This window comes from Sorex fumeus, unplaced genomic scaffold (genome assembly GCF_029834395.1).
Source record: "Sorex fumeus unplaced genomic scaffold, SorFum_2.1 ptg000024l, whole genome shotgun sequence".
In the NCBI taxonomy this organism is placed as follows: domain Eukaryota; kingdom Metazoa; phylum Chordata; class Mammalia; order Eulipotyphla; family Soricidae; genus Sorex; species Sorex fumeus.
In genome coordinates this window covers 57,500,193-57,636,492 of record NW_026606081.1, presented here as the reverse complement: position 1 = coordinate 57,636,492, position 136,300 = coordinate 57,500,193, and the positions used below count along the sequence as shown (strand labels likewise).

The 136,300-nt window shown below is 53.3% G+C and overlaps 11 protein-coding genes across 14 annotated transcripts; 2 read left to right on the top strand and 9 right to left on the bottom strand.

Moving 5' to 3' along the window:
* Positions 1 to 12,660: 12,660 nt before the first annotated feature.
* On the top strand, positions 12,661 to 18,625 carry ZSCAN2 (zinc finger and SCAN domain containing 2). Its single transcript, XM_056114103.1, has 3 exons — positions 12,661 to 12,691; positions 14,357 to 14,861; positions 17,100 to 18,625. The coding sequence occupies exons 2-3, from the start codon at positions 14,459 to 14,461 to the stop codon at positions 18,512 to 18,514; spliced, it is 1,818 nt and encodes a 605-aa protein (XP_055970078.1). The 5' UTR covers positions 12,661 to 12,691; positions 14,357 to 14,458; the 3' UTR covers positions 18,515 to 18,625.
* A 6,425-nt stretch (positions 18,626 to 25,050) lies between these two features.
* On the bottom strand, positions 25,051 to 34,529 carry WDR73 (WD repeat domain 73). Its single transcript, XM_056114106.1, has 8 exons — positions 34,458 to 34,529; positions 34,056 to 34,123; positions 33,695 to 33,783; positions 30,984 to 31,072; positions 30,396 to 30,460; positions 27,592 to 27,756; positions 27,116 to 27,475; positions 25,051 to 25,459 (listed from the first exon to the last, which is right to left on the bottom strand). Exons 1-8 carry the CDS (start codon positions 34,496 to 34,498, stop codon positions 25,224 to 25,226), a joined length of 1,113 nt encoding a protein of 370 aa, XP_055970081.1. The 5' UTR covers positions 34,499 to 34,529; the 3' UTR covers positions 25,051 to 25,223.
* Positions 34,530 to 35,402: 873 nt separating this feature from the next.
* On the bottom strand, positions 35,403 to 37,715 carry NMB (neuromedin B). Of its 2 annotated transcripts, none has more exons than XM_056114292.1 (3): positions 37,552 to 37,715; positions 36,957 to 37,129; positions 35,403 to 35,704 (listed from the first exon to the last, which is right to left on the bottom strand). In XM_056114292.1, exons 1-3 carry the CDS (start codon positions 37,703 to 37,705, stop codon positions 35,660 to 35,662), a joined length of 372 nt encoding a protein of 123 aa, XP_055970267.1. In that variant the 5' UTR covers positions 37,706 to 37,715; the 3' UTR covers positions 35,403 to 35,659. The 2 variants fall into 2 exon arrangements, with proteins under 2 accessions (XP_055970267.1, XP_055970266.1); XM_056114291.1 differs by having other exon boundaries at positions 35,404 to 35,699.
* Positions 37,716 to 44,861: 7,146 nt separating this feature from the next.
* On the bottom strand, positions 44,862 to 66,972 carry SEC11A (SEC11 homolog A, signal peptidase complex subunit). The gene is made up of 6 exons (XM_056114076.1): positions 66,798 to 66,972; positions 61,405 to 61,514; positions 55,062 to 55,211; positions 51,878 to 51,997; positions 46,110 to 46,167; positions 44,862 to 45,384 (listed from the first exon to the last, which is right to left on the bottom strand). The coding sequence occupies exons 1-6, from the start codon at positions 66,846 to 66,848 to the stop codon at positions 45,334 to 45,336; spliced, it is 540 nt and encodes a 179-aa protein (XP_055970051.1). The 5' UTR covers positions 66,849 to 66,972; the 3' UTR covers positions 44,862 to 45,333.
* A 4,643-nt stretch (positions 66,973 to 71,615) lies between these two features.
* Positions 71,616 to 82,632, bottom strand: PRC1 (protein regulator of cytokinesis 1). Of its 2 annotated transcripts, XM_056114240.1 has the most exons (14): positions 82,573 to 82,632; positions 79,354 to 79,486; positions 78,949 to 79,071; positions 77,746 to 77,979; positions 77,501 to 77,671; positions 76,455 to 76,604; positions 76,127 to 76,274; positions 75,478 to 75,614; positions 74,620 to 74,715; positions 73,972 to 74,118; positions 73,794 to 73,895; positions 73,051 to 73,158; positions 72,714 to 72,884; positions 71,616 to 71,919 (listed from the first exon to the last, which is right to left on the bottom strand). In XM_056114240.1, exons 1-14 carry the CDS (start codon positions 82,581 to 82,583, stop codon positions 71,839 to 71,841), a joined length of 1,812 nt encoding a protein of 603 aa, XP_055970215.1. In that variant the 5' UTR covers positions 82,584 to 82,632; the 3' UTR covers positions 71,616 to 71,838. The 2 variants fall into 2 exon arrangements, with proteins under 2 accessions (XP_055970215.1, XP_055970213.1); XM_056114238.1 differs by lacking the exon at positions 71,616 to 71,919 and having other exon boundaries at positions 72,209 to 72,884.
* Positions 82,633 to 86,821: 4,189 nt separating this feature from the next.
* VPS33B (VPS33B late endosome and lysosome associated) lies at positions 86,822 to 96,012 on the bottom strand. The gene is made up of 23 exons (XM_056114024.1): positions 95,883 to 96,012; positions 95,110 to 95,190; positions 94,754 to 94,815; positions 93,886 to 93,935; positions 93,699 to 93,766; positions 93,037 to 93,082; positions 92,874 to 92,968; positions 92,564 to 92,668; positions 92,330 to 92,426; positions 92,147 to 92,224; positions 91,955 to 92,028; positions 91,755 to 91,841; positions 91,567 to 91,657; positions 91,352 to 91,426; positions 91,135 to 91,199; positions 90,906 to 90,960; positions 89,531 to 89,577; positions 89,207 to 89,339; positions 88,797 to 88,870; positions 88,205 to 88,306; positions 88,001 to 88,076; positions 87,809 to 87,925; positions 86,822 to 87,677 (listed from the first exon to the last, which is right to left on the bottom strand). The coding sequence occupies exons 1-23, from the start codon at positions 95,976 to 95,978 to the stop codon at positions 87,598 to 87,600; spliced, it is 1,854 nt and encodes a 617-aa protein (XP_055969999.1). The 5' UTR covers positions 95,979 to 96,012; the 3' UTR covers positions 86,822 to 87,597.
* A 2,344-nt stretch (positions 96,013 to 98,356) lies between these two features.
* NGRN (neugrin, neurite outgrowth associated) lies at positions 98,357 to 101,122 on the bottom strand. 2 transcript variants are annotated; one of them, XM_056114104.1, is made up of 3 exons: positions 100,951 to 101,122; positions 100,661 to 100,771; positions 98,357 to 99,216 (listed from the first exon to the last, which is right to left on the bottom strand). In XM_056114104.1, the coding sequence occupies exons 1-3, from the start codon at positions 101,112 to 101,114 to the stop codon at positions 98,754 to 98,756; spliced, it is 738 nt and encodes a 245-aa protein (XP_055970079.1). In that variant the 5' UTR covers positions 101,115 to 101,122; the 3' UTR covers positions 98,357 to 98,753. The 2 variants fall into 2 exon arrangements, with proteins under 2 accessions (XP_055970079.1, XP_055970080.1); XM_056114105.1 differs by having other exon boundaries at positions 100,724 to 100,771.
* Positions 101,123 to 101,835: 713 nt separating this feature from the next.
* On the bottom strand, positions 101,836 to 113,381 carry TTLL13 (tubulin tyrosine ligase like 13). Its single transcript, XM_056113920.1, has 14 exons — positions 113,349 to 113,381; positions 108,942 to 108,982; positions 108,076 to 108,194; positions 107,500 to 107,630; positions 107,198 to 107,354; positions 106,933 to 107,076; positions 106,683 to 106,768; positions 106,229 to 106,460; positions 105,787 to 105,971; positions 104,222 to 104,410; positions 103,682 to 103,841; positions 103,312 to 103,488; positions 102,497 to 102,800; positions 101,836 to 101,987 (listed from the first exon to the last, which is right to left on the bottom strand). The coding sequence occupies exons 3-14, from the start codon at positions 108,175 to 108,177 to the stop codon at positions 101,836 to 101,838; spliced, it is 2,019 nt and encodes a 672-aa protein (XP_055969895.1). The 5' UTR covers positions 108,178 to 108,194; positions 108,942 to 108,982; positions 113,349 to 113,381.
* On the bottom strand, positions 112,467 to 115,045 carry GDPGP1 (GDP-D-glucose phosphorylase 1). Its single transcript, XM_056114089.1, has one exon. The coding sequence runs from the start codon at positions 115,037 to 115,039 to the stop codon at positions 113,897 to 113,899; it is 1,143 nt and encodes a 380-aa protein (XP_055970064.1). The 5' UTR covers positions 115,040 to 115,045; the 3' UTR covers positions 112,467 to 113,896.
* Positions 115,046 to 116,511: 1,466 nt separating this feature from the next.
* Positions 116,512 to 118,964, top strand: CIB1 (calcium and integrin binding 1). Its single transcript, XM_056114178.1, has 7 exons — positions 116,512 to 116,644; positions 116,745 to 116,779; positions 117,275 to 117,383; positions 117,982 to 118,132; positions 118,238 to 118,356; positions 118,440 to 118,528; positions 118,736 to 118,964. Exons 1-7 carry the CDS (start codon positions 116,594 to 116,596, stop codon positions 118,755 to 118,757), a joined length of 576 nt encoding a protein of 191 aa, XP_055970153.1. The 5' UTR covers positions 116,512 to 116,593; the 3' UTR covers positions 118,758 to 118,964.
* Positions 118,965 to 119,391: 427 nt separating this feature from the next.
* Positions 119,392 to 131,668, bottom strand: SEMA4B (semaphorin 4B). Its single transcript, XM_056113919.1, has 14 exons — positions 131,563 to 131,668; positions 124,890 to 125,053; positions 124,749 to 124,811; positions 124,000 to 124,098; positions 123,666 to 123,777; positions 123,428 to 123,541; positions 123,197 to 123,348; positions 122,619 to 122,800; positions 122,388 to 122,538; positions 121,677 to 121,887; positions 121,456 to 121,571; positions 121,170 to 121,336; positions 120,887 to 120,972; positions 119,392 to 120,800 (listed from the first exon to the last, which is right to left on the bottom strand). Exons 1-14 carry the CDS (start codon positions 131,666 to 131,668, stop codon positions 120,061 to 120,063), a joined length of 2,463 nt encoding a protein of 820 aa, XP_055969894.1. The 3' UTR covers positions 119,392 to 120,060.
* Positions 131,669 to 136,300: the final 4,632 nt, after the last annotated feature.

Here is a 136,300-nt window from a genome sequence, read left to right as displayed (position 1 = left end):
ATATTGAAGCTAAAAGCATCTTTAAGGATGAAACACCACTGACCAAACTAGTGGAACATAAACAAATGGAACTACATTAAACCAAGATGCTACTGCACCTCAAAAGAAACAGTGACCAAAATACAGAGAGAGTCCACGGAATGGGAAAGAATATTTGGGAAAGAATATTTACCCAGTACCCATCTGATAAGGGGTTAACATCCAGGATATAAGAGACACTAGTAGAATTGTACAAGAAAGGGGCTGGAGTGATAGCACAGCGGGTAGGGCATTTGCTTTGCACGCGGCCAACCCGGGTTCGATTCCCAGCATCCCATATGGTCACCTGAGCACCGCCAGGCGTGATTCTTGAGTGCAGAGTCAGGAGTAATCCCTGTGTATCGCCAGGTGTCGCCAGGTGTGACCCAAAAAGCAAAAAAAAAAAAAAAAAAAAAAAAGAATTGTACAAGAAAAAAACCTCCAACCTCATCAAAAAATGGAGAGAAGAAATGAACAGAAGCTTCCTCAATAAAGAAATACAAATGGCCAAAAGGCATGCGAAAAAATGCTCTACATCGTTAATCATCTGGGAGATGCAAATCAAAACAACAATGAGATATCATTTCACACCACAGTGACTGGCACACATCAAAAAGAACAAGAACAACCAGTGTTGATGCGGATGTGGGGAGAAAGGGACTCTCTTTCATTGTTAATGGGAATGCTGACTGGTCCAGCCTTTTTTGGAAAACAATATGGGCATTCCTTCAAAAACTAGAAATTGAGCTTCCATATGACCTCGAAATATCACTTCTGGAAATATATCCTGAGGGTGCAAAAAAGCACAGTAGAAATGACATCTGTACTTGTATGTTCATTGCAGCACTGTTCACAACATCCAGAATCTGGAACAACCCGAGTGTCCAAGAACAGACGACTGGTTAAAGAAAGTATATCTACACAATGGAATACTATGCATCTGTTAGGAAAGATGAAGTCATGAAATTTGCTTATAAGTGGATGGTTATGGAGAGTATCAAGCTAAGTGAAATGAATCAGAAAGAGAGGGCCAGACGTAGAAAGACTGCACTCATTTATGGAATATAAAATAACATAAATATGAGACTTGACCCCCAAGGACAGTAGATACAGGGGCCAGGAATATTGCTCCATAGTGGGAAGCCTGCTTCATGAGCTGGGGGAGAAGGCAGCTGGAATATAGAAGGGATCACTAAGTCAATGATGGTTGGAGGTATCAATCGGGATGGGAGATGTGTGCTAAGTAGACAAAGGACCAAATATGATGGCCTCTTAGTATCTGTATTGCAAACCATAATGCCCAAAAGTAGAGAGAGAGTATGGAGGAAATTGTCTGTCATAGACACGGGGGAGGGTTGGAATGGGGGGGACGTTGGTGGTGGAAAATGTGCACTGGTGGAGGGATGGGCGTTTGTATGACTGAAACTCAAACATGAAAGCTTTGTAACTGTATTTCACGGTGATTCAATAAAAAAAAATTCCCAAGATACCTGACTGCCAAAGGGCACCCAAACACTGCGTGTGCAATTAGGGATCTTAATGCTAACTTCCTAGTGCCCCCAGCCCCACTATCTTCATGGAGTAGCCAGTACCCTTCTCCAGTGCATGGGCTCATGGTCCCTGGCTAGCCCACGTCCACCCTAGTTGGGTCCATTCAGAGGATTTTGTCTGCTGCCTGCTATGTTCTAGCCAGTTCAAACTGGTTAGAAAATTTCCAGTTAGAAGATAAATACAGCTGGGGCTGGAATGATAGTCCAGCAGGGAGGGCATTTGCCTTGCATGCGGCCAACCCGGTTCTGATCCTCAGCATCCCATATGGTCCCCTGAACACTGCCAGGAGTGATTCCTGAGTGCAGAGCCAGGAGTAATCCCTGAGCATAGGTATGACCCAAAAGCAAAGAAGAAGAAGGAGAAGGAGGAGGAAAAGGAGAAGGAGAAGGAAAAGGAGAAGGAGAAGGGGAAGAGGAAGAGGAAGAGGAGGAAGAGGAAGAGGTAGAAAGAAGAAAGAGGAAGAGGAGGAGGAGGAGACGAAGAAGAAGAAGGAGGAGGAGGAGGAGGAGGAGGAGGAGGAGGAGAAGAAGAAGAAGAAGAAGAAGAAGAAGAAGAAGAAGAAGAACAACAACAACAACAACAACAACAACAACAACAGCAACAGCAACAGAAGCACGGGAGATGGCATAAAATGGAGTACATGTTTTGCATGTGGAGGTCCAGGTTTGAACCAGGGCCCTGCATGATACTTTGAACATCACCAGGAGCAACCTCCAGCACTGAATGAGGAAGTGACTCCTAAGCACTGCTGGATATAGACCAAGAAATGAAAAAAGAAAATAAATAGGAGGGCTGAAATGTACGGGATGACTATAGCCAGTTAGAGCTACTATAGGACACCTAGAAAAGGCACTATGGTAGACAGTAAGAGTTCTCATTACAAGGACAGTCAGAGGCACAGAATACCAATATTGCATGACCAGGGGGCCACAGGACTAACACTTTTTGTTTGTAATGCAAAGGTCTCTTTTCTTCCTCTTCAGGTAGCTAACACACAACTCCATTTTCAAGGTCTCAGTACAGGAAAGATGAAGACTTATTATTCCCTGCCTTCAAAACCCGGTATGCTTTCCTTATAGTTGGATTGTATATAGATTTATGGACCTTTCTCTGAACGTTTTTTTTTCTTTTTCAGGGAGAGTGGTGTGGGGAGGGCCCATACCTCAGGGCTAATTCCTGGGTCTGCGCTCAAGAATCAATCCTGGTGGAGCTTGGGGGACCATATGGGGTGTTGCATCAACCCAGGTGGGCCTCATGCAAGGAAAGTGCCCTACCCGCTGTACTTCTGCTATGGCTCCATCTCTGAGCATTTTAATTTCTATGTGTATGTGTGTTACGAATACTAACAGACATGCCAGGGTATAAATGGGCTGCCTACAAGTCAAATGCAGTCCATACTTTTTTTTGATTAACATATTATTTATTCGTTTTTAATTTTGAGGTCACATCTGGCGACTCTCAGGGCTTACTCCTTGTTCTGTACTCAGGGATGCTGGGGGTTGAACCCAGGTGAGTTGCACTCAAAGCAAACATCCTACCCGCTGTACTAGCGCTCCAGTCCCTCACATATTTTTTTGAACTAATTAGTTTCCAACATTATTTTGGTTAGTTTCCACACAATTAAATTGGGATAACGTGAATTTTAGAAAACGTGGAAAATAAGGCATCTAAGGGGAGACCCCTACCTGGCTTAGTGAGTGCTGCCCCCTGCTGGTGGGAGAATTCGTGCATTGGGTTGCTTGAATGACTTGGCAAGTATTCACTTTTTTCACCTATGTTCATATTTCTCAGCAGATTCCCTTTGGTTTTTGTTCGCTTGTTTTTGTCTTTTTCAAGAAATAATCTTTAAAAATTATGAGCAAGAATATTAATCAATTAAGAATTTTAAAATAGACATACCTCACGAACAGCCTTCCTTACAAATCCTGGTCAACCTTATTCTTTCCATTGTTCTTTCCCTTCCCTCTTCTGCTGTTCTATTGTCTCTGGCCGGAGGAGGCACGCGTTTGTTCACGGGGCTTGCACGTTTGGTTGTGGTGTTGGGGGGTCGCCCTCTCTGTTCTGTGGTACTTGCTAACATTTTGCTTCTAGTGCTTGCTGGGTTTGGAACACTCGACTTTTGGTGCTCACCAGGGATCCCACAGTTGTCTGCGGTGCTTGCACACACCTGGCGTGATGATTGGGAGATCATATACTCTTTTTTTTCCTTGTATGGAGAGTCACCCGGCGATGCTCGGGGGTTACTCCTGGCTCTGCACTCAGGAATCACTCCTGGCGGTGTCTGGGGGACCATATTCCCAAATGGTCTCATATGGAAATAGAATTCAATTCCCATCTGGGAAGTGAACCTGGGTTGGCCACATGCAAGGCAAACACCCTACCCGCTGTACTATTGCTCTGGCCCTTGTGGTAGTGGGGCCCTAGTGGTTGAGCTGCAGGGACCTCACTCAGTGCATGTGGGGATAGAGCACTGCGAACTCAGAGTCCTATGCTGCCAAGGCAGGCACTCTAGCCAGTGAGTCATATCCAGGGCCTCTACTTTATTCTTTTTATTACTTTATTGTATTTTTTACTTGGCGGTTATTCCTGGTAATGATTGGGAGCCACTCCCAGCACAGTGCTCAGGGGGTCATGCACTGTTGGGTATTGAATCCAGGGTTCCCACAAGTAAAGCATGCACGCCAGCCTCTGAAGCCATCTCCCTGGTCTGATTCATCTTTTTGGTTGTTGTTGCTTTTGGGTCACCCTTTGCCATGCTCGGGACTCAATCCTGGCTCTATGCTCAAGGACCATTTCTGGCAGGCTCAGGGGACACCATATAGTGCTGGGGATCAAACCCAGGTCAGCCACATGCAAGGCAAGCACCTCAACTTCTGTACTATCTAGCCTTCAGTTTATCGTACAGGATTCCATTTCTGTAAATTCTCTGATTCTCTAAAATTTATCCGTAACCCCAAGTCAACACTCACTGTGCTTCCAGGGTCATATGTGGGCCTGGGCAGAGTGGCAGAAACTTTGAGTTGACAAAAGAGCATATTCCCTGTTGAGGTTAAACAAGGTGATTTCTTTTTATTTCAACCCTGAAGCTGCAAACAAATATCTGCTTTGTTACATATTTAATGGCACTTTTTGTGGTCTGACAGGGCTTTGATTGGTGATTTTCCTTTTCACGGCTCCCATGCACAGTTAGAGAAGCGCTAATTTCGTGTTCCTAGCATCAAGAAGACTGTGATGTGCCTTGCAGAGTGTGTGTGAGATGAGAAATGAGTCACCATGTCCTTGGCTTTGAACTGTGTTAATGAATCAACAACACTATACTCCAGAAGAAAGAAGACGAAATTGGCCCATCTGTAGGTGAGGCTGCTCCTGTCTAAAGTAACAGGAAGTTGGCCAATCTGATCATGAAACCACTCTAGAAAGGGCTAAAGTAAGGTTTACCGTGCACAATAAGACCATGCAAACCATAGAAAAGTGGCTCCATTTGTGGATTTGTGGGGGGGGACAGGCAATAAAATAGCACAGCTGACAACAGTGTTGTGAGGTTTGAAAGACAAATATATTTATTGTCATCTTGCACTGGGAAAATGTTCCATCCTTTCAGCCAGGATTGGCTGTCCCAAACATTTTAAAAGGCAACACAGCGTGAAAAATGTTAATTTTGCAGGTGAGGCAGATTCTGCAGATTCAAGAGACTGCAGAACAATTATTTTCACGGGTTATATATTCGATATGCCAGACACAGTAACAACAAAGTCTCCAATGGAGACGTTACTGGGCCCGCTCGAGCAAATCGACGATCAACGGGAGGGCCTTTTATATAGTAGAATAGGTTTGCAGTGCTGATGAGATGGCCTTCACTTCTGGACCATGTCTCCGGCCCCTGTTCTTGTAAACATAAATTAAAAACACTTATGAATGGGGGCCAGACAGATAGTACACTTTCCTGGCATGCAGCCAACCCAGGGTTTGATCCCCAGCACCCCACAGGGTCCCCTGAGCCAATCCTGAGACAGTGCTGGGGTGAACAGGCTAGGAAAGGAGATGCTGGTGAGTCCTGTGGGCTGGGCATAGAATGAGACCTAAGGAACTAGAAAAAGGACCCTGGATTAGTGTGGGTGCCCAGCAAGTAGCAATCTCCCAAGCACCCAAAATACGTGTGAGTGACCTTGATCAGAATTTGCAGTGGCGTCAGCACGACACCTTGTGGTAGCAAGAAGTAATTGCAGAAGCATCCATAGCACAGAGCCTGGGCTTTTCTCCAGCTGGGGTTTCCGTCCAAATAAAAATAAACCAAAAAATGTATATATAATGGTGTGTCACTGTGATTTATTTAACTTCTAAGAAAATTTTAAGAAGTTAAAATTCAAGCGTGGCAGTGCTCAGGGCTTACTTCTAACTCCTAACACAGGAATCATTCCTAGTAGGCTCAGGAGACCATATGGGATGCCGGGGATCTAACCCAGATCAACCACATGCAAAGCAAGTGCCCCACCCACTGTACTATCAAAGCAATAATTTTTTAAAAATCAAGTTGTTCCTGTATTAGTATATAAAGCAAATCACACACATAATAGTAAAAGCTCCTTATGATTAAGTCTCTGACACCAACCCATTCCCTGGAGTAGACTCTACCTCTCAGGCCTGTGGTTCATTTAATCTCATTGTCAGTGGCCTCAGTATTTTTAAAGGAGTGGCTCAGGAGTAAGCTGTGATTTGACAAGCTGGTTAGCCAACTTGTCCTTAAGTCTCTTCTGGATTCCAAGCATACTGCAAGTTTTTACTGAATGAGAGTATATTTCCGCTTCACAGTAGCCAGCTAAGTATTCCATTTAGTTGAATTAGATCTATCTCATAGGAATAATTTCCTCCTGTGAACTGAACCCAGAGGTTATATGTGTATATATGAATATGTGTGTGCTCACATAAACAGGTATGTCTGAAAACATTTTCTTTTTTTTCCCTCTCTTTATAATTAGTCTCATAATAGCTTGGAGAGACATTGACAATTATGGCATTAAATTCTCTCTAAAATACCCTCACCCCGTCTCAAGCCAGCCCTGGTGCCATTGGTTTGTCTCTTGGCAGACACCACCACACACAAAGGCTGCCTCCCAAGTCTTTCTGTTCTGCCCTGGGCATCTTGTCCCTTTCCAGAAATATCCCTGAATAGAGCAGTTCAGCAGAGGGCATGGGAACTGGTTGGCAGTTGTAAATCCATCCTCCTCCTTGGCACAAAGAATCTGGAGCAGACCAGGGCAGCCCAGGGCCACTGAAAAAGAAAAGCCAGTGTCCCTGAGGGCCAGTGCAAGAGCCAAAGGCCGAAAGACCAAATAGCATTTACAGTCACACTAAACACAAGTCATTGTATATACATACACACATACTTACATATACACACACATTTTTTCTTTTCTGTCTTTTTGGGTCATACCTGGTGATGCTCAGGGGTTACTCCTGGATCTGCACTCAGGAACCACTCCTGGCAGAGCTCAGGACCATATGGGATGCTGGAGATTGAACCAGCTCAGCCGCGTGCAAGGCAAATGCCCTACCCACTCTCCAATTGCTCCAGCCTCTACACAAATATTTTTAAAAACATGGACAAAAGTTACTGGTGGTTGGGAATGAAAGATTTTCACACTAAAATAAAAAACCTGCATTTTCTTTACACAGACATAGAATGTGGCAGTACAAGAGTAAGAGAGAGAGAGAGAGAGAGAGAGAGAGTCAATAGTGCCCGAGACTAAATTTAACTCTTCACTCTTAAATGTTTATGGGGCCTGGGGAAAAAGTACAGTGGGTAGGGTGTTTGCTTTGCATGTGGCTGACCTGAGTTCGATTTGATCCCTGGCATCCCATGTGGTTCCCTGAGCACCGCCAGGAGTAATTCCTCAGTGCAGCCATGAATAATCTGAGCATTGCCAGGTATGGGCCAAAAACCAAGGGGGGGCAGGGAACAAGAACAACAATGTTTCTAGGCTGGAGCAATGGTACAACAGGTAGAGGAGCTTGTCTAGCACAACTGACTTGGGTTCAATGCCTGGAACTATATATGGTCCCCAGCCCTGCCAGGAATGGTCCCTGAGCACTGTCACGTGTGGCCCCCAAACCAAAAATAAAACAATTACAACATTCAAAAAAAGATTTCTCTGTGCCCAGCTCCCTAGTTTCTCTTTTAGTCCAGAAGTTTCTGTGCTGAGTCTCTTTTCCTTACAGTGCCTGAAGACATGGTCCATTCAAATGCATTTTCCCATTCACATTTAGAGGCCATGATTCTGCGGCATAACTGCTAACAGTGAGGCCCACATGCTTTGTGCGTTAAGAAAAAGACATTCCTTCTTACTCTGCCATGGGAGGAGAAGTCTAAAGTGACTGTAGGGGTCTTGGGTGGAGGGTTACTTCCTGCAGTCTCAAGGCTGTCACAGCATCAAGGCTCATGCAGTTACTGGGCTAAACTTCTATGAACTGTTGCTGTGCTTCTTTGAGCTTCAACCTCTGCTTCTAGGTTCCCAACTGATCTCAGGCTTGGTCCTTTGTCTCCAAGACTCTGAATTCTCTGGAATTCCTTCAGCGAGTCTCTCCTAAGTTAGGCAGAGAAATTCTCAGGGACTGGACGCATTTCTACCAAAAGCCGCTGGGTTTCGAGATTTGTTTCTGAGTCTCTGGGATCGTGGCCATTAAGCAGTTCAGTCAGGAACCAGAGAGACCATGCCTCCCCTTATATAGCTGAGCCGGAGGTGGTTTGTGGGTGTGTCTCCCACATACCTAACTTTTGGCAGTTTACTTTCTTGGTAAACTTTGCCCCAAGTTTTTGGGGTCTGGCCAAAGGCACAGCAGCAATTTTGGGGTATCTGGAGTCTGAAGGTGCCATCAGGCTGCTGATGCACTCGCCTCACAGGTACAGACTGACCTGCTGGTGGCACCATACCCCCACTCAAATTGGTTTTAAATGGGACTCTCTCTCTCTCTCTCTCTCCCCCCCCCCCCCCCCCCGCCCTTCTCCTCACCCCACCTTGATAGCTGACAACGGTCAGGGCCAGCTTCCTGGAGAAGCAAATTCAGGACAGACATGGCTGGCTCCAGGCTTCTCCTAGAACAAAGGGTGCCAGTTTCTCGTGGCCGAGTGTTGCCTTGCTGTAGGAGATGAGGCAACAGAACAATTAAATTACAGCAAAGTTAGCTGTGTCCCCTGCCTCCAAGCAAATCTTTTCCCTTTGTGTAAATTTCTATTCCTAATAAGGGTGGAAAATGCACAAGAAATCTTTGTTCAGACATGATAATCCTCAGCGTTTTTAGTCATGTCCCAGATCTTTTTCTCTAGAAATGCTGACCCCAGGATTTAGTATCCAGGTGTCCAGTGCAGACTTCTCAGACTAGCCTGAAGGTGGCGCTGTTTGCACCTGGTTAAGAGGCTAGTAAAGAAACTCCACTTTGGATTAAGAGGACAGCTGATGAAAAAACAGTGAAACTCAAATAATCATGGGGGTGGTAATGAGAAGTTTCTAAAAATAACAATACTCAAGCTGTGGGGCAAGAGAGACAGTAAGAGAGATAGTACAGGAGTTGTCCTGCATGTGACTGACTTGGGTTCAATCCCCAGTTTATCATGTAGTCCCCCTGAGCACTGGCTGAAATGACCCCTGAGCACAGAGTCAAGAGTAAGTCCTGAGTAAGTCCTGGTGTACGTGCTCTTACTTCCAAAAAAAGTTGAATTTTTATAATCAAGGAAAACAAAAAGCGAAGAGGAAAACAGAAAAATGGTAACTACTATGACAAAGGAAACACTCTTACAGTAATTTCCATTTTTTCCTTTTCTTTGAAGTAAAAGCAGATTTTATTTGGAGGTTCTGAGGAAGGGGAGGAGGGAGAGAAAGGGAGGAAGAGTAACACGAGAGAACATGGGTTTCTCTAAATGTAGAGAGCACCCCTACACACGTCCCAGTATTAGATATGAAAGCACTAAAGTCCACATCTCAAGAGGGGCGATGCGGTCACCTCATATGTTTGGCCACATGGGCACAAGCAGCACACGAGTGCGGGCAGCATATGTGCCACTGTCACTGTCCTCCCGTTGTTCATCGATTTGCTCAAGCGGGCCCAGGAATGTCTCCATTGTGACAACTGTTACTGTGTTTGACATACTGAATACATCATGGGGAGCTTGCCAGGCTTTGCTGTGCGGGTGAGATACTCTCAGTAGCTTGCTGGGCTCTCCAAGAAGGGCTGAGGAATCGAACTCAGGTCTGCCATGTTGGCCGTTTGAAAGGCAAATGCCCTACCTGCTGCGCTATCGCTCCAGCCCATATGCGCCACAATCATTAAAAAAATAAAGGGAGATCTGGGGCTGGAGAGATAGCACAGCGGGTAGGGCGTTTGCCTTGCACGCAGCCGACCCGGGTTCGATTCCCAGCATCCCATATGGTCCCCGGAGCACCGCCAGGAGTAACTCCTGAGTGCAGAGCCAGGAGTAACCCCTGTACATCGCCAGGTGTGACCCAAAAAGCAAAAAATTTAAAAAAAATAAAAAATAAAATAAAGGGAGATCTGAAGAATGAGTTCTTAGACAAATAGTAAGATCACCAATAAACATAAAACATTTAATATAGCCATGATATTTAAACTAAATCCATATGAAAAATGACCTTTAAATGAAAAACAATGAATGCGGTAATTTGACTGTGCCGAGGAGCCCCCCACACACACACCCCTATTATACAGCACACTAGGTTTCTGATCCAGGCCTTTGGGAAAGTAGCGCTCTCCATTCTCAAGTTTCCCCCTGGGGCTTCCAGGCAATTTCCTACCTGTTGTAATTCCAACCAGAGCTTGGCACCATTTTTTAAAAAGGAGTGATAGCACAGCAGTAGGACATTTGCCTTGCACGTAGCCTACAAGGCCGACCCGAGTTCGATTTCTCCGCCCCTCTCAGAGAGCCTGGCAAGCGACCGAGAGTATCTTGCCCTCGCAGCAAAGCCTGGCAAGCTACCCGTGATGTATTCGATATGCCAAACACAGTAACAGTGTCACAATGGAGACGTTACTGGGCCTGCTCCAGCAAATCGATGAACAATGGGAGGACAGTGACAGTGACAGTGACCAAACAGGGAAGGGGCGGGCACTCACCTTAGAAACTGATGTTCCACTTTCACCTTCTAGGGCTGGATAGGGACTGTGCCAGGGACTAAATAGAAGTGTGTTGTGGAAATGAGTGCCAGGGCAGGCAGGCTTCATGGGAGCCCACTTCACAGGAGTGGGCTATCCTCCAAGGCAGAACAATGCAGTGCGAAAACAAAGGTTAGAGCCACTGCTTGGAGGGCTGGCTGGGATGTACGTAGGCCTAGGCCAGTTTGGTGGCGCTGCCCCGCCCTCCAACTCTCCTCCTCAGCAATTGCTTAGAAGATGGCACTGCTCCTGATGTAGGCAGATGACGGGGAAAGGCCCTCATCAATGAAACATAGGTTAGCAAAACTTCTGGGAGGAAAATTCTAAGGCTGATCCACCCTGTGGATATGGAAAACAGAGACCTGATAAGACCTTCAGCAGCAGACCCTGAGGAGATTGGACCCTTCCCCATGAGGGAAATTCCTCAAATAGCCTTGGACCTCTCCCTTAATCTGATTACCTTTAAGTGCTTCAGCCCAGAGAAGACTTCAGAACATTCCAGACCAAGACATCCCAAGAAGATACTCTATAAAAACCACCTTGAACAGGGGCCGGAGCAATAGCACAGCGGGTAGGGCGTTTGCCTTGCACACGGCCGACCCGGGTTCGATATAATCCCATATGGTCCCCCAAGCACTGCCAGGAGTAATTCCTGAGTGCAGAGCTAGGAGTTACCCTGAGCATTGCTGGGTGTGACCTCAAAAAGCAAAAAAAAAAAAAAAAAAGCCACCTTGAACAAAGAAAGGCATGGTAGGCTTCCCAAGCCCATGTGCTGCTTGCACCCACGTGGCGGAGCACGTGTGCAGCCCGCATCTCCCCTCTTGAGATGTGTACTTTTGGATCTAATGCTGGCATGTGTGTAGGGGCTCTCTCCGCGCTCGGAGAAGCCCAGGTTCTCTCTTGAGCCTCTCTCTCTCTCTCTCTCTCTCTCTCTCTCTCTCTCTCTCTCTCTCTCTCTCTCTCTCTCTCTCCCTCCCCTCCACACACACACACCTTCAAAAACTCTCCAAATAAAACCTGTTTTACTTCACTGCTTGTCTACTCCTGAAATTCTTTTCTGCCAGCGAGACAAGAACCCCCCAAACCCTGGGTAAGGCCTGGGACTGATTTGCAAAGAGCAAATCCTCGCTCCAGCCTGAGTCCGTGGGTCCCCCACAAACCAAGTGATGGGGATCAACGCCCCTGCGGAAAAGACCAAGTGGACATCAGGTGTGGCCGAACCGCCGCCTTGTGGGGTTGGCAGGGCTCAGGCCCCTGCCAAGTAGAGGCTCATCGCAGACTTTACCAGTCCTAGTTTTCCCTGCGGGTCCTGGGTGGCAGAGGCGAAGTGGGAGGAGGTGACTTGTCTCTCCTCTCGACTCACGTGAGCCACCGGTGGCGTCCACCAACATCAGTCCTACACTTCAGCGCTGGAAAGGCCTCACAACTTTTACTTGCTTATTTTGGCGGGGCTGGGGTGGGGGAGGTGGGGCACACTCAGCCACGCAGAGGATCCCAGGGGGCCCCCATGAGCACAGCACACGGTGCAGCCCTCTGAGACACCGCCAACCCCAACTTTCTCACTTTGGAGGCGGAGCTACAGAGATCGGGAAACGCGATGATCAGACTCGGTATCCAGAGGCGACAGCGCTGGCCAGATCCGGGAACTTTGAGCGCCTTGCGGATTTCAGCAATCCCGAACTTGGCGTCCCAGCCCAAGACTGGCGGTCCTGGCGGCCTACATCTCCCAGAATGCCCCAGCCCAGCCTCCCTCCGCGGCGGGGCGCCGAGTGGACTAATAGAAGACCAGAGTTCCCAGGGCCGTTGGGGACAACCAATGAGCGCGGCCGGGGGCGGCCCTCTCGGTCCATTGTTCTCGGACCCCTCGGGCTGGGCGAATGCGAGCGGGAGGCTGGGGCCGAGGAGGTGCTTTCCGCTCCCGGAGCGGCGGCGGCCGCGGCGGGACCTGGTCTCCGGCCTGGTCTCCGGAAAGGTGAGCCCGGAGCGGCAGGCCTGCAGCTGTGCGGACGCGGGGAGTAGCCGTCGGCGGGAGAATAACGGGCCTGGAGGCCGTGCGGGCAGCCCAGCTGGGGAGGGCCGCGGAGGCGCTGGTCAGCCGCCTGCTGGCCCAGCCGCAGGGGCCGCGAACTGCCCCCGCGGCCGCTGCACGTGCAGCCGGGGCGCGGGGCTTGGACCGAAGACACGTTTTCAAAGCCCCCAGTTGTGCGTTCTACAGATCAGGAAAGCGAGCCTCGGAGGGGTGTGCCAGGCCCCTGGTCGGACAGTTAAAATTGCCCGGGGACAACTTTCCTGGGCTTTGTCTGAGGGTTTACTTTTCCTCAACCCCGTGTTCCTTTTTTCCCTTTTTGCAAATACACTGTAAGAGCATTGGGTTTTTCATAGCTAGTTTTTGTTTGCGCTCTTGAAATTTTTATTTAAAATTTAAACATTCCCCCATAACCCCAAACGCTCTTTTGAGCCCCTTCCCAAGCATTACTCACAAAGATAGGCGTTATTGCTATTTTTTGTTGTGTGGGCCATGACTGACAGTGCTCAGGGCTTACTCCTAGCTCTGTGCTCAAAGGATCACTCCTGGCGGGGTTCAGATTAAATGTTGTGTCTTGGATCAAACCAGGTTTGCTCTACACAAGGCAAGTGCTTTATTTGCTGTACTCTTAGGCCCCAAGATAGCTATAATCATGTCAGCAGAATTTTCTGGGTTTTTTCCTCTTTTGCTTAGGAATTAGTCCTGTCTCTGCACTCAGGAATCACTCCTGGCAGTGCTCAGGGGACCATATGGGATGCTGGAGATTGAACCTGGTTGGCCTTTGCAAGGCAAACACCCTAACAGCTGTACTATCACTCTGGTCCCTGTCAGCAGAATTGTCAACACATTTGATCATATGGATGAAAACTAACCATTCCTCTGCCGCTGGGGTTTTAGGGTGTCTATTAGAAGTAATGCCAAGGCTATGTGTCTCTGCAGATAGACTCTTTGTGAGGGGTATTTTTTAAAGATGAATCCCTGCGACCGAAGGCTGTATCAGACTGTGAACATTTGAAAGCTTCATACTTTGTTGGGCAGCAGTGCAGTAAAGATCCCATTTTTCCTGTGAGATTCAGACTTCTTTAAGATCTGACTTAGTGCTAATCCTTGGCTATCCTGGGAAATGAGAGATGTGTTAGCAGGTGGTCACTGGGGTTGGGTAACTGTGTTGCAGGGAAGGTGCAGGAAGATACACCCCAGATACACTTACTCCAGCCCTCTTATAAGGGCTTTGGGTCTCTGATGCTCATGCTTTGGGATTGTTTTTTGGGTCACACTCAGCAATGCTAAGGGCAGTGTCAGGAAACCATATGGGATGCCAAGGATTGAACCCAGGTTGGCTACATGCAAGGCAAACACCCAACCCACTATCGTTCCAGCCCCCTTTTAATTTCAGAGAGTCAAATGCTGAATTCCTGGTGTTTGTTCTTCACTGCCACAGAGCAGTTCTCATGATGAAGCCATTTTTCCTTTAAGAGAGACACAAAACTTGTGCCAAATTTCAGATGTCTGAATCTCTTGGTTTAACCTGAGCTGCTGAGAGGAGAATTCATTTAAGATGATCTGCTTAGCACTCTGATTTTCTTTGGTCCTCAGCAGGACTGCTGATTGCCCCTGGAGAAGGTGTCTTCTCAGTGTGCCTGGCTTATGATGGCTGTACTTGGCGATTAGAAGCCTAAGCTTGACTGACTAGAGAACTGGATGATGGCTGCAGAGGTACCAAGCGTGACCACCACTCTGAACCTGCTGGTCCAGGCGCCTCAGGAGAATGAACAGGAGGAAAGGGTCACTACCACAATGCTGGAGGATGATTCCTGGGTGCAGGAAGCCATCCTGCAGGAAGATGGACCTGAGTCTGAGCCTTTTTCCCACAGTGTCCGGAAGGGTGGCTCTGAGGAGGAGGTAGTTGGAGGCCCCCCTGGTGCACTTGGCCGTCTAAGAGAGCTTTGCCGGCGCTGGCTGAGGTCAAAGGTGCATACCAAGGAGCAGATGCTGACTGTGTTGCCGCGGGAGATTCAAGCTTGGCTGCAGGAGCATCGGCCTGAAAGCAGTGAGGAGGCCGCAGCTCTGGTGAAAGACTTGACCCAGAGCCTCCGGGACAGTGGTGAGACATAGACCACCATTGGGAGAGGATGGGGTGGGTCGTGTTTATGGAGAAGTGGAATCCAGGACTTGCTCTTAAATTTTCAGTCCAGACTTCCCATTAGTGGGCCAGAGCAACAGTACAGTGGGTCGGGTGTTTGCCTTGACATGGGCGACCCAAGTTAATACCCAGCATCCCATATGGCCCCCCAAACACTGCCAGGAGTAATTCCTGAGCACAGAGCCAAGAGTAACCCATGAGCATCACCCAGTGTGATCTAAAAACACAAAAACAAAACCAAAAACCAGACTTCCCGGCTGTCAGAGTGAAGTGGGAGCCAAACTTAGGGTTGGGAGTCAAGAACTGATGTCTGAGAAGAGCTCAAAGCTTTTCGTTATTAGAGGGAACTTTCCTCTTGGGGCTCATCAAGGGAGGACATTGTGTGATATAAACAGTGTAGCAATAACTTTCTGGCAGTATTCATGTTCCCAACAGCCATTAATTTCTAACGATCCTTTTGAGAGTGTTGGCCATTGTCAGCCAGTGCAAGTGAATAGTGCACAGCTCTTTACTGTTTTGCTCTGACCTGGACCATATCTGACAGTTCTGTCTACAGGCTGATTAGACTTTCTTCCAGTAGTTCTCTCTAATGAACATTTGACAGGCCTCTTGAGGTGGGTCTTTTGTATTAGCAATGGGAGGCTCCCACTGCAGGCATTTGATGGCACTTTTTTGTTTTTTGGGTCACACCTGGCGATGCACAGGGGTGACTCTTGGTCATGCACTCAGAAATTACTCCTGGCCGTGGTCAGGTGACCATATGGGATGCTGGGAATCGAACCTGGGTTGGCCGCGTGCAAGGCAAACAGCCTACCCACTGTGCTATCACTCCGGCCCCTTAATGGCACTTTTAACTTCCTACTTACTTGTTTCCAGTCATTTCCATCTAGAGACTTTTAGAATATTACAGGAATTTGATCATCTTGCCTACATCTTATTTATGTACTAATAGGGATATAAAATACAGATATGTATTTTATTTTTTATTTTTTTGGGCAACACCCAGCAATGCTTTGCCTTGCGGGTGAGATATTCTTGGTAGCTTGCCAGGCTCTCCGAGAGGGGCGGAGGAATCGAACTTGGGTTGGCCATGTTGGCTGCATGCAAGGCAAATGCCCTAACCGCTGTGCTATCGCTTGGCAAGCTACCCATAACGTATCCGATATGCCAAACACAGTAACAAGTCTCACGATTTACTGGGCCCTCTCGAGTAAATCGACAAACAACGGGAGGACAGTGATAGTGACAGTGACCTAGCAATGCTTAGGGATTACTCCTGGTTCTGCACTCAGGAAGTAATCCTGATGGTGCTCAGGGGACCATATGGGATGCCAGGGATTGAACCCAAGTTGGTTGTGTGCAAGGAAAATACATACATACTATTTTTTTTTTTTTTGCTTTTCGGTCACACCCGGCGATGCACAGGGGTTACTCCTGGCTCATGCACTCAGAAATTACTCCTGGCGGTGCTCGGGGGACCATATGGGATGCTGGGAATTGAACTTGGGTCAGCCGCATGCAAGACAAACACCCTACCCGCTATGCTATTGCTCCAGCCCCAAATACATACATACTTTAATGCAAGAAATTATAAAAGAAGACTGAGCTCTGTAGAAATTTCTGTGCTACTACCCACCCCAAAATGTGTTAATTTGTTCACCAGATTTGGGCACCTACTAAGTATCAAACATCATGGTATTAAGGGGACATTATGTTGCTTCTCTTGATTATGATTTTCGGATTCCTACCTGACTTAGTTCCCCATCACAGAAGTAAAACAAACCTTTAAGACATACAAATTCCAAGTGATTAATACAGACATTTGAGGCTTGACAACTACATAACCAGTTAGAAGGAAATTAAACCTGATTTTAAAAAGTCCTCCAGGTTCTCTAACTTCTCTATTTTAACTAGAAATTTAATTTAAAAAATTTTGGTATCCAGTGTGATAGTATAGCAGGTTGGAGCTTACACTTTGCATGCAGGTGGCCTAGGTTCAGTCCCCAGTACCAGTGGTCCCCCAAGCAGGAGCAATCCTCAAGCAGAGCCAGGAGTAACCCAAGCACTGTTGGTCTGCCTCCAGCCCAACTGCTCTCCCCCCCACCGGGCCCCCCCACACCAAATACATCTTTTTCTCTCATAAATATCCTCATCATTAGGATATTTCGGTAAATTGTGCCTTTTTCTTCATTATTCCAGATTTTGAGATCCGAAGTGAAAATGGGGAGAATGCTCATCAAGATATGCTTGAAGACATCTCTGAAGGGGAAGTTACTCAGCAGTCTGACTGGGAAAGTGACATGGAGAGATACTGTGGACTCCGAAGTCCCCAGGGAAACACCCCAAGTGTGGGCCATAGGGAAGTGCGCTCCCAGGGTAAGGAAGCTGGGCAGCTCATTGGTCTGCAGGGCACCTACCTGGGTGAGAAGCCCTACGAGTGCCCCCAGTGTGGGAAAACCTTCAGTCGGAAATCCCACCTCATAACGCATGAGCGGACCCACACGGGAGAGAAATACTACAAATGTGATGAATGTGGGAAAAGCTTTAGCGATGGTTCAAACTTCAGTCGACACCAAACTACTCACACAGGGGAAAAGCCTTATAAATGCAGGGATTGTGGGAAAAGTTTTAGCCGGAGCGCAAACCTAATAACCCACCAGAGAATCCACACAGGGGAAAAACCCTTTCGGTGTGCTGAATGTGGCAAGAGCTTCAGCAGGAGCCCCAACCTCATTGCTCATCAACGGACTCACACAGGAGAAAAACCTTATTCCTGCCCTGAGTGTGGAAAGAGCTTCGGCAATCGGTCCAGCCTCAATACACACCAGGGCATCCACACAGGAGAGAAGCCCTACGAATGCAGAGAGTGTGGTGAGAGCTTTAGTTACAACTCCAACCTGATCAGACATCAGAGAATCCACACAGGAGAGAGACCTTACAAGTGTCCGGACTGTGGGCAGCGGTTCAGCCAGAGTTCGGCCCTCATCACCCACCGGAGGACTCACACGGGAGAGAAGCCTTACCAGTGCAGTGAGTGCGGGAAGAGCTTCAGCCGCAGCTCCAACCTGGCCACGCACCGGAGAACGCACATGGTGGAGAAGCCCTACAAGTGTGGGGAGTGTGGGAAGAGTTTTAGCCAGAGCTCCAGCCTCATTGCACACCAGGGCATGCACACTGGGGAGAAGCCCTATGAGTGCCTGACGTGCGGGGAAAGCTTCAGCTGGAGCTCCAATCTCATCAAGCACCAGCGGATTCACACAGGTGAGAAACCCTACCAGTGCGGCGAGTGTGGAAAGTGCTTCAGCCAGCGGTCACAACTGGTCGTACACCAAAGGACCCACACTGGCGAGAAGCCCTACAAATGCCTCATGTGTGGTAAAAGCTTCAGCCGTGGTTCTATTCTGGTCATGCACCAGCGGGCCCACTTGGGTGACAAGCCCTACCGGTGTCCTGAATGTGGAAAAGGCTTTAGCTGGAATTCAGTTCTCATCATCCACCAAAGAATCCACACAGGGGAGAAGCCCTACAAATGCCCCGAGTGTGGCAAAGGATTCAGCAACAGCTCTAACTTTATCACTCACCAGAGAACTCACATGAAAGAGAAACTTTTCTGAAGTGGCAAAGAGGGCAGTGAGGGGCCGGCCCAGGAGATGGAACTGCAGTGCTATCCCTGAGTAGAGGTATCGTTTCCTTTTGTCCTTCCTTCCTTCATGCTTTTGGGGTCACCGCCGGCCATGCTCAGGGGTTACCCCTGGCTCTGCACTCAGGAATTACTCCTGGCAGTGCTCGGGGACCACATGGTAGGCTGAGTGCCAGGAAAGCACCCTCCCCACTAGACTATCGCTCCGGCCCGAGGGGTATCTTTTGAAAAGAGTCATTCTTCCTGATTTTGTTTTGGTGATTGTAACCAGCATTTTACCCTGCTCATCCTCGTTGCTCACTGTCCTCTCGGTGGTGGGAATCAAAACACTGAGAACAAAGTGTAGGGAGAGAAGGTGGAAAAGTTAGGTCTTTTTCAATGGCACTTCCTGACTTGATTTGTTTCCTTTTCTGATCCTCTGTGCCTCAGCTTCCTCTTTGGTAGACCAAGGGAAGTATTTCTCTGTGTGAAACAGAAGATAGGGTGGCTCAAAGCGAGCCCTCAGAGAAACACTGAGAACCCATTAGAGTGGCCTATTGCGAGTCAATGGGGCTAAGGTGTCTTCATTGAGAGCTTCTAGAATTCCAGGCCCTGCCCATGGCAGCACTGCCTCTGGCTTTATGCCCTGGGCTTTAATTTCAATTTAAGGGGGAAAGTTTTACAGAACGGAGTCATCTTCTGAAAGTAAAGCTCTTCCCCGCATTCTGGAAGGTGCCAGGAATGGTGAAACACAGGAGTCTGTCCTCGTACCAGTCTCCCAGAAGCCTGCTGGGACTGGCACTGAGCATGGCCTTCCACAAGAGGCTGGAATAAAAATTGTTTTGTTTTTATTTACGCTTACTGTCAGCTACCAGGGAAGCACACTTGTTCTCTTGTAGCTTTCTGTTCTCGGCTAGTTTCTGTCTGATCAGAGGTCAACCAGCCTGTACTGTGCAGGACGGGCTTGTGTTCTGACCCCCAGGGATGTGTGATCATCACTTTGTACACTTACTGGTTATTCTTATGTTTTCTTTTCTTTTTTGGGGGGGTTATAGGGGAGCTTTTTGGGTCACACTCGGCAATGCTCAGAGGTTATTCCCGGCTCTGCACTCAGGAATCACTCCTGGCAGTGCACAGGGGACCCTACGGGCGACAGGGATTGAGCCTGGATCTGCTGCATGCAGGCAAACACTCTACCCGCTGTACTATCACTCTGGTCCATTCTTAAGTTTTCTAGTCTATATATATGCATGTCCAGAATTCTGTTGGATAGCTTTCATATACCAAGATTGTAAGGAAGAGTTCATTCTGAGGACACATAATTCTTTCCCTGGAGAAATTTCTGCCCTTCAGCCATCACCTTTGATCTTGGGATACTATCAGGGATTCACTCCTAGATCCTTGAGTCATGAAAGAGGAAAGACAGCAGGGAAAGACTTTTTTATGAGGCAGAGAAAAAAGGAAACGATTTGGGGAATGGGAAACGCTTGGGGCCTGATTTGGGAATGGCCTTTGTTCTTGAAGGGTGGATACTCAATATTGCCTAATAAAGTAAAGTCCTATTCTTTTCTGGAGTCTTTTAACATGTGTTAGAAACCTGAACTGGGAGGTCAGGGAGATAGTACAGGGGGTAGGACACATGCTTTGCTTATACCTGACCTGAGTCTGATCCTTGACACAAGGTCTCCCAAGAATCACTGGAGGCTCTAGAGCACAGCTGAGTTGGCGCTCATGGACCCTGGTAACACCCTGCCTCCTCAGGCCCGAACATTTAGCCATTGGCCAGTTGGTTCCCTAAGCACCACTTGGAAGCCTTTCCTCGCCCGCTCCAACCCTAACCCCAACCCCAAATAACCTGACTGTTATAAGAGCCTTCACTTTTAACAAACTGATCACTTATCCAACATTCCACTTCCTCATGGTCCACAATCACTTCCTGCCCCAGGCTGGAAGTCATTTTTCCCATGAACTTTCTTTCCCTATGGGTTGCACTGATAGTTTACAATAGTCCCAACAGCAGGAAGTGGCAATTTATAAAATACCTTCTGTGCATAGGCACTACCAAACCCTTCACATGCATCTCTCAATCTGGACCCAACCTTACCTCATTGCCAGCCGAGAAGGGAAGACTGAAAGCTCATCCATCACCTTACTGCTGAACACCTGGAATCCAGCAGCCAGTTAACTCCACTGTGTTCTAATGTGGAGAACAACGAAATATTAGAATAAGTGATAAAACGACTACAAATCTGTCTTCTTCCTGGCAAGCCTCCATATAGCCCACAATTTTAATTGGTCCTTCCTTACACATGACTAGTAGTGGCTATTCTTAGCCCTCTGCTCCTGCTAGGGGACTGTGTGACATAACCCGGGGCCAGTGTGCTGGGCTGGCACGAACCGTCTCGTGGATGACCCTGGAACTTTTCAAATGGAGGCTGTTTGAACTTCCTTTATTCCTTTTTGGGGGGGTCCGGGGGAGGGCACACCTAACGGTGTTCAGGGCTAATTTAGACCTGGCTCTGTGCTCAGGGAACCGTGTGGGTCACAGGGATGGAATCGTGTTGGACACGTGCAAGGCAAGCGCTCTCCACACCTGACTCTCTCTCTGGCACCCTTACACTGCCGAGTCAAGCTTCTGGAAAAACGAAGCATCGCCTCTTCCTGGCTGGCAAGCGCCCGGAAGGAGGAGGACGGAGAACTGCACGAGGGATGGTGAGGTCTGAGGCCAGAGCCCAGAGCCCAGAGGGCCACGGTCTCTTCGGGAGAGGAGCGGCAGCTCTCGGGGTCGTTCCTGGTGGCGCTCAGGCGCACCTGGTGTGGGGTCCCCGGCCGACCCCACTGCCCAACAGGCACCGGCCGGGCGGATCTGGGCTGGGGGACCCGGACAGCTCTCCGCGGTCGGGCGAGGTCCGGGGCGGCCAGGGACCGTGAACCGCCGCGCGGGGCTCCAGCAGCCCCGGAAGCTGTTCCTGGAGGGTGACCGCGGCCCGGCCCCGCCAAGGGAAGGGTCCCTCCGCCCATCCCCCCGCTAAGCCCAGGGGACCCCATTCCCCGGGTGGGGTCCCGGCACCCCGCCCGCGACACCGAGCCGGGGTGTCCGGGGCCAGCGCTTGGCCGGGTTGCACCGAGGGCTGCGCCGCGCCTCAGCGGGCCCGGGTCCCCGGCGGGTTCGGCGGCCTGAGCGGGCCCGGGTCCCCGGCGGGTTCGGCGGCCTCAGAGGGTTCGGCGGCCTCAGCTGCCCGGCGTCCTCGTCCGGCGCGCGGTCGGAGAAGCCGCTTCCTGAGGCGACACCGAGCGAGTCTCGGTTCCGCGCCGAGCGGCCCGGCGTGTTCACAGGTTAGGCGGGAGGGACCTGTGAGGGAGGGTCCGTGTTCTCGGGCCCCGGGCGCGGGAGCGGGGACGTCGAGTCACGGCCGCGCCCCTCCCGTGCCCCAGTGAGCCGATCCCCGCGGCGGCCCGAGCCCCACGCGTCGGAACGTCCCTCCCCGTCCACGCTTTGGCCAAACGAAATCGGCGCCTGCGCCACCCCCCGTCTGATTGGCTGCTGCTGCTGTCGGTCTGCGGCGCAGGCGGGTCGCAGTCCTTAAAGGGCCCGCGTTCCCGCTTCCGGTTTTTGAGGCACGCCGGGTGCTCAGACGTCTGCTGGGGCTTGGCGGGCCACTGTCTCCTGCGGGTTTTGCGTGGCTCCGGGCGGGCGCCGACCGGCCGGACTCCCAGACCCTCGCTGGTGGAGGCGGCTCGCGGTCCGGCTTGGCCGCTCTGACCGGAAGGCAAAGCCCAGCGCGTGTCGGCCTCGAGCTGGGGTCCGCGAGACGATCCCGGGTTCGACCCGGGCTCTGCCCCTTTGCCCGCGGGTCCTGGCCTTGCGGTCCGGCAGCCCTGCCCATGACCCGGCCCCTGGAGCCACTCTTGTCTCTTAAAGCTTGTAAGGAAAAGTCAGAGAAATGCCCACGGCCCTCGGTGCTCTCCAAGGTGCTGTCACCCCCGCGCGGGCTTGTCCTGCACATTCTCACGGTGAAGCTAGTTCTGAAGACCAGCGCTTGGGAGGCGGCACGTGGTCACCATGATCCATCAGCCCGTCCTCATTCTTCAGTGCCAAGTATCTCCTCAGCCTTGGATGCCGGGCAGTTTCAAGCGTCCCTGCGCTTTTTTTTTCTTTTTGGGTGACACCCGGCAACGCACAGGGCTTACTCCTGGCTCATGCACTCAGGAATGACTCCTGGCGGTGCTCAGGGGACCATATGGGATGCTGGGAGTCGAACCTGGGTCGGCTGCGTGCAAGGCAAACGCCCTACCCGCTGTGCTATCGCTTCAGCCCCCGTCCCTGCTTTCTAACCAGGTCACTAACCCTCAAACTTCTGGGGCTGTATCCATCACCTGCTGTCAGAGGATAGTACTAGGGTAAGGGGAGGAGGCAGGAGTCCTCTTGTCCACTCTGTGGTGATTTTCACGAGTTCATGCTAATGTGTGTCTGCGTTTAAAATGTTTTTGTTGTTTTTTGTTTGTTTAGGGACCACACCCAGCCATGCTCAGAGCTTATTCTTGGTTCTGCACTCAGGAATTTCTCCCTGCTGGTCTTGAGGGACCGTACAGGATCAACCCAGGCCTGCCACGTGCAAAGCAAATGCTTTACCTGCTGTACACTCACTTTGGTCCTTAGAATGTTCGTGTTCTACTTAGTCACACCAGCCTGTAAGGGAAGAGGTGGAGATTCAGAACACAACTGCAAGGTTCTGAGCTGAACAATAGCTGTGGCTAGGGCCCAGCAAATTCTGAATTCTAGAGTCCCTAGAACAGTAACTCCAAACTGTGAAGCCAGACCTTCCCTTCCAGGCCCTACCTCCAGCATTCTGGGCTTTTCCACTATCAAGTGTCAGGATTCCAAGAAGCCCTCATCCCACTATTTTCACAGGCTGAGATGGGAGAAGGAGATGGAAAGAGCAGACCCTGGAGTAGTTTCTAACTGTCCTTGTCTGAGATGAACAAAAACATCCCGAGTGGAAAGCAGGCTGTGGCCCTGGGCTTTGCAGAAAAAAACGGGAGGATGGGGGGCAGGTAAGCACTAGGGGAACCTAGTCCTGAGCCATTTAAAATGAGGATATGGGGCTGTAGAAAGAGTACAGCAAGGAGGGTGCTTGTCTTGCAGGCAGCCAAACCAGGTTCAATCCCTGGCACCCCACAACGTGATCCCCTGCGTACCACCAGGAGTAATTCCTGAGTGCAGAGCCAGTAGTAATCTCTGAGCATTGCTGGGTGTGGCCCCAAACAAAACAAAACAAAACAAAACATGTAATTTCCCCTTAGTGAAGTAATGGAAAAAAACTGAACTGGAGAATGCAGTTATTTCATAAGTATTTTACAGTCCTTACAGCAATTTGACATGTAGACACTTAAACTCTGTATTAGCATTCCTACACAGAATCTTTGGAAGAGCCACTGAACTCGCTTTAGATGTCAGTGGAAATGCTCCCCATAAACCAGACAGGTCCTGTGCTTTGATCTGAACCAAAAACCCCTACTGCCTCATTACAAAGTGTGTGCACTTATCTCTGTCACGTCAGCGTGAGGTAGCTAAGGCGCCTCAAGTTAATTCATCTTAAACTCATAATCATGACTTCAGGACATCTGAACCGGCTTTTGGAAGCCATTTAGCTGGGAATCCTTTAAGATAAAAGAGTGAGTTCTGGGGAAATGGCACGACAGAACACATGCTTGGCATGTGCAAGGCCTTGGTCCAATCCCTAGGACCCATGGCCCCCTGAGCATCCCTGCACGTGGCTCCTCGTTGTTTCTCAATCGAGTGATCAGCTGTGGTCGCGGAGACGAGCAAGGCGTGTGGAATGATGAAGCACGGAGGGCCAAGAGCTCTCAGGCAAATGGCGCTGATCAAGCTCTGCGACCTCCTTTTGCTGTAATGCGGCACACGAGGGCATACAGCACTGGATTCATGTGGACAAAGGGCTACTGACCTAACAAGGCACACACTTGCTCTGTCGATGATTAACTGCCCAACCCTGTACTTCAGTCATCTCCATTCCCAGCTAGACAGGATGTCCCCTCTAGTCTTACCTAAACACAGTATAGCATAATCGATCAATGTCAAGGAGCAGCTGCGTTGTGACATGCTGACCCCAGCCCAGTTCAATCAGAGTTCCAAGCTGTCTGCAGCCATGACGGCCTTGCTTGCAAGGCAGCGTCTTAGGAACTCCCTCATGACTCCAACAGCCCCTGTAAGAAAAAAATTTTTAAAATAATGTTTCTGTTGGGGCTAGAACAATAGTATAGCAGTTAGGGCATTTGTCTTGCACGCAGCTGACCTGGGTTCCATTCCCAGTATTCCATCTGAATCCCCCCCAAGCACTGCCAAGAATAACTCCTGGGTGCAGTCAGGAGTAAGCCCCAAGCGTTGCTGGGTGTGACCCAAAAAGCCAAAATATAACTCACATAATGAATGTAATGGAATTTATATTCAAGTGCTTTGTTCCTGTACTATTTCACTGGCCCAATGCTGTCCTAAAGCTCCCGTTTCTTGTTTTTTCCGTAACTCTGACAGGTTGTTGTCATACCCTCCCTTCACAGCGATGGAAGGTGGGTTACCTGGTCCCTCAGCTGGAAGCCAGGTCACTCAGTGGATCCTAAGTCAATGACTTTGCCACACTGTGGAGCCTCTTCTTCCCAGAGGCCTGGGCAGAATTATGTGGGTGTCAGGGGCAGCTCCGGGGGTCCACCCAATCCCACACATGCAGAGAGGCATCACTTGCTGCTGATAACAAAGTTCTTGGTTTGTGGGGGTGCCAGGTGTGGGTGGTCACAAGAGGAGCAGTGTCCACAGTATGATCTTCTGGAAAGAGGTGGCCCCTGTGAGTGAAGAGAGGTTCCACTGGGCTCCCCGTTTCATGCCAAGACGTGACATCATAGATCTGGACTGTCCCATCAAAACCTAAGGACAGAAGAAGAGGGTTGACATGGAATGTGGGAGTTCTCGGCACACACTCAGTGACATCACTGCAGCCCCACAGGAGAGGCCTCCAGCACTCAAAGGGGCAGGGGCCTGGGGCTGGAGAGAGAGCACAGCGGGTAGGGCGTCTGCCTTGCACGTGGCCGGCCCGGGTTCAATTTCCAGCATCCCATATGGTCCCCTGAGCACCGTCAGGAGTAACTCCTGAGTGCAGAGCCAGGAGTAACCCCTTGCGTCGCCAGGTGTGACCCCCCCAAAAAAAATAAATAAAAAGGAAAAAAAAAGAGGCAGGGGCCTATTGCAGGGAACCAACAGGTGCACAACTGTCGGGGCCAGACTGAACAGCTTCTTATCCTCACGCGGTGTCAAGCAGCTGCAATCACTATCCCCAGGAAACGGAGGCTTCCAGGCATTTTCAAACCTCTCCCACTTGGTCCACATTTCAATCCCTCCAGTTCTGAGGCCCTGCCAGTGCGTGGGCCTGTCTCTGGCATGATGGGGAAATACACCTTAGAGAGGTTCCCTGCTGGACCCCACAACCTCGACGTGCCCACACCCACCGTCCTGTTTTCTCCCTGTCACCAAAGGACCATCCTCTACTGAGTTTGGCTCTGCTCATCTGCCTTTTTTTTTCTTTTTTTGGAGGGGTGGGGATGGTGCGGGGGAGTGCACACCTAGCAGTCTTCAGGGGCTCTGGGGCTGCTCTGGGCTCAGTGCTTGGGTTGGGGGCACGCCTGATGGTGTTCAGGAGACAGGAGACCATATGGTGCCAAGAATCAAACCACAACTTTTTGGGGGGTTGCAGAGGCACACCCAACAGAGCTCAGGGTTTACTCCTGACTCTGTGCTCAGGGCTCACTCCTAGCAGCAGGGGAGGGAGATGAACCCAGGTCAGCTGTGTGCAAAGCAAGCACCTTACCCCCTATACTATCACTCCAACCCCAAACCAAGGCCTTATGCATGCAAACTCCAGGCTGTGGAGCTACCTCTCTGCTCCTTCTCTGCTGCTCTTACTAGGTTTTATTGGGGGGGGAGGAAGGAGGGGTCACACCTAGCAACACCTAGGGGCTACTCCCAACTTTGGGCTCAAGGGCTGCTCCCAGAGGTACTAGGGACTATGCAGTCCGGGGGATCAAAGCCTGGGACTATGCAGTCCAGGGCCTCCTCTCAGGGCCTCTCCAGCTCTCTCTAATCCAGGTCTGATCGGGGAGTCCTTGTTTTCTGACCAGTCTGTCAAACTCTTCTCTTCCCTGGGTTTTTACATGTCCTCATCCAACCAAACACTGACAGGCCAGGTCAGACCAGAGTATGCTGGGGAGCAGTCATATATGGTTTGGAAAGCCGGAGGCTGAGAAGCACCCAGAAAAAAAAAAAAGAGAGAAGCACCCAGGATTCCCCATCCTCTTCTGGTTCAGCCTGGGGCTGCCTGCAGGTCCCTCAACTAGCCTCAGGACTGAACAGCATGTGTGTGGGGCAGCTCAATGGTTGGGGCAGGGACAGGCCTGCACCGGAGAACAGGGACCACCTGCTCAGTGGCTCCATGTCCACCTGAGGTAGCTGGACATGGTCTTCAGGGACTCCAGAGGGTCCTCAGACCCCGAGATCAGGAGACAAAACAACAATTCTTCCCAGCAGTACCTGAAATGGCCAAACAGTTGTCTAGGCCTGGGGCCCAGGTCACTCGCAGGAGCTCTGGATCAGGGCTGGGCGTGGGCACCGAGCACTGGACGGAGCTCACCGGGTGGCTAAGGTCTCGGGCATCCAGAAGACAGAGCTGCCCACCAGAGCCCAGGCTGGCCAGGCTGGCTCCTGGGTCCTGGCCCTTATCTCTAACTTCTGCACACCAGCTCCAGTCCCCTAGATTGGGCCTGAGGTTCTCCGATGGTGCCCACTTCTGGCGGGTGTCCACCAGCCCCAGCCGGCCCGAGGTGCAGCAGAAGGCAAAGGTGTCAGCATCCAAGGCCTGCAGGCTGCTGAGTGGTGCACCGTCACTGACACCTGAAGACACAGAGGGAGGGAAAGAGCTGGAGTCAGAGGACCGCCACAAGTCCCGTCCTCTGAGAAGGTGCGTGAACCCCGGCTCCCGACTCCCCTGACTGCAACCCCAGCCCTACCTGAGGTATATGTGGTCTTCCAGGACTCCAAGTCCACAACCCGAAGGCCACTGAGCCGTGCCCCATGGAGGATTCTAGGTGATGGCACCGAGAAGACGGCCATCCTAGCCCAGAGGCCCTTCTCTTCCTCATGCCCGGGCACAGTGCTGCCAACTCTGATGACATCTGAACAAGCGGAGGGATGTTAGTGAAGGCTGAAAAAGCAGGATGAGGCCACGCTGCCTGAGGAAACTGACTGCAGGAGAAGACAGGGAGGACTCACACCATCTTTTTCTTTCTTTTTTTTTGCTTTTTGGGTCACACCCAATGATGCTCAGGGGTTACTCCTGGTTCTGCACTCAGGAATTACTCCTGGCAGTGCTCTGGGGACCATACGGGATGCTGGGAATCAAAACCGGGTTGGCCAAGTGCAAGGCAAATGCCCTGCCCGCTGTGCTATCACTCCAGTCCCATCTTTTCTATCTTATGAATGTTCTTGCAATGGATCTCAGCAGTCAAGCTTGCACTCCCAAGGAAGGTCTGGCTTCCTATAGTTTTAAGAAGCTCAAATAAAGGAGGAGCAAAGGACATGACACAAACTATGTCATTTTCACTCTATGTGAAAAAATAACAGGTACGGAGTTCATGAATATTTCTTCCTACATGCAATCCGTGGTCTCCAGCATCTTGTACGACCTCAGCAGGTAGAGGCCGACTCTCAACTTCTTTCATCTACAATCATGAACTACACAAGTTAAAGGCCACTTGGTTGATTCTAGCAGGGAAACATGCTTGCCCGAGTTCAGTCTGACCTCAAATTTGGGTCCCTCTCAAATGTTGGGTGAGTGGACAGGGCTGGTCTCTGTGGTCCACTCTGGCAGCTGCTCTTGAGAGTAGCCAGAGTTCGGAACAAGCCATTTGTTATGCCAACCACTGAAAGGACAGAGTGTTTTTTCTTTCACACTTTGCTGTGCGCAAGGAGTGGCTGGGTAATGGGCACGATGCTGGGCGCTGACTTTCCTGAACGAGTTCACATAGGGACAAGCACCATGGGAGAAGTACTGGGCTGCAGGGCCTTGGGTCCAGCCTCTGAAACTCATTGCTGCCACCGCAGCAGCTACAGGGTTTCTCAGCAGACACAGCTGTGGGGCCTTGGAACCAGGTGCCATTGCCTCTGGGGATGCCACAAGGCTGCAAAGTCTGCCAGGCTGCCTCTTTCTCCCTAGACTCTGGGGAGCAGGAAAGATTCCCCAGAGTCTGCCGCTCTGAGCTGAGGAGGGTCTTCAGAAGTCATTTGTCTCCATGTGCAAGGAAGAAGGCGGTGAAAGGGAGTCTCCAAAAGTCCATTTCAAAGTTGCTGCAGAGGGACTGGAGTGATAGCACAGCGGGTAGGGTGTTTGCCTTGCACGCGGCCAACCTGGGCTCAATTCCCAGCATCCCATATAGTCCCCCGAGCACTGCCATGAGTCATTCCTGAGTGCAAAGTCAGGAGTAACCCCTAAGCATTGCCAGGTATGATCCAAAACTAAAAAACAAACCAAAAAAAAAAAGTTGCTGCAGAAAAATCAACCTTCAAGGTCTCCCCAGGTACAGCTACTTCTAACCACAACTGGACAAAGGGGCAGCTTCTCTGCCTCCCTCCAGAGCTGGAGGGAAAGGTCCGTACCAGGGAACCCCCAACCAAACTTGACAAACCAGCCCCAAACTCCAGAGCAACTGTGAAACCTCTATGAACCTGGCCATGGAAGGCCGTCTCCAAATGAAATCAGCCCGGAATTCCCCTGAATTCAGAAGGTCAGGGTGAGGGTGGCAAGTCAGGATGGCTGGAACTTGCCATTGTGTAGGGGCTGGCAGAAAGAGCGCCCAGAAGAGGGTGGTGCTGAGCCTGAGCACAGGGCAGCCGCCCCAGAGGGAACAGTGAACAGCTCCCAAATGGCACAAGAGAGAACCTGGGCAGGCTACTTTGAGATTCATCCCCACCGACACAGCAGGGCAAGAGAGCAGGATCCTGAGGCATCCTTTCTGCCCACATGTCTCAGGGAAGAACCGTCTGGAATCTCCTGAAGACACTCACCTGACTCTGAGCAGGACACCTGCTGCTCACAGGGCCTGCTGGGCACTAATGTGAAGATCCCCCTGTCTGACCGACCTATAAGCAGAAATGAGGCACCACCCCTCGCCCATCTAAGGCATAAGTATGGTGGCTAGTAGGGAGGGGGGGCCCCGGTGAACACCGGCTGCATCCCCAGCACAGTAGGTGAATCTGGAGTCTGGATGCTGTGCTGACCTTCAAATCTCTTCAAGTGCCTGTTTGACAAGGTCCTTCCCCAAGACGCCTCCCTCTCAGAGGATCCGTGTCACCTTCCTGCTCCCTGTTTTCCTCCCTGGACTAACACACAGTAATCTGCAGGGCCAGAGAGACAACACAGCAGGGAGAGTGCCTGCTGTGTATGCACACAATCCAGGGATCACCAGGCAACCTGAGCATTGCCAGAAGTGAGCCCTGAACACTGCTGGGTGTGGCTACCAAACCAAACCAAACTAAGAGGTGACTGGCTGCAGCTAGAGCCGCTTCATCAAGGTGTGCTCAACCAAGAGGCACCAGCTCTGTCCCTGCCCACCTCTGTCCCCAACAGGGGTGTAAAGCCCAATTCCTAAACCCATACTCCCTCTGGCTAAGTACCTTTGCCAGAGCTGAAGGGCACACTGTGTTCCAATTCCTACCCAGCTCATCGCCAACCTGAGCAGCTCAGGTGAGGACCTGGAGGGCTGCACTGCACTGATAGGCTTTCTTACAAACCCGGCCCCCAAACAAATTCACTCACCACTGTCCTCGGCAGCCTGCCACACCTGCAGAGAGCCATTGGGAAGGCCACTGGTCACCAGTAACCTATTCAGGATGGAGAGATCTCAGTGCAAACAAAGGGAACTCTCTACATCTCCTCTCCCCTCCAGTATGTTCAGCCTGGGAGATTCCTACACTTCCCATTTCAGGAAAGGCCCCCCGGAAGGAATCATCGAAACCAAGAAACCAGGCAGCCCCTGGTTGAAGTCCAGGAGGCCATGGGCTGAACAGATGAGGTCCAGGAGGCCATAGGCTGAACAGATGAGGTCCAGGAGGCCATAGGCTGAACTCTGGTCCCCTAGACGGTGGAGGATTTGGGTGTGGGCACACAGTATGACCCTCAGATATTTGGCCTGCAAAGGGACCCCTCAGCCCCAGGCACCCCATGCTCTCCGTGCAACTTTCACTCCCTGCAGCAGCCCCAGCATAACTGGAAGAATCAGGAAAGGCCACAGAGCAACCAAGCCGAGTCTTGTGTGTACCCATGCACACTCGCGTGCCTGGGTGCTGGTGGAAAAGAGGCAGGCAAGGCCTAAAAGGGACAGCTGGCCCCCAGAGCTGACCATACCTGGTGTCCGGCACACGCTTCAGATCAAAGACAGGACTGTCTGCGAAACCTCCGTGAAGCACCCTGAAATCTCGCTCTGGGCAGAGGCCCTACAAGACAAAGGGTGACCAGTCAGAGGCAGCATTTTGGGTGAGTATTAGGGATGGCACAGGAGGTCGGCCTCACTGGCAACACACCCCAATCGACAGTAACATGCTTCCCTGAACAGGCTTCATGGGCTAACTCATACAGCTTCCTCCTCCTATAGCCCAAATCCTTCTCCAAACTCTTCCACCAAGTTCCAGTGTTCCATGGCTGGCCTGTCAGAGTCGCAGAGTTCCCAGCACAATCCAAAGCAAGCAGGAGCCCTCACCCATGAGTGAATCCACAGAAAACCAGGTATGCAGGACTGGTGACTGAAAACTCTGGGTTCAACGGAACCAGAATTGGGTGACCTCCCCCCATCTCCACCTGTTTCTGGCAACTTGGCAGTCATGCCCACAAGCCACCTCTGGCTGGCGCCACATAATCTCATCAGTGGCCACGATCCAGAGACTCATTATAAAGCTCCTGGAAGAGAGCATAAAATGACTCGCCATAGCTATGTCACCAAACCCCGCACCAGGTTGTTTCATTTGAGGCACCCCAGAGTGGGGCAGGTGAGTTCCCCTCCCCACCCCAAGGACCCAGCCCCAGAAGCAGAAAATGTCCAGAACTGTGCAGTTGCAAATGCAGCCGCACAACATCTCATACCACTAATATTCCAAGAATAGTACGACACATTTAATGGGGTTTAAAGTAAAAGACAACCAATTAGAGGGAAATATATATATATATGCATATATATATATTTCCCTCTAATTGGTTGTCTTTTACTTTATGTATGCATACACATATATGCATACATATATATATGCATACATACATACATATATATATGCACATAAGACTCAATCTTTAACATCATGTTAGTAATGTTAGGAATCTCTTATAGAAGGGCTTAATGGCCCCTGGGTGAAATATATCAATCTTCAAGTACTTTCCTCTAAGAAAAATTTTTGAGATCATTTTCAGCAGTTTCTCATAACAAACAATACAAAATAAATTATTTCAGTTCACTTTGGGGCAGCAATTGGGGTTCAGGCTGGAAACTCCCAAAATATGTTGGTGGTGGGACTGGTATTCAAATAATGAATGTAATCAAATATTGTGAACTACTTTACTAAAATAATTTTTTTTAAAAGGAGGGAAAATAAAAACCAAAACAAAGCAAGCAGGACCATTATCAGACATGCAGCCCGTCGCCTCCCCTCCTACCTCTTGCCCCCTAAACCAGGTGGTCACCAACAAAATACAACACACCCAGGGCTGGGCTTAGTCCTTTCTCTATTCCAGCAAGTTGGGCTCTTACACCCTTTGCTTTCATTCTCCCTCTGCTAAAGTGACAGAACCAAGGCCAAGGGAGCTTAAGCGATGTCTTCAGAGTGACAATCTGAAGCCAGTCTATGAAAGCGACCTTGCTTTTAGCCACTCCATTTGAGCACCAGAAGCAGGAAAAGGAGTGGCCAGGGGAGAAAAGAGAACAAGACAGGGGTCAGAGATAGTCTAGGAAGACACTTGCCTGGCAAGTGATCAAGGTGGGTTCAATTTCTGGCACCCCACAGGGTCCCCAGCACTGCCAGGAGTGACCCAGGAGCAAAAAGCCAGGAGTAAGCCCTGAGCACTGCCAGGTGCCTCAAAAACAAGGACAACAACAACAACAAAAAAAAAAAAAAAGGAAAAGAGGACAAGTCAGAGAGAGAGGATGAACAGGCCTCCTAGACAAGTTCCTCGCTGTGGATCAGTCGAAGGTGGTAGGTGAGGCCCCTTAAGGCAACGTGATCCAATAAGTCTGAGTCATTCAACCCCTAGCAACATTCGGCAGCAGCTGCCAATCCTGCTCCTTCCTTCCCACATGGCCTCCTCTCTCCCCTAATGAAACACTGACCTTCAATAATTCCCCCTGAGGACCTTGTGGGCTGAGTCATCCCTTGAGTGTGTTCCCTGAGGTCTGAATTTCAGTCCTTAGTCATCCTTTCCTCTTATAGCTTATAACTCCACACTTACGGCAGAGCGATAGTACAGCAGGGTGGGTGCTTGCCTTGCACGTGGCTGACCAGTGTTCAACCCCATATTGTTCCCTGAGCACCAGGACGGATCCCTGAGTACGGAGCCAGGAGTAAGCCCTGAGCATAGGCACTGTGGCGCCAAAACCAAACAAATAAACACTCCACACTCAGTGTGGGTGAGGGTACACCATCCTGACACCTCTGGATATCTGGTATTCATAAAATTTGATCTGTTCCTTGAGGCAGCCTCTATAAGTCACAGGGCACTTTTTTTTTTCTTTTTGGGTCATACCCAGCAATGTTCAGGGGTTACTCCAAGCTCTGCACTCAGGAATCACTCCTGTGGCCCTCGGGGGGACCATATGGGATGCTGGGAATCAAACCCGGGTTGGCTGCGTGCAAGGCAAGCGCCCTACTTGCCGTGCTATTGCTCCAGCCCCGCACAGGGCACTTTTACAAGCACTTCTCTCCCACCGCGTGTTTGCCTCTCCCTATGAGGCCAGGCCTAGGCTTGTCTCTCTTCTTCACGTTCAGGACGGAGTCTGTCAGAACGCAGCAGCATCCCATGTTTGACACGCGAGTGAAAAGAGACACAGAGACTCAGCACTTAAGATTTCAAGTTACCTGGTTTTCTTTGGCAGAAAGTCTGAGTGGTAACAGCAGGTGAAGAATCTCGTTTTTTTTCTGCTGTTCGTAGCCAGCCACAAAGACGCCTAGGGAAAAAAAAAAAAAAGCAGACGCATCAGCTGCAAGAAAGTGCTAGAAAGGTTCAGAACATGACTGGGCTGAGAATGCCGAACCCTGCAGAGCAAAGCGCAAATTTCTCCTGGTGCCAGGACTGCACCCTACTGGAATATTTAGCAGTAACGGTATGCGACTGCCATCGGCGACCCGGAGACTATCAGATTCCCTTGGCAGGGACAAGGCAGGGGTGGGGGGTCCCTCTGGGCTGCACCCGTTAAGTCTCAGCCCGAGAATGCATCACCTTTGTCGCCGTTCCACTCGAGGACGCGGGTGGCTCCAGCGAGGTCGAAGGCGTGGAAGTCCTGGTACCTGCGGGGGCGCGAGGTCACACGGGGCCACGCGCTTCAGAGCCGCGTGGTTCTGGGCTGGGGACCCGGAAATCGAATTTCTCTACTCCACCCTCCTGCTCCTCCGCCAGTGGGGTGGACCGGCAGGGTGCTGGGCGCCCACTGGTGCTCCCTGTGTGATGGGGGGGGGGGGCAGGAGCGGGGCAACTCGCTTCCCCGGCGCTCGCCTCTCGCTGTCAAACGAAACTCGCGGGCACCCGCCCTCCCGGCACAGGCGGAGCGGCCTGGGGTGGTCGCGGGCGTTCACGGGTGGAGCCGGCCCGGCCGCGGCCCAAGCCCCAGGCCCACGCACTTACAAGCGCAAGGATTCCACCAGCCAGTCCTCCGCGGGCTCCATGGCAACGGCCACTTCCGGCGGCTGGCTTCCGCCTCCGGCCTCCCGCCCAGGCGCGGACTCTCGCGAGGCGAGTGCGCGGGCCTGGGGGCGTGGCCGAGCGCCTGCTCCTGCGCCTGCGCTCTGCCCGCGCGCCGCGCCCTCTCGGGCCCGGCCCCGGCTTCTCCCGGAAGTGTGACGTCAGACCAGGGATTCCCAGGATAGCAGCTCCCGGCGGGGCCGGGGGACCCCACTCCCGCCCACCTGACGAGTCGGCAGATCGCAGAGCCAGATCAAATGCAGCACGCCGTGAAATCCGATTTTCAGAGAAAGGGGCGTTTATTTTTTATGTATGTCCTGCCACTTTTAGGACATAGTATAGAAAGTTTATCCAGAATTCTCATTTAACTGGATATTCTGAATCTGGTGGTGGTGGGGAGGGGCGTGACATCCACGCCCGCTGTACTCAGAGATCACTCCTGGAGGGATCCGGGGACCCTCTCTGGTGCCAGGGATCAAAATGGGTTGGCTGCCTGCAAGGCAAGCACCTTGCCCACTGTCCAGCCATGATATTCTGTATTTTATATTTACTCATTTTGGGAACCCTACACAGGCCAGGAAGGGTAAGCAATCCGGATGCCAACTCCACCGCCTCGCCTTTCTGCACAGACCTGGAAGCTTGGGGAGATAAGGAATCCAGGTAAGACGCTCCTCTGGGAGCGTCTCCACAGGTAGGTGGCATAAGCGTGTCTGGTCCGCAACCTGGTACAGTGCAGGAGTGGAGAAGGGGCTTGCTGAATGAATCAGAGTCCAGATCAGTGCTAGGCTGGTGTCGTAGAAAGTTCTGGGCCTCTGCAGCCAGCCTACCTCCACTAAACAACCCACCCTCCTCCTCTCCCCCTTTCCCTCCCATCCCTCAAACACGGCTGAAAGGAGAGGACCAGGCATTCTATGTAAAGGAAGGGGGTTTTATTCACAACTTCAACAGAGGAGCAAGAAATACATAGGAACATGATTTGTGTCTGCGTTGGCCGTATTCCCCGTGACCCACACAGAAATCTCAGTAATGATGTAACAAATTTGAGCCCAGGATTTACATCCAGGAGGGGCTACTACTTAGGGTCCCATTCAGCACCTTTCCTGGGTGGGCACAATCTAAGCCACAGCGTCGTCATATCTTCCTCCCTAGTGGCAACACTTCTGCAGCGTTGGCCCCAGCAGCCTCCTGTACTGAAGCGGAATAAAGAGAAATTGACCAGTGCACAGGGGTCTCCTGGTGGCCCTAAGTGGCAGGCATGATGGAGTCAGACTCTCAGCTGAAGCTGCCACCTCCCTCCACCCCAGCACTTGCTCCCCACAGGCGTCCTGAAGGCGGCAAGGGAAGCCCCACCCCACGTTGTGGTCCGGATCTTGAAGGAGTTGTGAAGGTCCAGCTGAAGTGTGGTACCCAGCCAATGTCAATATCTCCCCTCCCTCCCATCCCGAGCCCCCATCCCATGCCTCTGTGGCCTGAGAGGATCTAAGTGGTCTGCCAGGTTCAGCCTTAGAGACCAGCAGCCCCAGAGGTGATAGCCCCTTCCTGTCATCTGGGGTCCTGACAGATGTGCAGCAGGCAGTTAGAGTCAGGAGGGGAGCGGGGGACCTTCTCTTGGGGGCACCTCCCTTCTCTCACAGTGTGCACAGAGGGATGTGGAAGTGAGTCAGCAACAAGTGCTGTGGGGCGTGGAAGTGGCAACAGCCCCATCACTCTACTTTCCCATGCCTCCGTTGCAGAGATGGTATGGGTGGAGGTTAAATGACATTCACGGTGTAGGGGTGGCCATGGCCAGTGGTCCTCAGGGGTGCTCAGGGGACCATGCTGTGCCAGGAATCAAATCAAGGGTTCCCACAGGCAGAGCTGGTCATTTTCCCCGCCTGGTTGAGTGCCGTTTGTGAGGTGGCATAGCTGCCGAGCTAATCTGGATGCTCAGATCCCAGGCCAGCCGCACACAGCAAGGAAAGCCGTGTGGCATGGGGCAGTGCTGAAGCAGGGGCTCGGGGGCTGCCCTTCAGCAGGCTAAAAGATTCTGGAGATGAAGCCTGGCACTGCTGGGCTTGGGCTCCTTCCCTGTCCCGTGAATTGAGACGCAGGGGGAAGAGGAGGTGCTGGAGTGGAGAGAGCCCCGCTCAATTTCTGAGTGCACACAGGATGCCCCAGAGGTGTCCAGCCTGAAAGCTGGTGGCAGCAGACCACAGGTCAGGGTCAGCACAGCCCGCTGCCCTGGCCGTTCTCTTGGCTCCCTGGGCTGGGCTTCAGGCTGGGGCCTACGGGAGGGCCTCTGTTTCTCCCCGTTTTCCTTTTGGCACTGCTGGAATTAAACCCATGCGCAAGGATACGCAAGGCTAGCATCCTGTTACCGAGCCACATCCCCAGCCTCTGAGTGTGGCTCCCTGGCTTTCTGGGACCCACACTCATCCTTGGGTCTTGGGGTACCCGACTCACCTGGGGGCTTGGCGCTGGGTTGCCGTGGCCCAGGCCCAAGGCTCTCTTGAGAAAGAGGATCCTGAGCAGGTCAGGACTCAGTTGCAGCTGCCTGTCCCTTGGGGAGATCTGGGGGGTTGATTCCAGTGGGGATGGGTTGGGGGGCTCCAGACTCTTCTTGCCCATGAAGTGACCTGCAAAGGAGGTGTCGCCGGAGGACCCTATTCCATCTCCCTCCAATGGGTGCTGCCCAGCCGGGTGGGTGGTGCCGAGTCTCCCAGATTGGTGGGCTCTCCTGGCAGGCAGGGGCGGTGGGGAGGGCTGCAGGCAGGCGGGTATGAGGGTTGGGGTGGTCAGGGCTGGGATAACCGTCCCAGGAGAGCCAGGAAAGGAGGACCTGGGAGGCGGCAAGCGGGGAAGATGGCAAAGGGCATGGGTCTTGCTTCCAGGGAGAACCAGCCCCGCTCAGCTGTGGGCTCAGAGACCTAACGTCAGGAACTCAAGTACCCCATGCAGTCAACCAGTGAGCCCGGGGGTCCACTGCGGGGTCTGTGGACACAAAGCGGCTGGAGAAGGAAGCGGACTAGGGGCAGGCAGCAGGCGCAGCTGCACTTACCGGTGGCCCAGAGGTTGCCCCGCGGGTGCACACGGATCTTGCTGGCTGCTCGGCCACTGGGCTCCGGGGGATCCCAGCTGAGCGGGGCGGCGCTGGCCACCAGCAGCGTGAGCAGCAGGAAGAGCAGGCGAGGACGCCCCGCCCGGCGGCTCATGGCTGGGCGGCAGATCCAGGATCAGCCCGAAGTGCCGCCGCTCCCGGAGGCGCCTCCTTTAAAGGGGGACCGGGGGGCGGAGCCTGCGCCGCGGAACCGCCCCCCAGCGCTCGCCGACCCACACCCTGCACGTGGGCCCGCACCCTCACTGTCTTGCGGGGTCCCTCCCGCTTCCACGGTCTGTGAGTCACCTTCCCTCTCCGCGTCCCCCTGTGCGGTAAAGTGGGGCTCCAGACGCCTCACAGCCCCAGCCTCAGCCTTTGGGACCCTGCCCCGGTATTTCTCCAGGTAACCTGGAAACCACAGCGAGTGCGCAGGCGGGGTGCAGGTGGTGCCACACGGAACCCCCAACCTCACCAGCTGCCCAAGGGCGCCCTCCCCCCCAAGACCTCCCTTCTGCACTGAAACGGAATAGCCGCAACCCCAGGTAAAGAGGCTTCCCTCTCCGCCCTCGAGGAGCCACCGCCCAAGCAGCGGCAAAAAGCTGGGGACGGGGCTGAACCCGCGAGAGTGACAGAGGCGCCCGTCCCTGCACTGCGGCCCACTTGGACCCACGCCCCAGTCCCGTTCTGGGGGCGCTCCTCTGCACCAGCCCTAAGGGGGCAAACAGAGAAGCAGGCAAAGCCATGCCCTGTGCCCAGGGTAGCGGCACCCTCCCTTCCTGGTCCTGCCCCACCTCCCTGCCCGCACTCACACCTCCTGCTCTGCTGTCTGCTGAGCCACCAGGGACAGATATAGCTCCTAGCACCTTCCCGCTGCAGTCATTCCCCCGGCGACCGGGCCCCACTGCGGAGTGCCCTGGCAAGCAGGGACAGAGGAACTGGAACCGGGTTCTGCCTTATTCCACCCCCGGCAGGTCTCTCTCACTTCAGTTCCAAACAGGAAGGGGCAGGTGAGCCTCATGCCTAGATGGCACTAGACTTGTGGGGTATTCACACCACTCTCTTGGGCCCTCAAAGTCTCAGGGGCAACGCTGCTTTCCTGAAAGCACGCCCACTCATGCCTGAGTAGCAAGTTCAGGGGTGAGGCCAAGCAATGGTACCCACCCAAGTCCCACCTCTGCTGCACTGGGTGGGTTGGAGCTGGGGCTCAATTCGGAAAGCTTATTTGCTTTTTTTTCTTTTTTTTGCTTTTTGGGTCACACAGGGGTTACACCTGGCTCATGCACTCAGGAATCACTCCTGGCGGTGCTCAGGGGACCATATGGGATGCTGGGAATCGAACCCGGGTCGGCCGCATGCCAGGCAAACGCCCTACCCGCTGTGCTATCGCTCCAGCCCCTAATTTCCTTTTAAAATTTGTTTTGGGGCCATACCCAGCAACATTCAGGACTTGCTCCTAGCTCTGCACTCAGGAATCACTCCTGGCATGCCTCAGGGGACCATAAGGGACGCTGGGGAGCGAACCCGGGTCAGCTAAGTGCAATGCAGGTGCCCTGCCCATCGTGCTCTTGGCCCTGGAAAGTGATTTATTTCAGCCAATGCTGCCAGCTTTGTTTCCAGCGCCAGTCACACGTTCCTGAGGCGGCGGCAGCCCCAGGGCCAACTCTGAGGCAGCATACCAGGATAGGGAGGCCCTGGGCGCCGTATGGGGTGGCTTCCCAGTGAGGCCTCCCAGCCAACGCCAGGCTCTGGGTTACTATACCAAGGATCTTCACCACCAACCATGTGTTCCCCCAAGCCACTCGATGCCATGGAAAGTCGCAAGCCTTCCCAAGAGAGGCTGGCAGCGACATGAGACGGTGGAGCTTAAGAGCTTAGTCTGACCCCTCCTGGGATTTTACAGCAAAGGCACTTACAAAAACGGTGGCGAGTCGGGGCTGGAGTAATAACACAGCGGGTAGGGCATTTACATTGCACATGGCCGACCCAGGTTCAATTCCCAGCATCCCATATGGTTCCCTGAGCACCGCCAGGAGTAATTCCTGAGTGCATGAGCCAGGACTAACCCCTGTGCATTGCCGGGTGTGAATCAAAAAGCAAAAAAAAACAAAAACAAAAACAAAACACGGAGGAGAGTCACACACAGAACAAGCTGCTGAAGAGGGACAAGGTGAAAGATCTATGAAAGTCTGTTTTAACCAACACAATAAATGTTTCAACTGTACCATGCCTATACTTTTATTGGGGGTTGAGAGGACAGGCCACACCTCGCGGTGCTCAGGAATGACCCCTAGTGGTGCTGGGGACAGACTCAAGGCCATGCACTATGCTTTGGAATCAATGATTGTTTAAAATAAAGGACACAGGGGCCAGCGAGATGGCTTAGTGGGCTGAGTGCATGCTGTACATATGGGAGGACTGAGTTTAATCCACAGTACAACATAGTTCTCCAAGCACTGTGCCGAGAGTCCCCCAGCACTGTTGGGTAAAGTTCCAAGTATGAAAAAATACAAAAATTAGGAACACATATTGTTTTTCCTATAACTTCATTAAACCGGAACCCTAAACAAATAGCACCTTTCATAAAATAGTCTCTTTCATTTCTTTTGTTTTTTAAAGAGCACTTACATGCATACAACAAAATCACCAACCCAATTTTGTCATAGGGAAGACTAGTACCAGTGCCCATGTTATAGTTTGACTCGGGTACAAAGTCAGCCAGCTGCAGAGAAATGAAACAAATGGAGAAAACTAGTGTGTGGACTTGGAAAACTCAAGTGGTTTGGGTATGTCTTTGGGTATGTCGGCAAATCACATGTCTCATATGCATGGGGGGTCCGTCCCAGCACCAAAAGGAAAAACGTTTCGAACCAAAGACATAGCAGAAAGCAGAAACATAAAGGAGACATCAGTGAGGGCCGGAGTGATCGTACAGTCGGGAGAGCGCTTGCCTTGCTTGTGCCAACCCAGATTTGATCCCCAACATTCTATGTGGTCCCCCAAGTGCTGCCAGGGGTGAGCCAGGAAAAAGCCCTAGGCACAGCCACAAAACGGTCCTAAAATGAGAGCGCTTGAAAGTGTGAAAGCATGGGGGGAGGACGGAAGGGGAAGGAGGGAGGAGAGAAAGGAGAAGAGGTGGGGAAGGAGGGAAAGAAGAGGGTGGGAGGAAACTGGGGAGGGAGGAGGGGAGAGAGCTAGAAGGCATGAGCCCTGAAATGATGACAAAGCTGCTCAGAATCTGTGTAAAATCATGTACATGCACACACACACACTGCCCCTCCCCCCTCCTTGCCCTGCCACCCAGGCCCCTGACCAACCTGCAAAAGGCACATACTGCGGGCAGCTTTGGGGTCCTGTGAGTTTAAGGGTTGGAGGGGACTGGACAGCCTGGGGAGCAGGGTACTTGATGCAAAAGCCCAACACAGGGGTTTGCTAGACAACAGCATTAATCTTTAACAAGAAAATATTTCAGACTGAGATGGCCAGGGTATAAAATGTTTATTTACTGGTTTGGCGGCTACGCCCAGCTGTGCTCAGGGCTTACTCCTGGCCCTGGGGTATGGAGTGTGTGGGGGACTGAGCCAAGAATATTTTTTCTAGCTTTCTCTTGAATTTATGCTATGAAAGCAATAGGTACTCTTCTATATAGTTTTTTGCTTCTTTGTTTTGTTTTGGGCCACACCCAGCAATGCTCAGGAGTTACTCCTGTACTCAGGAATTGCTCCTGGTGGTACTTGGGTGACCATATAGGATGCTGGGGATCGAACCCAGGCTTGTTTTTATTAGCTAGCCCAAGAGTCTGGATATAATTGATCTAAGTGAGGGATAAATGGAAGACGAGAACAAGAGGTGAAATGGTATTGCTTTGGGTCACACCTGTGGTGCTCAGGAGCCCAGGGATCAAACCCAGGGACCCCACGCAAAGCATGTTCTATAGCCCTGGGTCATCTCCTGAGCACTGGTCTTGTCTTAATGCCCTCAAGGAGCTGGGTGGGGAGTGAGACAGTAAGGAGACAAAGCATTTTGATGGGAAAAGTCACAAAGGAGTGGCTTAAACAGTCAAAGGTAGCAGGAAGCATTATGCACCAGAGGGCTTAGTTGAGAATAAATACACTCCACTTTCAAGCTTCCAGTGATCATTGTAGTTCTGATCCTCTGAGGAAAAGGTCATTTACATGGTGCTCTGTTAAGGTATTCCTGTCCAATCTTTAAGGATTCTTGGCCAAAGACAGACCTCCACTTACTCCTCCTTACCTGGCAGAGAAGAATGACGCCCAGTACAGGTGCTGAATGAAAAGTTCTCACCAGTTGAAGAGTAAACTAGTGCTCTAGTCAGAGTGACCAAGACAAGGGCTGGAGAGATAGCACAGAGTTAAGGAGCCTGCCTTAAATGCAGCAGACACCTGGATTCAATCTCCAGCACTACATACGGTGCCCTAAGACCCACCAGGAGTGATCCCTGACGGAGGGCCCCACCCACTATATTCTGAGGGGTTATCTATACATGATAATGTTTATGCAAATGACCAAGAAGTGAACTTTAAGGCTCACAGAGTCTTTAATTTAAGCCAAGGCTCTGAGCACCTCTAACAAGCAAACACCCCTTTCTCTTCCCATCAAGAAAGAGAATACAGGAAAAGACAGACAGATACACACACACACACACACACACGAAAACATGATTAATACAAAAAAAAATTCTCCACAGGGAACATGCTGTTATGCTGTTTCAATGGAACCATGGAGAATTAAAGTTCTCCGATTCAAATGTGGCCAGGCCAAGATAATGCACTTCACTCAATAACAGGAAATAACGAATCACTTAATGATTCATAAGTTCTAATTCAGAGCAATAGCTCAACAATAATGCTCCCATAAGTTAGTGCCTCTGGATCCTGCGAATGATTCTTCTCAACATTCAGTTGACGCTGTGAGATGCTACTGGGAAAAACAGCCAGTGTCTGTCTACCAAGCAGGGCCCCAGAGCCACCAGTAAATGCTCACACACACAAGCTGCAGAAGCTGCAGTGCTGAGACAGAGGAAGAATAGTCACTCTGTGAAGAGGGTGAGACTCAAGCATAAGAACCAAAATGAGGAGGTAACACACAAAAACAGCAGTACCACACAGGATGCTTATGTCAGCTGCACTGAAAGTTGAAGTTGGGGCCAGACAGACAGTACAGCAGGGAGGGAGCTTGTCTTGCATGTGGCATGCAATCTCTGGCACCCCATATGGTCCCCTAAGCCTGCCAGGAGTGATCCCTGAGCACAGGGCCAGAAGTAAGTCCTGACCACCACTGGGTGTGGCCCCAAAACAAACAAACAAAAAAAAAACAAAAATCAAAAAACCAATAAGTTTTGAGTTTCACCTACAGGTTATATATATGCAGGGTAAACATAGTATTTCGATCCCAAAAGAAGCATTCCTGGGGCTGGAGTGATAGCACAGCGGATAGGGTGTTTGCCTCGCACATGGCCGACCCTGGTTCGATTCCCAGCATCCCATATAGGTCCCCTGAGCACTGCCAGGAGTAACTCCCGAGTGCATCGCTGGGTGTGACCCAAAATCGGGGAAAAAAAAAAAGAAACATTTCCTTTTCTTTTTTTTTCCTTTTTTGGTTTCTGGGTAGCAACTGGCGGTACTCAGGCAATGTATGAGATCGAGCTGGGGGTTCCAGCATACGTTCCTGTCCTCTCAGGTATGTCCTGGACCCTGAAAAGCATTTTTTGCAGTAAACAGAGTATTGACATTGATTTACAGGTGGAAATTCTTTTAAGTGGGCACAGAGTGGCAATCTGCGAGAAAACTGGAACACACAGCCACCAAAGTGACAGGAGACTGCCAGGTGTGCCCCAACAACAAAAACAAAAAACTAGGAATATAATACCTCTCTCCCACTTCACAAACCTTCCCTTCTCTAAATCTGCATTAGAGAAAAGCAAAGCCTTTTTATTTTTGGCTAGTACACTGATTCAAAGATTTAAAAAATGTGATTAAACCTCAGAATAACTTAAGTTATTGCTTTCAACTAAAGTGTCCAGCAGAAGAGGGAAAATAAAATATTCACCCAACTGGGTGAGAAATTATGTTCATGAGGGAAAAAAATTCTTTTTTCCTTCTAGTAAGTGTTCAGCGAGAAGTGTGGCTAGCTAATAAAAACAAGTCCAAGGAAGTGTCCACACAGGGAAACTGGGATCACGGAGAAACCTGGTTCCAAGCTTAGCCAGCAAAGCATTACTTCTATCCCAGAGAAGTGCCAGAGAGCTTGAAGAAGATAGTCATGCATCAACCCCATCTGCCTCAGGTAGCGAGGGCAAGTGTGCCCATCTCATACGCAGGAGCACCCTGCTAGCTCCCAGGCTCCTGAGGAAACTGAAGTACTATCATGCCCACAGGCTCTGGCCAGCACTGATGCCAGCTTCATACCCTATAAGGTCATTAGCGCCCATCCTCAGGGCCTCAGGCTGAAGCCTGGATAATGGGTTCTGCACTACTTCCGGTGGGGAGGCACTATTCTGGTCAGCATATCAACGGTCCTGATTCTCACCTGTTACCAGCACAGAACAGACCTGTCTCTGCCTCAGCTGGAGAAGTGACAGAAACCCTGCATGAGGCCGACACAGACAAGTCTTGTTTGTCTCGCTTATTATGAGACACATAATACTTCAGTGTATTTTGTGCTTAAAACCCATCATTGTACCCTTCATTCCCTGTTTTTCCTAAGTGCTTGAACATTAAAGGAGAAAAACAATTGGATTTGGCACTCACCACTTCACAAACCTTGCCTTCTCTAAATCTGCATTAGAGAAAAGCAAAGCCAGGCACTCAGAACTGGCTCAGGCCAAGACATGATCAGAGAAAGCAAGAAGCCAAGCAGGTCCCCCAGCGCCTTCCTCCTCCATCTCAGGCTAGCAAAGAATGCCACAGGGAAGACAGGCTGAGAATATCTCAGGTGTTGGAAAGGTTATAAATCTTTACTGCAAAGTGAGATCTTTCTGAACTTCACAGCAACATGAGCTGGTTTTATCCACATCGAAGTCATGCCTGACTGAAGAATCAATTTTATGACTAAGATTTCCTCAGAATGTCCACGGCTCCTTATGCTTCACAAAAACAAAAATACAAATAAAAAAGCAATTAGTGTTAGGCAACTTTCTTAGCTAAAGGATTGTTCTCATCAAAGCCTATTTATCCCCTGAGGGATGCAAAGAACCAGAACAAGAAGGCTAACATCAGAAGTTTTCCCGCCAAACACCAGTCAGGGCTGAGGGGTTCGATATGCAAAGTCTTTTATTTAAAACTGTGAAAAGTTAAAACTTGGACCACCTTAGCATATGCCATTCCCATCAGCAGGAGGAACGACGGTTTCCAATGCATGCAGAGCTGCATTTGCATTTACAGAACTCTGTAGGCACTTTAGAAATGAAGCCTGGCTTCAAAATACAAACACTGGGGGCTTTGGCTCAACCTTTTAATATAAAAAATTCATTGATGTACAAAAATGTGAAAGTGTGACAATGACAACATATGAAATCCTGTGATTGAAAGTCCCCTTGAGGGCACACCGAAGTGCATACACTTGTCCACACGTTTTTTGGTGTGGCAACACAAACTAATGCAAACCAGTGCTACTGAGACGCGCCAACGTGTGTGTTCTTCATTCCACCAATCACAGACCAGTATCTACTCCAAACATTCAGTAACAAAAAGTACGGCATCTTCCAGGAGCAGCAAGGGAGAGTCCTTACTCACGATGGACCAGCACAAATAAACCCAGCAAAAAGAGTACAGCATACTAGAAAATAAACACAGAACCACAATCAGCGCTTTGAAAAGTTCACAAATCAGGGCCAGAGCTATAGTACAGTGGGGAGGGCGTTTCCCTTGCATGCGGCCAACCCAGGTTTGATCCCTAGCACCACATATGGTCTCCCAAGTGCTGCTAAGAGCGATCCCTGAGCGCAGAGTCAAAAGTAAGCCCTGAGCACCTCCAGGTGCCGCCCCCAACCAAAAACAAATTTAAAAAGGTTCACAAGAGTTAATTAATAAACGGGTCTTTGTAACCTGATAAATTTCTATTCAATTTGGGGCCAGAGAAATAGTACTGTGGGTAGGGCGTCCACAGCATCCCTCAGGGATTCCCAAGCACCACCAGGAGTAATTCCTGAGCATTGCTGGGTATGGCCCAAAACCAAACCAAAAAATAAATAAATAAATAAATTACTGTTTAACTCAAGCAGTGCCCAGGAAGCCTAGAGGCACCTTCCCTAAAGATTCCTAGCCGACTATAGATCAAACGGTCCTTGCAGTTCAACGCAAGGGCCCAGGGATATGCAGCTGCTCAGGCCCCGTAGTGCTGGGGATTACCTGGGTGCTCCAGGAAGTGCTCTGGGAACCAAGTAGTGCTGGCTGGGGTTCAAGCTCGGAGTCAGCCACATAAGGCACACACCTTAACCCCAGTACTATTTCTCTGGCCCTAGAGATCACACTGTTAGACAAACACGGAGTGCAAGATCTTACCTTAAATTTAGGATAGTCATTCATGAGGATAGTCACAATTCCAATATAAGGAACAAATCTAAACAAACAAACAAACAGACGATCAATACAGAAATTCCTAAAGTAGTACTTACTGGGACATTCTCAACATTGTCCATAGAATACGAACGTATAAGCTCCATTTGTACATACTGTCCTATTAGATCCTTTCAAAAGCCCATGTGGTAGAGAAGTTAGGAATATCACCATTTTATAGATGAGGAAACATGTCTACAGCGAAGGTACAGAGACAATTCTGTGTGGTAGAACCAGGATCAGGTTTGACATCTTAGAGACTTTATTTGGTGACTCTAGCGCAAATGTGGACTGAGCAGTAGGTACTGGGCTTGTTGTCAACCCTTTAGGGACCTAAACACAGAACCACAATCTAGTCAATCTAGTCAGGGAGACTAAGCGAACAGCCCAAATATTATATGAGCACTTCCTGTTCAGTGTTCCAAAAGTGAGCGTGAGGGTGCGAGTACACTACTTCAGATTTCATCACTTTCATTTTTAACCACCTGCAATTTGGCTCACTTAGTCCCAGAACTTTTTCTAGAACAGTTTTGATCGCCACATGCAGCTAGCCAATACATCCCACAGCATCTCGCTGAACGGTTATGTGCTCGAGAAACTCCTCGGCTTCTAGGCACTACCATGGCTCTTTTTTCATGTATCTTTATTTTCCCAGCACTAGTTCGTTTTTTCCTTTTGACCCTTAAGTCTGTCACCTTAAACCAGAAAGAAACGTGTAATTTTCGATGCCAGTCTGGGCCCACAGAAACTTCTTGACAGTGAGCACAAAGTTTCTAGCACAGAGAGGTTTGCAACTAACAGACTGAATCCGAGCTGGCTCGTGGGTATAACAAGGGGAGCTAGTCCAAGGGCTCGGGCGCAGGCTGTGCTGGACAAGGCATGCTGGGCTGACGTAGAGGCACCTGTGCATCCTCAGATACTTCTATTCAGGGCATTCACAATCTTGGCATCACCGGAGGTGCCCAAACAAAAATTAGCTCCCACATAACACCTTCGGTACTGGAACCTGAGACAAACTCAAAAAAACATTTTTGTCTTTGCCACACTTTACTTTTTAGAAACTCTTGGGGCCAGACAGATAATACTACTGGCAGGTGCTTGCCTTGTACGCAGATGATCCGGGTTCAATTCCTGATGCCCCATATGGTCGCCCAGAGCCACCAGGAATGATCCCTAAATGCAGAGCCAGAAGTAAGCCCCGAATACCACTGGGTGTAGCCCCCAAAACATAGACAAAAAACCTCTTCTTGCTTCCTGTCTCCTGTCCTCATTAATGTATCCCATTCCCTTCTGGCAGCATTACCCCATTACCCAGATCCTTTTTTTTTTTTTTGCTTTTTGTGTTATACCCGGCAATGCTCGGGTTACTCCTGACCCTGTACTCAGGAATTACTCCTGGCAGTGCTCAGGAGACCATACGGAATGCATGGAATCAGACCTGGGTGGGCTGTGTGCAAAGCGAATGCCCTGCCCGCTATACTACTGATCCAGCCCCCTACCCAGATCTTTTCTCTCTTCATCCCCACATTTGTAAAAGCAGGCATTCCTTTTTCTTTCTTTATTTTCTGGGCCACACACATGATCTACTAGATGTGGTACCAGGAATCAAACCCGGTCGGCCACATGTAAGGCAGGTACCCTACCCACTATACCATGTCTCAGGTCCCTGCTGAATAAAGTATTCTGAGGCAAGTACTTTTTTTTGGCATGCTGAGAGGGGCCTTCCAAGCTGTGCTCAGGAATTCCAGGATCCCTCCTGGTAATTCTCAGCCAAATAAGCAGAGGTTCAGGGATGGAATCAGTATTGGCAAATGTCTGGTCCCTAAAAAGAACATGCTTGAAGCCTAGTATATGATGCAGCACTCAAATCCTCCTCTCATTTATACTGTCTCTCCAAACTCTTAGGACTCTTCTATCCCTCATCTTCTGCCAGCCTTTCATCCTTTTCTTCTATTGCTCTCTGGTCTTTCTTGACTGATGGAGTCATGTGTTTCAGCTTCCTGACTTGACAAAGAATCACCCTTATTAAAGGCTTATTTGCTTCACTGTTTGTTTTATACCCTACACTGTTTTTTTTTTTTTTTGGACACCCAACATGAATGTTGAAGACAGTAAGCTAGGTGAAAGGCAGACAATGAAATACCACATAGTATATGATTCTGTTTGAATAAAATGTCAAAACCCCATACAAACAGTGGCTGCAGGGACAGGGGCTAGGGAATGATGACAATGTGTATGGTGCTTTCTCAATGGAGTATGGGAATATTCTGGAATTAAAACAGTGGCAATGGTTGCACAGCACTATGAATAGTAAAGCCCACGGACTTGTAAATGACCCATTAAAAATGATAATTTTTTTATTTTTGCTTTTTAGGTCACACCCAGCAATGCACAGGGGTTACTCCTGGTTCATGCACTCAGGAATTACTCCTGGCCATGCTTGGGGGACCATATGGGATGCTGGGAATCAAACCTGGGTCGGGCCGTGTGCAAGGCAAATGTCCTACCCACTGTGCTATCACTCCAGCCCCTAAAATGGTAAATGTTAAGGCTGCAGAAATAGTACAGAGTAAGGTGAGCAGCTGACCTAGCTTCTATTCCTGGCACCACACTAATCTCCCCCCAAACCCTGCCAGGGGTGATCCTTGAGCGCAGAGCCAGAAGAAAGCCTGAGCACAGCTGGGTGTGGCCCAGACCTTTTCTCACTAAATACATTAGTAAGTTTTAGATCCCAAGATAATATGAATCATACTTGTTTTTCTTCAAGTCTTAGATTTTCAGTATAAAACATTTTAGCATGGGGCTGCCAAAACACAAAACAAAATCATTTGTACAATGTATAAAAATATTATTTGATAATCACAACTGGTTTTGGAGAAAAACCTGTTTTCAAGATTTGGGAACAATTTGCCTCTGAAATATTGGTTTAGTGTTTGATAAACACAATTTCTACAGAAGGAAAAGATATATCCCCATTATGAGTCAGGTAATCAATGGAAAGTGAGTTTGTACAGTCAAGCATCTGTGTTCTTGCGGTTCGTGTCTCAAAATTTTATATTTCATGGAAAGCTATTTTATTGGTAGGCTATTACTCTTGAATAATATGACTTTAATGTTGGGATTTGAGAAATAACATATGTAATTTTAGATTAAAATTTCTCTTTCAAAAAATAAGCTATTTGAGTGAAAGCATGAGTCCTTTAACCCTTCATTGGATTTTTTGGTTTGTTTTTGAACCACTCCAGAAGTGCTCAGGGCTTACTCCTGCCACTTACTCCTTACTCAAGGATCACTTCTGGCGGCACCCAGAGGACCATACGAGGTGCCGGGGATTGAACCCAGATCAGCTGAATGCAAGGCAAACACCCTCCCTACTGTACTATTGCTCCGGCCTAGATTCTTTTTGTTTTAAAGACGCTATATAATGAAATATTGTGAACTACTTTATAAAAATTAAATTAAAAAATAAAAATAAAAAAAAAAGAGGCTATACCCAGCAGTTCTTCGGTCTATAGGGGCCACTCCAGGCTACTCCTAGAGTGCTAGGGGCACACATAATTCCAGGAATCAAATTCCAGGAATCAAACCATGGGCAGCCTGTACTCTACTCCTTGAGCTTTCTCCAGGGCCCCAAGACGATGCTTCTTTTCTTTTCTTACCCAAACCAGGGGGTCAGAATGAGCCCCTAGAGCTGTGAAAGAACACAAATGTTGAGATTCAGGGACCAGAGAGGTGGTTCAAGAGGCTGGGTGCATTTCTTTCACTCAGAAATTCCACCTTAGAGAATTTACTATGAAGAAATGACTGGGCAGAGACACTGAGGTGTAAGCAGCAAATATGCTCACTGGAACATTTGTCACAATTAAAAAACAAGACAGAGGGGCTGGAGTGATACCACACCAGGTAGGGCATTTGCCTTGTGGCCAACCTGGTTCGATTCTCAGCATCCCCTATGGTCCCCCGAGTACCGCCAGGAGTAATTCCTGGTGCATGAGCCAGGAGCAACCCCTGAGCATCGCTGGGTGTGACCCAATAAAACAAAAATAAATAAGTAAAATAAAACAGAAAACATACAGGCAACCTAACTTGGACAGTCACTTGAGCAAAGGTCTCACCATGCAGTGAGTTAGCACAAATCTTCCATGATGATACAGAGAAGAGTTTATCCATTTGTAAAGATACCAATGACTTTGGAGAATGAAGAAAAAAGCAGGGGCTAGAGCAATACCACAGCAGATAGAGCGTTTGCCTTGCATGCGGCCAACCTGGGTTTGATCCCCGGCATCCTATTATGGTCCCTCGAGCACTGCCAGGAGTAATTCCTGAGTGCAGAGCCAGGAGTAACCCCTAAGCATCACCGGGTGTGACCCAAAGAGCAAAAAGAAAAGAAAAAAACAGTGTGGCCAATCTCTTCTCCATACATAAAATGTGCTTATGGGTGTGTATATGTACATAAGTGTCAATACTGGACATATATGGGAACTGAGATTCCTCAGGGGCATCGATGAACTAACTAAGAACAGAAAAGTATGTTAGTTCCACTGTAGGGAAATTCTTTTGAACTGGAGGCATATACAAAAATTCTGCAAGACAAAAACCACACTGGATGCTGTTCTGATTTCATCTTTCTGGTCCTAAAACATCTACTGCTCATGCTCTAACTGGAGTATTTTCCTCTTATTAACTTATACTGACTTCTCTATGGGAAGAGTCCTTTAGCATGGGGCGACCTGTTGTTGAGAAGAACCATCATGCATCCAGAGTACAGCAGAGAGTGGATGTCCAGGCAGAGTGAATGTCCCGAAAGCATCTGAGTGTCCTGTGGCATGTAAACAGTGACAGCCAGCAGTAACCGCATCAGAAGAGACAGTCAGTGATTCTGGTGATAGTTAAAGAGAGCTTCCAAATCACCAAGTTTATTATGTATCATTGTTATCAGCAGAGAGAACTCAGATAAGCAACCTGTGTTTCCTCATCTATAGAATGGAAATATTAGGGTTGTTCTAAGGTTAAAATGAGGTAATATTTGTAAAGCACTTAGAATGAGTCTCTGGCGAACAGTAAGCCCTAATAAATGTGAGTTATTGTTAATACTATTAATAACAAGAAAGTAATTATAGTCCCATACTTTCTCATACCGATCACTCACAATTCCTGTCCTCCACTCATCTGCTCTCCTGATAAAATCTGAAATAAACAGGCTTTATATGACTTTAAGTTCCATTTGACCTCAATAAATTCAAGTCTAGAAATACAATAGTATGGAATAAAATTAACATGGTAAAATTAATTAAGATGAACACTTTAAGTTGCAGATTCAGTAAATTACTTAAGAAATGTTAATAAGTTTCATGAATCAGGATTAATACTGTTCTGGAACCCAGAAACTAGCATAGTATTAAAGTACATCCTTGAATGAATAAGTGAATTTTAAAAATTGCTACTCCAAAAAAAAAAAAAATTGCTACTCCACTTCGTCATTTTAACACCAATACTCTATTCTCCCACTGTACCCCAATCCTGCCCCTCCGTGACAGGACATTTGAATTGAGGTGCATTTTAAGAAGAGACTATTCCCCAAGGAAACAAAGACAATTCAGTAGAAACAGCACTGAACAATTCAATCATGGTCAGACAATACAACTCTGGAGTCACACTTCAGGTGAGACTGAGACCTGAGACAGTCACTAAGTGTGACTTCCTTCCAGACTTACCCCCTGGCTCTCCCCACAACATCTTTCTTCTCTAGCCAATGTTGTCCTTGTTTATAGAGGCCTCGGTCATCAACCGCATTGTTATCTCCTTTGGTCAAAAACTTGATATGTCCATTTTGCCTTAAGAGAATAAGGAAAACTCAAGTCATCCAATACCTTCAAGGCAGCTGAAAGCACAAAATTTATTCTTGTTACTGAAAAATCCCTGTTGTGGTCCATCACCATTCCAATTACCAAAGACATTCTTTTTTTTTTTCTTTTTGGATCACACCTGGCAATGCACAGGGGTTACTCCTGGCTCTTCACTCAGAAACTACTCCTGGCAGTGCTCAGGGGACCATATGGGATGCTGGGACTCAAACCCAGGTCGGCCATGTGCAAGGTAAACTCCCTACCCGCTGTGCTATCGCTCCAGCCCCCAAAGAAATTCTTTCATTAAAATTTGTTCAGAGTTATGCTGTTTATAATAGGAAAATACTCAAAACATGCTAAAAATTCTACACTCAGTAATGGAAGTACTACCCAAGCCTTTAAGATAATATGGTTGAGTTTCTAATTAGAAGATCATATAAAGTTTATTAAATGAAGATTATAAAGCAGCATGTACAGTATAATGTTTTAGAAGATATACAAACTACTAATTTTCTAGACATTAGCTTTCTAGTAATTTTAATTGAAAGCAAAGTATATTTTACACTTGATAAAGATATAACATTAATTCAAGTGAATCTGGGTTAACCACTACACTAGAAAGAACAAATCAGCTTCAGACTTCTAATATGTGCTTCAATCAGAAACTGTCTCACCTCACGCTACATCTGCAGATAAACTAAATTGGGAGGTGCTGGAAACACGAAAAACAGTTAATTAAGAATGAAATTCCAATTAGAAAAAAATGCAAATAAATACAGAGAAAAAGAACTGGGAGGCAACAAGTCAGGAGATAAAAGAATGGCTATAAACTCCTGGAGGGTAAAAGCAGACAGGTGTGGAGAGGGGAGAGCTGGGGACTGGGAGAGTGAAGGAACAGCAGGGGTGAGTCAGTCCCACCAAGAATGCAAGATTACAAGATTACATGGGAGCAAAACCAAAATACCAGCCAGTGGAGAACTGGGAAGCAGAAAACTCCCAGGAAAGGCAGGGGCATGAGAAGATTCATAGGAAAAAGGAATAACAAGCAAAATTCAGTAAGAAAGCAAAAAGGCTGTTTGTTTTTTTTTGGGGGGGGAGGCGGCAGGGATGGTTCAGCTAAAAGCATGCAAACAATTCAGAATTCTTTGGAATTATTTGAAATGTAAGGAAGCTGTAACTGAAACACACCATTTCTCAAAGATCCTTTCCTGAAACAAAATGAACTGTTTCAAAACAAAATCCTATAGAACTCTCTGAATCATAAAATGTTACACAAAAATGAAGAACATCTGCTCAACCAAGAACAAACCTGGGTTTAATTTGATTGTCTCAAATAAATTCAGGGAAAAGCTGGCTCTACTCTCTGTTGCTAGCAAGGAGTACAAATCTAATTTGAAAACTTGAAAATCATTACCTATACTGAATAAATGTGCATAATTCCAAAGTAAATTTCTAAAAGAATTAAGAAGTCTAGGCTGGTGCAACAGTATAGTGGGTAGGGTGCTTGCCCTGCATAAGGCTGACCCAGGTTCAATCCATATTATCCCATATGGTACCCCATGCACTGCCATGAGTTAATCCTGAGCACAGAACCAGGAGTAATTCCTAAGTATCACTAGGTGTGGCCCAAAAAGGAGGGGGGGGGGAGAGAATTAAAAAGTCATGGACTGAAGAAATAGCTCAGGGGCCAAAGTGATAGTATAGTGGGTAGGGCTCCATCCCCTGCACTCCATCCCCCAAGTCGTTCAAGCACTGTCGGAGTGATCCCTCGGTGCAGTGCTGGGAATAAGCTCTGAGCACCATCAGGTATGGCCCCAGAACCAAAACCAAAAGAAAAACGGAAAGAAACTGCTCAACAGGCTTAAGCGCATGCACGTAGGAGGCCTGTTTAGGTAGCAGATTAACGTTCAGAAGTTTCCAATTTTCTCTTTGGGGAACAGAGAGACTGGCATAGCTACTCATCATAATCATTTGGTTTAAGAGTACTAAGATAGTCCTTAAATATGGCTACCCAAATGGATTTTTGAATAGTGAATGTATATTACTTTAAATAAAGAAGCGGAAAAATCAGAAGCAAGATCTCTGAGTGACCCATTCTAAGAGCTGTGCAAGGATGAGTAAGTTGCAAATCACAATATTATGACAAGAACAGAACAAGTGAGCAGCCTGATCAGATTGCTTGAACAGGAATGGGTTATACCAATTACACCAATTACTGTGTATGTTAGCAAACACTGTATATGTTAAATGAAAAATATTCGTGGAGTTCATGCCTAATTCAATCAGCTAATCAGTGGCTGAATAAATAGCAGTACTCCTACATAAAAAAGAAGAAAAAGAAAAAAGAAAAACATTCCCACCCAGAAGCAAAGTAGTCTGTAACTAGCATTCAAAAGCTCTTTGTGGCTGGGGCAATAGTATAGAGGAGAGGGTGCTTGCCTTGGACACGGCTGACCCTGGTTCGACCCCAAGCACTCCACAGGGCCCCACAAACCCACTAGGGGTGATTCCTGAGTATAGAGCCAGGAGTAAGCCCTGAACACCACGGGACACAGCCCTAACCAAAAATTAAATAAATAAAAGCTCTCTGTGAAATGAACGTGGTGGTGCATTAAGCAGCTGGCTCATGAGAGGAGACTGCTCAGGCCCTGATGAATGGATGATAACTCCGCACTATCTCTCCCTCCTAAACCCCCCACTATCTCTCTAGTTCTGTAATTCTACTTTTTTTTTTTGGCTTTTTGGGTTATACTTGGCAATACTCAGGGGTTACTCCTGACTCCACACTCAGGAATTATTCCCAGCAATGCTCAGGGGACCTTATGGGATGCCGGGGATCGAACCCAGGTCAACCACCTGCGAGGCAAATGCCCTCCCCACTGTATTACCGCTCCAGCCCCATGTAATTCTACTTTTAATAGATTCTAGTACATTTTACTCTTTAAAAAAAAAGTGGAAGCTCTTATTCTTTCTAAATCTTCAGACTAACAAATTTCAATGCTTCTAATATTAAGACAGAAAGATATTTCAAAGAGATAAAACTTGCACATACTTTTCATGAATCTTCAAGACTCGGTGAACTATAGGAATCTCTCTTCCTTCTATCCTAAAAACAACAATTTCTCCCACTCGTATGGGATCTTCCACTCGATTTGTAAGAAAAAGAAGATCTCCTCTATGAAATGCAGGTTCCATGCTGCCACTATGAGGGAGAGAAGAAAATAACAGCAGAGAAAAAGCCCGAGATTAAATTTCCTTTCAACTTTGAGATTTAACAATCAAAAGTACCACCTCTGGAATATACAAAATGCCATGATAAATCTATCAACACAAATGACTGTACATATTGTTGCCAAAACAAGCTTTGTCAGACTCCCAGTTATACTAAAAAGGTCACTTCAGTTATTAGCCTTCACTAACTAGTTCCATTTCAAGCATTCAAAGGAGCATAAATCTTGAAAAGGGCAATGTTACTAATTCCTTAACCTTTTAAAATTTCAAGTGACAGAATATAAAAGCATGAACTTTAAAATCACTGCCCTTATTCTCATTTCATCTGAAAATGCAAAACATATTCAAATTCAAATGAGAACGGGATCATCTTCTTCTGCCATTTATAAAGATACAGACCGAGATGACCTTTACAGTTTCAGGCATTCAGAGGAAAAACGGCTCACCAATAGTCAGCTCTGGAGATAATGCTGGTGCTATCTATTTTTTTAAAAGAAAAACATTTCAAAAAAAAAAGGAGCAGAGATTTCTGCTTAACACTTTTGGAAATGAGGAAATAATTCAATTCCATGGTGAATAGGGAGGACAGTTTTCTCATCTTTCCCCATTTTAACCTTTACCAAGTTCTTTAAAGGTCCTATTCACTTGTATTAATAAATGAACCTTTATTTCTACAAAGAAGTGGCTATTCAAACCATTTTCAGAAACTCCAGCTCCAATTGTCAATAGCAGCTTTAGTAAATAGACAAAAGAACAAAACCCAATATAGGAATGACAAAGCTCAAACAATTCAACTTGAAGATGTTGATTCTGTTACACAAAAAAATATAATAGTTGCCAAACTTTGCTCCATACTAGAACTACTGGGGTCCTTAAAAAATATCCCCATGCTCAGATCACTTAAATCAGAGAGGCTGAGGAAGCAGGCTGTCAGTGAGGACCCCAGAGGATTCCACAGTAGAGCACAATTTGGGAACTTCTAGGAATATACATTTTCAGTACTTTTAATTTTTTTTTTGGATGAGGTGGGGATGCACCCAGCAGTGCTTGGAGGCCACTCCTGGTGGTGCAGGACATAATTCAGTTCAGTTCAGTTCTGGAGATCTAACCAAGATCCCAACATGCAAATCATGTATTCTTGTCCTCAAGCCATCTCTCTGGTCCTAGTACAAAACTTTTTGGTTTGGGGATCACTTTTGGCAGGCTTGGGGGATCATATGCAGTGCTGGGGATTGAACCTGCGCCAGCCATCAGCAAGGCAAGTGCCATGTGTGATACCCTGGGTTCTATCATGTGTGATACCCTGGGTCAAATTCACACACACAAAAAAAGAACATCAAAAGAAATAGTGACCAATATACAGAGAGAGCCCACAGAATGGGAAAAATTATTTACCCACTACCCATCAAATAAGGATACAAAAGACACTGGTAGAACTTTACAAGAAAAAGACCTCCAACTCCATCAAAAACTGGGGAGAAGAAATGAACCAAAACTTCCTCAAAAAAGAAATACATATGGCCAAAAGGCACATGAAAAAAATGCTCTATATTACTAATCATCAGGAAGATACAAATCAAAACAACAATAAAATATCATTTTTACCCCACAGAGACAGGCACATATCAAAAAAGAACAAGAACAACCAGTGCTGGTGCAGATGCGGGGAGAAAGGGACTCTCATTCATTGTTGGTGGGAATGCCAACTAGTCCAGCCTTTTTGGAAAACAATATGGGCATTCCTCAAAAAAAACTAGAAATTGAGCTTCCATTTGACCCAGCAATACCACTTCTGGGAATATATCCCGGGGGTGCCAAAAAACAGAGTACAATGATATCTGCACTTGTATGTTCATTGAATACTGCTCACACAGCCAATCTGGAAACAACCTGAGTGCCTGAGAACAAACTGGTTAAAGAAACTATGGTATATCTACAGAATGGAATACTATGAAGCTGTTAGAAAAAAATTAAGTCATGAAATCCGCTTATAAGTGGATGAACATGGAGAGTATCATGCTAAGTGAAATAAGTCAGTAGGAGAGGGACAGACAGAATGACTGTACCATTTGTGGAACATAAAATAACATAGTATGAGACTAAGACCCAAGGACAGTACAGATAAGGGCCAGGAGGATTGTTCCATGGTTAAAAGCCTATCATATGAGCTGGGGAGAAGGCAGCTGGGGAAGAAAAAGGACCACTAAGTCAACGATGGTTGGTAGGATCACCCGGGATGGGAGATGTGTGCTGAAAGTAGACAAAGAATCAAACATGATGGCCTCTCAGTATCTGTATTGCAGACCATAATGCCCCATAGTAGAGAGAGAGTAGGAAAGTGCCTGCCATAGAGGCAGGGTGTGGAGTAAGGTGGGGGGTGGCGGGCGGTATACTGGGGACACTGGTGGTGGACACTGGTGTAAGAATAGGTGTTTGATCACTGGATGACTAAAACTATCATGAAAGCTTTGTAACTATATCTCATGATGATTTAATTTAAAAAAAACATGAATACAGAATGGAAAGGGAAAAAATTAGTTTTTAAAATAAGGTATACAGGGCTGGAGCACAGAGGGTAGGGCATTTGCCTTGCACGCGGCCGACCTGGGTTCGATTCCCAACATCCCATCTGGTCCCCTGAGCACCGCCAGGAGTAATTCCTGAGTTCATGAGTCAGGAGTAACCCTCTGCATCACCGGGTGTGACCCAAAAGGGAAAAAAAAAGTATACAGGGGCTGGAGCACAGAAGGTAGGGCGTTTGCCTTGCACCCGGCCGACCCAGGTTCGATTCCCAGTATTCCATATGGTCCCCCAACACTGCTAGGAGTAATTCCTGAGTGTATGAGCCAGGAGTAACCCCTGTGCATCGCCGGGTGTGACACACACACACAAAAAAAGATGATAGGAAAAAAAGAAGAATTTTTTTTTTTGGAAAGAAATCAGATCTAGGCAGGATATGGCCCACCTGCCTTCTGTGTGTGAAGTCCTGGGTTTAATCCAACCAGTACTAGGGAGGGGTTTTCAGTGGGGAAAGAATTCAGGGGTCCAGGGCAGGTTCTATACGCATGAGACCCTCATTAGTGCCAGGTACCATACCAACACTAGAGTAACCCCGGGTACAACCCTGGAGGCCCCTGAGTGTCACTGAGTGTGGTCTTTATGGTACGGAACAGCGCCATATTCCTGTGTCCTAGAACTGAACCACCTAGCCTGGTTGGCCGAGTATTATCAGGACTAGCCTCCAGGACCCCTGAGGACCAATTGGGAGGAAATCCCTAACAAAATCATTTCATTCATTCATCATTCATCATCCTGTTATTCATCGATTGCCTCGAGCAGGCCCCAGTAACGTCTCTTTCATCCTAGCCCTGAGATTATATTCAAGGCTCTTTAGGAGAATGAGACCCATCATTGTTACTGGTATTTGGCATGTTGGGTACGCCACGGGGAGTTTGCCAGACTCTGCCCTGTGGGCAGGCTACATTCATAGCCTGCAAGTTTGTCCAAAGTAGGAATGAGATAATAAGATGTCATAAAAAGATGTCCTGATAAGATGTCCGGGAGCTGGATATTATAGTCTCTGAGTCTTGGCCGCTGATCGGATTACACGGCACCAGGGGGCCAGGTGGTGGGTGTGACCCCCGCCTACTGGAATTTGGAGGATCTGGGTGGAGGATGCTCAACCCCCTAACAAAACAAAACCAAAAAAAAGAATTCAGATACAGATGATAATATTCCTCTTTTTTGGTCTGTTTGCTTTAGAGCTGCACCTGAGAGTGCTTTGGGCTTTCTCCTGACAGGCCCAAGGGGTTATTTTGGGGTAGCAGGGATTGAAACCAGTTGCAAGTCAAATGCCTTACGCGCTGCATTATCTCTCCAGCAAGTCCCCACTAGTATTCCAAACTGTAGGGCCAGGAGATAGCTTAAAGGGATAGAGCACAGGTTTCGCATGCAGGAGCCTGAGCTCCCGCCTAAGACCAAGCAGCACTACTGAAGGTGGTCCAAGAACAAAGCAGAACAACAAACATCTCCCAGCTGTATCAAGAGCAGGCTCTTTTCAGGGTCACTGACGTATCCAGCAGGTCTGTGTTCTAATCCATCTATTTCAACACCCCACCTAAAAGGTCATTAGTTTATCTTTAAACATCACCCTGCTTCTCTCTGCACACCCTCTCCGCCACAAAGCCAATCAGTGTGGCTTCCCCTTCTGGCAGTACTGTACACTTCACAACTACAACTACAGCTCTCCAAAGAATTCAAGGCCACCTGGGTCTTAGGGCCACAAAATTCTAGCACTTTAGTGGATCTTCTACCATCACTGGGGGTTAATTAAGTCTTCATTTTATATTTGAGGAAACTAAAATTTAGGGTATCAGTGAGTTGCCTGAGGTTGTAGTTAACAAAAGAGGTAGAGGACCAAGTTTCTATATTTCTAGAGTAGCATATAAAATGCTTAACATTAAAACCATACATTTCTTTGAGTCTCTAAAATTGCAGCTGCATTTATTTTTTTGTTTTTGTTTTTGTTTTTTCACTTTTTGGGTCATACCCAGCGATGCACAGGGGTTACTCCTGGCTCTGCACTCAAGAATTACTCCTGGCGGTGCTCGAGGGACCATTTGGGATGCTGGGAATCGAACCCGGGTTGGCCGCGTGCAAGGCAAACGCCCTAGCCGCTGCACTATTACTCCAGCCCCCGCATTTAATTATTAACGAAGACAAAATACCAGTTCTGAGTAAGAGAAAAACTAAGGAATGAGGTGAAATTTAACTAAGACCATGAAGGCCAGAGTCTCTATCCACCAGCTGGGCTAGCAGTAATCCTCGCTTGATTCACCTCAGGAAGAATTACAAGAAAATGTTAATAGCTTTATTTGATATTTATACTCTATTATCCACCAAAAGGATATGAGACAGTCTGCACAAGTAACTCCAAAAATAGGACAGAACTATAATGATTTGATTAAGTAACTGAGATAATTCTCAAAAAAAATTTTTTTTAGCCATTAAAAGTATGAGTACAAAGTGAAGGAAGTAAATACAGTGGGAAAAAATGAGTACTTTTGTCACTTTAGGGAACGGCATTGATAACTTTGCAATTCCTGAAGTCTCGTTCAGAAATGGTATTTAAAGGTCAGCAGCAAACATGGAACTAATTAGAGATGCTTCTGTACTGACACTGAGTATGTGTTGCAGAAAAATTTAATTTGTGGAGATGATATGTAATAAACTGCCAACAATATCAAAATGAAGAGTTTAAAAAGAATTTCAAGAAAATAAGCCCTTGAAGCAATCTCTAAAGAGATGTATCAATAATAAAGTTCATGGGGACAGAGAGCTAGTACAGTGAGCAGAGCACTTGCCCTGCATGTGGCAACCTGGGTTTGATCACCAGCATCCCACATGGGTCCCCTGTCACTGTCACTATCCTCCCAATGTTCATCGATTTGCTCGAGCGGGCCCAGTCCATGTCTCAATTGTGAGACCTGGTTGTTACTGTGTTTGGTATATCCAATACGTCACGGGTAGCTTGCCAGGCTTTGCCGTGCAGGCAAAACAATCTCAGTAGCTTGCCAGGCTCTCCGAGAGTGGCAGAGGAATCGAACTCGGGTCGGCCATGTTGGCTGCGTGCAAGGCAAACGCCCTACCTACTGTGCTACTGCTCCAGCCCATGGGTCCCTTACCAAGAGTAATTCCTTAGTGTAGAGTCAGGAGTAAGTCCTGAACACTGCCAAGTATGGTCCAAATACCAAAAATAAATACATAAATAAAGCACAGAGCTAGAACAAAGAGATAGAAAGGTAGAAAGGCAGGTAGGGCATTTAACTCAGGTTTGATCCCTCCAACCACAAATAGTTTCCACAGCCCTGCCAGGAGTGATACCTGTGCACAGAGCCAGAAATAGACTCTGAGCACTGCTTGGTATGGTCCAAAAACCAAAATAAAGCCCTAATAGTAAATTTTTTTACACTAAGGTCATGGGCCTATGGGGGTCTGAATGGAAAGTCATTAATAAGGGTGTGAATTTCTCACAATTGAGAACTAGTAATTAATGTTTCTCCAGGCCCAACTCTGAATAACAGTGGTTTTCTAAAGGAATGATACTAAAACTTCCTGCCAGTAATGTCAAGCAATTCCAAGCTCTGAAAATGCAACATTGTTACCTTAGCACCACTACGATTGGACTTTCGCTTCCAGTTACCACCATTAACCCTTTCCAGATCATTAGTGCCGAGGAGACGATCATTCCAAAATTTAGGACTTGATAATAGAGCTGTAGAAACAAAAGGAAGAAATCAGAATCATATTTACCCCACTCCGGAAAACCAACTGAATACTGTATCAATTTGAAAGTTTCAAGTCCTAGCAGGCAACTAAAGTTCTGAGATCTTTCAAGTACTGTAGTAACTAAACCAACAGCCTCCTCTCAGCCAAAGGAACTGTTGTCTCCCAGTTCCTACGACTACAGGTCCAGTTTATGTGATAGTTTGTTTTCAGAAACTGTCACTTAAGTTATTTTATTTGGGTTTCACAATTAAGCTGTTCAGAATCAATTGTATCCATTGTATCTGTCAGCCCACAGTAGTACACCTCTACTTCTGAACAACTCCATCACTTCATTTTCTATAGTATTTGTCCCTTAATATTCATGAAATTTTCAATGACATTTAACCCTGCCCTTCTTTTTTATTGCTGGGTTCTTTGGGACTGGACTTAGGGATGCTCAGGGATCACTCCTACTCCTGGCAATGTCCTTAACTCAGTGACTGAGTTAAGATTTTACCTTTCCAACTTCTCTCATATCAACTGGCTTTATTTCTATTGCTACTGCTTTAATTCAAATTGTAACTCCTGACTTCCAGATCATTAAAAGAATCTTGTTTTCTTTACCTTTAACTCATCTCTTTAACTTTTATAAAGTGAAAATAAAATTACTGTACCATCAGCTCCCAATTTTCTTGCGACAGTTTTGCCAGAGAGCTCAGAAGGCTGGAGAGCTGGTCTTTTTTTTTTTTTAATATATATATATTTTTTATTAGTGAAACACCATGAGGTACAGTTGTAGATTTACAATTTTTTGTGCTTGGGTTTTGATTGTACAATGATCAAATACCCATCCCTCCACCAGTGCCCATTTTCCACCACCATGGAAAATATCCCTCCCACCACCATCCCCCCCATACCTCCCTGCCTCTGTGGCAGGGCAATCCCTTGTGTTCTCTTGGAGAGCCGGTCTTAACCACTGCACTCTCTTCACCCCCTTTAGACCTGTACTTCTTGCTACATATTCCAGGTATGTAATCTTAACTTTGTTTGTAAGGGTCCTAAACATCACTGCTATGCATAAGATACTACAACCGAAGGTGTATAAACCCTACTGTGCAAGCACCACAACCAGTTGTGTTGCCCCAGGAAGCTTCATAGCTGATTATGTGAGCACCATAGTTAGGAGCATGGGTGCAAACCTTGTCATCCCAATAACATCAATTACAAAGAAGGGAAGGGAGAGCAGAGGATTCAAAAATTTCAAGTGTGTGGAGCGATAGCACAGCAAGCATTTGCCTTGCAAGAAGCCGACCTGGATTTGATTCCCAGCACCCCATATGGTCCCCCAAGTACCGCCAGGAGTAATTCCTAAGTGCAAAGCCAGGAGTAACCCAAAAAGGTAAAAAAAAAAAAAAACTCAAGTGTCAGAGTAGCAAGCATGAGGCTGAGTCTGATGCCTGGAGTCCTGCTCTGTAGAACACTGGTGCTGCAACCAGGGGTGTATGAGCAACCAAAGGTGGGAAGCCATCAAGTACTGTAGCCAAAAATGCACAAACACTGAGGCAGGTATGCGATGCCCAGGCAGCATGTGTGTGTACTACTGCTAGCCCTCGTGAGCACAACCGCCATGAAACAGAGAGCACTACAACTGAAAGGAGCTTGACTCCCCACAAAGCACAGGAGCAAGAAAGTATGACTGAGCAGCATAGTCAGTCCTCAGCAAACACAGCCTAATGTGTGAACAACCACACGTGTATGATGTCCACGGTGACAGAGTACATACCACAAACCTCTGTGTGTGTGTGTTTGTGTGTGTGTGTGAGACAGAGAGAGAGACAGAGAGAATTTCTGTATACTCAAATATATAACCACAGATGAAAAGTGTTACTTGTTGGTACACTGGAGACTGATATTAATAAAGCTATAGTGAAACGCAGTGATTCATACTGAATGTTGCCGATGATAAAAGATTTTCACTACAGGGCCAATACATAGATATAAGCGGCAAAATATATGGAGAATTAAAATCCAAAGAATTCAGTCCACTAATGTGAAGAGGCCTAAAACAGAACTAAACAAATTCTGTGTAAGATTAGCTTTACTGGAGTGATAGTACATAGTACAGCAGGTAGGGTGTTTGCCTTGGTGTGGCCAACCTGGGTTCAATCTCCGTGGGTTCACTCCCCGGCATCCCCCGAGCACCGCTAGGAGTAATTTCTAAGTGCAGAGTTAAGAGTAATCCCTCAGCATCACCGGGTGTGACCCAAAAAGGAAAAAAAAAAGATTCACCAGAATTCAAAACCCAGGATCCAGTCCCATCCTAGAAAATATCCCTGCGTCATTAGCTTTAACTTTCTCAGCAAGAGCTCACGCTTTGTTTGCAGGAGGCCTGGGTTAGGTTCCCAGCATTCCCTGAGCACCAGCCCTGGATAATCTAACTATTCAAACATAACACTGACTATGCTTTTTCTGCACATGAAGGTAACCAGGAATTGTTTAGACTAGTTGTTAAGTGTTATGAAAATTCAAACTATAGGGCCAGAGAGAGTGCTCAAGGGTTGAGCTCTGAATGAGGGAGATCTAGGTTAGACCCCTGTTATTGCATGTTCCAAGTAGCACAGGAAGTGACACCTAGGCAATGCTGGGGGCTAGTAACAGCGCCCCATTTTTTTACAATTAAATTAACATTCAAAACAAAGGCGATAAAATTATTTTTCATATTACTATTATCTTTTTCTTCCTCTTATTTTCTATTTATCTGTAAAGTGGAATGACAGTTGCAAGCTACCACTTCTTTCTAAGTCCATATTCAATGAAGTTATGTTCGTTGCCTGGAATTAGTCATGTTGGGAAACTATAATCAGGTAAACTTTAAATGAGGTCTTCAAAACTTACATGTTTTTTGTTTTTTTTGTGACACAAGCAGGGCTGGAGCGATAGCACAGCGGGTAGGGCGTTTGCCTTGCACGCAGCCAACACGGTCGACCCGAGTTCGATTCCTCCGCCCCTCTCGGAGAGCCCGGCAAGCTACCGAGAGTATCTCGCCCGCACGGCAGAGCCTGGCAAGCTCCCCGTGACATATTCGATATGCCAAACACAGTAACAACAAGTCTCACGAAGGAGACGTTACTGGGCCCGCTCGAGCAAATCGATGAACAATGGGAGGACCGTGATACAAGGAATCAAACCCAGGGTCTCACATACAAACAGCATATACTTCACCACTAAGTCACATTTCTGTTCAGTAAGCACCTAAAATGGTTCACAAGTCTCTGACCACAGGGAGAATGTCAATTTTTTTTCTTTTTGGTTTTTGGGTCACACCAGAAGTACAGGGTTTAATCACTTCTGTTCTATGTCCAGGTATCATATTTGGCAGGGCTCCAGGACCATATGGGGCATTAGGAATTGAACACAGATTTGCTGCATGAAAGGCAAGCACCCTACTAGCTATACTATCTTTCCAGTCCCTGTCAATTTTTTATCCAACTGTCCAGATACTGGGGTCACGTCTGTGATCAAACTCAGGTCCTGACATTCTAATATTTACCATTTAGTTTGTTTTGGGGCCACACCTGGCTGTGAACTCTGGGATCACTCCTGGTGAGCTCATGGGACCCTAGAGGGCGACAGGGATCAAACCCAGGTCAGCCACATGCAAGGTAAGTGCCCTACTCATTGTACTATCTCTCTGCCCACTCCTGACTCTTCCTCCCCTTCAGTTACTTCTGCTCTTACACAAATCACTAAATCCTTCTGTAACAGCAACAAAACAGCAAACCAGCTAATGCTGACCATGTGCCAGACCCTAATCTAAGAGTTTCACTGAAACAAACTCATCAAATCTTCTTGCAATCCAGGGCCGCATAACAGTGTGCGGTCAAAAGGCAGACTTTGTGTTCAGTTCCTACTGTTACAAGTGAAATAAAAGCAAGCACCAAGAGGTTAAAGAACCTGCCCAGCTCCAGTGCTGGGAGTTTCTTGAAACCTCCTGGGCCCAGATTCCTGATCTCTGTACTGTCCTGCTTCTCTCTAAACCTCATCCTCACCTGCAGAAGGGGCACACCATGCCTGACCTCACTGATTATTCGCAGATACATGAAGTAGTTCACACCGGAACCGCCTCAAAACAATGCTTTGCCTCAGTGGTCCCCAGGTGCTTCTACTCCTTGAAGACAACCACTGTCTCACTGATCTCTTTATTACTCTCTTAGTACCTAGCATGGGGGCCAATGCTAGGTGCCAAATAAGGAGTTCTTCAAAGACACGTCTGTGACACTTAGAAATCACCCCATGGAGTTAAAAAGAAAAAGAAAAAAGATGATGCTACACAAGTTAGCACCTGCAGGGTCATCCAAACACCGGTGCCATTTAAAGGGAAGACAAAGGCAGGGCCAGAGAAAGAGGGCAGCAGCTAGGGTGCTGGCCTGCACGCGGGAGACCAGGGTTCCATCTCCGGCACCCCCAGAGGATGCCTGCACCCGGCCAGGAGTGATCCCTGAGCACAGAGCCAGGTTAAAGCCCTGCACCACCAGCACTGGACACCACAAAAAAAAAAGGGAGTCTTGATGGGAGGGGTCAGGAAACTGTCTTAAGCAGCAGAGGAAAGGGAACTTGTCATCCACTTCCCTAAGTGCTAATATCACTGGTGCAAAATGCGTATTGGGGGAAGGGAGAATCCTCGTTAGAATATTTCCAAGCGCTAAAGACGTTTGCACCGAGGCGAGCAAAACGGGCACAATTCGTGCCAAGGACCGAGAGCGGCAAGCCTGCCGGATGCCTAATGGTCAGGGCACAAGCTGGGGGAGAACCGGGGACTGAAGGTCCGTCTCGACCACTCGCAGGTCCCGCGCCTCGGGAGCCAAGGCCAGCTCCGGGCGGGGCGCGAAGTCGCGAGAAGTAACGGTCTCGCCCCGGAGGCTGCGGGGGTCGGGCCGGCCGCGACCGCGCAAGCGGCGGGGGGAGGGGTCGGGGGGGGGGGCCCCGCAGACCAGCCTCGCCGGGGCTTTCCCAGCAGACTGAGCCCCGACACGAAATCCGTCGCGGGTGGCCGCAGCCGCCGGCCAAGTCTGAGGCGCTTAAGCAGGGCCGAGTCCCACGTCCCGACGCCTGCGGCATCGCCGGGGCCTCCATCCGGGGACCCGAGGGGCGACCTCGGGCCGCGGCTCCGGCACGACGGCGGCGGGACCCCGGCGCCGGCCCGGCCGAGGCCCTCGGGCGCGGGAGCCGGGCCGCCCAGCGCCGCCGGGGAGCATCCGGGCACGCGGGGAGGGCGCGCGGCCCAACGCACCTGCCGCTTGTTCATGCGCCTCACATCGTCCAAAAAGTCTAGGGACACCATGACGAGCCGGAGACGCGCTGGGGCGGCAGCGACGAGGCGTGAGGAGACGCGCGGCCGGAACGGCGGGGGCACTGCCGAGCTCGGGCTGGACCGACCCCGCAGCGCCCCCACTTCCGCTTCCGGGGCAAGCCTCGGCGGCGGCGGAAGAACGACCGGGCGAGCGCGCCGCTTCCCCGCAGTCGGCCCCGCCTCCCGGCCTGGCCCCGCCCAGAGGGGAATTGCGCCGCCCCTCGGGCCTGCCGCGGACGCCCGCGCAGCCGCGCTCCCCCGGCCACGCCCCCACGTGCCTTCCGCGTGACGCCAGAGGCCGCGCGTCCTGAAGAGCCCGCCCTCCCGCGCCCCTGGCCAATCAGCGGCCCGGCCGCGGCAGCCCTGGCCCCCGAGGGGCCCGTCTGGCGCCAGTGGGCGGGCTCTGCGCTTGGACACGCCGGCCGCGAAACAGTCAACACCCCCCACCCGTGGTGGGGAGAGCGTAATGTGGCCTTTCGGGGCGCTGGCGTGATCCCTAACATTCAAACCCTGAGTACCACGAGGGGAGCACCCCCAAAAAGTATAAGAGAGGAGCATAAAAATTCTGCTCCTAGGAATACGCCGCTCACTCTTGAGGGGCAGAGCAGTGTCAGGACTCTCAAGCCTCAAGGTTACAGCCCATCAGCCTTTCTAGTGGACAGCAAAAGGCTGGCTGCAAACCTCTCACTACTGAAGAATCTGTAACAGGGTGTGGGCCATTCTGCCTCGCTACCAAATTCTGACTGTGTCACGAGGTACCCTGGTTCATTCAAAGCAGACAATACGTAGAACCGCATGATTGTCGGTGTTCCCAGTACTTGACCCATATCTCACTTTTTAAATTTTAATGCTGGGGACCCAATACAGGGCTTCCACATGCATTCTCTCCGTCACATGCCCATCCAAGCCTTCTGTTTCACGTGGGCCTTTGTGAAATCTATGTGCACTCACACATTACATTCACATGCATTTTTAAAAATTTTATATGAAGAAAACTTCATATACTGATAGTTGGGTTTATTCCTATATTTCAACACTAATCTTACCACCAGCACCAAATTTCCTCCACAAGATCCTCCAGCACCCTCCCCCACAACCTGCCCCGTTGCCAGGCACATTTCAGAGTTTTGTGGTTGAAGTTTAGATCTCATGTTTCAGAGTTATGAGCCTGTGCTTTGGATATATTATTAACACTCTTCCACATTCCTGGTATAACCAAGGCCACCCCTGGCCCCTGTGTTCCCCCATTACTTCCCTTTTTCTTCCTCCTTCCTATGCTCTTTAGAAGTGCTCCCTCCACTGTGTATTATAAAGGGCCAATAGGAATGAAGTGACATCGATTAACTTTTGTTATTGTCTCAAAGGTGAGTATGCTCGACAGAACAGCTGGAAATTAAGAAACTCTAAATTCCTTAAACTCTGGCCAACTTTTACCCATGGCTTTTTTCTACCCTGGCTTTCCCCAGTGCAAGCCTGATATTTGTGAAACAAAAACATCAAACGCCAGGAGGACCAGGGACTGAGTGCATATCAGAACCTAGGTCCAATCAGAAAACATCAAACCCCAAGCACCACCAGGAGCAACCTCAAATAAACAGAAGAAAAGAAAGCTTTTCTAAAAACAACTAATTCTGAAGTGAAGGGCTTCTTACCTACTACTTTGGAAAACAGTGGACATCCTGGAAAAAGAAAACCCCTATTAGTCTCCCTCCAAAGTCATCAAAATAGGGGCCCAGGTCATTGCAGTGGGTATTAAGGCTTACCTGGCCCTGAGGTGGGGCCATGTGGTGCCAAGGCTGGAACCGAGGCTGCCAGTGGTCAAAACCAGCCTTACCCTGAGGTGTTTACCAACACTGGGTTCTCTCTTGAACATGTTTCTCTCTCATATCTCTAAAACTCTTTCAATAAAAACTAATTTGCGGGGCCGGAGCAATAGCATAGCGGGTAGGGCATTTGCCTTGCACGCAGCTGACCTGGGTTCGATCCCCGGCATCCCACATGGTCCCCCAAGCACCGCCAGGAGTAATTCCTGAGTGCAGAGCCAGGAATAACCCCTGAGCATCGCTGGGTGTGACCCAAAAAAGAAAAAAAAAACTAATTTGCTTCATGTTTTTTTTTTTTTATAAAGACTTAAGGAACCTTCCCTCTCTGGTCACTGACTGCAATCCACTGTGGATAACTACAATCCTCTGCTTCCCTGCAGGAAAAGCACAGAACAGGAAAGAGCTGCAGAGGACCCTCCCTCACATGCTCAAAGGCTACCTCCAGGCAGCAGAACCAGAATTGTGGAGCGTGCACAAGAGGTTGTTTTGTTTTCTGCAATTTTACCAAATTAGTTTTAACTGTGGGCTGGAGCGATAGCACAGCAGGTAGGGCATTTGCCTTGCACGTGGCCGACCCAGCAGACCCGGGTTTGATTCCTCCACCCCTCTCAGAGAGCCCGGCAAGCTACCGAGAGTATCTCACCCGCACGGCAAAACCTGGCAAGCTAGCTGTGACGTATTCATTATTCCAAACACAGTAACAAGTCTCACAATAAAGACTTTACTGGGCCCACTCGAGCAAATCGATGAACAACAGGACAGTGGGTTTTAACAGTATTTTGGTGGAAAAGTCTCCAGGAGTCTCTGTATCAAGTCATCTGTCAGTAGTAACCCTTTGACTTCCTCCTTTCCAATATGGATGCTCCTTTCAATTTTTCTGATGAGAACTTCCAGTGTGATCAAAGTAGTGAGTAGGCACCCACCCTGCATAGTTTGTGTCTGAGAGGGAAAACGTCAGGTCTTCACCAGTGGGTATGATTAGTGGATGCCTGGGTTTGTCTTTGCGGCATATCCCGTACCTGCCTGTGGTGTGTAGAATCCCACAGGACACTTAGACTCCATGTATGGAAATGGCAGTATTCTATTCTGATGAGGCACATGAGGCTGACTGGCAGGACACCCAGGCATCTCTGCATCCTTGCTGCAATCCCGCTTAATCCTTATTAAGGGCTCATTGAGTTTGTTTGCATTTGTCCATTGAGGAGACAGGCCTACACCTTGCTTCTCTTGTGACACCTCACTGGTTTTGATATCGGGGTAATACTTGCCTTGCTGGATAAGTGACCCCCTTTTTTTATTATTATTTTTTTTTAGTGAAACACCATGAGGTACAGTTATAGACTTATAAATTTTTGTGCTTGGGTTTCAGTTATACAATGATCAAGTACCCATCCCTCCACCAGCGCCCATCCTCTACCACCACGGATCCCAGCATCCCTCCCACCCCCCATCCCCCCCATCCCCCCCTGCCTCTGTGGCAGGGCGTTCCCCCTTGTTCTCTCTCTCTTCTTTTGGGTACTGTGTTTTGCAAGAGAGGCATTGAGTGGCAGTCATATTTGGAAGTGACCCCTTTTTTGTCTTTTGTTTTGGCACCATGCCAAGAGTGCTCAGCCCTTATTCCTGGCTCTGCTGCTCCTGGTGGGCTCAGGAGACCATATGGGATGCTGGGAATCTAACCTAGGTCAGCTGTATGCAAGGAAAGAGGTCTTCTCCTTGCTTTTGAAACTTTCTTCATGTCTACTGTCGGGATTAATGTGCATCCTTGATTTTTCTGAATGCAGTGGCCATTGTAAGTGGGATATTCAAGTTCCCTTGATATGTCTCAGCAACACTGGCAGACCCAGGTTCGATCCCTGGCGCCACACCTGGTCCCAAGCAACTCCACTCCCGTGAGGTATACATGCATAGGGTGCTTCTTGGTCACAAGTATCTCCTCTCTTGTCAGATTAACTGCTTGTGGCTCTATTTTGTCTGGAGTGAGGGTGTCTTCTGCTAGAAGTAGAGCGCAGGGCCATACCATGCTTTTCCACTGCACTGAGTTCAGTGACGCCCTTTATGTGCGTGATCCTCACACTCCCAGCGCCAGAACGACTCTCGACTCCTCTCCCAACAGCCCTTTCTCAGTGTGAACGGAGATGCCCTTAGTAGCTGGCTGCTTAGTTAGTAATCACTCCTCAGGAACTAGGCTTTTTGCTCTTTCTTACCAATTTCTACTGAAAAACTACTTGTAGACAGTCGTAAATTTGTCGCTTCTTTACTTATGCTTTTGGGTGTTCAAGCGCCACAGGCAGAGTCAATCTCAGCACAGATGCTCTGCACCAGCTCTGACTGGTCGCTGTCACCTGAGGTGGTAATTAATGTGTTTTTTTGTTTCGCTTTTTGGGGTCACACCCAGCAATGCACAGGGGTTACTCCTGGCTCTTCGCTCAGGAATCACTCCTTGCAGTGCTCAGGGGACCATCTGGGATGCTGGGAATCGAACCCGAGTCGGCCGCGTGCAAGGCAGATGCCCTACCTGCTGTGCTATCGCTCCAGCCCCTAATTAATGTGTTTTGATAGCAAAAGCCAACAGCCCTAGAGTACCCAGGTGCCTGACCACTGCAGCAGCAGGGAGATGCTGACCCCTGAAACATGCTCTTGTGACCTCCACTCTTAAGAAAAACCTTACATTATACAGAAACCGCACTTCTAACTTTTTTTTTGGTGGGGGGATCTCATCCTCATCAAGTCTGAACTACATCCCTGTCCCAGTGCCTGACTTAAACTCTGTCATGTACCCTTTTCAAGTTTGTCTTCCATAGCCAAAGTCAACCACAACGTGTTCTGTACAGGATAAAATACTATACATTTTATTTGCAAGAATGTCTTTTTAAAACAACATGTACAAATGGCATGAGACAGTAGTGAGCCTTTGCCAGTAAGCGCTGAGAACCATTGGTGCTGCTGGGCCTAGACAGTCAGAATAAATACGTGTGCAGAAGGGCAGTAGTGACCAATCCACGGGAACTCAGCCCCGTGCTAACATGTGCAAAGTTTCCATCTGCCTGGAGGGACGGCCCTGAAACAAGACTCTGGACAAAATCTGTAGCCACATAGAGGCCTTTAGGCAAAAGCCAAGCTAGTGAACATCCCTAAAGGAAGAGCAGGGTCCTGCGGGGTCAGGGCCGCCCCGGAGTGAGGGTAGTGGAATTGAGGATCCGAGAAGCAGCATCAGAACTGGCAGCCTTTGAAAGCTCCTGCTGTTAGGAAAAACACCGGTGAGTCTGGGTCGCAGCCGGGACAAAACCCTCTACCTGGTGGTTCTGAGCTGCCAGTGTGAGTCCCTGAGATAGTGCCTGTCCCTGGGGCCTGCTGCTGATCTGGTCTCATGCTGGAGCCCACAACAGAAATGGAGGGAATCAGAGAGATAGGTTAGTTCTTCCTCGTAGGGGGGCTGACTCAGCTCAAGGTGTCAGAAGAATGAGAAAAGGGGGATGCAGCCTGGAGGGGTTAGTGAGGAGACTCAGGAAACGCCCAGTGGCCCTGCAGGCAGCATACACCTGGGGCGCCCCGGTTGTGCTACACACAGCAAAGTCTACCTGAGCTGGGGTAGGGCTGAGAATCCAATTCAAGTCTGAGCCAGTTTCTTGTTAAATTAGGGTTTAGCCAGACGGTCAGTGTCTGGAGTCCACACTGGCCAGTACTTCAGCAGTTACGGTTAGTGGAGCCCATGGCCAGATGGGAGCAAAGCCAGCAGGTGAGTTTGGAAAGGGAACGGGGACATGCAGGGGTTCCATACAGACCTGAAGCCCAACAGTGGAGCTGTCAGAGAGGGGTGGGTCCTTCTGAGAACAAAGAATTCAGACTGTTATCGGGAACCCCACCAGGAGAGCAGCAGCGCCTGCAGCCAGGGCAGGGGGCCTGGGGCGCCTCACGGTCAGGGAAGGAAGGGATTCTCAGCCTGTCCTCAGCACTGCAGCCCCGGGAGACGCCCCAACTGTGTGCTGCTACCCAGAGACCGGCAGACGGTAGGTAGGAGAAAAGTTTGAATTACCGCAAACTCAGAGTAGGTGCTGGCAACAGAGTTAAGGCTGAAGTTGCGCTGCAGGGGGGCTGGGTTGGGGTACCCACCGCTCAGAATGTCGTTGAGCTCCAGGTTCTCCTTGTTGGCCCTGCCCCTCGGGGTGCGGGGGGTTTTCTTCCCCAAGCAGGTAGACGGGAGCAGCTGTGGAGAGGCAAGGCCATGTCAGGCTGGGCCACCTGTGACCCCCAGACTGAGCACACGCGTCCCCACTTCTCTCTCCTGGGCTCTCTGGGCAGATCCACCAGCTCACACCAACTCAGCGCATCAGTAACGGATCCTGGACCAGGTACACAGCTGGAATACTGACCTTGCTGCCCGAAGGTGGGAACCACGACCCGGGGGAGTGACACACCGTGCCTGAAACACCAGGCCACGGGCTGTTGGCCGCAGCGCTCGACAGGGTGGTGGCGTTCAGCTAGGAGACCAGAGGGACAAGTGAGACACCATCAAGCATGCCCACACCCTGAAGGGGAACGGCAGTCTGTGAGGCGTGTCAGAAGCCGCCAAGTTTGCCTCCTCTCCTAACAGACCCGTCACATCACTTGTAGGTGTTTGCACTGTGTGAAAAGCTGATGAGGCTCAAATGTGGCCACTTTAGCCCCCACCAGGGCAGGGTTCTCAGAGCCTCACTGTGGGCTTTTTTTAAAATGTTCACCAGATTCTTACTAGAAATGTTAGTACTGTTGTCGCTGCGCTATCTAAACTAGATAGAGTCCAGGAGATTCACTAAGAGGAAACTACTAAGCAACAGTGTATCAAGAAGCTAGAATAGAAAACCCCAAGAATTTGATGATACAGAGATCTAACAGTCGCATAACAGGGCAGAAATCGACCTTATTTTGTAAGACGCCCTTTTCTTTCGGTTTTTGGGCCACACCTGGTGAACGCTATGGGATGCCGGGGACTGGACCCATGCGAGGCAAACACTCTGCCTGCTGTGCTATCGCCCCGGCCCGCATGCCTTATTTCAGAGAGGCACACCTAGCGTCCTGAGCTGGACACGCGCCCCCTCCGTTCCTGCCGGATGGAGCCCAGCCAGCCATGGCCTACCTTGCGCACCTTGCTCGGGGTGGTCGGGACCAGGCCTCTCCGCTTGCTGGGCGCGCTGCCGTACAGCATCTCGGTCTCCGTCTGCATCCTGTTCTTCAGTTGCTACGGAAAGGCGGAGGAGGTGAGGGTCCTGCCCTGCAGCTGCCCTCCTGCGCCCTCCCCTCGGGCCCCGCTTAACTCTTTCCTGCTTGGCTCGCTCCTTCTCCAAGCGGTGCAGCTCCCACTGCTCCGTCACGTACTCCATGAACTTCTGCCCCTTCACCACAAACTCTCTCTCATGCTCCTTCTCCCACATCTCAATCTGTGCCTTCAGTTCCTCTTCCAGCTAAGACCAAACAGACACGCATATGACTTGTCTTCAGGGGACCTTTTAGGAGATCCTTTCATGCAGGGCCCCTTGGCGAGCAGCAGCCTGATTTCTGCACTAGACAGAAAAAGGCAGGTAGCAAAGACTTCCAACAGGACTCAGAACGTGGCTCAGGTGAAATCTCTTTCCGGCCCCGGGGAAAAGGTGCTGTTTTTTGCTTTGTTTTGTTTGGAGGGGAGCACAACAACAAGTGCTCAAGACTTACTCCTGATGGGGCTTGGGGGACCACTTAGGGTGCTGAGAATTGAACCCTGTGCATGGTATAGCCCTTCTTGCTGTACTATCCTCTGGCCCCTAGGGGAAGTACTTGAGGCTTGGAAATGGCACTGCTGAAAGGCTCAGATCTGCACCACTGCCTGCCTGAGCCTTGGAACGGATGAGGTTTTCAGTGCTCGGTCACAAATGGTTCAGTTCGATACACCTTTGATGTGGGATCAGCCTTCCCCAAAACCACCTTACCTTAGGGAGGGTCTTTTGGAGCTTGGCTCTTTGCTTTTCCTCTTTTAGCAGATTTCCTCCACGGTTTGTAAATCGACTGGGATCTGAAGCTTTTCTCTGGAAAAAGGAGGGCGGGGGGGTCAGACCGGTCAGCTCTGGGAGGGGACTGAATGCGGGGGAGCCCCGGTCTGTGGCATGTGCCCATCACAAGCTCACTGGCAGACAGCTTAGGAGCAGACCGCTGAAATGTGCCATGATGGGGCTTAACAATTTCCTGGGCCTTACTGACTTACAACATGGGGTCTGCTCAGCCACTGTCTGACCCTGTGCACAGTGATGGCGAGCACTGTCTGTGACAGTAAAGGGGACGGAGAGGCAGAAAAGTTGAGTAACAATCTAGGGACACTAGAATACAGCGGGCCAAAATGGGAGGTGCCCACCTTCCGAGCCACAGTCTGGCTCCATCTTTTTTGTTCACTTGATGTCATGTGGTTGACTCTGCTCTACAGAGTCCTCAGTTTCGCCATCAAGTTCCCCCATCAGACTCTCCCTAAGGGAACTGTGCATCAGTCAGTTCTCCTGTGGATCCCAGGTCAGGAGGGATGCAGGGTCCACAGGTCCCTTCTTGTGTAGGGAACCCCAGAATAGATACCCACACTGGGGCTAGGGACCCCAGTGCCTGCAAGTGCAGTGTCAAGAGGGAAGCGCACAGACACCCACGTGGGGTTTCTCTCTTGGATGTTCCTAGGTAATAACCTCAGATCAGCTGCATCCAGAGATTTAACACAAAAGACAGGCTGTGGGAAGCTGGGGAGGAGCACAGGGCTAGGAGTTCAGCACAGGCTGGGTTTGGACAAAACGGGAAAAGTGGAGCTGTACCTCAAACTCAAGGAAAAGTCTCCAGCTGTCTTCCCACTTCTTAATCCCGTCAAAGAGTTCCTTGTGAACCTCATAGTAGTTTCTGAGCTGCACAACCTCGATGTCATGGAGCTGGAGCAGACCTTCCGTGTAGTCCTCTGCTGGGGACACAGGGCAGGAGCAGCTCAGCACTCGATCAACCCTGTTGTCCCCCACGGAACCCCCCAGCTGAGAAAGTGAGCAAAGCATGATTCAGCTAGCACATGCCACATGCATGCTGACAAAGTCAACCTAGGCGACGCGAACCAAGGCAGGAAGGTTCTATCACCTCAAACCTTGCCCTTACGGTTTACTGGGCCTGGTGACACTGAAAGCCTCTGAAGCACCGTGGTCCCAGCCTGAAAGAAGCCTCTCGCTTGCAGGCAAGCAGAGGAGTTTTTATTTTCTGAGGGGGCACCTGACAGTGCTCAGAGGGTCATCTGGGATGCCGAGGGATTGAACCCACGTCAGCCTATGTGCTACTCTGAAGGGCTGGACACTGCAGCTGGCAGATGGACAGCACCTGCCAACCAGGCAGCAGAGAGCTGGAACATCTAAAAATACTGGTGTGTACCCCCACATGCAGGGGCACCCTGACCAGGCAAGGGGACGGGTCACACTCAGCACGCACCTTCATAGTATGGTGCGAAGGCACACCTCTGCTCCTGACTGTAGAAACACTTGTCCCAGTACTGTGCCAGTTCCACTCGGATGGCCTCAATCACCTTCTTTATGTTTTGCCTCTTGAGTTCTTCCAACCGATCCACTTCTGATTGGAGCTGAGCGAAACAAAGTCATGAAGATGCCTCAAAGATTGACTCGCACGGACTCACGGATTCAGTGCACACAGCCACACAGCTAGAGGAAACAGCCCTGCCTGCCAGGCCACCTTTTCCTAGCACTGCCCGGGTGTGGGCACAGGCACCAGGCTGAGGCGGCCACGTTCTCGGGGTTCTTACCACTTTCCGGACCTTGCTCTTGGACCCCGTCATAACCGTAGCCATTGTGTCCCTCTCTTCTTCAGGGATCTGCAACCTGTTCCAGAGCTCTCGGATCCGAGTCCGCAGCCCCTCACAAGCCGCTTCATTCTGTGACTTGCGTGTTTCCAGCTGAAACAGAAACCTGGTTGTTGCAAACCAGCCATGTGGGGAAGCAGGACCCCCATGCCCGAGGGAAGACATCCCTCTATTTGGGAAGGGTGCTGAACAGAATCCAAGCCACAGGATTTGAACTCCTAATGGCTTTTGGCCCACTCCAGGGTGACTCCTGGCAGTACTTGGAGGAAGATGAGGGGCCCAAGATTGAACCTGGGTTTCCTGCACGCAAGGCATGAAAAGTGCTTGAACCCACTGAGCTATCTTTTCAGTACAAGATTCACATTTTCAACCAAAAAATGCTTGAGGCCACACCCAGCAGTGCTCAGCTGTCATACCTGGTACTGCTCCAGGGCCAGGCCAAAACCAAGCACTTTCACTCCTGTGCTTGCCCTTGGTGCAGCCAAAAATTGTTTTTCAATTAAAGCTAAGCTAATTCAAGTGACTAGTATTTCTATATTATCCTAATTCTCTTTTTCTTTTGGTTTAGGGTATTTTCAGTGATGTTGAACAGCTGTTCCCCGCAGTAAGGAACCATGAAATGCCAAGGAGCGTGTGCAAGGGGAGAACCTAACCCTCTGTACTGTGTCTCAGGCCCTCTTTGGGGGTGGAGAAATTTAGGGCCCACTAGGGGTGCTTAGAGGTCACTCCTGGCAGTACTGTGTATCAGGGATCGAACTGAACCCTGCGAGTCAGTGTCCATGCAAGGCAGGTGCCTCCAACTCTAGAAGGAACCTGTGCAGGTCCAACTTCCTGGCCACACTCAGAGATCCTCCCCACTTGGTGCCCAGAGGTCACTCACACCTGGTGGCCTCTGGCCCACCAAGCATGTGCTCTGGCCCACTGAGCTGTCCTGCCCCTTTCTCTTAGTTCACATCAGTTCCTTTAATACCCAGGACTGGGTTGATTACCTGCTGCAGCAGCTTCTGCAGTGCAGCGATGTTCTCCAGGGACAAGCAGAAGGCATCCTCATCTTCGCACACCACGTCGCGCTCAAAACTCGTGTCGGGTGTGTGGTCCAGCTCCTCCATGCACAGTATGATCTGTCTCTTGATGCTAACAAACTCCTCCTGCCGCGAGACCTGTGGAGCACAGTGATCAGGACGCCCCAGGACTGGAACCAGGGCACATGCCAAGTCCGTGTGCGAGAACCTACCTTGGTTTCCCTCAGAGTCACTAGGTGTTGCCGGAACCGGTTCAGCTCCTCAAGGCTGGGGACCGCAGCACCACCGATATCAAAGTGAGGCATACAGAGCACATCACACAGCTCCTGCTCCTGATCCTGTAGGACTTTGAGTTCTTGCTTCCGCTCCTTCTTCTTCTTCCGCATCAGTTCCACCTGAGTCCGCAGATCCTTCTCGAGCTGCAGAATGGTTGTCTCCCCCTCTTCCTGCATGAGACAAAAATTCACAGCAAGGGCTGCAGAGTACAAAGAGGTCCGACTCAGAAGGAAAATAGCTCGGCTCAGTACCAACAGATCACGGCCCACTAATGAGGTGTCCAGGCCCCGAAGAAATGTTCAGCCCTGCAAGGAAATGGTCAGGAGGCGGGGCTGGAGTCAAAGGACAGCAGGCACAGTGCTTGCCTTGCATATGGCTGACCCAGGTTCAATCCAGCCACAAGTCACCATGAGTGCAGAGGCAGAAGCCCTCGGCAACACAAGTCTAGGTTCTCTACCCTGCCAAAATATTCAAGCCTCCAGAATCCTCATTCCTCAAGCACCAGTCTAACAGCTCTGCTGGTTTTGAGCCCGACCATCCTGTAATCTGCAGCCCTCAGTGACTGCTGGCTCGACCAAAGTAAGATGCATGCACAATCACGGGGTGGGGGGACCATGAACAGCACCTCTAAGACAATCCACAGAGGGGACTCTGAGGAACACCACACCTGAGATAATCCACAAGTGGGGGCCGATGAACATCATCCCTAAAATGATGTGAAAGTCATGGCCAGAAGTGCGATCCTGGCAAGCACAAGCAGGACCTGGGCTGCCAATGAAGAGCGCTGCCCTGGTGAGAGGGCCCTGAACCCTGCACTAAGCCTGGCAGCCCCAGTGAGCACCTGCCAGTCCCCCATGGCAGCACCAACTGTGCCAGGCGAGGACAAGGTAGCAGGAGATGTCTGGTGAGCAGAGGCACCAGGACATAGCTCCCGGAGCTGCAGAGCTGCTTCAGGCTTTGCTACAAAGTGAGCAGAAGGTTCAGGGGAGCCAGTATCCTGACCCAAGAGAATCTCTTGCTCTCTTCATTTATGACAGCAAAGAAGGGCATTCTCATGTCCTGGAAGTGAGCTTTTTCTCAGGAAAGCTGACACATCAGGTAAGGGAGACGTGCCCGCAAGCCTGAGATGCTGCTGGTACCTGGATGGGCTCCATGCCCAGCTCGCTGCACAGGGCACTCAGCTCCTTCTGGCACAGAGAGATGCTCTTGACCAGTCTGTCTTTCAGGCTCTCCTCTTCTGCGATCATCATGTCCAGCAATCCCTGCAGAGAACGCCCTGTCATCCATCTGCCTCTATGCACGGTGCTAGGGCTGGACCCCAGGCATCTGTTACATCTATGCAGCCCCCCCAAACCCTATCATTCCAGACTCTTGCCCTTCCCCTTCTGTGTGGCTGGACAAAGGGGCCACACCCCTGGAATATATGGAGCCTGGAGTATCAGAGGCAGCGGCACATGGGAGGAACCAAGCTTGGCCAAGAGGGGCAGTACCAGATTCAAGTTCTGAGCTCCCCAAGGACCTGCAGACCAGCTCAGCGCACCCACCTTGATGTGCTTCTTCACCACCTCGGTCCGCTGGAAGCGCTGCTCCTCAGGGATCCCGATCACCTCCCAAATCTCGCGCAGGCGAGCCAGAGCCTCCTGGAGACACAAGATAGACTCCCCGGCCAGCACCTCACTGAAAGGCAGAGATCATGAGGCTGTGGGGCTGAGCAGGACTTCAGAATTGGGGGCTAAAACCTAAAATACACCTTACTGAGCCGGATCCCCAGCTACTCATAGGCTCCCCTGAGCCCCACCAGGAGTGATCTCTGAGCTCAAAGCCAGGAGTAAGCCCTGAGTACCACTGGGTGTGACCCCCAAAACAAAATACTAAAAAAAAAACAAAATTAATTTATTAAATCCAGAGCTAGTTCAAAAGGCTAGTGTGTTGTTTTCAATTCAGAAAGCACAACAAGGGGCAACCCCCTCAGCCCAGAACGACCCCTGAACTACAAGCTCCTCAGCTGGTGTGCCATTCCCCTCCTCCCCAAATAAATGCCCTACCAGAGAGATCAGGGAGATCTGAGCGTCTCTGGTTCCGCCCCAAGCATGGAGCAAGTAGGTGTGGTCCAAATAACAAATCAAACACCTCCAGCAAAGATCTAGATTATGAGAGACCAGAGAGACAGTACAGCAGGAAAGCCTTTCATATGGCCAACTTGGGTTCGATCCCCAGAATCCCAGATGGTCCCCTGAGCACCACAAGGAGTAACTCCTGTGTGCAGGGCCAGGAGTTACCCCTGAGTATCACTGGGTGTGGCCCAAAGAGAAAAAAAAAGCTTAGATTTCAGTTGATACACCACTGCACTGTAAGCCCTCCCTGGGCAGCACCAGGGCCAGGCACGTGGCGAGACACTCCTGAAGGCTCTCTAGTCTCCTCACAGCATGGGAAAGAGAAACAGGGATCCCCAGCCCCCACCCCCCCAAGAATCCCAGAATTCTCTCAGAGCTAAGAGGAGTGCCCTAGCACGACTTCCACCTCCCCTGTGACCCAGCTGCTGGACCCTAGTGCTTCCTCAGGGCGCCCACACAGTGCTCCTTTCTGATGTAACCCCCCACCCGCTCTGCGGACTGTGAACTTGCAGGCAGCATCCCCCACATCTCCATCTCTGGACTACCAGACACTTACACACAACGATGGCCTGGCACACTGGCTGAGGCCGAGCATGCTTCAAACACGAAGCTCCCCTCAGCTGCTCAGGCGGCACAGTCCAGTGGTCTCAACTCTATTTTTTTTTTACCTTGGGGCCGCACTCAGTGATGCTCAGGGTTTACTCCATGCTCTGTGCTCAGGGATCACTCCTGGCAGGGCTTGGGGATCATATAGGAACCCAGGTCAGCTGCGTGAAGGCCAAGAGCCCTGCCAGCTGTCCTATGGCTCCAGACCTTTCTCGCTGTTCTAAACAATAGAAAACCTGGCGCACAGGCAAAGAACCCACACAGATATTTTCCCAAAGACATAAATGTGAACAAAAGACCCTCAACATCATAAACAACCAGAAAACGCAAACCAGAAGCACGTAGAGATACTTCACAGCTACTAGCTTGGGTGGAAGAAGATAGTGGAAACCACAGGGATAAGGATGTGGAAAGACATAAACCACCATGGCCCCATGGGGACAGGAGACTAGGGTAGCTCTTGGAAGAACCTGGCAGTGCCTCAGTAGGGGAACCAGTGTTCCCAAACAATCCGGCATTCCCACTCCCAGGCACATGCCCCAGAGAAATGGAAATGTGGCCGCACAAATATCCACAGCAGCGTCACTGTTAACAGCCAAGAAGTGGACACCCAATCAGCCACCAGCAAAGAAAAGAGAAATTCCAGTCAATCCTGAAAACAGCATGCCGTACAGAAGTCAGTCCCAAATGACAGCCGACAGTGAGCTTACCATGGGTGGGGGACAGACACTGGGGGCATTGTGGGGGGATGCTGCGTATAAAATCAAGACGGCTACCTCATGTATGAGTCACTTAAACGGAATATGCAGAAGTGGCAAATAGGTAAGAGAAGTGAGCCGCTCTGAAGTGGCACTGAAGGACGGAGGTGGGAAAGACTGACTGCTGACAGAGCTTCTGAAGGCTGAAAAAGCCTGAAAATTAATCTTGTAACAGCTGTATTACTCTGAATACGCTGTAAAATATTAGTCATTACTCTAATGACTAATTAGGTGTGCTGATGTCCAGTAAAAGGTGTGCACTTTTTACCAATCAAGTCTATAGTTTAGTTAACGATCACATGGAAGTTATACAAGAAAACTTATATTGAAGATCAGAAGTATAATTGGCAGGTTTTGGACTTGTGATCATCACACTGGACACGTTTACTAGTCAAAAAAGAAAAAAACTCTGGAAAATGACATTACCTGATACCACATGCCTGGGGCAGGGCTGTCGCTCAAGCCGATCCCTGGAACCACTTGAACTTGGAGCGCGCCAGGTCCACTCTGGCATAAGTCCCTGCCCCAATACCACTGGGCGTTGTGAATTCTAAGGTGCCCACCAGGGACACCAGATGTAAATAAAAGTGTGTATGGGTGGGTCCTTTGGTACAGCACGTCTGGTGGCAGATCTTTTAGGGGTGATACAATGAACAGTGAAGCCTGAACCAGGTAATTATGATGGCGGCCCAAGAGAAAGTATATTTTAGAGTCAGTCAACTCCCAAATATTAGGAGCAGAGCGCTACTGGTCTTTCTGTGCTTAAGCAAACAACATTCTCCTAAGGCAAAATATAAAGGCTATGGGGGAAAGCAAGCAAGCAAGCACCGCAAGCACAAAATCCAGAGTCGCCAGAAGGTTTGAGGCAAAGCACAACGGAAAGGCTAAAGGTCAAAGATAAACTGGGGGACTAGGGGTGCTCCTGAGAGCACTGCAAGCTTCTCTAGGGGGAGGGAGAGGGGCATTCGCTGATGAAGTCCGTCCCTACGTCCACTCTTCCACTGATCCACTGACCGAGATGCTGCCCCCCGGAAGCTCATCTGCGCCTGGGAGGGGCAGGGCTCCGAAAGCGCGGGCCAGCCCTGCGGGAAATGGGACTGTGCCCGCACTCTGGTGCGTCCCCCCCGGCCCCCGACGGGAGGGCGCCCACCCTGCCCGTCCAGGCGCCGCTGCGGTCCGTCTCCGCACTCCCCAGCCGGCCTGGCCCGTCCACCACGGCCACCGAGGACGCCCGAGGCCGGGCCGTCGGTGACCGCTCGGGGCCCACCCGTCCCGCGTCCCGCACCTCCTCCTCATGGCGGACGCTCCTCCCGGCCGGCCGGCCGGTCCTCGAGCTGTTCTGCCGGTGCCCAGCGCGCCGCGCCCGGACGCAAGAGCCGCGCTGCCGCCGCTTAGCTGCTCCGCGAGCCGTTAGCCCCGCGGGACATTTGAAGCCAGCGCGGAGACGGCGCCGGCCCGCGATTGGCTGCCGGGCGCGCGGGTCCCGCCCCCGGCACGGCCGCGATTGCGCACTGGGCCCTGGCCCCGCCCCGGCGCGACTGCGACTGCGCGGTGGGTTCGCGGGCTCGGGCCCCGCCCACAGCTCGGATTCAAAGCGCGTGGCGCCGCCCTCGGGACCCCGGGGAGGGGTGGGGATGGGCCTGGGTCCGAGCCGGGAGCTGCCGACGGAAAACCCCTGTCGGGCTGGCGCCTCTGCGGGGCGTCCACAGCAGCCCCCTGCGCACTCCTGACGCGTTCCAGGAAAGGGTCCCAGGCGGTCCGAGTGGCCAGGGGCCGCCGCAAGGGCCGGGTACACGCCTCACCCCCAGGCAGCGCCCTGGCCGCAGGAGCAAGGAACTGCGCGTGGACCCAGACAAATCCAGATCTGAGGTCCTTCCCGACTCTCGGCTTGGAGGAGGGAGGCCCCGGGCCCGGAGCGATGGTCCGGCGGGGAGGGCGCTTGCCTTGCAATGCGGCCCACTGGGGGGTTCCATCCTCAGCAACCCTTGCAGTCCCCCAAGAACCGCCAGGAATAAAGCCTGGGCGCGGAGCCAGGAGTAACCCTGGGGAGTTGACGGTGTCGCTGGAACCACAGAATTTTTCAGAAAAGTGTTTTCCCTGGGAGTGGTTGTCTTTTAAATTTAGTTTTATTTTTTAATTTTTGGGGTCACACCCGGCGATACACAGGGGTTACTCCTGGCTCATGCACTCAGGAATCACTCCTGGCGGTGCTCGGGGGACCAGGTGGGATGCTGGGAATCGAACCTGGGTCTGCTGTGTGCAAGGCAAAGGCCCTACCCGCTGTGCTATTGCTCCAGCCTCAGGGGGTGGTTATCTTTCAAATTTCAAAGGTTTGCCCAATTTTTTTGACCATTTTTCTCTTTCCCTTCTCTGTTGTGGTGACCCACACTTCCTGTGGTATGGGGGACGCTTCCACACAGCCCTGCTCCATCGAGAAGCCCACAGGATCTTTCTTACCATCAGCAAGTGTTCGTAGCCTTTAACCTGTCAGACAACTCGGTGCACTAGAGCACAGACTTCACATGCAGAAGAACATGGGTCTAGCCCCAGCACCACTGGTCCCCTGAGCACTGCCAGGAATGACTTATGAGCAGAGTGGGAATAGCCCCCAAAACAAATTCTAGCTTGTTGAACTAGAACTCCTATATATGACCTCTACAGGTCAATAATAATAATGCTCTCCTTTATCATTAACCAAATCATTATTCTTGGGATGTGCACTGACACAATATTCTTCTCAATCACCCAGGTGATTCAACCACTCAGGTTCTGTCTTTTCATTTATTATTTGGCTCTTTGGGTCATGACCAGGGATGTTCAGGGGTTGCTCACGGTTTTGCACTCGGGAATTACTCCTGGCAGTGCTCAGGGGTACATATAGGATACATATTGGATCGAACCCAGGTTGGCTGTGTGGAAGGCACACACCTACCCACTGTACTATGGCTCCGGTACTGGTTCTGGGTTTTTTAAAAATACGTATTTTATCTCGTGGGCAGGGATAGAACCCAAGGCTGTTGGATATTAACCCCAAATGTTTTAAGCTTCATCAGGGAATTCCCTTTTCCTCTCCCCCTCCCCACCCCAGAGAAGTTTACAAGTGCTCTTACAAGCACTGGACTGAACATGGTAAGGCCTTTATTGAACTGATTAAGACCTTCATTAAATTGAGCATTTCTCTCGTGAAACTGGAAATTGTGTTACTTGAGACCAACGCCAGTCTTGTCTCAAAATTGTCTACAAATTTAATCCTTGGTTTCCCAATTAGGGCACTCGGAGACCAAAGTTTGGAAGAGGGCCAAGGATAATGTTTACAGAGCATTTAAGGAAGAGGCTCAGATACCCCATAATTCTGGGTGACTCGTGAAGAAATCTGCTGCACACAGGTTAAAAATAAAAGGGGTGGGATTCTGTGACTCTGGTGTGAAACTGGTGGGTTGTGAATTGGAATGAATAAAACTTAAAAATGAGAAAAAAAATGTATGGTCAAACTGGATTGGTATAAGAAAATATAAGATTACCCTATAAGGAAATTTAAAATAAGGAAATTGGTATAAAGAAATTTTAAATTGTATCTAAAGAACTGTTCTAAAAGATACATATATATTTTTAAAGTAGGTCAAAAAGGGTCTTAGATAATTCAGAATATAAATTCATTATTGGAAATAAGTACAAAATTATAATGCTCTTAGAAAACTTTGAATTTAATCAAGGCAAAAGCTGGAGGGGCTGAAGGAGGATGCTAGCTTTGCACACAGCTGACCCTGGTTCAATTCCCAGCATTCCATATGGGTTCCCCAAGCACTGCCAGGAGCAACTCCTGAGTGCAAAGCCAGGAGTAGGCCCTGAGCGCTGCCAGGTGTGACCCAGAAAAGCATCCCCCCACCCCCAAAGAAAAAGGCTTTTTGCTGGACTAAAGAACAAAGCAAACATATCGTTAAACTGTGTATTTGTGTTTGACCTCTACTGGTCAATATTATAATGCTCTCCTTTATCATTAAATAAATCACTTAAAGCCTACAGCCGAATACCACTGGAGCATTCTGCCTCAGGGAATTTTAAACAGCACCACCTTCATCCTGGTCTTATCGATGATATCTTGCTTGGGTGTTTTAATGATACCTTCGGAGATTGTACGAAAACCTCAAAACTCTTAATGATTTTCAAAAACTGCTCTCTGCACTGTCTGTAGCACTGTCCTCCCGTTGTTCATCGATTTGCTGGAGCAGGCACCAGTAACGTCTCCATTGTGAGACTTGTTACTGTTTTTGGCATATTGAATATGCCACGGAGAGCTTGCCAGGCTCTGCCATGCGGGTGGGATACTCTCGGTAGCTTGCCAGGCTCTCCGAGAGGGGCGGAGGAATCGAACCCGGGTCGGCTGCATGCAAACACCCTACCTGTTGTGCTATCGCTCCAGCTCTGGTATTATTTAATTTTTAAAAATTTATCTCGGGGCTGGAGCGATAGCACAGTGGGTAGGGCATTTGCCTTGCACGCAGCCGTCCTGGGTTCGATTTCCAACATCCCATATGGTATCCTGAGCACCACCAGGGCTAATTCCTGAGTCCAGAGCCAGGAGTAACCCCTGTGTATTGCCAGGTATGATTCCCCCCCCCCCAAAAAAAAGCAAAAAAAAAATTTATCTCAAGGAGAGTCTCAGTGATTTTCACATTAATTGGCTGTTTCTGTCACTCCCAGCTGAGACAGCTCCGCCTCTGGAAAAGGCAGGAATGTCAGATCCTCTCTAACCACAACAGTGAATTCTAATACACTTCTGCCCAGCAAATAAAACTTCCTACAAAGGTTTATTTACACACCCAGGTGTCAGCCTCTTACAACTCTAAATGAAAAGGGAGTTTTTCACATGTTCCTTAAAATGAACATGCTTAAATCTTTCTCAGTACATGCATTGGAGGATGTGGTTCAGTGATGAGGCCAGGCAAAACTTCATGACCTAGATAATTCTGGACAAAAATTTTCAGGGAGCAAAGTAACTTATGGATATTAGTAGGTGAAGGGAAATGGCATGGCCCAAAAAGGAAATCACCTTGCCTTGTGCTATTTTTGCTCATGACTTGAGATGCAGCCTGATAGGCATGGGAGAAGATCAATGCAGATGCTGAATTTAAAGGAAGTTATATTAAAAATAATATAACTTTATTTATAAGTTAATATAAATAAGTAAGTAAGGCCCTCCCGTTGATCGTCAATTTGCTCGAGCGGGCCCAGTAACGTCTCCATGGGAGACTTTGTTGTTACTGTGTCTGGCATCTCGAATACGTCACGGGAGCTTGCCAGGCTCTGCCGTGCGGGCGAGATACTCTCGGGAGCTTGCCGGGCGTGCGGGCGAGATACTCTCGGGAGCTTGCTGGGCTCTCCGAGAGGGGCGGAGGAATCGAACTCGGGTCGGCCATGTTGGCTGCGTGCAAGGCAAACGCCCTACCGCTGTGCTATCACTCCAGCCCATATAAATAAATAAAGTTATAAATAAAAAATTGTTTAAGTATAAAAAATTGTTCAGGGGGCCTCGGAACCATACACGGACTTTATTGGGAGATTGACAAATGCAATTGAGAGGCAGATCTGTAATGACAAATAAGAGGCTGTATGGAATGCGAATTATGAAACTAATGAAAATTAAGAAAATGTGATGGTGACAGAAACTGAAACTGACCGCCTAAATTAAACAAGAGAAGGGAGGGAGCAGTATTCCTTTTATGACCCAAATTAACGAAGCCAAGGGCCCACCAGCCAACCGAATTCCTGGGAGTGTACTGGGCCCAGTAGATTTATGGGAGTACGTGGTAGGCACGATGCCCTCTTCCTCCATATGGCAGAGCGCACTGGCCCAGAAGGGGCTACAGCCAACTTCCTGCCCTGTGGAGTGCCAAGTCTCGGACCCTCTGGGGTCAAGATTTACAAGAACAATGGCAAGCAGCTTCTATTTCCCGCTCCTGCTCCCTTGACTGCCCCTGATCCTGAAGCCACCCCTTGTTAATCGGGGCCGCTAAAGCTCAGTGCCCACCCCCCTCCGCATTTGGTGGAAATCTCTCGATCCAGTGTGGTCCCTGCAGGTCCCTTAATAGTGAAAAATTCAGGGCACTGGAATCCCGAGTAAAATAACTATAATTGGGGCATACTGAAACCGGGGCATATTGGTGCATATTTGTGGATTTCACTCACAAAACAGGAGAGGGGGACTTGGGGGGAGGATGTGGGCTCTCCACAGTCACATCAGCTCCGTCCCCCATGCTCGCAGCAGGGAGCCCAAGGGGGAGCATCCAGAAGGCAGCTCTCATGGGAAGCTTCAGCCTTTCACCTCACTCATGGCCTCCATGAGGCGGGCGCTGTTGGTGACAGCCGTCGTCAGAAAGATGAACCTGTATCCTGTGGAGCGTCCCGGTGAGGTGACCAGAGGCAGAGGGTGCGGCCCCGGGTGCCCGAGCTCCCTGCACCCAGGCGCCTGCCAGGCTCTCAGCAGCCTCACGGGCAGGGATGCAGCCCCGTGGCATCCTCACCTTTCTCTCTGCCCAGGAAGCGCAGGGCCGAGATCTCCGAGAAGGTGCACCCACCAAGGAACACCACAAGGATGAGGCGCGAGGACTCACTGGGTGCCTTGTCCTCTTTGCTCACGTCTGCAGGGTCAGGCGAGACTCAGCACCACGTGACCCCACCTCCCCCACCACTCCCGGCCTCCGCGGCGCCCACACCTGTGAACACCAGCTCCCCGCAGTTGAGCAGCCGCACCACCTCCTCCAGGCCCTGCCAGCTTCGTCGTTCCAGTACCTGTCGGGCACGAGGTGGGATCCAGCTGGGACACAGTAGGCTAAGGCCAGGACAGGCCCTCGCAAGCTCCATGTTGGGGCACCCGGGGACTCAGAGAATGCAGAGGGTGAGGGTGCCCCCAATCATACCTGCTCGATGACTCGGCAGCTGAGGGGCACATAGGCACCGCTGAAGACATAGGCCATGTCACGAGGCACTTTGAGGTCATACTCGCCATCCACACGTGGGATCTGGAGGGCCCAAGGAGTGGGGCAAGGTTGAGCACCACCGAGGATTGCTGATGGGAGGACCAGAGAGGCCAAAAAAGAGAAAAGGAGCCCAGAGCCCCCTTCGCCTCCTTCCCAGGTCTCCTGCTGAGCGGTGGGTATGCCCAGAAGGGTTGGCAGGAGCTGCTGGGCACTGAGTCTCCCACTGTGTGCACATGAGGCCCTCATGGAGCTCAGGGCAGGACACTCTGTTCTGCGTAAGATGCTACTCCCAGCACTGACGTCAGCAAGAAAAGTCCGTGCTCTCACGATCAACCCGGGTTCAATTCCTAGCATCCCATATGGTCCCCCAAGCACCACCAGGAGTAATTCCGAGTACAAAGCCAGGAGTAACCCCTGTGCATCACTGGGTATGGCCCAAAAACCGAAAGAAAAAAAAAATGCTTCTGTGTGGAGTCAGAGCAGCCCACAAAGGACACCCCAGCTGTCCCCTGACCATCCCGCCCCCACCTACCAGATTCAGCTTCTTGCTAATGGCACGGAAATTGCTCCTCTTGGCCAGAGAGCTGAAGGCATCGGTGATCTTGCCTGGAACGGGGCAGGCGGGTGTCCTCAGTCCAGGATCCCACACTCCCTGACACCCCTACTTGCTCCGAACCACTACCTAGCAACCCCCAGAATCTGCCATGCTGGTCACTTCCCTGCTCCCCAAGCTCAGTGGGGGGCAGCCTGGTCACTCACTGCAACTACAGGGACACCCTGACTCATAGTTCCAAGAGTGGGTTCTGGGAACACACCCCCCCGGGCCGAGCCCACCTCACTCACCGAGGCCTGGAACCTGCCCTGCTTGCTAAGCATCCTCCCCTGGACAGGGGTGGTCAGCAAATGGAAGGAGATGGAACTGAGAGCCCGGGGTCCCCTCACCTGCAGCCTTGTCGGTCACCAGCTTGCTGACCTTGCTCTCCACCGCCGTGAGAGTGTCTCCCGGGGCCTGCTCCGTCAGCAGCCCGGCGCGGCGCAGGTTGGAGAAGGTGAGCAGGTGCTCGGGGCCATAGCTCTGCGGGGGACACAGTCCAGGGGAGCACCGCGAGGGGGTGCAGTGGCTGCTGTGCCGAGACTCAGGTTCATCCAGGGGAACCAAGGTGAAGCTTGGTGAAGAGGGCCTTGTGGGCTTTCGTCTCTCTCGGAACTGTCCCCTGACCCCATCTGCTAAGATCCCACAAAACTAGGTGTTCCTACTGGCCTCACCTGCAGATACTGCGTCTTCAGGGAGCGGTAGTCCTTGGGGATCAATCCTGAAAGTGGAGCCAAGCTGTCAGGCAGCTGCTGCACTGTAAAATGTGCACCCAGACCACCCACCCTGCGCCAAACCACCTGCCCCAGGAGGAAAGGCCCCAGGGCTTAGCCTCAGGACCTGCACAGCTTTTGTTTTTATAAAGTCGTTTTTGTTTATTTATTGGTTTTTGGGCCACACCCGGTAGTGCTCACGGATTACTCCTGGTGGGCGTGGGGGACCCTACGGGACACTAGGGGTGGATCGGGGATTAGCATGCCTGCCCTTACTACTGCTCTGCTCTCCCCTCAGCTCCTCTGCCCAGCTGTTCCTAAACTGACTCTGAAGCAAGGGCACACTGACAGAGAGTGCCTAGATCAGGGTGTGGAAGAATGGGTGAGTCTCCAGGCGAGGGAGCAGCTGCGGGGAGAAAGGACTTTCTTTGTGCTTCCCCTGGCCACGGACAGGCCAGCTTTACCCAGATCGCCTTTCGGCCACTAAAGGTCTTGGAAGTAAGTGTTCAGCTGAGTTCTGATAATACAATGGGGAGAGCACTTGCCTTGAATGCAGCTGATCTGGGTTCGATCCTTGTCACTAGGGTGCCCCAGTGCCCCATGAGGAGTAATACCTGAGCACCACCAGGTGAGCACTGTTAGCACTGTCCTCCCGTTGTTCATAGATCTGCTTGAGCGGGCACCAGAAACATCTCCATTGCGAGACTTGTTACTGTTTTTGGCATATCGAACACACCACGGGGAGCTTGCCAGGCTCTGCCGTGCAGATGGAATACTCTCGGTAGCTTGCCAGGCTCTCTGAGAGGGACGGAGGACTCAAACCCGGGTCGACCACATGCAAGGCAAACGCCTTACCCGCTGTTAGTGGCCAGAGCAATAGGCCACCAGAGAGGACACTTGCCTGGCACACAGCCAACCTGGGTTCAATTCCTACAGCCCCCCTGCCCCAGCACTTCAAGCAGTGATTTCTGAGCACAGAGCCAGGAGTAAGGTCAGGTACTGGTGAGTGTGACCCAAAACCCAAAGGACACCTATCGGCATGGAGGTACATTGAGAGGGAATGAGCTGGGTAGCTGGGGGCACTGAGGTAAAGCAAGCTGGGGTGACCCCACGAGGCATGACAGCAGCTGACAAGTGGCTCTGTGATAGACGGGCTCCCTGTCTGCCAGATGAGTCTTGACTGCAAGACTGCACTGAGGGCAGAGCTGGGTGGGCAGGGAGACCCCGGGCAGTGCCTCTGCTGCCCAGAGGCAGATGGGCTTGTGTGGGGACAACGAGCTAGTTGGTTCTGGAGGGGAAGCAGCCTGGGCTCTCCTGCGGGATCTGCTGGACTTACCGTTCTCTGTGAGCGACAACAGGCACAGCAGGCGGAGACTTTCAATCGGTGACACCTGCTCGGCACGGGACAGGGGGTCACAGCCTTGTCCTTCTGCACAAGGCCACTCCCACTCAGCACCATGCTGGCACTGCGCCCCCCTGCTGTGCTCCTGGCTCAACTGTGATTTCAGCCCCGCTCACCTGCCAGTCTCTGTGCCCTGCAAAAAATCCGGCCCAGCCCTGCTCACCTGCCGGTCTATGTGCTCTGCTATGTAACTGGTGCTCTCGCGGACCCCAAAGCCCTCCAGCAGTGCTGCGAGTGAGAGGGAGACGGAAATAGTTACGGGAGATGAGGTCAGTGGGCTGCATCTCCCTGTCTTTCTCTGCCCCAGGACTGGAGCAGGCAGGCTGCAGAGACAAGGACCTTAAGTGCCCTTGCAAGCCAAGCCCATCAGCCCCAGTCACCATGCTCAGTCTTGATGAGCTCCTGGAAGTCCTGCTTGGTTTTCTTCTTCATGATGAACTCACAGGCCCCGATATCTGTGGGCGGAAGGAGAGAGTCGGCCTAGGAAGCCTCTACTGTGCGTTTCTCCTCATAGTGTTGAAGGACAGAGTGGACAGCCCACCCCCACCCACCTCCCACCTCTGACAAACAGGACAGTTGGGTGGGTGACACCTACGGAGACTCAGCAGACGGTGCTCCTGCTTCAGCCCCTTGAGCTCTTGGGACACAAAGTTCTTCATCTGTTTGATGTCCATGCCTCTCCGGCGCTGCGGGGAGGGTATGCTGTCACCCCACCACATCTTCCCCCTGCTTCCCAATTCTGACTCCAGAGGGAAACCGTGGGGAGGGGGGCTGGTGCCTCACATCATACTGGGCCTGCAGGTTTCGGGCCTTCTGGCTCAGGAAGCCAAAGACATTGGAGAAATGCTCGTTGCGAATCTCACTGAAGACCTGCGGGGAGGCCAGGCCCACACGAGGTCAAGGAGAGATGCAAGGAGACCCGGCCCAGGGTCTGTACAGTGGACACAGCAGTAACCCCAGGATGGAGTCAGGCACCCTCTCACCTTGTCCTCAGCATTAAGCAGCACCTTCAGACTCTTGTCAGAGGACGTGACGTCAGGGCCGAAGTCCACACTCCCTTTAAGAGGAGGACATGCAGGAGGGTCGCCCATCCCTAGGACCCCCTGCCCCCAACTCAGAGGCAGCTGGTGGTTCCGCCAGCGCCGGGCCGGGCAGGAGCCCACAACATTACTCACCACACTTGATGCGGAAGGTGTCGTCCACCAAGCCCTCGTAAACCACCTGGGAGCACAGCGCCGTCACGAAGTCCACGTCTAAAACCAGAGTCCAACCCTGAGGCATCTCCTGAGGCATCTGCTGCCCACGTGTGCTGCCCCCCGTGTCCTCATGTGCCATGCTTTCCAGGGAGCACCACTTACCTCGATCCAGGAGGAAGACGTGGCCAATTTCTGGCCTGCGGCCCTTGGTCTCCCCTTCCTCCTCCTCCTCCAGGGTCCTCCACATTTCATGCACCATCTGCAGGGCCCAAGGCAGCCCCCATGAGCCACAGGCCCTGGCAGAGGTCAGCCCTCGCCCACACGAGACACAGCAGGGGCTGGCCCTTGTGCCCACCACCACCCTCCTCTGCTCCGGGCACCTGGCGGGGCTGTCACCTTGGCACACCTGCCCATGCCGTAGCAGTGGGGGAAGGGCCCATAGAGCGTGCTGAGAAGGTGCAAGGCTTGGGCCACAGTGTTGATCCAGCGCTGGTCTCCTTCCTGCAGACATGCCCAGCTGACTCAGCTCCGGCCCACAGGCCTGTCTGGCCAGGGGCAGGAGGGGGAATGGGGGGCTGGCACCAGAGTCTGTATCAGGTGTTCCCACGTTAGTCCCATGGTCATCCTTCAGCACCCAATCTCCAGATCCCGCCCACTCAGACCAGGCCCCTTTGCCGCTGAGTGCCCGAGAGCTTGCTGGGTATACCAGGAAGTAGTCCCTGAAAAATTCCGGCAGCTCCATGCTCAGCAGATCCACATCCAGGGGCAGCAAGGAGAAGGCCCACTCGTCACAGCTGACATCTGTGGGCAGCAGGGCATCAGCAGGGCCCCCACAGCCCCAGGAACAAGCCCATTCCCACCGCTCTCACCTCCATAGATACCCTCTTCTTCCAGCACCATCTCACAGGCATAGAACTGCAGGAGCAAAGGCGGAAGTCAGAGACTCTCTAGGAACGCCCCCACTCCCTGCAGCAGCCCTGGGAAGGGCGACACTCCCAGAACCCGGGAAAGGAGACAGGAACCCTGACTCTCAGACCTAGAAAGGGGCACAACACAGCCAGCCCAGCACTTCCACACGTGTCCCAGCTGAGACAGCTCACCGGATGCTGGGGTCTCATCCCCAGGCACCCCGGGTTCTCAACCCCTTGGGGTTACTACAAGCTGAGGACAAGGGGACAGGCAAGAGGCAATACCCAGGCCTAGCTGTGCCACTGAGACCCTGAGTCTACCTCAAAAGTGCAGGACTGGGCCCCGCCACACAAACAGCCGCTGCAGTAGCAACAAGGGGCACCAAGGGCCAAGCACGTGCTTTCCCCGAGGGTGCCCTGGTTCGGATCCCCCCACAGCAGCCCCTGAGCAGCCCACCAGGAGTTAACTGCTCAAGTCCTGCTGGGTGTGGACCCCAGAAGAAAAATAAACAAGTGTTCAGAGAGCCTCTGGGCAAGGCAAGGCCTCTCCCCAGCCATAGCTCCTGTAAACACATGCCCTGTTGATGGGGGGGGTCGGGGGAGAGCACCCAGTTCTGAGCTACCTTCTGAGGGCTGAAGATCACTTTGTATCTCCGAGCTCGGCCTGCCTGCTTGTCAGCATTGACGAGGTCTACGGACAAAGAGGAGGACGGTGCTCAGGGCAGGTATCAGGCAGACATACCCACGCATGGTGTGACCCCACACCTGATCTCCACCCGTGGTGCATAAGGCCCTCCCAGGCACACTCACTGGCAATGTAGCGCAGGTTCCGGATGCGGGGCCTTATCAGGAAGCAGAGCCTTCAGGAAAGAAGAAAGAGCAGAGACAGGTGAAGGCAGACCGCAGGAAAGCGGCCAGCAGCCCACCAACAAGGGCAGTGGTGCCCAGCCTCAGCCACGTCCCCCCACACCAAAGTGGGCTCAGGCTCCCCAACAAAGAGGGACTCTGTGGTGAGCGGAGGTGATGACTGGCCCTCTGGGGGGCCCAAAAGTTACTGTTCTCAAGGAATTGCAACCTAGTGGGCAACAGAGACTGAGTGTTAAAACCCAAGAAAGAGAAGCCTCAGAAGGGTTCTGGCCCAGGGCTCATGGCCGCTGCCCCAGGGAGTTAGAGTCCCTGCTCCTAAGGGAGGGTGCATGTTAGTTGAGTCTGAAATGCTACTTCTGGTGAAAGATGAACCCAGCCAGCAGGGAGGCTAGCCATAACCCATAACGACAGGCCAGCCCCAGGAAATGCGGACTAGGCCCTGGGGCAGTGCGGGTTGAACGGAGGAGGCCAACCAATCCACTGGAACTGGGCGTGCGTGGAACTGGGAACCAGGGAAGCGGGGGACTGAAAGAGGCTGCCGGCTGGAACTTCAGGGGCAGCCTCTCTTGGAATCGCCCTGAACTGGAAAGGATTTGGGGACTTGGGGGGGAGACCTGAACACTCCTAAGCACAACCAAAGCCTTTTCTCCCAGGACGAGGGCGGGAAGCGCACAAGCAGGAGAGACCTGCGGAAAGGGAGACAAACTGGAGGCCACTGCGGGAACAGGCCTGAAGGTCAGAACTCAGGACAGGCCCAGGGCAGTGAGCGGGGGCCACCTGCAACCCGCTCAGGCTGTTCCGGACACTCAACTGTTCACTGGAGCTGACGACTGGCTTGTTGTCCACCTTGTACAGCTTGTCCACTTCATGTTGCTACCAAGAGAATCCAACAAGACACCAGGCGTGAGTGCTCGGCAACCACAGAACACGGGTCCTTCGGGAAGGGCCGTAACAGGGCTGACTCCGGAATGGATCGTGCTCCACAACCACCCCACGGACTGCCTCCGGATCAGCCATGAAGGAAATGAGTCAAAAAGGGCCGTTCAGCCCGCCGATCCAGCTGCGCTCTCTTTAGCCGCCAAGTGTGGCTCTTCGGGCACTGGCACCGAGCAGCAAAGCCCGGCCCAAGAAAAGAGGGGCGTGGGCCCTGGTGGGAAGGGGCAGTACCTTGAGGATGGAGACGTTGGCGATCCGATCCAAAGGGCTCATGAGATCAGCCTCGATGAACAAGTCCTTCTTCCCGGGCAGCTGAAAGCACAGCCACCCAGGTCATACGGAGCTCAGCAGGGCCCAGGCACAGTCCGCCGAGCTCTTTCAGCGGCGGGCCCACAGCCACCGACGCTCTGCAGGCACCCCGCACCTCACCGAGTCCCAGGACGGGCGACCTCGGCTCTCCCGTTTTCAGAGGCCGTGCATCCCCTCTGAGTCGCACCCCAAAACCGGTCGCCTGCCTGCAAGCTGCGACTCTCACCGAGCCGCCAGGAAGCTCTCGGCTTTCACGGGCAGCTTTTGCTGGCGCCAGTCCTTCCGCCAGCCAGACCCTGGCAAGTGCAAGGCAAGCGCTCGGCCACGAGCCACACCCCCGGCCCCAGAATTTGCCACTGAAAGCCACAGCGGCCCGGGGCGGGGTGGGGGCTACTGGGGGCGTGGCTCGGCGGGCAGGGCATTTGCATCGCAGCCTCCGACCCGAGTTCCAGCCCCGGCCCCCCACACGGTCCCCGTGCCCGCCCCGAGTCGCTTAGTAGAGCCGGAGTCGGCCGTGGGCATCGCCGGTGCAGCCCCCCGCCGCCCTTCCGGACGGGGGACTCTGTCCCCGGGCCGAGAATTCGGCCGACTTTGGCGACCGGCCTGACGGCCTCCGAACTGCCCTTCTCGGGCGACGAGAGCGCAAGCCCCGCCCGCCTCTCCTGCCCCCGAGCCCGGCTGCCCGCGCCGCCCACCTGCTCCAGCAGGTAGATGAGCTGGTCCCGCGCCAGCCGCTTGAGCATGGAGAAGTCCGGCAGCTCGGGGGCGTCCACCCGGTGCGGGAAGGCCATGGCGGCGCCCCGCAGGGCCCGGCGCGGACGACAGCCGCGGCCGCGGTGACCCGCGCCGCAGGACACGGCCGGGCCGCACCCGAGCCCGCTCGCGCAGAGCAGCCGCCGCCGCCGGAAGTGCCGGAGCCACGACGGCGCTGAGCCTGCCGGGAAGACGACGGCGCCCGAGAGGGACCATTGGAAACCGCGAAGCGCTAGTCCCCTTTCCGGCTGGCAAGCAGGGGGCGGGGCGGGGGCCGTTGTTCGGGTTTTTCTTTTCGATTTGGGGTCACGCCGGAGATGCTCGGAGGCTACTCATGGCTCTGCATTTCTGGCGGTGCTCGGGGCACCATATGGGATGCCGGCGATCTAACCCGGGTGGGCCACATGCAAGGCAAATACCCTCCCCACTGTATTATCGCTCCTACCCTTTTAATTTTTTTTTTTTTTAAGATTTGAAGCCATACCTACTGATGCACAGGGGTTACTCCTGGCTCAGGAATTACTCCTGGAGAGTTCAGGGGACCACAGGGCGTGCGGGTGATTGAACCCCCGTCAGCCGCATGCAAGGCCAACGCCCTATCCAGTGTACTGTCTGTCCAGCCCCAGAAAGCACTGTCCTGGAGATTCAAGAATTGTTTGGGGGGGGGGGGGGGGGTTGAAGCAATAGCACAGCGGGTAGGGCGTTTGTCTTGCACGCAGCGGACCGGGTTCAATTCCCAGCATCCCATATGGTCCCCTGAGCACCACCAGGGGTAATTCCTGAGTACAAGAGCCAAGAGGAACCCCTGTGTATCAAAGGTGTGACCCAAAAAGAAAAAAAATTGGTTTGGGGGCCACACCTGGCTTATGCTTGGCTCTGGATTCAGGGATTTCTTGGTGGTTCAGAAAGATGGAGCCCGAGCAACAGTCAAGACCTAATCTCGGGGCTAGAACAGCACAGTGGAGACTGTATTTGCCTTGCAGGTGGCCCACCCGGGCTCCATCCTTGGCATCCCAATTAAGTTCCCAAGCACTGCCAGGAGTAACTCCTGAGTGCAGAGCCAGGTGTAACCCAAAAATCAAAAAAAAAAAAAAAGAAAAATAGTCTTGCACTCAGGTGACCTGATTCCATGGTATACCAGAGTGAACCCCCAGTGAACCCTGAACCAGGAGTCAAACCTCAAGCATCACCAGGTGTCGCCCCCTCACCAGAAAAACAAAAACAAAAAAAATACAACCCTAAAGGGTTAGAAACTAAACTGATCTGAGGCTCTTTCAATGGGTGTTGGAAGGGAGGAAGGATTGGGGAACACAACTCCCAAGAAGTGCTCAAGATAGGTGGCCAGCAGTATGTGGCCACCAGGATCAGGCTCATGGGTTCAGTGTGGAGGGGACTGGATGATCTTAATATACTATAGTTCTGAGAGCCACCAGAGCACAGCCACCAAAGCACAACCAGCTGTTCAGGATGTAACTAGCTTCTAACAGATGTTTTAGCTGCCATGTCTGGAGAAACTAAATTGATCTTCAACGGCAGGCTTCCAGTTCCCTTGAGCAAGGGTAGGTGAGCCTGGAGACAGGTGGATGTGGAAGACGCCTAGGAGTTGTCATTGGCCTCCTCCCATTGGGCAGGTTGGCATGGCCAAAGGCATTCCATGGTGTGGTGTTTAGTTCCAACTGCCTTTCAAAACACTGAAACCTACTTTTGAAACTGCAGCTCAGCAGGAAGCAGTAAGGCACACATACCCTTGCGCTGAACCCCCCCACGCACACACACACATACACAGCCCCCTGCCCAACTGTCACTGGGGGGTTAGGGTTAGGAAGCAGCTTAGAAAACCTCACCACGAGAACCAGGTCGCTCCAGAAACCAGGACTCACGCATGCAAGGCCTCACTTTACTGCTACCCGAGAGTTCAAGAGGTTGAGTTCTAAAGATTCACACCTCCGCTCCTTCCCCCAGGTACATTCTCCCAACCTTTTTCGGTGAGGGCCCACACCCAAAGATGCTCAGGGATCACTACTGGCTCAAGGGACCATACATAGTGCCAGGAGCAAAATTCAGGTTTGCTGCATGCAAGACAAGCACTTTATCCCTGTATCATCTGACTGGGCCCATCCCCATTATGTTTCTGAAATCTAACAAATGATAGTCACCCAGTTTACATCTCTCAATCATTATTTTACAGGATGGGGGACTTGAGTCCTTACGGGATGCTAGGAATCAAATAAGGAACAAATAAAGCATCTTAGCCCCTCTCCCAGCCTTTTCTTCTGAAACCTAAAGGACATCCAGGTTTTAATTTTTAAAATGTTGAATGAAGGAGTCTTTGCTCCCCCTGGACCCCCACTTCCCAAGTTCACTGGTAGACTCTCCCCCACCACCAGGAAAGCACCCCCCACACACACACGCGCGCGCGGCTAGATTTTACTTTATTTTGAACATGAAGAACCAATCGGCTAAGCAGTTCCAGAACTGCTCAATAAGGAAACGTGGGCAGTGAGCCAACTTCCCTTTCTCCCCTCATAGCAATCATGGCAGGAACTCGAGGACACATGCAACATGAGCGGGCTAAAATCCAGGTGCGAAGGGGGCAGGGAATGCTGCCGGCCCTCTCCCCTCCACGAATGATGTCTGCTGCCCTGTGTCAGACCAGGTACAACGGCTTTCTCCCCACACCACTGGGCAGCTCCATTCGTCCGGCTCAAACTCTGCCAGGGGGCTTCCAATGTCACCAAGGAATTCTCGCCCTCTCTGCTCTGCTTTGCTGCTGAAGTTCTGGTCACCAGGCTCTCTCGTCTTCCAGTTTCCTGTCATTTTGGAGATCCATCACCATCAGCATGTCTGGGGGCCTTGAAGACAAGCGGAGTGCTTCTGCGTGGACCTCTGGGGGCGGCATCAGCAGGCACACTGGTCTTCCAGCCCCCTTTATTCCTGCCCTTCTGGCTCTTAGGAGTGCCTGCTCCCTGCACACTCCATTTCATCACTTTCAAAGCCACGCTATGATCCTGGTCTCTAGATGGAGCTTCACCCCCTGGCATCAACCAAGAACCAAGGTGGCTCACAGAACGTGGCTTCAAGTTATCACCAGAAATCCGGGGCTGCTGGCCCAGCTGTTTATTAACGGCCTTTTGATCCTTCTGATCCTTGGGTTTCTGGTCCGATGTGGGAACAAATTTGCTTTTTAAAACCCTTTTGATCACATCAATGCTGACATCAAAGCCTTCGGCCAATCTAGGAACTGGCCAGGTCTCTGCAAATTCCTTATGTAAATATCTACAGGGGAAAAGGAGCAAGTTTTCAGGTTGTGAATGAGTCTCCAATCAAGAGTTAACTGGTTCCCTGAGCATGACAGGAGTGATTCCTAGGCACCAAGAACCTGGGAGTTAAGAGAGGGCCCAGGAATAAAACAAGAGAAATGAGTGGCACCTGGGTCAGAGGAGAAGAGGGCTGGAGAGAGAGTAAAACAGCCTTACACAAAGCCAACCCGAATTTGATCCCCAGCACCACATAAGGTTCCCTATGACCTGCCAGAAATAAAACCCTAAGCACTGTCAGAGGAAAAAAAAGCACCGTTCAGCAGGTAGGGCACTTGCCTTGTACACGGCCAACCTGGGTTCGATCAATCCCCAGCATCTCACAGGTCCAGATATCTTTGTTTTGGAACCTCGCCAGCAGTGCTGCGACAACCAGGGCAATGCCCGACAGGGCTAGGGCGGCCAGAAGGGGCTAAGGATCAACTTCGGGGCCCTGTGTATGACAGGCATGGGCTGCAGTCCTGCTTAGCGATTGGGGATTAAATATTGACATATGAGCAGTTCACAATTTTAACAGCTCAGCAATAAACTAGGTCCTGTTTTAAAAAGTGAAAAACGGCAACAAAAACAACAAAAAAAATTAACAAAAACTAAATCTAGATTCGGACCCTACCCAAATCCACCGTTCCATTCCTTTTTGTGGGCCACACCTGGAGATGCTCTGGGGTTACTCCTGGCTCTGCACTCAGGAATCACTCCTGGCAGTACTGAGGGTGGGAGGGACTGGGGGGGAGGGGGAGAGCATGCACACTTGACAAGTGCCCTCCTGCTGTTCCATTCCTAAGCATACTGGGGCTGGAAAGACCGCACAGCTGCTCTTGCTAACTTCTTGCTCCCGGCAAACCGGGGTTTAATCCCCAGCACTGCCTCAGGTCCCCGGAGCTCTGGCAAGCGTGATCCCTGAGCACTGAGGCAAGAGTAAGCCCTGAGCATGGCTGGCTGTGGCACCCCCATCCCCAACCAAAAATAAAAAATCCTAAATCTGTGGGAAAAGAGCATCATGGATGGGGCGCCTGCGTTGCCCGTGGCCAAGCCACCATCGGTCCCAGGCACCCCACGTGGCCCCCCGAACCCTGGCAAGGGCGATCCTCGAGAGCAGGGGTGGCCCTGAGCACCGTGCGGGGGGTGGGGAGTGGGGAGGGCGGGATGTGGACCGAAAACAAGAAACGCAAGGATCTCGGTTGACAGTAATTCAGGGGCAGGCGTGGCAGCTCGGGTGCGCGCGCACGTGCCTGGCCCGCGAAGCCCCCGAGTCCATCCCCAGCACGGCACGACGGCCCTGGAGGCCGGCGCTGGACAACGCAGGGGGCTGCCCCCGACCTCGAGCACCACCGGAGCCGTCCCCTTCGAGGACAAGACGGCGGCCGGTCCCCCAGGGCCGCGCCCCTCGGGGGGCGTCTCACCGGATCTGCTCCATGGCTTCCCGCGACAGGGTTCTGGGCGGGGCCCCGCGGGGCTCCATCTGCCTGCGAATCTTCTGGAACCTGATGGCCGCCCGCTGCCGTCGCAGGGCGCTGGGGGAGAGAACCGGGAGCTGAGGCCATGCGTGCGGGGGGGGGCGGGGCTCTCCGGGGCCCCGAGCGCCCGACTCCGCAGTCCCGCCGCCCCGGGGGCCGCAGGGGCCGCCGCGGAGCCGAGGGGGCGCGGGGCGCGGCGGCGGCTTCAGGCCCTCGCTCCCGGAGGGGACCGGTACCTCGCCACCTCCTGCAGCTCGCGCTCCTCGGGCTCCCAGTCGGAGTCGGGGTCGGGCTCGCGGCCGTCGGGGCCCGGACCCGCGACTCCCCGGCTCGCGAGCCCGCGGCGGGCGGCGGCGGCCCGCACCCACCCGGCCGGCCACAGCCTCCGCGCGGCCGCCATGACGCCCAGGACTGGCGCGGTCCCGCCCTCACCGGAAGCGGGGCGGGGCCTCCGGAGCGGGGCTTCCGGGGCGGGGCTTCCGGCGGGGCCCAGAAGCAGACGCTGAAGGCTGGGGGCGCCGAGGTCCCCGGGTGGCGAAGGGGGGTTGAGGCTTTTAGACGCTCCTGCAAAATCGCCGCGAACTTTAATAGAGACTCGGGTTCAGTTTGCTCCCACGGCTGCCCGCGCCCGCCCCCAGGCTTCGGGCTCGTCGGTTCGCTGGCCACGCTCGCTCAGGCCCGCTGGGGACGCGGCCGGCCCCGGCTGCTCAGCATCTTTTGGTCGTGGCTGACTGGGCAACAGTCGAGGACTCCCGGTGTCCACGTGCCTCGGGCCCTGGCTGCTCGTGACCATGCCTCAGGCCCTGGTTCCTGGTGTCCACATGCCTCGGGCCCTGCCCGCTGGTGTCCAGATGCTGTGGACGCTGCCTGGTGTCCAGATGCCTCGGGCCTAGGCTCCTGGTGTCCACGAGCCTCATGGCCCCGGCTGTTGGTGTCACATGCCTCGGGGCCCTGGCTCCCATTCGCAGGCCCGACCCCCACTCTGCTGCGCCTCTTCACCCCGAAGCACGGTGGCCTTCCGGCTGAGGCACGATGGCAAGCCCTTCTGCCCTTCGGAAGGCTCAGGGGAGTCTTTCAGGGCAGATGCCACCCGCCTCTGCCCGAGGCCCGCAGCTGGCCAGTCAGCGTGCCCGGGGATCGGCACACTCGCTCCAGCTGCCATTTGTCCGCCTGTCCGGCCGCAGGACATAGCCCTGCTTAGGGTATAGGGAAGATGTCGCTGATGCTGTTGTGGCCTGGTTCATGGCTTCTAACCTCCTGGTGGCGTGGGTCTCTGTAGTGGACACACGAGCACTGAGTCCACTGAACCCACTGCACCTCCCCTGCCACTGCTGACCAATGTCCGGTGCCCACCACCCGCTGCTGCATCACACTCATGGGCCTGGTCATGGGTTCACTTCCCTGCCAAGTCCCGGAGTGCTAGAACTATCTACCCTACCCCTTCCCTGGCACATAGAAGATAGACAGATAAAGGGGATCCCAGCTTCCCCCATTCCTGCACGGTCAGAAACGCCAATTGGATTCAGAAGCGGGCAGGGCCCAGTTCTTGGAGGGCCTCGAAGAACAGCAGCTTTGCTGATGGCACTTCTCCGCCTCCCTACCCGTCCTGGTGGAGTCTAGGCTAGAGAGGAGTGGCCTCTTACATTTTCTGTGAAAATGGCCTCCCTTAAGTGTGGGAGGGACAGTTGCTGAGAAAGAAGTCCCTCTAGGCAGTCACCATTATAGAACTGCAACAGCTGGGAGTTCAGTGGACAGTGACCCAGGCTGGGCTTGTATACTCACTGCCGGGGAGCCGGATTCTGGTGCTAGACAGACAACGTCTTTCATACTTCTTCAGTGGCGATAAGGAGGGGCCCAGAGCCACGGGATCCGTCCACTGGAAGGTCCTGGGCTGTATATGGTAGCCAGCAGGCTGGAGCAGTGCTGCCTCCGTGCTGGACAGATGCCCCGAGGTCCTGGGGACCAGCGCATTGGGCAGCACCGGATTCAGGAAGTGGGCAGGGCCCAGTTCTCGGAGGGCCTCGAAGAACAGCAGCCTTGCTGATGGCATTTCTCCACCGCCCTGCCTGTCCTGGTGGGGTCTAGGCTAGAGAGAAGTGGCCTCTTACATTTTCTGTGAAGCCAGGCCTCCCTTAAGTGTGGAAGGGACAATTGCTGAGAAAGAAGTCCCTCCAGGCAACCACCACTATAGAACGGTACCTGGTCATGCCCTAAGGATGGGGGATGGGGGAGGGGCATGGGAGGGGTGAGCAAGAACTTGAGAGATTAAAGGGTCAGGTCACCATAGCCCAGGGAAAATGGCTTTCCTAGGCCTGAGGCATGCTGAGCTCTGCCCCTGCTAGAGAGAGAATGACACCAGGGTCTCATCATTTGTTGGCCATGCTGTCATGTCCTGAGACAAAATAACACAGAGATTGAATCCCTGTAAGAAAGGAGGCTGGGAGCTGCACTTGGGAGCCTGGGAAGAGACATCCAAGGACCAAGTCTCTTTCCCGATGCCCAGCCACCCCCTCCCCACTCCCCTACCCCCGGCACACTGCTGCTCTCACCACAACCCCTGCTCCCCAGGTTCTGAGAAGCCGTGCAGGGACCCTCACCCGATACTCATGAAGCTTCTGGCCCTGCTGTTTGGAGTGCAGCATGCGGGTGATCTGCTCCACGATCCCCAGGCTGCGGATGAGGTTGCCCCTCTGAAGCAAACCCTTCATCCGCTCCTGCTCCTCCTCCTCCACGATCCTCTGTGGCTGCATGGTATCCAGGCGTGCTGGCAAAGGCTACGAGGCACACGGGAGAGGGCTGTGGATGGCGGGTGAGTCAAGAGCCGCCTCCCAGCCCTCTCCCCACTCGCCCTCCCTCCCCCGGCCTCACTGGGGCAGCAGCGGCTTGGCCCTGGCCAGGCCACACCTGCTCTGCCTTTCTTCTCTCCCGAGTGTGGCTGTGAGTGCAGGCACGGGTCCGATAACCCACAGGAGCCCGGGCCTGGGGAGGCTGGATGCTGCACCGCGCGGTCCTGGGCCGGTTCTTCTCGCCTGCTGACTCCCCCTGATTTTGCTCTCGGCGGTCCTTCCGCCTCTGACTGCCCGAGCTCCGCTGCACCTGCTTGAGGCGGAGCACCTCGAGCTGCTGCCTAATGGAGACAGAGCAGCTTCAGACACCGGAGAGACGGTGCGTGAGGAGAACTTCCTGCAAGAGCAGGAAGTGGAGCTGAAGAGACTGGACAGTGGGGCCAGCATCTGCCTTTTGCGTGCAGCTGACCCAGGCTCAGGGACCCCATAGGGACCCGAGTCCTGTCAAGGTGTGACCCTGAGCACAGAGCCAAGAGTCCGCCTTGAGTACCACTGAACGGGACCCAAAAGCAATGCAAAGAACAAGAAACACCCAGGTTTGTTGTGTGCGGGGGGAACGGCAGTGGCATTTACCAAAGAGGGATTCCCAAGGGGCCCAGCAGTTCTTACTCCACCCTCCCACCCACCCTACGGGGAGAGGCCATGGAAGGCAGAACCATACCTGGCACACTCGTCTCTGGCCTTGGACGCTGCTGTCTCCTGGAAGAGCGAGCCATCATGCTTGAAGAAGGGCGCATACTTCTCGCTGTTGGACCTGGGGTAGATCCGCCGGTAGCCCCCCAGGTGTGAGTCCTCATAGCATTCTTGATCTAGCATGGCGGCCTGGGATGCGAACCCCATTTGTTCTCGCCTGTGGAAATGGACCTCTGGTGAGTGGAGAAGACTGAACATGTGTTGGTGAGTCCCCCAGAGGCCTGAGTGCAAGTCCTGGCTTGCTGCCCAGTATGCTGTGTGGCCAACAGGCATTCCACCTTTCCCTTCCACACGGAAAGGAGCTGCCTTGGGTTTCAGTGGGGGTCATACTTGCTCTCCAACCTACAGTGTTCACTTTGTTCCCTGTTGGCAGACATGACTCATCACAGTCACGAGTCCCGGCAGTGGCCCGTGGGGGCCCTGGGTATTGGAGTTGAGCCTTGCTTCCACTCGCAAGTGGTTGAGTGCTAGTGGTGCCACGCGATCGTGTGGGAGGAGCAAACTGCTTGGGTTCACTTCCATGTGCCACTTGACCAGGACTCAGAAGCACAACAGAGCATCATGTCCTTGACCCTTCTTTCAATGCAAACAACGCGGACTTAGATCAGGGGCTGGAGACGCAGCACGGTGAGGAGGGCACTTGCATACAGCCACCAGGGGTTCAATTTCTGATACCCCATATGGCCCTCTAAGCACAGCCAGGAATAACCCCTGAGCACTGCCTGGTATGGCCCCAAAACAGTGACAGATTGAAAACAGTCCCTTGTTACTAGATAATCAAGATGTACACTGTGTTTCATTTGGGGGGAGTTGGGGGAAGAGGGTGGGGTTTGGTTCATACCCAGAGGTGCTCAGGGGCTATTCCTGGCTTTGCTCTCAGGAGTGACCCCTAGCAGTGCTCTGGAAGCCATACATATGGTGCCAGGGATAGAACCAGGAGCCAGCTTCATATAAGGCAAGCACTCCTGTACTCTAGCCCTGAATTTCATTACTGCAAACTTTCTCAGGTAATGCTTTCTAGAAGTTTTCTTTGTTTGTTTGCTTGTTTGTTAAGAAGAGCTCCTTACATGCTGATAGAAAGTTGCCCTAAAATATTACAGATCCAAGGCATGTGAAAGTTCTGCTACCAGGGTCATGAAGAGGAGAAACCAACATGCATGAGTCTTAGGTCTCTGCAGAAAACAGTCCTGAAACTGCTCCCGCTCACTGATGAACTCCAATGAGGAAACAATCTGGAGAGGTCGGTGAGGAGGGCACTTGCCCAGCATGGGTTCGATCCCTGGCAGACCATATGGTGCCCCAAGCACTGCCAGGTGTGACAAAAAAACAAAAACAATAAACAATTCCCCCCCCCAAAAAAAATCCCAAGAGGAAACAGAAAAGAAGGGAGATTGACTGCAGCACTGGATTTGGGCTGATGCATATCTGTGTGAACAGCAAGGCAGCCCCAGGTTGCCTCCTGCACTAGCCCTTGGGAAAGGACCCAGAAGACCCACAGAGCAGAGACAATGACAGCCTCAGGCCCCACTAGACCTGGGCTCTCGCGGATGCTGGTGGCCCAGCAGAAGCCGCTCCTTGATTCTCCGCTTGTCCTCTTCCAGCACCTTCCGCCTGTCGCAGCCTCTGAGGCGGAGGAGGCTGATGGTGTCACAGAGAAGTGTGTCCTTCACTTCGCGGTCAAGGCAGGAGTCCGTGGTGAAGCTGGGAGAGTGGTTCACCTGCGGGAGGGGCCATCATCCGGCCCTGTCCAAACCTCTGATGGGAGGGCCGGGGGGGTCCCTATTTCCAGGCCACAGGGGCATGGCTGAGAGCAGCCTTGATCCCCTGACCCCAGATCCCCACACTGGAGCTTACAAACCAGTACTATTTGCCTCCGCAGGTCTCATGCCTTCCCAGAGCTACCATGGGCCCGCCCCATCCCTGCTCCTCTACTGGGGCACCCCTTCCCCAGTGTGGCCCAGGGCCCAGTCCGCACCTCCAGCAGCCAGGGTTTCAGCTTGTGGTCCAGCAAGATGTCAAAGCCAAGGATCTCGAAACAGGCGCACAGGGCCCCGCTCAGGTACTGGGGGAAACATGTCCGGTAGTTGTGGCGGAGGACAGAGTGGGCCGAGATGACAGTTTTGATGATGATGTCTTCGATGTCTCCCCACAGCTCCCGGGGGTTGTAGCTATGCTCCCGCAGCCAGGCGTTGAGCGTTGACAGCTTTCTGCAAGGCCCAGTGCTCAGAAGACGCCCCATTGCCGCAGGCGGAAGCTCCCCAAACCAACCCTTCAGTGCCTGCCTGCATCCCTGCATGGGACAGGCCGGCCAGCAGCAGGGCCCAGGTAGCAGTGGGGCTGGGGGCTTTGTATGGCGGCCAGGCATGGAAGAGGGATCCAGAAAGGCCAGTTCTCAGGGCAGGGGGGAGGAGCGAGGAAGAGAGAGGTACCTCTTACTGCCCACAGCTTCATCCCGGACAAAATTCTCGCTGTGTTTGTTGATCGCATAGTTGGTCAGGTGCATGCACACGTCCTCCTGGGATAGAGAGACACCCTGGTTCCCAGGCCTCTGGCCCTTCCCTCCCAGTCCACTGTCCCTGTCAACCCATGGGGGATCAGCGCACTGCTCCTTCAGGCCCTCCTGCCAGCCAGGGGGGCAGTGCCCATGGAGCAGGGCTGGTATGGCTCCTCCGGCCTCACCAGGTTGCTATGGCTGGGCTCCACATAGGGCGTGGTGGCAAAGCGGGCCAGGCCTTCCTCGTACATGAATAGCCTCAGCGGGTCGCAGGATGTGATGAGGACGTAGATCCTCATGTCGAACTTGAAGCCATTGATGAGGAAGGGCTGGGGGAAAGGGAGCTTTTGAGGCACCCGGTGGTGCTCAGATACCAACGGGCATATTGCTGCCAAGGAATGGGGAAGGTGAGGTTGGAAGCGGCAGGCAGGCGGGCTCTGGGCCCCTGACCTTGGCGATGTACTGCTGGCAGATCATGTGCTCCCCGGGCTTGATCTCCTTGGGGTTGCGGGTGATGAAGATGCCGCGGCCCTGGCAGCCACTGTCGGGCTTGCAGATGTATGTGCAGTTTTTCCGCTGGCGGCCATACGACTGGAATTCCCCGTAACTGTGCAGGGAGGCCGCTCAGGGTTCTGGGTCATGGGAGGTTGCTCTCCGGGTTTGTAGGGATTCTTCCTGCCCAGGCCCACTTCTCTCTGGGACTCTGAAACTCCCCCCAACCCACCATCACACACACATACACGCATACTCACTCCGCGGGGAGGCACCAGGTACGGGGGAAAATATTGTAGTGGGTGGGGAAGAGCTTTTGCATTCGGTTCAGGTTCCTGGCCAGGAGGTCTTTGCGGCAGATCTCCGACATGCCGGGAAAGTGGTTGATTCTCTGTAGCAACAAAACCAGTGGATTTTGACATCCCCAGCCCCACCCAAGAGCACCCCAAGGAAGCACTGAGGTCAAGGCCCATGTCACCATGGACGTAAAACTGAGGAAGCACGTGCACTCACGCACACTCACACGCACTCAAACGCACTCACACATACGCACACTCATGTGCACATGCACTTTTACACACACGTACTCATACACTCTAATGGGCACTCACACTCGTGCACACTCATGCACACACATACATACGCACACACATGAACATTCGCGCACACACACACACACACACACACACACACACACACATGCACCCATGCACACAGTCAGACACACACGCCCCCAGGCCAGGCCTTCCAGCTTTGGATGACAGCTTGAGACCTGGACAGGAGGCTGAGGGACACTGGGAGGCCACAGCTCATGGCTCTTGGGAAGCAGGTGTCACCTGAAACCGCTTCATGTCCATAACACGCTCCAGAGAAACAGAGCTGTCTGTCCAGTAGACAGTCCACTCTTCGTCCTCCCCCACTTCCTTCAGGCCACACATCTGGGCAGCCCGGCGCACTGTGAACAGGACAGGGAGAACAAAGCTGCCAGAGAGGGCCCGGGGAGAGGGGGACCTCAGTCACCACCCGGTGTCACTCCAAGTTCTCGGGAAAAGCCTCCCAAAAGTGATCAGTGGACCCAGAGACTGGGCTGTCCATTCCTGCCGGGCTGTAAAGGTGACCTCAGGAGGGCTCACAGGACATGCAGCTTGGCGATAGGCCAGGAGAAGACAGAGCGCAGAGCTGACCGGGGGTTTCTGCCCCTGCTGTTCCTCCTTCCAGGAGCCATGCCCAACAGTGCTCAGGAGTAACTTTCATCAGGTGTCAGGGGCACTTGTAGTACCAAGGATCAAACCCCGGTGCCCTCACAAGAAAAGCCTGCGCTCCGCTAGGTGAGCGTCATCTCTCTGGCCCAACATGTTTTTCAATTGCTAAAGCCTCCTTGGAAGTTTGGATTGTGCAGGCCCCTGGCAATTGGCTCTGCGACACAGCACTTGCCCTGTGTGTGAGGCTGTAGGTTATGTCCCTGGCATTGCCCACATCATGGCTGCACCCAAGCCAGTGAGGACCTCGATCAATAGAAATCATGTCGGGGACCCCTGGCCCCCAGTACCTGACTCCCAGCATGGGAGCCTGGTTTACAGCAGCCATGAAGGGAAAGGAAAGGGAGCATTTGCACCTGCTCCCTCTCCTCTATGATCAAAGGTCAGGGAGGCAGGAGGGCAATGGTGAGTCTTGCTCAAAGCTAAGTGCCAGAGGCACTTACCACTCTCATACTTGCAGTTGGTCAGGTTGATGGCCAGGGGTCTGGAAAGGAGGAAGATTCGAGATCAGCAGAGTCAGAGGACAATATCCAGTGAAAAGCAACAGCCCCCAAGTGAAGAGACCTCTCCTAGTGAAGAGACACCCCCCACCCAAATTCATCATGTGAACCACTTTATCTAGTGGCCCCTTAAAAGACCAGGCCAGAGAGATAGGATAGCAGATCAGATCATAGCTGGCTTGGTTCAATCCCCAGGGCTCCATAAGGTCCCTCAACCCCCACCAGGAGTGAGCACAGGGCTCACAGGGCCAGGAATAAGCTCTGAGTTATTTCTTGCTCCTGCCACACACAAAAAAGTGACTGGGCAGACAGAACAAGGGTTAAGGCACTTACTTGCCTTGCATGTGGTCAGGCCTAATGAGATCCCTGGTCCCCAGCACCACATACAGTTTCATTGAGCACAGAACCAGAAACAGCCCCTGAAATTGCCAAGTGTGGTTCAATAACCCCCTCAAAAAGGAAAAAAAAAAAGCGGGGCTGGAGCGATAGCACAGCGGGTAGGGCGTTTGCCGACACAGGTTCGATTCCCAGCACCCCATATGGTCCCCTGAGCACCGCCAGGAGCAATTCCTGAGTGCATGAGCCAGGAGTAACCCCTGAGCATCGCCGGGTGTGACCCAAAAAGAAAAAAAAAAACAGCAAAAACCAACCAGGGATGCTATAAATGCTAATTTTTTAAAAGCATAAACAGTAAAATAAAAACATTTTATAAAAATGGAGGGGCCAGAGCGATAGTATAGTGGGTAGGGTGTTTGCCTGGCATGCGGCCGATGCGAGTTCGATCCCCGGCATCCCATATGGTCCCCCCAGCACCGCCAGGAGTAATTCCTGAATGCAGAGCCAGGAATAACCCCTGAGCATTGCTGGGTGTGACCCCTCCCAAAAAAAAAAAAAGAAGGGTTGGAGCGATAGCCCAGTGGGTAGGGCATTTGCCTTGCATGCGGCCAACCCAGGTTTGGTTCTCAGCATCCCATATGGTCCCCTGAGCACCGTTAGGAGTGATTCCTGAGTGCAGGGCCAGGAGTAACCCCTAAGCATTGCTAAGTGTGATGCAAAAAGAAAAATGTGCTAAAATTCCAAACTAAACCAACCTACATGGACTGGACCCCAGTCCCCTCCCTCATCAAACACACACATATACCAGCTAAAAGCAGGCCAGGAGACCATTTACCTGCGTTTGCTCTTTCTCTTTCTCTTCCCATTTTCCGGGTAATCTGAGTCAGCTTGGACTGAGGTTTTCTTGGGGATTTTCTTGGCCACGATGGCTAAGGTAACTCCACTCCGAATGGCCTTAGAGGCAGCCTTTGAGGTGGTCTGCTGAGAAGGGCTAGAAGGGTGGGCAGCCTTGCCCTGAACACACCTGGCATCAGGCGCCTTGTCAGCATACCCTCCCTCCGACTCATTGTTCTGAGAGGCACTTGGCTCCATCCTCTTAGACTCTGGGGGGAAAGGAGTGCCGGTGAACCCTGAGTCCCCCCCCCTTCCAGGCCTGCCCTCAAGGTGGTCTCCTTAACATGCCGGGCCCCCTGGTGTTAGAGGGTATAGTGGCCACAAAACCATCCCCAGCAGCATGCTTCAAGCAGGTAATGGGGCAGACAGGTGTTAGACTCACTACCAAGCCCAAACCATGTTAGGATGACTCCACACCCTACAGTCCCACCCGGTGGTGTGTGGGAACTGGGCAAGGGGTAGAGACCAGGAGAAGCACTTCTAGTCCCTGAATGGGAAGTGCAGCAGGGAATCTTGGCTTGTTAAAAACAGAGAGGGGGCCAGAAAGATTGTACGGCTGGTGAGCTCCTGCTTGCAAGCGGCCAATGCGGGCGCGATCCCCGGGCACCTCATATGGTCCCCGGAGCCCCGCCAGGAGTGACCCCCGAGTGCAGGACCAGGAGAGATCCCAGAGCATCGCCGGGGTGTGGCCCCTGAAAGCAAAATGAATCAGTAAGTAGAGGTGAAAGCTGAACGCCCCCTAGCCTGGAGACTCAGGTTTTCCCACTGAGGCGAGGCTCCTGCGAACTAAGCTGGGCTCTGGTCGGTGGCAGAGGGAGAAGCCCCGGCGGTTTCTGCCCACCCAAATTGTGCCGGTGACTGCAGGGTCCACCCCTAGCCGCCTGGGCGGGAGCTCAGCCGGCGGCTCATGTCCACCCTTCTGCGGACTCCCACTCGTTCAGGACTCTGCGGGGGCTCCCGGGGACCGGTCGTCTGCGCCGCTCCCGCTCGAGTTCACGCCCAGCTCGGCGAGCCGGCGGCGGCGGCGCCTTCCTAAGTCCGCGGCCGCCGCCGCCGTAGCCATGGACACAGGGCGGCCTCGCCTCGGAGGAGCATTCTGGGGCGGGGCCGCCCAAGCCACGCCCACCCGCCCTCGGCCCGGGCGAGCTCGGGTGGGACGGTTCGCTGGCCTCTGCTGCCCACAGCCTCCGAGGGACTTGCATCCCGGAGCCATCCGCCTGCGATGCGATGGCGTACAAACGTCGGCCTGTTTCTGCAGCTTCTTTGGTCTGGGGCCATACCCGATGGTGCTCAGGTCTTATTCCCGCAGGGCTCGGGGGACTCTCTGGGTGCCACCGACGCACTCGCCTGCTGTCTTATTGCTCGTTTTCCCTTAGATTGCGCCACCCCAGGGTGTGATTCGGGGGTCTTGTGGTGCTGGGCTTCAAACGGCATTACACACATGCCTTGCCACTTGCAACTGTCTTCTGTCTTTCCTAGGCTGACCCTCTGGGCCACCCTCTCCGCTCTCCACCCCTTTATTTGGGGCCCAGGAGATAGTACAGCTGGCTGGGCATTTGTCTTGCATGAAGCCAAACCGGATTCTATCCCCAGCATCCCACACAGTCCCCAGAGCAAGGCCAGGAGTAGTTCCTGAGTACAGAGCCAGGAGCAACCTTTGAGCATTGTTGGGTCTGACCCAAAAAGCCAAAGATTAAAATAAAAAAATTATTTTGGGGAGGCTGGAGAGATGGATACAGTGGGTAGCAAGTCTGTGTGCGGCCAACCCAGGTTCCATACCTGGCATCCCATATGGTGCCCCAACCACCAGGAGTAATTTCTGAGTGCAGAGCCAGGAGTCAGCTCTGAGCACTGCCAGGTATGGTCCAAAACCAAATTATTACTTTTTATAGTGTGAAGGACAAACCCATTTGGTGCTCAGGGCTTATTTCTGGCAGCTTTGGGCAACTCAGGGTCAGTCACATCCAAGGCAAGTGCCCTTCCTACCAGACTTTCACTCCAGTCCCTAAAAGAAATGGTTAGTGTTAACCGTGATGGATCTGATGTACGATTACTGTACTTCCCATCCAACTGCCCAGGTACCTCCACCCCTGCCCATAAGTCACCTCTTCATTCACACTGATCCCCCCCACCCTCCCTCTCTCTCTCTCTCTCTCACACACACACACACACAGTTAAAGAACCCAGTTTGTAATTCAAAGGCCTTCCTTCTTATGGAAAATTTTATTTGCTCCTGAGATGGCTCTCCTCTGAACAGAAGCACAGGGAAATGCTGAGAGTTGGGGGTCACAGTTTTACTATGGCCAGCATTGCCCTGGGAGACTGAGCAAGAAGGGAGAGGGGGAGAGGAAGGGAAGAGGGACAGAAGGGGGGGGGGAGACACAGAGAGAGAGAGAGACAGAGAGAGACAGAGAGACAGAGCGAGAGAGAGCAAGCATGGAGACAGGAAGGGAAAAGCAAAATGCCAAAGCAGGAGATTGACCAGTCTTCTGACAGAAATGTGTATGTTAAAGGTTTACACATTTGGGGCTGGAGAGATAGCACAGCGGGTAGGGCGTCTGCCTTGCACGTGGCCGACCCAGGTTCGATTCCCAGCATCCCAGATGGTCCCCTGAGCACCGCCAGGAGTGACTCCTGAGTGCAGAGCCAGGAGTAATCCCTGTGCATCGCCAGGTGTGACCCAAAAAGCAAAAAACAAACAAACAAACAAAAAAAGGTTTACACATGTTTTTTTTTAGGGCCACACAGGGCTATACTCAGAGCTTACCCCTGACTATACTCAGGGATCACTTCTGCCAGGGCTTGGGGGAACACTATGGGGTGCTAGAAATCAAACCAGGTGCTAGCTCTGACCTTTTTTATTTTGGGGTTACACCTGGTGGTGCTTAGGGTATACTCCTGGCTCTGAACTCAGAAATCACTCCTGGTAGTGCTTAGGAAACCATATGGGATGCCAGAGATTGAATCTGGGTCTGCCTTGTGCTGTACTATGGCTCTAGCCCCAACATTACACACTGAAATGTGATACACTGCCTTATCGTGGCAGCCTCCAGCCAGGATCCTACGTGAAAACCTCACATAGGCCCAGCCATCTGCTTATGCCACTCTCAACTCCCTTACCTTGGAGTTGTCCATCTAGGCAGTGATTCTTGAGTCTCTGCCTAGCCCTCAGGAAGGCTGAAAGGACGCCCAATTCCATGTATGATAATGAATGGTGCATGTATGGTATGTATGGTGTTGATGATGGTGGGGGGAAGCATGTGCAGTTCAGAGTTCTGGAGGGAGAAAGATGGCGTGGTGAAGGTGGCTAAGGATGGAGCTAGACAGAGGGCAGGGGCAGAGGAGAAGGGCACTGAGCCTCAGGCTGGGATGAAGGGCAAGTCCATGAGGTAAAAGCCCAGGGCCTGTATTCCTGACACCCCCTGGGTGTTCAGATACATTCATGAGGGAGGTACATCCGGTCCATTCACTCCAAGGGGGCTCCTCTTCCATCACTCTTTCCAGTTCCCTTTGCGGGAGGGGAGTGGGCATCATACATGTGCCCTGTGTAATGGCTAGCTGTTGCTAAGTCTCCCGCTCATTCCTGGGCACTGCCCAAACATACAAGCAAAAAATTCCGGTGACTGTGATGGATCGCTCCCAGGCAGAAGGGAAATACGGCCACTGCCCTACTGCTCCTCCTGGTCCATCAAGGCTACCAAAGCTGCCTGGACCTCCTGGGCCATGGTTGGGGGCAGCAGACTGTCCTGGATGAGGGCCAGAGCGGTGGCCTCAGTCAGGCTGTTGAAATCTTCAGGCTGTTTCACTGGGAGGTGCCCAGCCAGCTCACAGAGGGCAACATTGAAAGCCTCGCTCTCCTTTACTCCGAAGCTGGACTTCCGAGCCCATAGGATGACCCGGAGCCCAGTAAGGGCAGAGGAAGGTGAAGGCTTTCCAGGGGGAGCTCCCCTGGTCACAAACAGGTTATGTGCGATCTCATGTTCATACAGGTAGTCAGTGGCCAAACAAACTCTTCGGATCAAGGCCTCCAGGTCAGCGCCAGGCCTGCTGGTGTAGAAGAGGAAGCCAGGGGCTGGGAGAGTCCGGAGCAGATGAAAATGGCCCTTAGAGTCCAGGGGATCGCTTGGGGCCCACTCCACGGGTAGTCTGTGCGCCAAGTAGTAGCCATGCAGATGCAGATGGTTCACAGAGGCCAGTCCCCCCAGACTGTTGAAACCCACCCGGAAACCGGGGTGTGAGCTGAGGAGCACAGCCTCTAGCCCAGCCTGCAGCACCGTGGGCAACAGGCGTTGGGGGAGTCCCCGGGTGGGCTCGGGCACCAGTAGCACGTGGCCCCATTCCAAGGGGCTGACGTTGATCACCACAAAGATGTCTTCTTGTTGACCAGGCACCCGGCTCAGACGGAAAAGGACTTCTCCTGGCCGAATGTGAGTGAAGTTGAACTGTGTGGGGTCAAACGCCTGCCTCACACTCTGGATGTCCTGCGGGTGTCTCCTACGCACACCTCGTTCCACATTCAACTGAGCAACGAAGCCCACAGTACCAGGCAGGGTCCGGGTCTGCAACTCCTCAAGATAGTAGCGGAACAAGCCTAGCTCCATCCGCTGCCTCCAGGCTGAGCAGAGAGCTGAGTCGAAGCGAGACTGGGCTAGTTGGCCTGGGAGGGTGCAGGGAACGCCGCGCCATTGAACCCCCTCCAACGCAAGTTCCTGCTGCCCATAGACAAAGTCAGGAGTCTCGTGTCTTTCCCAGGTATCTCGGTCTGCCGGCAGCAAATATGAAGGTTCCCCAGAATCTGGCAGAAGGGCCATGGGATTACCTGAAACAACCATAATAATAAAAATAATACACAGAACGGCTCATGTGTTTTTATTTCCAAATAACCTGTTGGGGAAGGGCGGATGGTGCAGTGGGTGAGGCACCTGCCTTGCTCCAGTTTTGATGCCCTCCCACTTTATATGGGACCCCCACCCATTCCTGTCAGGCACACCAGATCAAATAGCCTGTTTGTTCTGGTTACAAAAAAGAAACGCATGCCTTCAGTAAATATTCTGAAAGCGAGGCTGGAGAGACAGCGCAACAGGCTAGAGTTCAATCCCCAGCACCTCACGGTCCCTCGAGCACGGCCAGGTGTGATCCCAAAACCAAAACAGTAGCATTATTGATAAAGCGCCAGCAGGTTTCTGGCGAGAGCACTGCCAGCAGCTTAGCTGAACTGAAAATATATCTACCGTTTAGCAGGGGATTGTTCTGGGCGACGCCCGGCAGTGCTCAGGCCTTCCTCCCGCCTCTGCACCCGGGGATCACTCCCGGCGTGGCCGGACGCCACGGATGGAAGCAGGGTCGCCGCGTCCCCCCAGCGCCCTCCCTGCTGTGCTGTTCTCTGGCGCCCCCGCTTAATGGTCTGATATTCAGAAAAGGGGCTCGAGCGATGGCACAGCGGGGAGGCGCTGGCCTTGCACGCGGCCGACCCGGGTTCGATCCCCGGCATCCCGTGGGGTCCCCCGAGCACCGCCAGGAGCGATTCCTGAGCGCAGAGCCGGGAGGGACCCCTGCGCATCGCCGGGTGCGGCCCCCCGAAAGAAGAACACTCCACCACGGAACGAACGGGCGTAAACAAGAACCATCCCTGACGTTCTCTGTCGACTCGTCCGTCAAGGTGGGGCTCGTCCGCGCGCGCGACAAGGCGAGAACGCTGCGTCCGGCGGGCCGGGGGGAGCCGCAGCGCGCCGCACGCTGAGGGGTCGGCGGGGCTCTCGGGCCGGGACCCCCGGGCTGGAGCCGCGGCTTGCGATTTCGCCCGACAAGTCGCCCAGGCCGCGCAGCCAGAGCAGCCGCGCTTCCGCCTACCTGACGGGCTGGCCTCAGGGCGGGGGGCGCCCGGGGGAACGTCCGAGAGGCCGGGCACCCGCGCCGCCGTCGTGCGCCTCGGGCCAGACCGCCCGTCCCGAGGCTTCCCGACCGCGAGCGCGACCCTCAGGGACCGCCCTGTCAGCGCTGACGGCGGAGACGGCAGGCTCGCGCGACCGCTCCCGAGCGCCTCCCGGAGCCAATGGCCGGGCCGCGCCAGCCTTCTGGCGCATGCGCAGCCAGCCCGCGCAGCCGCAAGCACGCAGGCGCGCGACACGCCCCGCCCTTGGGGGCGGGGCCCGAGCGGCCTGCCCCGCCCCGTCCGTCTGGTCCCGCCCCGGGCCCCGCCTCCCGCCCGCCGGGGACAGCGACCTGCGCAGGGGGGCTCGGCCGAGCGACGGCCCCGGGGCGCGGCGCAGGAGGGACGGCGGCAGTTGTCGTCGGGCTCTGGGCGGGGACACGAGCCAGGGCGGAAGCGAGGGAGTCGCCGGCCGAGCTGCGCGCGCTACGCGGCCATGGGGGGCTCGGGCAGTCGCCTGTCCAAGGAGCTTCTGGCCGAATACCAGGTGCGCGGGGCCCGGGGTCCGGGCGGCTGCGCGCGGGGCCGCGCTCGGGGCTTCCCGGGCGGCCGCTCATTCACGCCCCCTGTCCCGTTCCGCCCCGCAGGACCTGACATTCCTCACCAAGCAGGAGATTCTGCTGTGAGTGCCCACCCCGGCCCGTCGAGCCCCTCGCGCGACCCCAGGGCGCCCCTGCTGGCTCCCCGCCCCGAGCCCCGAGCCGGGCCGTGCCCCGGCCCCGAGAGAGCAGCGCCCCCGCGCAGCCACCTCCGGGCAACCCTGGGCGCCCGGCGGCCTGTGCAGAACCGGACTCCCCCTGCAGGAGCCGCCGTGGTTCTGGCCGCCGCCGGGACCGGAGACGTCCCGGGGTGCCCGGCTTCCCCCGACCCCACCCGGGCCGGGCCGGAACCGTTAACGCCCATTGCGCCGGGATCGACGGGGCGGTGGTCGCTACCCTCGCCAGTATTCACGCTCAGCCAACCGCCCGCGCCCCACCTGTCCACCTGTCACCTCCCCCCTCCGGACGCTGGGCCTGGCTGTCCGCGCCCGTGGCTTCCCTTGGGGCGAGGGTGTGGTGTCCTGAAGCGCCCGAGCTCACCCTCCCCGTGCCAACTGCTGCCACCTTCTGTCCCCCAGAGCCCACCGGCGCTTCTGCGAGCTGCTGCCACCGCAGCAACGAGGAGTGGACGAGTCGCTGCAGGCCCGCGTCTCGGCAGAAGGGATCCTGGGCCTTCCGGAGCTCAAGGTGCGGGACCCCTTCCCCACCCCAGCTGCCTGCGCCTCCAGGCGCTTCTGGTGTGGTTGGGGGAAGACTGCTCCCAGTTGGAAGTTTCGGGGTGCTCCAGGAGCCAGCCCTCTTGGCCCCTCTCCGTGTTCCTGAGGACAGAGGATTTCCCCTAAACCACTGGGCTGAACTAGCATTTTTCTGTTTCTTTTTTGTGGGGGGCGGGGTGAGGGTAGTGGTGAACATCCCATGCCAGGGATGGGACACAGCCTCCTTGCATGTACTCTGGTCCCCTTGAGTGGCCTCTGGCCCTTATCTCACATTTCCCAGGCTGGGATTCAAAGATAGTTTTCTGTTGAGGCAGAGCACCCTTAATTGAGCTACTGTTGTTATCACCAAGTTCCTGAAACCCAGTTTCCTGCCCCAAGATAGCTCTGGAAATTTCTAGGCAAGGGGCTGACCTAATGCTTGGAACACAAGTGTTGTGGAACTTTGCCCTGCGTGCCAGACTCCTGCCCACGCCCCTTGCAAGGGTGGGCACTGGGACCTAGCACTCCCCACCCATTGGGTTGGAGTGAGGCCAGGCCATTCTCAGAAGCACTGATGTTATTGTGCCCAGGCCAACCCCTTCAAGGAGCGGATCTGCAGAGTGTTCTCGACGTCCCCAAGCAGGGACACCCTGAGCTTCGAGGACTTCCTGGACCTCCTCAGTGTGTTCAGTGACACAGCCACGCCGGACATCAAGTCCCACTATGCTTTCCGCATCTTCGGTAAGTGCCGCTGCCCTGGCCCACTCGGGTTTCTGGGCTGATGCGGGGGTGCCTTGGAGCCCCTCCCCACCACCGCCACTTCCCCCTCCCTGTCTGCCCCACCAGACTTTGATGATGATGGAACCTTGAACCGGGAAGACCTGAGCCAGCTGGTCAATTGCCTCACAGGGCAGGGGGCCGACACGCAACTCAATGACTCAGAGATGAAGCAGCTCATCGACAATGTGAGTGGGGAAGGGGCAAACATGGGGTGCGGGGTGGTAGCGCGTAGGGAGCGGGGGCCCATCTGAAGCTCCCTTATTTCCAGATCCTAGAAGAATCTGATATCGATCGGGACGGAACCATCAACCTCTCGGAGTTCCAGCATGTCATTGCCCGTTCACCAGACTTCGCCAGGTAGGATGGCACTCCTCGGCAGCGTGCTCACCCAGGCTGCCCACCAGCTGCTGCTCTGGGGGCAGGGGGCTGACCTTCAGCATGAGAGAGCCCCCCACTTCCTTCAAGGGCACTGAGAAAAAGGACAGAGCCTACACCAATCTCCTGGAGGGCAGTGCAGTTTGCAGTCTGGGCCCTACACTAACCCCTGCCCACTATCTCCTGCAGCTCCTTTAAGATCGTCCTGTGACTGGACCACAGTGTATCCCAGGGCCTGTTGGAGACTTCCTGCTGCGCAGCTGTGGCCGAGGTTCTGCCTGTTGCCAGAGCCGGCTGAGCTGGCCCTGCCCGGAGCTAGCACTGTGCAGTCTTTCCGCGGGCAGGGGTCCGTGACTGCCCGTCCCCACCTCAATCACTCTGTCTCTACACTGGTCACCAATAAAGGTTTAGAGTTTGGTGCCTGTGTGTGGACCAGGCTTTGGGGATCACTGGGAGTTAAGTGGGGACAGAGGGCACCCGCAGGAAGTTGAGCTGTGCTCCATGCAGCCTGCCCACCATGGCTGCTCACATGAAGATTTCATGAGATGGACAGGCCTGCTCCCAAGCCCGAAGCGGGGGGCCTTTGTCTTGCACACAGCAACCCAAGTCCACATCCCGGGCAGGTGATAAGGTGCCATGAATTATCACTGAGGGTCACTCCTGCCCACAGAGCCAGGAGGAGCCTCAGAGCAGGGCCGGTATGGCCGGATTCCACTCCAGGAATGGGGAGTCAGCCCACCAGCCCCTGGGTAGGGAGGACCAGATCCCCGCATATGGAGCAGCCTCAGAGTGCTACACTCCTTGGAGAGGAAAGGCTATGACCACACTTCTGTTCCCACAGTTTATTTAAAAAAAAAAAAGTAAAGTGCATCTTCTTAAAAAAAAATGTATAAAATCCACAGACTCTGCACCCCAGCCTGGGCGTGTCGGTATCCTGTTGGGGAGACGTGGGAAGTTGGGGGTCGGGATGCAGGAAGGGGGGGTTTCCTTGAACTTCGAGGATGAGGGGCGTAATGTCCTTCCCTCTGCCGTGCTCTGGGCCTCTTGCCTGCTCACTCGCTTTCTGGCGCCCACAGTCTAATGGCAGGCGTGGGAGGCCCAGGAGGTAGCCAGGCGCAGGGCCTGGGAGGTACTGCCCGCCCGCCTGCTAGTCCCTGAGGCAATGCTGAGGCGGCAACATGCAGGCCGCGGGCCAGGCAGTGTGGTAAGGCAGGCGGTGGGGAGGCTGGTGGTGGGGCCCGGTGCCCCTTCTCAGGCAGTCCTCAGTGTTGTCCACAGTTTCACCTCTCCTCACGCGCTTCACATTTCTGCTGTTTCTGGACAATAGGCTCAGTTTATATCCGGGCACAGCATGCCCTTGCACAGACCTCTCTCTGACTGGAACCTCTGGACCCAGCTGTCCGGCACGGAGTAGCCCTGCCACTTGGCGGCCAGCTCCGTCGTGCTGAGGGCAGCGCCCGGCCGTCCCTGAATATTCTCAGTCCCCGGGCCGGGGTGGCCTCTGGAGTCAGTGCTCACACCACTGAGTCCCGGATCTCGGAGCCCAGGCGCACCCGGGGCCGAGGGCACACAGGCGACACCTCCACGAAGCTCTCGTGGATGCTGAGTGGACGTTTCTCCGACTCGGTGAAGATACGGGGTCCTGGGGAGCTGTCAGACAGGGCCTGGTAGCCCCGGTGGTCCAGAGGAATACTCGGGGGGCCCACGCCATTGAGCGGCCGGGTCTCGGGCGGCAGCACCGCAGGGCGGCCCTTGGGGTGCATGCTGGCACACTCGCCCTGCTTGAGGAAGAGCTTCATGTCGCCACGGTGCCGGTAGAGCAGGAAGAGGATCAGGAGCACAATGGCGAGGACAAACAGGGTGCACATGACCATGAACTCGGTCCAGTAGGACTTGGAGGAGCCCCAGCTGGCCGGGCTCCCCGCCGCCGCTGGCGCGCTCACCCGAGATGTGCTGATGTCAGGCCCACCGCCACTTGGGACCACCTGCTCGTCACCAGCCAACACCTGGGGGCAGTAGCTGGCCACGAGCTGCTCAAAGCCCTTCTCCAAAGCCCAGCACTGGAAGAGGCCTGGTGCCTGCGGGCTGCCCGCCAGGAGCAGGTCCCCAGACGGCAGCACATGGCAGGAGGCGGAGGTGTTGATGGGCTGTCCATCGTGCAGCCAGCGCCGGGCGGCCCACCTGGAGAGCAGTGGGCACGGAAGGCTGTTCATGGTGTGCAGCTGGAAGGAGACTTCCTGGCACGGCTTCTCACCTGCAGGCACGGCACAGGAGCTGGAGCTGGGACCAGGCGACTGGGGACTACGGGGTCTCTCCGCCCCCCTCTCTGCTGCTACTCACCTGTCCCCTCAGAGGAGTGGCGTTTGGCCAAGGAGGCATTGCAGAGACCCCTGGCATTTGCTCCCTCAACGTCCTGGACCCACGGCCTGAAAAACAACGGTCAATGAGCGGCCCTCAGCATAGGGACCGAGGCCATGCAGGGTTCATCAGACGTGGATCTCCATACCTGCTCCCTACCCAGGAAGGTTCTAACCGCCCATCTACACAGCCTCTCAGCTCAATGCCAACCCCAGACCCCATACCGAGGAAAGCTGGGAAGGGACTGGAATCCAGGGGCACTTACCTGGAGGCCTCGCCGTGCTGGTAGAGGCTGGTGGGGCGACAGGCAGAGCCATTCCATGCACAGTAGGGGTCCCGGGCCAGGAGGCAGTCCCCGCAGCTCTGGTAGAGGCTGCAGTTGGCCACGGGCACCTGGACGACGCCCGAGTAGGAGGCAGCATACAGCAGCCCCTGCGTGGGCAGACTCAGTCAGAGGGCACACAACCCAGGACTTCCACCCGACGTTCTGAGGGCTCACACTAGAGCCTGGGCTCCCTGTCCCGCAGCGGGGGCTGGTCCCACCCACTCACCTGCTGGGTGTCCAAGAGCAGGTTCTGCACAGGTTGGCCTGGGGGGAAGAGCTGGACACCCTCGATGAGATGCAGGCGGGAGCCCACGTCCACTGCCTTGTGCAGCCAGCCATCGCCTGTGGTGACCGGCGTTCAGGCCCCAGCGGCGCCACCCTCCCTCCAGGCCCCGCCCCTGCTCCCCATCCCTCCTGGCTCCCATCTGCCTGTGCCCTGGCACTCACCCGTGCCCAGGAAGAGGACATTGTAGGTGCGGTGCAGGCCGGGCACGCGGTGCACGGCCACACGCTGGTAGCGGGCGTGTGGCTGCTGGAGCAACAGATGGCTGCGGACGTGGCCGTCCATGAGGAAGTGGTCCTTGAGGAAGTTGAGCACACGGTCAGGCAGCTGCAGGGAGGAGTTGATCTTCCGCTCCCGCGTGGCGTTGGTGATGCACTGCGAGTGGGTGCAGAGTGAGGGGCTGCCCTCGAGCCCCCATTTTTGTCCCTGAGCCCATGCCCCCACCCCAGCCCCATTGTGGTCCTTCAGCTCCCTCCCTGGAGAGGTGCCAGCGGGTGCCTCTGCCCAAGAGTCCCCACACAACCGCATGAGCTACTACACTAGTGTGCCTTGGGGTTGGGGTGACACACGTTCAGCAGGACGGTCCTGGGTCCCCTGAGGCTCCCTCGCCCCATTTCCCAGCTAGGCTGCTTCCAGGGCCACCCCCACGTAAACCCAGCATGCTCTGCTTAGGGGGCAGTCACCAGGCCGGCAGGAGCCTCCTTTTCAGGCCAGTCCATCCAGCCCCCAGCAAGAACAGGGCTTGTGGCAGAGTGTAGAGGGGTTCAGTGCCCACCAGGGGGCCAATGCCCACTCCAGCAGGGTCACATCGTGAGACAAACAGGCCCAACACTAGCCAACAGACTCAGGAATGGACCCATGTAGCGCAGACCCACCTGGCCAGGCCGGGGCCAGGGCACGGGGCTCGTGAAAGTGTACCACTGCTGCGTCTCGCGGTTCACCTTCTTGTAGAGCCCCTCGAAGACCTGCTGGACGTCCCGCATGGAGAAGACGCAGACAGCGGAGCCCTCAGCTGTGCCTCCGTGCCTGTGGGGAAGGGTGCGTGGGCCTGGGGTCTGCACGGGCCGAGGCTGGGCGAACCCCAGCGCAAGCAGCTCCCGGCTTACCACTGGGAGGTGAAGACCCCATAGAAGAGGGTGTCCCGCCAGTCGTGCGGACTGGGGCTCAGCGTGAACACGTCCTGCAGCACGTTGAAGGGGAAGCCATCGCCGGGCCGTGAGCACACCAGCTGGGCCTTGAGGAAGGATGTCCAGCGCTGCTGTAACACCCGCTCGCCGCCCTCGTCACCCTGGGGGGAGGAAGTGACGCTCAGGCGAATGGCAGGACAGGCCCTGCCGCAAACCCTGCTTGACTCCCAGGACACACCACTCCAGACCTAAAGCAGACCAGCAGATCTGCCCAGTGTGGTCCCGGCCCCGAACACAGCTGTGAATCCAGGAAGATCTGGGAGCAGCGTTTGCGGAATAACCACCACCATAGGGGTGCTGGGCCAGGGAGTATGGCAGCCAAGGCAACAGACGTGGGGCTCAAGCCAGGCGACCTGGTCCAGGACGAGGGTCTAGGACCATCCCGCCCACTACCCCTCACCAAAAAAAAAAAAAGGGAGAAAAGACCCAAAGTAATACTGAATTGAGGAGCAGGGGGAGGGAGCGGGCTTGTCTGGGACCCTGGAGCCGCCGGTCACCTTGCAGATCCGAGCTACGCGTGACACCACTGTGTCCTCAAAGAACTCGAACTCGCGGCCAATCTCACTGAAGAAGAAGTAGATCTTGTCGTCGTCGCCCAATGCGCTGCCCAGGCTCTCAGGGATGTAGGCCGAGGCCACGAATGCAGGGTCTGCAGGGCCATGGGGGCAGGTGAGCAGCAGCCCCAAGCCGTCGGGGCAGGGGCCGCCTGGGGCAGGCCAGGGCCTCACCTTGGAGCCAGTTGAGCGAGCTCTCGGTCTTGGTGGGGCGCGTGCTGTGGCTGCGGGAGATGGCCGGGTCGTTGCCCTGAAAGCTGCTGACGGTACCCGTGTACAGCTCCCCTTCTGTTGGGAAAATATTCCTGTGGGCATGGGGGGCGCCAGGCAGCCCAGGGCAACACAGGGCCCCGGGAATCAAGCAGCTGCGGAGCCGCAACCCTGGTGCGCCCAGCTGCCCCCCACAACTCACCAACCACCAGGGCTGTGGACTTGAAGTTGGGGTCAAACGGACAACGGCCCTTGCCATCCTCCAGAAGGATGTTCCCCGCTCCATCGCGAGCCAGACTAAAGCTGTCCAGGTCCTGTAGGGGAGGAGGTGGGTCAACACAGAGCAAGCTCGAAGGGGAGCCCAACTTGCAGGGTGCCAGACGCAAGATCTCCCCCACCTTGCCCCCCAAAGGCAGTGCCCTCTGTGGAGGCACAATGAGGCCCGAGCCTGGAACGGGCATAAGCATGAACCAGTCCCACCTCAAAACGCAGGCACACATGGCCGGGGCAGCAGCAGGGAGACTCGGGGGACTCACGATGTAGGCACACAGCGGGCTGAAGGCGGCCGTGCCGCAGGTGAGCAGGTGGGTGCTGTTCAGGCCCAGCAGGATCTTGATATAGTTCTGACAGTCGCGCTGCGACAATGAGGACCAGGTCAGGCCCAGCCGGCCACCAGGGGGCAGCAGCGGGCTTCTGGCTCCGAGCGGTCTCCTCCACCCAACCCACCACCTGGCTGGGCCGCCTCTGGCCTCTCAGCCTCGAGGGAGACTTCCCGGTCTCCCCAGGAGCAGGGGTAGACACGGTGTGGGCCCTGAGCCAGTACTTCAAATGGGGTCCATCCTGCCACCCTTTCGGTTCGCTCCTGACACCCTCCTTTCACCAGCATGAATCCCCCCTGCTCGGCTGGGGACCCCTCCCACCTCCGCAAGTCCCATAATGGATCTGGGCCATTGGGAACTTTTCCACGGGAACTCTGCCTCCAGGAAACTTTTCCATCTGGAAACTTCCATCAGGAAATCTGGTCACTCCATTCCCATCAGCCATGCCCGACTGCCCACATCTCCCCAGGCATCTCATGTCGCTGAAGCCAAGCGGTCAGCACCCCCACCCCACCCCCGTCCCTACTCTGTCCTTGCCCAGGGAGGCCGGAGAGCGAGCAAACACGGGCTACTGCTGCACCCCGCCCCGGGGCTCACCTGCCTCGGCAGCCCTGACCGTGTCCCCCAGCCTGCTCTAGGAGGGGCCCCCAGGGGACCCCAGTGCACCACAGCTCCCGGGCGCCTACCTGCGGGTCCTTGCCCTTGAAGCTGCACTGCTGCTTCCTCTCAGCGTCCGCGCTCCAGCGCAGCTGCAGACAGACGCGGGTAAGGCTTCGCACAGCCCGGGCCTCACCCCGCCTCCACCCCTCTGCCAGCCCCCCGCTCACCTCCTGGTAATCCCCACCCGGCTGGAAACTGACACTGCTGTCCAGGGCAAAGAGGGCCTCGCGGGCACCCACGTACAGGCTCCGGCCGTCGGCGCCCAGCAGCAGGGCCGTGTAGTTGGAGGTGTCGGGCGCAGAGAACCTGAGGAACGGCCTCTCCTCCGAGTCTGCGCCAAAGAAGGGGAGTCAGAGGCGGCAGCCATCCAGGCCGGGGTCAGGAGCACCCCATGAGGAGCACCCACAGGGGCTGGGAAGTTCAGGCACGAAAGCGTCCTCCCTTCACTGCAGAGAAGCTAGAAATGCACATCTCCCAGCTTCAGGGCAGTCAGTGCTGCTGGGCCAGCGCCAGGACCCCCACACCAGGACCTCCCCAGCAGAGGGACCGCCACATGGGGCACTCTGGAAGACCTCAGAAGGGCAAGAAAGTTTGCTGAGAACTATATGGGGCAGGAGTACAGTGGGGAGGGTGCTTGGGTCCAATGCCCGCCATCCCATACGGTCCCCAGAGCCCATCAGGAGGGATCCCTGAGCATCACCATGTGTGACCCCCCCAGACAAAAACAAAACAAACATGAGTAGCTCTTTGTGAGGTCCACTGCAGAGCAAAGGGTTTGGAGCACACCCAGAGAACTCAGGTCTCTGTAGAGGGAAGAGACTTGTGGGGACCCCCATCTGCCTGGGCCCCGCAGCTGGTGCAAAGGACCCTCCCGGCCCTCAGCCCTGGGTGAGTGCATCTCAGATACGGGCTCACTGCCTGGCACAGTGAAACCCGAAAGCCCAGAGCCTTCACGTGTGGTGAGGAGAAAGGGCAAGTGTCTGTCACTGCCGAACAGCGACAATGACCAGTGAGAGCAGCCCCTAGGCCAGCAGGACTCAAGGCTGTACACGGCATACAGAGTTAGGGTCTGCCTTTCCGGGGAAGAATGAGAACAGAAAGGAAGCCCAAAGGGATGGATTAGAACGCTGCTGGGTGGTGCGCCCGGAGCACTGGAAACCGTCTTCCCTCTGCGGAGCTGACAAGAAGCACCAGGCTCTATGCCTCAGTGACGGGCGCCTTCCAAAAGAAATGGCACTGGCAAGGGAAGGAAGCAAAGATGGAGCGGCCATCTGCCCAGGTGTGTCCTCAAGGGCCAGAGGGCCCCGACCACACCAAGCCTTCAGGCAGCCAAGAGCAAAGCGAGCGGCAATCACACCCCAACTTCCTGCAGGTGTGCCCACGGGCCCTAGCCTGGCTCCCCTAAAGATAAGGAGACTCAGTACAGGACCAGGTTTGCGGCATCGTGACTGCGGATCCCAGAGGCGCCCACGCCCACTAAGGGGGGACCTGGCTCCTTCCCTACCGCCCGGATAGCACCCACTCTTGCGGGGGTTGGGGGGCAGGAGGGAAGATGACAAAGGGGCCAGGGGAAGGAGCTGGGTGAGGATGCAGAACGGGCAGTGGGGGAGAGAGAGCAGACTGGCCCCACTGCCCAGCACACCCACACACACCCTGGGCGGCCGGGAGGGGTCCAGCTCAAACGCCCTCTTCTCTGTGCCACAGCTGCTCCCCCTGGGGGAGCCGACGGCACCCGGCAGAGACCCTCACAGGCCACCCTGCTTCCAAACCAACCAGCAGCAGAGAGGCACAGTGACAGAGAAGGTGCCAGCAAAGGAGGTGGGTGCGAGGCGGGACGCAGGGGTCTCCCTCCCAAATCCACGAACTCGGGGTCAGGTGGAGCCCCAGAAGAGCCATGCAGCAGGTTCAAGGGGCAGCGTAGACAAGGGACAATGACAAGCTAAACTGCCTGCTCTGGGGTGTGTCGGGGTGTGAGAGTGCAGGTCAGGGGCCTCTGGCTGCCAGCGCCTGCGGGAGGGGCACTGGGCTTGTTCCAGGGTGGTTCCCTCCCCCTGGACTCTTCCGGGACAGAGGCCAAAGGTCAGAGATTAGCTGCAGGTGGGGTGCTAATGCAGGCAGGTGGATGGGAGTCTGGGGGGAGGCCTCGGGAAGTGGGCACAGGGCCGAGTTCCTTTCCCCAGAGCTCCACTCCACCCCTGGGACCCCCCTCGTGCCCCCACACCTCCTCCTCCATGTCTGGGAACAAGCCCCATGCTCCCTGCCCCTGTGCACCCCCGCTCCGCCCCCCCACCCCCGTGCCAGTGTCCCCAGGCCCCCGCCCCTGGGCACCCCGGTCCCATCCCCCCCTCGCCCCAGGACTCCACAGGCCGGTTGGGGCATCTGGAAACAAGGGCCTGGGCCGCACACCTGCCCCCGCCTCCGGGAAGCTCTCGCTCCTTATCTGCGAGATGGGTAGTTACGAATGTAAATCACCGTGTCCATAATGGCCCACGTTTACGGGGAGCGGGGCCCCAACAGCACACACGCCAGCCCGGCGCTGGCACGGTGTCTGGCGCACGTCGTCGAAAACAAAACCCCAGCGCCCTGCGGGAAATTCCAGCCCTGCGAGTGCCAGCCAGGAGCACCCGCGTCTCTACCCTGGGGTGGGGGCCCTGCCGCCACGGGGGCACGTACTGGAGCACAGACAGGGCTGGCGGGGCACGTGGCTGTGAGCCTGGGGACACCCTCCAGAGCACCCCCACCAGACGGAGCTGCCGGCCCTGTCTGAGAGCAGGCCTCTCTGAGGACCCTGCTGGTGGCGCGTGCGAGGGTGTGAATGCAGGGATAGACGCGGGAGGCGTGTGTGTGTGTGTGTGTGTGTGTGTGTGTGTGAGCGCCTGCCTGCTACGGCACTAACCATACTTCCCTACGTGCGGGTGCCACGTGTGGTGTGACAACACTAGTGCTGTGCGTGATGTGTGTGCGTGGTGTATGCGTCATGGGTGGGGGCCGAGATGTGTGCACCGTGTGAGTCCTATGTGTGGTGTGTGCCTGCGTGCTCGACCTTACACCCTGTCCCAGGTGTGCTCTGCAGGACTGCCTAGGAGGGGTGCTGTGTGGGGAGGGGTGCTGTGATGGAGGGGTGCTGTGAGGGGCTGCTATGCATTCGGCCCCAGGAGAGACACACACCCCGGATTACTCGGCTGCACTGTGGGGCTCACTGAGTCCCCCACACCTCTGACCAGTGACTTTGTGGAAGAGAAAGTAAGTTCGGGACGATAGGGAACTTCCTGTCCATCCCGACCGGTTCCTGGGGAGCCCCAGGGCGGGAGGGGTGGAAACCACCTGCTGCACCCCCCTTCCGGCAGGAAACGGTGGGGAGGCACTCGTCCCCCAGCCTCACCTCTGGCCTCACCTCGTCTCAGGTCGGTGACTCAGCCGGAAGCTGGCAGTTCTGGGGGTGAGCGGGAAGAGGGCTCAGCCCCATCTCCACCCGGCCAGCCGGAGAGTTACGGCGGGACTGTGACTCAGAGGCCGCACCCCACACCTTGCCTGCTCTCACTGGCTCCGGGCAGCCCAGCCGGCGCTGGCCTGGCCTCCGCAGGCCCCAGCAGGACAGAAAGCCCTCGTTTTGTGGGGGGCGGGGCGGCAGACAGGCGGGCACCCTTGGAGAGGAAGGGAGAGGCTGGCAGCCCCTCGGCTCTGCTGACACACCTCTGACCTCCCATGGGGGTGGGGGTGGGGGTGGGGCAGACGCCCCTGACCAACTGTACCCCTGGGAGGCCACAGACCTGAGCCTGCTGGGGAGAGGCCAGGGAGGAGCTTCCGGCTCCAAAGGTCCGCTCCCTGCTGGGGACAAGCCAGCCTGGCCCACTGCTCCCCATCTGTCCCGCCCCTGCTTGCAGGGATGCCCTGGTCCCCCTACTGGGCTCATCACAGTCTCTTGGGCCTGCTTGACCCCCCAACCCTCAGAAGCATGGGGGTGTCACTTGGGCTGTGAGGAAGGGGTACGGCGGCCCTGGGCAGCCAGGGCTCTGACAGCTCTCTGGGCTGTTCTATGCCCCGTCACCCTACCCCAACCCTCCCCTGGGAGCCAGACCCTGATTCCTTCCATGTCTTCCCTGGCAGCCCTCAGCTGCCACGGCCTGGCACCCTGGCCTGGGCCCTCTTCCTGTCCCCTCTCAGAGCCTACTTCTCACCTCGTCCTCACCAGGCCGGCCCCAAGCCCTCCCTCTGACTAACTCCGACTCACATTAGACTCAGCTCACTTCCTCCTCCTCTGGGAGGACTTCCCAGATGCCCAGCTGGGCGAAGGCAACTCCGGGCAACCCGTCACTTCCTGATCACCTCACATGGTGACATGAAGCAGCCGCCCAGCTCCATGTGCCTTCTGGCCAGGTGCCTGAGGAGCGGCTCCAAAGCCTTCTGTGCAACTAGTGACCAGCAGAGCACTAGGTCCCCAGGCTGGCCCCCAGACTCAAAGGGGATGACTGGACAGTCCCGAGGCCAGTCCCAGGGATGTCTGGATGTCCCGCCCAACTCAGCCCCGCAAAGCTCATCCTCATTCCTGGGACAGGCCAAGGCAGAGGGGCAGCAGAGTGCAGGGTAACAGAGCAGCCATGGCCCCCAGAGCCCCAATATCCACTCCAATAGGCTGTGCACCAGGTGAGACGGGGCAGAAGGCAGGAGGGCAGGAGCCCTGTCAGAGCCACCACGCGCCTCTGCACCATGGAGCAACTGCCCACAGCCTCCTCCAACCCTCCCAATGTCCCCCTCTCTGGCCAGAGGGCAGCGCAGGGGACCCTCGTGGGCCTGGCACTGTAGACTTGGGGCTTATGGAGGGGTCGGGGGGAGGACGAGCTCCAGGCAGAAGAGGGCCGAGCAGAGGGGGAAGGAGGGGAGGCAGTGTGGGGGGGAGGGGTGGGGGGGGCTGACTTTCCACCTGCCTCTGAGCACCGCGCCTTGTCTTCTCCCAGGAGAGGGACCTAGGCAGAGGCCTGCATACAGCGGGTGCTCAGAGCATGAGGCCCTACAGCAGAGGCTCAGACCCTGAGTGAGGGCATACAACAGGTGCTCAGGCCCTGTATGAGGGTATACAGCAAGTGCTCAGACCATGCATGAGAGCAGAGAGCAGGTGCTCAGACCCTGCGTGAGGCCCTACTGCAGGCACCCAGATCCTGCGTGAGGACATACAGTAGGTGCTCAGACTGAGCAGGAGGGCATACAGCAGGTGCTGAGACCCTGCATGAGGGCATACAGCAAGTGATCAGGCTGCCTGAGGGCATACAGCAGGTGCTCAGCACCTGCATGAGGGCATAAAGCAGGTGCTCAGGTTGTGCATGACCGCACAGAACAGGTGCTCTGACCCTACATGAGGTCATACAGCAGATGCTCAGACTGTGCCTGAGAGTATACAGCAGGTGCTCAGATCAAGCGTGAGGACACGGAGCAGACGCTCAGACCAAGCATAAAGAATACAGCAGGTGCTCAGACCCTGCATGAGGACATACAGCAAGTGCTCAGACTATAAGAGGCAAGAGATGAGCAGTAAGCACTGGAAACCTGCAGTCATGACCTGTGCCGGGGATAAGCGGCCGCCCCTGCACTGTTCCCACCCCCCATGTGGCACCTTGAGAAGAGGCCCCACTCCAGTTCTGGCGTTCAGTGCCAGGCTGGTACCAAGGCGTGGCTGGGGATCTTGCCAGCTCTGGTGGCAGAGCCCAGGCCACGGCAGGAGCAAGGGAGCAGCAGGTCAGACGGGGCCTTCAGGGACACATCCCAGGCAGCTGAGACCCAGGGTGCCCACTGCAGCTCAAGAGGACACAGAGGGCCCCGTGCTCTCAGCTCAGTGGTGTCCTTCGCTTGTGTCCCCTCAAGGTCCCAGACAGACCTGGCCTCTCAATGCCCAGGATGCAGCCCCTCAGAGCCCAGGACAGACTCAGCCCCTCGGTGCCCAAGACAGACACAGCCTGAGAATGTGCCCGCTAGGCTGCGTCCCTTTCCTCCACGAGGGGTGGTTCTACAGCGACCCCAAGTCTCAGTCCTTGGAGGACGAGTTTACACACACGACGGCAGGACCTCACGCCACTGCCTGGCAGCGCGGGAGGGGACAGGGACAGTGTTGTGGTTGAAAGGCCAGGCCGAGGGGCTTGCATCCAAGCAGCCCCCTGGGGGGGGGCCCTGCTCTGTGAACTCCAAAGGAGCCCCGTCCCCCTCGGCCCTGTGCGGGCTGCTTCTCCCAGAGCCCAGAGGGTCAAAGGGCACAGACAAGGGTGGTGACTGTGAGGAGAGGAGCAGAAGACAGCAGGGGCCTGGCCACCCTTGGCCTGCTGATCTGCCCAGAACGCAGGGTCTGCGCCTCCACCCGGGCAGCACCTGGCCGGTGCAGAAAGTGGCCGAAGGGAGCCAGGGCTGTCCCCCTTTCCTCCTGTGGACAGGCCCAGCGGGGCAGGTGGGTCTCCAACTCAGAGCGCCCACACCGGCACCTGCACCCCCCACCCCTGTGCCCAGAAACCGAGCCCCTGAGGGCCTTTTGCCGAGGGACGCAGGATGGGCCAGGCTGGAGGGGCAGCCCGGGGGGCTGGGCCCGGGGCCAGCGGCTCGCACCCAGCAGGGCCGGCCGGGAGGGGCGGGCAGGGGGCGGGGGCGCCCGCAGGTCCTGCTGCGACTTGCAGGAATACCAGAACCCGTGTTTAGGGGCGGCGGGGCCCCCCACCCCAGATGCGCCTGGGCTCGTGGGGGCGCGGCGTGGCCAAGAAAGGGCACGGAGGCGCCCGACCCTCGCCCCTCGCCCTCGGCTGCGGCGGCCCCTCCCCCGCTCCTTTGTCCGCAACAGGCGCCCCCAGCCCGGCCCCCACTCACCCAGCGGCAGGAGCACCCGGGGTCCGAGCGCGCGCGCGGGGGCGGCCAGCAGCAGCAGCAGCAGCACGGCCGGCACCGGGGCGCCCCGCAGGCTCCCCCGGCCCATCGCGGCCTCGGCGGCTCCGGCGGTCCGGGCACTGGGCACTGGCGGCGCCCGCCCTGGAGGGCGCCTCGGAGCTGGACCTGGGGGTCGGGACAGACCGGTCACGTGGCTCCGCGCCGGGAGGCGGGGGGCGCGGGTGGGAGGAAGTGGGCGGCCCGCGCCCCGCCCCGCCCCTGTCCCCCTCCCCGCGGGGGGCACCTAACTGGACCCTCCCACCGCTGCCCCGCCCCTTCCGGTCCCTCCTGCGTCCCTGCCCTGCGCGCCTCCAGGGGGTCGGCGGCCGGGCCGCCCCCTCTCCCCACCCCCTCCCCCAGTGCTCCTGCACCCACTCATGCATGACCTAAAACACTGCGCTGACGCCAGGGTCTGCTGCTTGCTGCCTCGTTTCTGGCCGGGTCACTCCAACATGGGTTGGGGGGGTACTCACTTCTGGGGGGGTGTCCCACTTCTGATGGGTGACGACAGGATTCAATGAACCGCCAAGGTCTGCCCTGCAGGGAAAGATGGCTAAGTCCCCAGAAACCTCAGAGGCGCCCACTTAGAAAGGCAAGGCCAACCTACCCCCAACCCACCAACCCCCCAAGAACAGGGGGTCCCTTCAGTGAGCCGTGAAAACCCCAGGCAGGCCCTGACCACACCAAGAAAACAAATAGGATGCCCTGACGCTGCCACCAGAGGGGCCGAGGCTGACGGGAACTTTGTGGTCAGGATGTACCAGAGGTAGGACAAATGTGGCTCTTCTCACAGGCAACCCAAGACACCCCAACTCCTCCCAGACTCGGGTGGGCAGGAGGGGCAGTTCCAGCTTCTCCAAGAAGGAGCTGCGATCCGGGTAAGGTCTCCCCACCCTCCGGAGGGTCCCCTTGCCCCGCCTCTCCCTGGAGACTGCTGAGGGGAACTCATCGCTCTCTGGGCATCCCATCAAGGTCGGGACCCCCCCACCCCCGCCCCCAGCATCTGTCCCTCCGGGCTCTGGGCAGGGTAGCAGCGCCCATAAAAGGGTCAGCCTCCTCTCCTGCACACACGAGTAACTTCATGGGGAAATGCCAGCACCAAGCTGGGAGTGGGCACTGCCCCGGCTGGGACACACACTTGACACTGTCAGTGTACTGGGCCACCATGAACAGATGCCACCCAGGCACCCTGGACCTCTGTGTTGGCTTCCAAGGGCCTCAGCATCGCAACTCGCTCTTGCCCGACAGGCACCTCAAATCCAGCATGTCCCAAACTGAGCTCCTGACTTCCCATTTCTGCCCAAATGCGTGCGACCAACAGGGGTGGGGGCGTTCCTGTCACCAAGTGCCAATTTCAGTTCAGTTGCACTCATTCCCCTCTCAGCCACATATCCAAATCACCTGTCCGACCACTTAAACTTGCCCCTTGGTGGGTCCCAAGGGGACCGCTTCCTCCTGGCTACTGCAGGGCACTCCCCAACCTACACTCAGCAGAAGTAAAGTCAGACCCCAGTGCTCCTATCTCCTGAGCATCACAGTCAGACCTCCCTAGGTGCTGCCCGTCCTCTTCCCGGCTGTGCTTACCACTGACCCTGGCAGAGTCCAGGGGACCGTGAGCGCTGCTGGTGGTGGGGGTGGAACCAATCAGGCTGGCCACAGGCAAGCCTTACCCCTGGGGCTATTCTTCCACTGTCCAACTTTTGTTTGTTTTGGTTTTTGTTTTGTTTTGTTTGCCACACCTGGTGACTCTCAGGGGTTATTCCTGGCTGTGCACACAAGAATTACTCCTGTTGATGCTGGGGGACCATATGGGGTGTCGGCATGGAAAGAGGGTCTGCTGCGTGCAAGCCCTTCCCTGCTGTGCTCTCTCCTACCCTCTCCCACCCCCTGAAGCATCCAAACTTCACACCCAACCTCTCCCTTACCCTGAAATACTCTTTCTAAAGTTCTCAGCACCTTCTAATATATATCACTGGCTTAACTGTCAGGGTTTTTTCTATTAGGAATTTTCCTCTGTGTGGGGGCCATATCCAGTGATGCTCAGGGATCACTCCTGGGAGGATCTGGAGGATCATTTGGGATGTCAGGGATTGAACCCAGGTCAGCTGCGTGCGAAGGCTACGTCCTATCTCTACGGGCCCAGTCAGGGTTTCCCTCAGTGCTCTGAACATCTCAACCCACAAAGGTTGCTTACTCAGGGCAGGAATTGTTTTTTGTTTTGTGTTGTTTGCTTTTTGGGCACACCCAGTGATGCTCAGGGGTTGCTCCTGGTCTGCTCTCAGGATTTACTCCTGGTGGTACTTGGGCAACCATACGGGATGCTGGGAATTGAACTTGGGTCCAGCCGCATGCAAGGCAAATGCCCAACCTGCTGTGCTATTGCTCCAACCCCAGGGCAGGGGTTTTTGATTGTTCACTTTGTTAACACAGCTTGTTTTCATTCATGCATTTCTGTGGGTTATTTCTTGGTGTGAAGACTGCACAGAGAAGGCCAGCAGAGCTGGGGTGGGGAAGACCAAACCCAGGCCTCAACCCTGGGGGTATCCGCACCTGCCCTCGGAGCCTCGTCCTAGCCCAAAGCAGTCTCCAATGGAGCACGGCCTGTGGTGGGCCTCATCCCGTGCAGTCACAGGAATGAAGAGGCCACCGAAAGGCACGCTGGTTGTCAGCAAGTACCCAGAGGTTCTGTGCTTGCTCCACCATGGCCTTGGAAACAGTGCAAGCCGCTTTCTCCCCGTGGATCTCACTGGGACCCACTGGACTGGTCCAGGAGCATACCCACCCACTTTGCGATCTTGTATTCCACTTTCCCTTATAAAGCAGATGAGCATTCCAGGTGCCCTGGATCAAGGTCATTAATGCAACATCACGCTGGGGGAGCGATAGCATAGCGGCTGGAGCGATAGCACAGCGGTAGGGCATTTGCCTTGCACGCAGCCAACATGGCCGACCCGAGTTCGATTCCTCCGCCCCTCTCGGAGAGCCCGGCAAGCTACCGAGAGTATCTCGCCCGCACGGCAGAGCCTGGCAAGCTCCCCACGACGTATTCGATATGCCAGACACAGTAACCACAAAGTCTCCAATGGATGGAGGCGTTACTGAGCCCGCTCGAGCAAATCGACGATCAACGGGAGGGCCTTTCCCTTTCCCTTTTACCACACTGGGGAGGCACTGCGAGCAGCACCCCTCACTTCCTACACGCGACTTTCCCTTAGAAGCGCCAAGGCCGCAGGGCGGGGGTGGGGAGGGAGTCTACGGGCACCATTAGGATGGAGAGATTAATGGGGTCGGGTCAAAAGGACACAGGCCCTGTTCAGTGTCCAAACCTGGGCCAATCTGAGCACCAGAGAGCATAGTGAAGTAATGGATTCCAAAGCCATCAAATTAAAAAACGACCCATTAGCCCACAGAGAAGGGCAGAGAGGAAAAAGACGGGGTAGAAAAGCAGCTTTCTGGGGCCAGAGCAATAGCGCAGCACTTGCCTGAACGCAGCCAACCTGGGTTTGCTCTACAGGTAGTCTCCCGAGTACTGCCAGGAGTAATTCCTGAGGGCAGAGCTGGGAGTAAGCCCTGAGCACTGCCAGGTGTGGCTCACAACAACAAACAAACAAACAAGCAGCTTCTTTGACCCAGGAACGAAGGCAGAAGAAACGGGGGCCAAAGTGACAGGACAGCAGATGGGGTGCTTGGCCTGCATGCAAGAGACCCGCGTTTGATCCCTGGGACCCCTATGGTCCCCAGAGCCCTGCTAGGAGTGATCCTTGAACACAGAGCCAGGAGTAAGCCCTGAGCACCGTAGGGTGCGGCCCCCAAACAAAACAACAACAAAAATAAAAAGAAGAAACGACAGAGAAGGCAAGCAGGGGCCAGCAGCAGCCAGTGGGGTGCAGCCGGTGACAAGGGTCAGCCTCAGGGATAAGGCACCCCCACCCAAAAAACATCTACAGGGGAGACACAAAGGCAGGGGGGGATAGGCTTCACATGCCGGAGCCCGGGTTCCAGCCTAGCTGTGTAGCGCCCTGAACTGTTGGAAAAACCCCCAACCAATGCCAAGTATGGCCAAAAAACCTTCCAAAACAAAACAAAAACGTTGGGCCGGAGTGATAGTACAGCGGATAGCGCATTTGCCTTGCAGGCTGCCCTGGGTTAGATCCCCAGCAGCCCATATGTTCCCCCTGAGCACTGCCAGGAGTAATTCCTGAGTGCAGTGCCAGGAGTAGCCCCTGAGCATCGCCAGGTATGACTCAAAAACAAAAAAAACAAAAAAAAATGTTTAAATGCACACACACACAAGGTCTCAATGTGCGGCCCCCCAGAGGGCTGAGGGACTCCCAAGGAACAGTTCTGGTGACCAATGTCTAATCACAGGGTCCAAGAACTTCACAGGAAGGGGCACCTGGCTGCACCACAGCGGGCAGTAACACAGTGAATCCACCATCACAGTCCTCACCACGTCCCAGGCAGAGGTGATGAAACTCGTCGGTCTACAGCGTCCACCCAAAGCACTATCTTCCCCAAATGCCAGTCTGGGTATAGCCCCAAAACCCAAACCAAAAGGAAAATAAAGAAAAACAAAGTTAAGATGGACTGAGACGCCTCAGAGCGGGAAAGGGGGGAGCATCCATTCACAGCATCCCCAAGGCTGGGGCAGTGGGTTCTCGGCCTCCAGAGTCCCCCGCAG

Coding starts and splice junctions, on each gene's coding strand:
- GDPGP1 (XM_056114089.1), bottom strand. CDS start 115,039: ATGGCCCTTCTGCCAGATTCTGGGGAACCTTCATATTTGCTGCCGGCA.
- SEMA4B (XM_056113919.1), bottom strand. CDS start 131,668: ATGGGCCGGGGGAGCCTGCGGGGCGCCCCGGTGCCGGCCGTGCTGCTG. Junction 124,099..124,748: donor TCAAGGGCAAGGACCCGCAG/GTAGGCGCCCGG, acceptor TCATTGTCGCAG/CGCGACTGTCAGAACTATAT. Junction 121,572..121,676: donor TGTCCTCTTCCTGGGCACGG/GTGAGTGCCAGG, acceptor CGGTCACCACAG/GCGATGGCTGGCTGCACAAG.
- VPS33B (XM_056114024.1), bottom strand. CDS start 95,978: ATGGCCTTCCCGCACCGGGTGGACGCCCCCGAGCTGCCGGACTTCTCC. Junction 93,083..93,698: donor TGATCTTCAGCCCTCAGAAG/GTAGCTCAGAAC, acceptor TTGCTCCTGCAG/TTCTATGCCTGTGAGATGGT. Junction 88,871..89,206: donor GGTGACCGACAAGGCTGCAG/GTGAGGGGACCC, acceptor GCCCCGTTCCAG/GCAAGATCACCGATGCCTTC.
- SEC11A (XM_056114076.1), bottom strand. CDS start 66,848: ATGGTGTCCCTAGACTTTTTGGACGATGTGAGGCGCATGAACAAGCGG. Junction 55,212..61,404: donor CCAATCGTAGTGGTGCTAAG/GTAACAATGTTG, acceptor TCTCCCTCATAG/TGGCAGCATGGAACCTGCAT. Junction 51,998..55,061: donor GTCTTGAAGATTCATGAAAA/GTATGTGCAAGT, acceptor TATTCTCTTAAG/GCAAAATGGACATATCAAGT.
- NGRN (XM_056114104.1), bottom strand. CDS start 101,114: ATGGCGGCCGCGCGGAGGCTGTGGCCGGCCGGGTGGGTGCGGGCCGCC. Junction 100,772..100,950: donor GAGCTGCAGGAGGTGGCGAG/GTACCGGTCCCC, acceptor TCTCTCCCCCAG/CGCCCTGCGACGGCAGCGGG. Junction 99,217..100,660: donor GAAGCCATGGAGCAGATCCG/GTGAGACGCCCC, acceptor TTTCCCCTGTAG/ATATTTACATAAGGAATTTG.
- WDR73 (XM_056114106.1), bottom strand. CDS start 34,498: ATGGAGCCCGCGGAGGACTGGCTGGTGGAATCCTTGCGCTT. Junction 27,476..27,591: donor GAAGACCACATATACCTCAG/GTAGGGCTGGGG, acceptor CTGTGTCTTCAG/GTGTCAGTGACGGTGCACCA. Junction 25,460..27,115: donor CAACTGTTTGGCCATTTCAG/GTACTGCTGGGA, acceptor TTCTGTCCTTAG/GTTTTGATGGGACAGTCCAG.
- TTLL13 (XM_056113920.1), bottom strand. CDS start 108,177: ATGTGTGGCCTGAAGGAAGTGGGGGAGGACGAAGAGTGGACTGTCTAC. Junction 107,077..107,197: donor GCCAGCAGTACATCGCCAAG/GTCAGGGGCCCA, acceptor CCTTTCCCCCAG/CCCTTCCTCATCAATGGCTT. Junction 106,461..106,682: donor GAAGCTGTGGGCAGTAAGAG/GTACCTCTCTCT, acceptor TGGGCCTTGCAG/AAAGCTGTCAACGCTCAACG.
- ZSCAN2 (XM_056114103.1), top strand. CDS start 14,459: ATGATGGCTGCAGAGGTACCAAGCGTGACCACCACTCTGAACCTGCTG. Junction 14,862..17,099: donor CCAGAGCCTCCGGGACAGTG/GTGAGACATAGA, acceptor TCATTATTCCAG/ATTTTGAGATCCGAAGTGAA.
- PRC1 (XM_056114238.1), bottom strand. Junction 77,672..77,745: donor TGACTCTGAGGGAAACCAAG/GTAGGTTCTCGC, acceptor TGTGCTCCACAG/GTCTCGCGGCAGGAGGAGTT. Junction 76,275..76,454: donor AGAGCAAGGTCCGGAAAGTG/GTAAGAACCCCG, acceptor TGTTTCGCTCAG/CTCCAATCAGAAGTGGATCG.
- CIB1 (XM_056114178.1), top strand. CDS start 116,594: ATGGGGGGCTCGGGCAGTCGCCTGTCCAAGGAGCTTCTGGCCGAATAC. Junction 118,357..118,439: donor TGAAGCAGCTCATCGACAAT/GTGAGTGGGGAA, acceptor CCTTATTTCCAG/ATCCTAGAAGAATCTGATAT. Junction 118,529..118,735: donor CGTTCACCAGACTTCGCCAG/GTAGGATGGCAC, acceptor TATCTCCTGCAG/CTCCTTTAAGATCGTCCTGT.
- NMB (XM_056114291.1), bottom strand. CDS start 37,705: ATGAGCCGCCGGGCGGGGCGTCCTCGCCTGCTCTTCCTGCTGCTCACG. Junction 37,130..37,551: donor GGGCAACCTCTGGGCCACCG/GTAAGTGCAGCT, acceptor CCTCCTTTGCAG/GTCACTTCATGGGCAAGAAG. Junction 35,700..36,956: donor ACCCAGCGCCAAGCCCCCAG/GTGAGTCGGGTA, acceptor GCTTCAGTACAG/GAGGCTGCTGGGGCCAACGC.